Source organism: Rhineura floridana, chromosome 9 (genome assembly GCF_030035675.1).
Source record: "Rhineura floridana isolate rRhiFlo1 chromosome 9, rRhiFlo1.hap2, whole genome shotgun sequence".
NCBI classification, from domain to species: domain Eukaryota; kingdom Metazoa; phylum Chordata; class Lepidosauria; order Squamata; family Rhineuridae; genus Rhineura; species Rhineura floridana.
The window spans coordinates 97,239,750-97,363,830 of NC_084488.1; the positions used below are offsets into that span (position 1 = coordinate 97,239,750).

General features: G+C 42.0%; 3 protein-coding genes and 1 long non-coding RNA gene across 5 annotated transcripts; 3 read left to right on the forward strand and 1 right to left on the reverse strand.

Annotated features, from left to right (window-relative positions):
• The first annotated feature begins 4,977 nt into the window (after positions 1 to 4,977).
• LAMTOR3 (late endosomal/lysosomal adaptor, MAPK and MTOR activator 3) lies at positions 4,978 to 15,637 on the forward strand. 2 transcript variants are annotated; one of them, XM_061582877.1, is made up of 7 exons: positions 4,978 to 5,113; positions 8,113 to 8,155; positions 8,437 to 8,471; positions 10,319 to 10,377; positions 12,220 to 12,353; positions 13,855 to 13,918; positions 14,799 to 15,637. In XM_061582877.1, the coding sequence occupies exons 2-7, from the start codon at positions 8,147 to 8,149 to the stop codon at positions 14,870 to 14,872; spliced, it is 375 nt and encodes a 124-aa protein (XP_061438861.1). In that variant the 5' UTR covers positions 4,978 to 5,113; positions 8,113 to 8,146; the 3' UTR covers positions 14,873 to 15,637. The 2 variants fall into 2 exon arrangements, with proteins under 2 accessions (XP_061438861.1, XP_061438862.1); XM_061582878.1 differs by lacking the exon at positions 4,978 to 5,113 and adding an exon at positions 5,120 to 5,366.
• A 2,348-nt stretch (positions 15,638 to 17,985) lies between these two features.
• Positions 17,986 to 56,378, reverse strand: DAPP1 (dual adaptor of phosphotyrosine and 3-phosphoinositides 1). The gene is made up of 10 exons (XM_061582876.1): positions 56,005 to 56,378; positions 42,976 to 43,098; positions 41,842 to 41,975; positions 30,951 to 31,081; positions 27,840 to 27,887; positions 25,255 to 25,317; positions 22,283 to 22,368; positions 20,578 to 20,665; positions 18,465 to 18,498; positions 17,986 to 18,363 (listed from the first exon to the last, which is right to left on the reverse strand). The coding sequence occupies exons 1-10, from the start codon at positions 56,106 to 56,108 to the stop codon at positions 18,257 to 18,259; spliced, it is 918 nt and encodes a 305-aa protein (XP_061438860.1). The 5' UTR covers positions 56,109 to 56,378; the 3' UTR covers positions 17,986 to 18,256.
• Positions 56,108 to 71,391, forward strand: LOC133363618 (uncharacterized). The gene is made up of 4 exons (XR_009757717.1): positions 56,108 to 56,248; positions 66,531 to 66,660; positions 68,094 to 68,160; positions 69,629 to 71,391. It is a non-coding gene; the product is annotated as an uncharacterized LOC133363618 (long non-coding RNA).
• Positions 71,392 to 94,076: 22,685 nt separating this feature from the next.
• Positions 94,077 to 95,257, forward strand: LOC133364372 (uncharacterized). Its single transcript, XM_061584788.1, has 2 exons — positions 94,077 to 94,526; positions 94,857 to 95,257. The coding sequence occupies exons 1-2, from the start codon at positions 94,159 to 94,161 to the stop codon at positions 95,170 to 95,172; spliced, it is 684 nt and encodes a 227-aa protein (XP_061440772.1). The 5' UTR covers positions 94,077 to 94,158; the 3' UTR covers positions 95,173 to 95,257.
• Positions 95,258 to 124,081: the final 28,824 nt, after the last annotated feature.

The following is a 124,081-nucleotide window of genomic DNA, read 5'->3' on the forward strand; positions in this document are numbered from 1 at the left end:
CCCTGTTTGTTTCAGCCCCCCTTAATATGGCTTCTTTTTCTCTGCCAATTTGCTGTCTGGTCACTACATCGATCTTTCCTTGGGCGCCCATTACATCCCTTCCCAGTATTACTGGTTCTTGTTGCTGGGCATTAATGCCTACTTTATATCGGCCCTCTCGGCCTCTCCAAGTCATATCCACCAGGGCCACAGGCAAACTTTCTGGTTGACCCCTCACTCCTTGGATAGTCAGTTTCCTGAGGTAGTATTACCTCAGATTTTATTAAACCCAGCCTCAGTAATGTCTGAGCGGCACCAGTGTCAAGCAATGCCCAATAATTTGCCCCTTGTACACTCACTTCCTCTCTCAGACTTGAATCAAGGTCTGTTACTTCTGTCCAGTTTATCTGGCAGAACTGAACCTTTTTTGCTGTTTCTAAAGCCTTGGGCTCTGTTTTCACTGCCCTTGTCTGAGCAGGATTACTAATGGGGTTGGCAACCTCACATTGAAAACGTAGGTGCCCCGGTCTACCACATTTGTAGCATAATTTCTCCTCACTTTTAGGGTACACAGATCCACTCTGGGGTGTCCTGTGCCCTTCAGATTTTAATGGAGGACTCACTCGCTGTGGTACCACATCCCTTCTGCCAGCACTATATGGTCTGGGTTTAAACTCTCTTGATGTTTTCCCCACCCAGCCAGTTCTATTGGAGGCGAAGTGATCCGCCATCTCTGCGGCCTCCTGCACAGATGTAGGGCAACGGTCTTTGACCAGGAGCCTTATTTCTGGTGGTAACTGATGGTATAATTGATCCAGTATCATGAGGCTTTTCACCTCTTCCACTGACTGAGCTTTGGCACTACTCATCCACTTTCCAAATATATCCATCAACTTTGCTCCCAGTTCCACAAAAGACCTCCCTGTCTGTATCTGGCAGTTTCTGAAAAGCTTTCTAAAATAATCAGGCCCCAGTCTGAATCTTTTAAACACTGCTTCTTTGAATTCAGCATAGGTGACGGGCCTGTCCGAGGGGAAATATTGGTATACCTCAGCCAATTCCCCTTTAATCAGGTTTGATAAATACTGCATGTATTTATCTTCAGGTAGCCCCCACAACTGAGCTGCTTTTTCAAAGGTGCTGAGGTAAATTTGAGGATCTTGACCAGGCTCATAGACAGCAAAGTCCTTTGGAGTAATTTTTATTTTTGCTCCATCTCTGTCTTTCCTTGTCTCCTCAGAGTGAAATTTCTCTCTATCAAATTTTAACTTTTCTACTTGTAATTCAGCATCCAATGCTCGTTGCTTCTCCCTCTCCTCAAACCCCAATCTCATTCTCTCAATTTCCAACTCCCTCTGTTTTTCCTTCTCTGCACCTTCCATCCTCAATCTCTCAGCTTCCAACTCCCTCTGCTTGTCTTTTTCCTCAGCCTCCCATCTTAACTTCTCTCTCAAGTACTCTATATAAGCGGGATTGCTTAAATATCCTTCTGGGGTCTCTTCCCTGACAGGTTGTTTTTGCTGGGCAGTAGCAAATCCTATAAGTGCTACCCTCAATTCATCTACCCCTTTACCCTCGTGAGGTAAATTGAATGTTATGCACTTCTCCACCAGCTCCTCTCTTTTCATTTTTATGTATTCAGCCATGGTGTTTGAGTTCACTCACTCTTTGCCACACACTCTTTGCCAGTCACTCTCACAAGTAATCTTGTTTTGTTATTTCTGTTTGCCACACCACTGTTCTGGATTCTCTAGTATTCGTATCTGGATTCTCTGTTGTTTGTATCCCACCGCTACTGACACCACATGTGGTGCGTCCTTCCCTGGCTCTCCGTGTCAGGTTCCTACCTGCTTGTGGTTACTGCCTGTCTCTAGGCACCACCAGGGACTCCACCAGTCCGGACCGCACTCTCTTATGGTTTACCTATCCGCTCTAGCACAGATCTCAACAGATCCCCCTGCTAGGCAACCACCAGTCACGTCCCAATACTAGTATTCCCAGAGACTCTGAATACTGGTATTGTTATTCTCTTCACCACTGCCACCATTTGTTACAGTTCCCCTTCAGCCTTGGTCATTACCTTACCCTCCCTTCTGGTCTGTGAAACCCCAGCCAAGGATCAGGCCTTTGGTAAACCAAATTAAGTATTTATTACAGATAACAAAGCTAACAAGATTAACAAGATTTCTTCTTAAGGCACATAAGCATATGGTTTTACTCAATACTAATCCGAACTCCACCTCCCTCCTTCTTCACTCTCTCCTGGCAAACAACTCTCTCAAACCCCACCAAGCAATCCACTCTTTCTCCCCCCTATTCCACTCTCACTCTTCCTTTTATACATTCAGCCATTTTAAACACTCAGCCAATCATCTCGCATTCTACTGCCCAGTCACTCCCCCTCTTTCACTCCACTTACCATGTATCTTCTAAAACAACAACACTTACCATATATACATTAATATAGGAACATCACAGTGTAACCTGGGCCGAGAGTATCAAGGGCCAAACAGAGAGGTCTGGAGGGCTGCATTTGGCAATCTCTGTCTGAAATTCCCAATCCCTGAACTGTAAGAAATCTTACTTACATTCCCACTCAGACTCGTTTTTCATGTACACTTTGCACCCTTAAGTATTTTTTATTACTCACTTTTATGTATGTTGCAATACTGAGATCTTAATAACAGATTTAAACCATTACTAAGCAAACCGTGAGAGAAGGGAAGCAAGACAACAGGACCAGGAAGAAAAATGTCATTTGGAAACTTGTGACCATTCACTACAAGTTGGTCAGAATAATTGGGATTTTCATTGCAGATAGCCTAATGAGCTATCAGTGATGCCTTGTGGGAGACCAACTGGACTTTGAGAAAATTAATTTTAGCTATGACACTGTTATGCAACACCCCAATCTCTGAGTGGTGTGAGACTTAAGGGGTTCCTGTGCTTACCCATAGTTTGGTTACCTTGGAAAGAAAGTCAGTGGAGACTGATGTCTTATATATGGTTTTTATTTACACATATTCAGAACTTGAGCATAAGATGGAGGGGTTCTCTGCATTAACAGTCCATCAGATCTTGCTCCCCAAAGCCCATAGCTTTGGGGGTATTAACACAGAGGACAGGCCTCTGTTTCTTTCCAGCTTCATCCCCAAGACGAGACTAAAGACAAAAGCCTCTCCCAGGCTCTAGGGTGCTGAGAGGAGGGCCTCTCCCCTGAAGAGAGCTACAACAGCAGCAGAATCTCTCTTGGCCACATCTCTTTGGATATGTAGATTTGACCATTTAAAAAGTCCATTAACTCAGAGGTTGACTTGGCTAAACTATTAGCTTATGCAAATGAAACTGGTTTGCTTCGTCTAGCAAGTCTCTCAGGTTTTGTTTCTGATGGCCAAACAGTAAGTTGCACCCACTTGCACACTTCTGCCCAAGTATTTGAAATATGTTTTCTTGCACTTTCACTAAACTTTTCTTACTTCATGAAAGGGACAGCAGTGAAGTTTGTGGTATGCAGAAGTCTATGCACGCAGAAGGATCAAAGTTCAGCTCCCTGGCATCTCTGCCCAAAAAGCTGGTAGGCAACAGACAGGGCCGGAGCCAGAGGGTAGCCAGGTCAGGCCCTGACCAAGTGCTCCTGCAGCCCAGAGGGACCCCTGAAGTGCCCCTCCTTAGGGTGGGAGGGTAACGCTCCTATTCTGCGATCTACGGCAGCATTGACTCCCAACCCTATCGCAGAGAAGTAAGCTCCATTAGTTTCAATGGCAGTTACTCCCAGGTAAGTGTGTATTGGACTGCAGCCTAGATTGACAGTTCTGTTGTCTAAAGATGCATTTCACATTTTTCCTTCCTCACCTACTGGGTAAAAGTTGAAACATGCCCACATGCTATTGCAGTAGCGCTGCTTTCTTGCAAAAAAGATAAAAGCAAACACAGTACTTGAAACACTTTCTTAGTTTGTGTGGGAACACGTGAGGTTTATTTGGTGTTTGCAGTGTTTAAAGATTTTATTTTTTAAAAAATGCATTGCAAATATCCACAAGTTATGATCCATATATTCCAAGAGATGTGTGCATGCACACCTGGGAATGGTTTACAGTAATCCTACAATGTAATCCAATGCTATGCCCATAATCCAGCAAGAAGTGTTTAGAGACTGTAGATTATGATGGCTCTGTAACATAGTTTACTGCTATTATCCCCACACTGCAAGGCTGGAAGAGAGTCAATATTTTGTCACATGCCAATCCTGTCAAGTGGCTTACTGTTAGTATTGCAAACTGGATTGGAGACTGATGCAGAAGAGCTCTTAAAACTTGCCCTGCACTGTAGTACACTGCTTACCCTCACACTATAGGGCAAAAACTGAGGCTGCGTCCAAACACAACATCTAAAGCACCCCCCAAATAATCCTGAAAACTGTATAGTTTGTTAAGAGTGCTGGGCAATTCCCAGGATTCTTCGGGGTAGAGGAGAATGCGCTATGGTGCATACACAGCCTGGGAAAGAAATCTGCAACAATTTTGCCTCGTAGTCCAGCGGTACTGTGTATTTAGGAAAAGCCAACACTCCCCAGCGGCCTGATTTTGCACAATCAACCAGGTTACTAGTGCAACACTATAACATCTACTCGGAAGTAATCTCCACCGAGTTCAATAGGGCTTACTTCCCCAGGAAAGTGGACCCTGGGACTGCAAGTGCAACCGAACCTGTAGTGGAAGTTATGCTCTCCGCCTCTCCAAAGCTGGTGGCAGTGCCTCTTCCGGATTTCTAGCAACAACAACAATCATGCAAAGCACACATCGGCGCAGCAAAACAAACAAAATTGTCTTCCCTCAACACAAAGCTATCTCTCAACACAAAGCTTTCTCTCAAATGATATCAGACGCGCCTTAAGTTCTATCTACGTTCATGCAGAGATACTCTACCCCCCATAACCGGAAATGCATATGTGACGCCCTCTCGCTCTCTTGTGTACCGACGTATACTGACGCCAAAGCGGAAGTGAGGACCTGCAGAAAGGATCCCTATAAGTCGCTTTGCTGGTATTGGCAGTCACATGACGGAGACTTAAAGGGGACGCAGCTGTTAATTTAAGGGAGGTCTTTGAAGGCTTGGATCCCGGAAGAGAGTGAAGGTTCGTATGGAAAAAGGGGTGCGCAAAAATTCAGGGTTGTTATGGAGGCCTTCAAACGGAATGGGGAGGACATCGGGCGTTGCCCCTGAAGGATCGGACGCTGTTGCTGTGGAACCAACAAGGGGCTAATTTTTATTTCAGTTCATCGTCTCCTCATAATAGGGGTGAAAGTGGCAAGTAGGCTGCGGCCTCCTCTCCCCGCCCCTTTCTTCATCTCTTCTGCTTCGGAACGAAACGAGTGTCAACAGCGTTTGTGGGTTTTGCATAATCTCTGTTGGGCTTTTGTGTGTGTTTTGCCGTTGAATTTGTCTGTAGTTTCTGTTGCCTCATGCTCAACACTCTTAACAGCGATCTAGTGACAAGGTTACCTGATTGAAAGATGATAATTTGAGGAAATAATGATGTGGAGTTAAGTTGAAACATTACTGATCATAATCTAAAGAAATAATCGTGTGGTTTTAGGTTGAAGCATTACTAATAACAGCCCTTCCTTTTTCCTTTTAAGTGACCAAATGCTCCCAGCAAGAAAAGAATTTTGATTTGTGCTATATATTTCCCCTTTCTCTCGCATGCATGTGAGGAGTAACGTGGGAGAGTCTCAGCTTCACCCTGGCATACAGTAATAAGACTACTAAGGATGCTTGGTTCATATAAACATAGAATGGTAGAGTTGGAAGGGGCTTATAAGGCCATCAAGTCCAACCCCCTGCTCAATGCAGGGATCCAAATCAAAGCATTGGTGTGTGTGTGTGATGTTTTCTTATTGTTGGCGGTATGCATGCCTCCTCTGCACCACAGGAATGCCCACTTCACATTGTACTAGGGTTGCCCGGCTCAGAGCCTGAGAATGATTCAGTATCTTTAAGAGAAGAGAAGATTCAGCCAAGTGCAGGTTTTCTTGCAACACTAATGGGAAAAACCACAAGGTGAAATTCTCCCTTCCCCCTGCACAACTTTTAAAGATACAGAAGACCTCTTGGAGGTAATTTCCCATTACAGAGTTGCAAGAAAATCTGCACTTAGCTGAATTTTCTCTTCTCTTAAAGATACAGAATCATTCTCAGGCCCTGAGCCTGGCATCCCTAGTCCTGAGCCTTGATGAGCAAGTAACAGCCAGGCAGATTAAAAATAAATTAGAGAGCCAAAGGATGGGTGGCAAAGCAGACACAAGGCATTTTAAGGCTACAGACTCAGAGATTACATGATAAACACCTAGCAATATAATGTAAAGCAGTGAGTTCTCTTGGAAAGAAAAGTAGTTGTTGTTGCTCCTTTACCCCAGCATGCTTTGCTGCAACTTGATGTCCTGTATTTAGTTTTGGTACCAGATGAGGCCTTATCCAGTTACACCCATGTAACACCTTTTCCACCCCATCCATCCCAACAGCTTCTCCCATTCATCCTGTTCTTGATGGGGTTACACTCCCCTTGAAGGAACAGGTTCGTAGCTTGGGAGTTCTTTTCGATCCTTCCTTGTCTCTTGAGGCCCAGGTGGCCTCGGTGGCACGGAATGCTTTTTACCATCTTCGCTTGGTAGCCCAGCTACGTCCCTATCTGGACAGTGACGACCTCGCCTCAGTTGTTCATGCTCTGGTAACTTCTAGATTGGACTACTGCAATGCGCTCTACGTTGGGCTGCCCTTGAAGACTGTTTGGAAACTACAGCTAGTCCAGAATGCAGCGGCCAGATTGCTGACACGGACCAGAAGGTCTGCTCATATAACACCTGTTCTGGCCCGTCTGCACTGGCTTCCTATTTGTTTCCGGGCTAGATTCAAAGTGCTGGTTTTGACCTATAAAGCCCTACACGGCATGGGACTGCAATACCTGGTGGAACTACTACTATCTTTTCGGCGCATTTTAAAGTGTATTTTAACAGTATTTCACTATTATTTTGTATTTTGGACGTTGTTTGGTTCTTTTATTGTTTGTTTGTTTTTGTTTCTTGATTTATTGTATTTATTGTATTTATACACTGTGCTTGTTTTATCTTTTTGTACACCGCCCAGATATAAATTAAATTAAATAAATAAATAAATAAAATAAATTCACCTCTTTATTGAGGGAGGAGTTTAACATTTGCCTGAAGAAGGTTCCTAGTGAATTCAAAAGCTTGTTTACAGTTTTGTGACTATTTAGTTGCTCCTTAGAAAGGCATCGTACCATTCTTGTTGTATGGATTTTTTTCTAACGGTTCAACACAGTTAACCTGCTTTGGGGGGGGTGTTGATGTCCTGTAATCATGCACATTTTATATTCCTCTCTGGCTTTTAGTTACACTTCAGAGGGGCTTACTTTTATTCACAATATACATTTTTCTCCTCCTGTGGCTATAGGATCCCTATGGTACATTAACGTCAGTTAGATAAATTAGAATACCTCAGTATTCAGTATGGTTGTGGTTACAAGAAAATAATGTCACCATTGTGGTGAGAGCCAGTGTGTTGCCATGGTAAAAGTGCTGGACTATGACCTGGGAGACCAGGGTTTGAATCCCCACACAGCCATGAAGCTCACTGGGTGACCTTGGGCCAGGCACTGCCTCTCAGCCTCAGAGAAAAGCAATGGTAAATCCCCTCTGAATACTGCTTACCATGAAATCTCTATTCATAGGGTCGCCATAAGTTGGAATTGACTTGAAAGTAGTCCATTTCCATTTTTCAAAATCCACTGACTCTGCCTTTTCACACATAACACTTTTAGGGAGTGTTGTTGTCATGTGTAAAGCCTTAGTCCCATGCCTGGGTCCTGGGATTCACACAATTGGCTTGTCAGAGACTGGAGTTGTCATGGGTTGGCTTTTCCCAATAGCAACTCTGTGCTGAGTGACTTTGAGAACAAGCTTTGACATCCATGGCAAGGCACCATGAGTGTGATTCTCTTCAGACCCGCAAGAGAAATGTAGCCAGGGCGGGGTGGGGGAACAATTTCTCTGCTATGTGCAAGCTCAGAGGCAAATAGACTTCTCACAAAACATGTAACTTTTTTTCCCCCCCAAGGGTTTGATCTGTTTATTTGAACATTTCTGACAACATGGCAGATGTAAGTACAAATATCACTATAATGCATGGTTTGGAGTGGCTTGTTAGACATAACATGACAGGAAGCTGTTTTTGTACCAAGTTACTGGTACAAGGGTGGACACTTCCCACTTGTTTAGTGAATGCTTATGGAGTGATGGAAGGTTCTAATGGGTGATTATGAATATGAAATAAAGATGTAGTTTCTTCTCTATTAATAATTCCAGAAGAAATGTATATGCCTTCTTAATGTGCACTTAAGTGGCTAAGGAAAGCTGTTTCCTTTTGTCTTTCTTCTTCTAGGAGCTTAAAAGGTTCCTTTACAAAAAGTTACCAAGGTAAGGTGCCTATATAAATTTTATATTTGCATATCGGTAAACCTGTGTTGAGATTTCAACTCCAATGCTAAACCTGTCCCTTAAATAAGACTTGTGAATAAGTCTCATTTATTTCAGTGCAAATTGCTTCTAAGTCAGTAATGCTTCTGAAAATGAAATGAAATGGACTGCCTTCAAGTCGATCCCGACTTAATGGCTACCCTATGAATAGGGTTTTCATGGTAACCAGTATTCAGAGGGGGTTTACCATTGCCTCCCTCTGAGGCTAGTCCTCTGCTCAGCTTGCCACAGCTGCATAAGCCAGACCCTTCCTTGACCGCAACTGCCAGCTGGGGGGCAACTGGGCTTCTTGGGACTATACAGCTTGCCCATGGCGACACAGGTGGCAGGGCACGTAGCTCCTGAGCCACTTACTGCGGAGGTGATCTTTAGCTGGCTCTTGACACCCAGGAGACACGAGAGGGGATTTGAACTCACAGACTCTGGACTCCCAGCCAGGCATTGGATTTAATGGGTCCTATGAATACCTTGCAAAGTTGCTGCTGTCACCTTACAATATTAGAAAGCAGGGTATGGGAACTGTGCCCTCCCATCTGTTGATTAACTCCCATCAGACCCAGCAGCATGAACAATGGTCGGAGATGATGGCAGTTTTAGTGCAGCAACATCTGTAGGCCAACAGGTCCCCCACCCCTATCATGAAGGCAGCTAAACAATTGGCTAGGTCCCATCAGTAAGAAATGCAAGCATTGTCAAACCTTGCTCTTAAGGATCCTGCATTCTCTGCGTGCGCAAGTTCCTGATACCATGGACATCTAGTTTTACGTCACCACAGGCTTGTGGTGTTCTTACAGATGAGTCATCTGCCAGATCCTCTATGATGCCAGGTCACTTGATACAAGTCTTAGAGATTACAGCTCCTGTTCTGTTGTAAACCTAAGCCAAGGTTTTGTGGAAGTCTTTGATGATGGAGTCTGAGGGTTGGTTTGGGGGCTAAATTAAACAGCCTTGGAAATGTACTTATGTCATGGATAATTGAATGACACCTCGCAGCACAGATTGATAATTCTTAAAGACTTCTTGCTTGAAATGAAGAAAAAACACTGGCTACTTTTAAGATAGGATGTTCCCTTAATAGTGAAGAAACACAGACCACAGTCCAATGGATTCCATGTGCACCAGTGCTTTTCTATCCTCCCCCTTCCTACTTCAGCCCCCCCCAGCACTGAAAAGCTTCTGCTGCTAATGGGGGACCTTCTGTAGTGCTGTATGATTTGACACGGAGGCACACAGCTTGCGGGGGGAGGGGAACCTGCAACATACGACCCGTGTGAGTATGAAACTTTGCTCTCTGTTTCTCACACATAGAGAGACAAGTTTCTTTGGATCCCTGCCCCTGTTTAGTAACCTAATGTGCTAATATTAAATGGCTTTAGTGGCTTTTGGCACCAGAAGCCAAGACATGATACTTCATTAGACTTGTATTATGCTTTCATCAATTAGTAGAATACATGGGATGCCTGGGTGATCTTGGTAGATTAAGACTTGCTCTTGACTTCAGAGTTGTGCCTGTCTTAAAGCACCTTCGAATCTTTTTGGGGGGAGGGGAATTCTCTGAGCCTTTAAACCCTACAAAGGAATGTGAAAATGTTGTGGATCTTGATTAAGGTGTTAATGATGGCTGTCCAAAAATGCATTGCTGTGTTCAGTTGGGAAGTCTGTTAACTAACCTTAAAACATCATCATAGATTGTAATTGTTAAACTGATTAGCAGAGTTGGCAGCATCAATGGGAAATAGTCAACAGTCTTTCTAAGGTTGCTGAGAAATCTGCTTTCACTTTTCCAGTGTTGAAGGACTTCATGCTATTGTAGTGTCGGATAGAGATGGTGTGCCTGTTATCAAAGGTAAGGGATAATATTTTTCTAGATTGGATATTTGCATCAATTTATTGGAAGTTTAAAATCCTTGTTTGCTCAAAAGCAAGACCTTTCTTTCCTGTTTGAAATACACAAAAACATGAAATCCTTTTCACCCTTCAGATTCCTTTCTGCTGCATTCTGATTCCAAAAAGGACATTTTAAAATAGCCAAGCACCCATGTATACCCATGTGTGTGTTCCTCTATTCTTCTGTTGGCCTCCAGTGTAGACATGCATCAGTAGGAATTGCAATACCTACTCGTCAACCATGATGCACTTTCCGGACTCGAAAGAGTAGAAGAAAAGATTACGTTAGAGGAAGCTGTGTGTCAACCGCTTCCTTGGTGTTTGGTCTTTGGTAATGGAGTGAGCTGGTTTCCTCCTGAGTTTCATCAGCAACTTGTATTAAAGATCAAGCTGTATTCAGGGCTGTGTGTGCTCAGTCCTCAAATCTGAACTCTTTGCGTCAAGAGGTCATTAATGAACATAAATTTGCAAATGGTTGCTTAATGTTCATAATTTAGCTTCACTGTTTTTGTTGTGAGATTATTACTTTTAGTTTTATTACTATTTTTATTTCTTACATTTATATCCCACCTTTCCTCAAAGGAGCTCAAGGTGGTGTACATGGGTCTCCACCTCCTGAGTTTACCCTCACAACACCCCTGTGAGGTAGGTTAGGCTGAGAGACAGTGGCTTAAGCTTCATGGCTTAGTGGGGGGATTCAAGGTCCTAGTCCAACCACTATAGCACCCTGGCTCTCTTTATATCATTTGATACATTGCAGTCTTTTCCAACATAGTTGGGCTACAGTTCCCATCATCCCTGACCATTGGCCATGCTGACAGGGGATCATGAGAGTTATAGTCCAACATATTTTCCGGGGGGGGGCAAGCTTCAGAAATGCTATTGTATGATTTAATTGGTGTATTTTCTTCAATTCTATTTGAATTTTTTTTTAAAAAAAATGTGTTTTCAACAACTGGATTGGCAAAGAGCAAAGAGAGTGGTGGGAGGGAGGGATATAAGATTTGATCTAGGGTACTTAGAAGAGATGAAGATTGGGAAATTCTGCATGAGAAGGAGGAGGGATAATTGGCATTGTCAGGCATTTCAACTCTGCTTCCACAATATTGAGAACCCAATTCAATGCACCTTGGTTTTACCACCAAGTTCTGCTTGTGGCTTGTCCAGCCCTTCTTTCGCAACCATCCCTTATAATGGTGAAATTCTATGATGGAAAATGTGATTGTCATGTCGTGCTCTGTGCGCACTCATACATGCATGCAACTGCTGGCTTTGTGAATAAAAGAAATAGGGTGTTTCTGAACACGTCCTGGGCCTAGGGATTTGTTTTCAGTACCAGAACTGAATTGCACTCGCAGTCCTTTCATAAACTCCAAGCTTTCTTCATTTCAGCAGTCTGATTTAAATGGGAAAAGTCTTCTTGTTATTGTCAACCAGTGGGGTGACAGAAACACTTGCTGATCTCCTGTACTTCACCCAGCAACCTGCCAGTAGAACTTGATATGCCTTCTGCCTACCCCTGAAGTAGACTACTGATTCTGGTTAAAAGTGCTTCACACACAAGACTGAAGCGAGCAACAGAGTAGTATATAGTATAAGTGCCATCTTATTGCAAGATCTAGGCTTTTGGAATACTCGCGGCACTGCATTCAAATCTCACTACACTTGCATGGCTCTCCTAATCTTTAGGGCTAGTCCCATGAATTTATGCTACTAGTTTAATGAAAACAATGTCTGTGTGCAAAATGTGTCTATGGTAAAAACATTTAGAGGCCAGATACAGAGTGTGGTCTTGTTCTAGTTGCCAACGATAATGCTCCAGAGCATGCTCTTCGACCGGGTTTCTTGTCAACGTTTGCACTCGCAACCGACCAGGGCAGCAAACTCGGGCTTTCCAAAAACAAGAGTATCATCTGTTACTACAACACATATCAGGTAAGAGGTTAGCTATTGTCCTCCTTACCGGTTCAGGAATTGGTTGATGTGTGCATTTTGGAAGTGATATAATGAAGTAGAATATTGGGGCTGGGGTGTTTTGTTGCAATAGACAATCTGGGTGTGCTTTTTGTTTTATACCAGTAGCCATTTCGTCCAGGATTCAGAATCTGGCAAATTGTTTCTTTTACCTCTTACACAATGTAAAAATCTATTTATTTATTATTTGATTTATATCCAACAGGAGCCCAGGGCAGCAAACAAAAGCGCTAAAAACACATCAGAACATCATAAAACCAGACCTTAAAATACACCAAAACAAAACAACTTTAAAAACATTTTTTTAAAAAGCTTTAAAAACATCTTTAAAAAGGGTTTAAAAAAACATGGTTGTTTTTTAAAAAAACTTATTAAAAAGCAATTCCAACACAGACACAGACTGGGATAGGCCTTAACTTAAAAGGCTTGTTGAAAGAGGAAAGTCTTCAAAAGGCGCCAAAAAGATAACAGAGATGGCTCCTGCCTAATATTTAAGGGGAGGGAATTCCACAGGGTAGGTGCCGCCACACTAAAGGTCCATTTCCTATGTTGTGCATAACGGACCTCCTGATAAGATGGTATCTGCAGGAGGCCCTCGCCTGCAGAGTGCAGTGAGCGACTGGGTATATAAGGGATAAGACGGTCTTGCAAGTATCCTGGTCCCAAGCTGTATAGGGCTTTGTACACCAAAACTAGAACCTTTGGGGCGACATGTTGGCAATACCCTGCCCCAGTTAGCAGTCTCACCACCACATTTTGCACCAGTTGTCCGGACCAACCTCAAGGGCAGCCCCACATAGAGCACATTACAGTAATCCAGCCTGGAGGTTACCAGTGCGTGGACAACAGTGGTCAGGTTACAGCACTATTGGTTACAGCACTATATTGCTGATTCATTGTGCTACTTGTAGAGTTGACTGTAGTTCCATAGCTATCCCTTTTCTCACTGTAACTCTATCCTGTGGTCTTGTAAAAATATCTTCCCATTCCTGCCCCAGTATGTTGTGCTCAGCAAGCCTTACCCTCTAGGACAGGGATGAGGAAGCTGTGGCTCTTCAGATGTTGGAGTCCCAATTCCCATCAGCCCCAACAAGCATGAGCAGAGGTGATGGGAGTTACAGTCTAGCAGCATATGGAGGGTCACAGATTCCCCATCTCAGGAGGTCCCTGTTAATCTGCAGCAGAGTTTTGGTAATTTCTCTTTGTAATGGCTTGTATTAACAAAATTCAAAGTAATCCCTTTCTTTCTTTATTTATTTTTTTCTTTCTTTCTTTCTTTTTCTTTCTTTCTTTTTCTTTCTTTTCTTCTTTCTTTCCTTCTTTCCTTCTTTGATAGCTGGGAGTAGCTAATTGTATGGGCTACTGCTGAACCTGATTAGAAACAGACCAGGCTAGTGAGCTGCCTGTCACAAAACATGTGTTGCGTGCTGGATTTTGAAATAAAATGTCTTGTTTCTTGTAGGTGGTTCAGTTCAACAGGTTGCCCTTGGTAGTGAGTTTTATTGCTAGCAGCAATGCCAATACAGGTACGTTTTCAGGAACAGAAGGCTTTGCTGCCTTCAGTGTCCAGATTGTGAGAATTAAATTGTAATCTGTGGGTACCCTGGTTGTTGTTGCTGGTGGTTTGTTTTTTTAATGCTATGGTGTTTTTTTTTAAGTTATATGAAATTAGCAGGCAGATGCTTTTTTCCCTCTCATGTTGTAGATAATACAACATAATTACACCAGAACAGCCACTGTGGCACAATTAGCCAATTCCACTAGCCACCAAGCAGAAGGGGGGCATGATTACTGTGGCTCATGCCCTTTCCATCCTCTTCCTAGTTCCCTCCCAGCTTGAAAAAGCCACTTGGGTAGTACTCTGAGATTTTCCTAGGACAGAAATGGGAAACCCTTTTTTCTGTGAAGGACTGTATTCCCTGAGGGCCAACCATGAGCAGGGCCTCTCTCTTTCTCCTTGCACAGAGGGCTGTGGGGTGGGTGGGGAAGGGACAGATTGCTTTTGCCATAGGTCTGGGCTTCCCCCATCTGCCTGAAATTAGGCCAAGGGCTGCAGGATCCTCACCCCTGTCTTAAAGGTGATGGCTGAAACTGCTGCTTTGGTACAAGGAACAGAGAGTGGTCCTAGCACCAGAGCAAGGGGAAGGAAGGCTTCCTCATGCTGGTACTGGATTCTGTGTTGCCTCAATGAGAATCTAGCTTGTAGTCATTGGCTGTGGAAATGCCCTCTCCTTTGGCACTCACTCCTGTGCCAGAAAGTGGAAGTGAAATTCAGTTTTCCCAAATACTTTCAGTTCTTTCTGTGTAGAGGAAGGAGTGATCAGTTCATGTTTTCGAATGGATCAGCCTAGTATGATATTTGAACTTCGTTCTTCTTTTTCTCCTCCACCATTTTTTTCTTTGTAGGATTGATCGTCAGCTTGGAAAAAGAGCTTGCTCCCTTGTTTGAAGAGCTGTGGCAAGTTGTGGAAGTCTCTTAACCTGAGAGCTTATCTCCATAGGGAAGCATCTCTTCAGTACCAAACAGGAGGGAACGATTTGCCACCGTATTACAAATATCTTGGGAAAATGCTACTTTTTCTTTTTCTAAATTAAAAAGGAAAACTGCACATAGTGCAAAATTTAGAGTAAGACTGGAAGGAGGGTGGCTCTGGCTGCAGGCACATTTGTTAAAACTACAGGGTGCTGTGGAGACCAGCTAATGACTCCCATGGAGTTAAGGCTGGGCATGCAAATCGAATTTCGTAGCAGGAAAAATGCTGTTTGTTTCCATTTTGCCAGTCACAGCTCCCTCGTTGTACTGGCAGTGGGGTGACTCTGTCTTTGAACTGCCACTACATGAACAGTGCAAAAATACACTTTCCTTTCCAGTCTTGCAATGAATCCTTCCTTATATTTGCTTATATTTGAGAACATTGTGAGGGGAAGATTTTCTAGTATTGATGCACAATCACTGACTCATGTTTTGTTTGGATAGACAAATGGTAATAGCCTGAAAGTTAGCTGCCTTTTAAAAACAGGTACATGCTATCTCTTTTCAGTGCTGCTATAGCTCTTACACAGAGATGAAATCAATCAGTGTTTTCTTTGCATACTTATTTGTAAAATAGAAGCATAAACTCTCTTGCTTTGTCCCAGTTCTGTTTGATCTCTTGAGTTCATCCATGTAATTATGTTGCTTTACTAGCTCATTTTACCTTTTTGCATATCCCTAAACCAATCTAAATAAAAGAGAGTGAATAAGATGTGTAGCCTGATCATTACCAAAGAGAGATCTTGTAAACAGCATTCTGCCTAACTTGTGTTAATTCGGATAGTGTAGTTCCATTGGCGAGAGAAAATGAAACATGGAGACGTAATTAAGTGTTAAATGCTTTGTTGCACAATGAAATTGAAAAACATACAAATAAGTAAAAGCAAATAAGCTTTTGAATTTGCATGCTTTCTCAAGCTCAGAAGGAATGATGGTACAAAAGGGAAAGCTACACTGAAAGGAGAAATGAAAGAGGTTGTGCTTCCCTCTTGTGAGTTATTTTAAAAGTCACTGATGCACAAAAAGGCAGCCTAGTGCGTTTCAGCCCAAGGCCAATTGCATAGCCAGTCTTGTTATGTATATATGCACATCTCTCTGTGAGATAAGAAGCACTGTGCAAAGGGAATAACAATGCAACCCTAACCATGTCTCCTCAGAAGTCAATCCTGTTGAGTTCTTTGGAATTTACTCCCAGCCCAAGTCTGTACTTGTAATCCCATTTAGCTGGGAGCAAGTCCTGTTCAATTTATTGTGACGTATTTCTGAGTTTACATGGTTAGGATTGTACTGTTGTTCTCTTTGTACAGTGCTTCCTATCTGACAGAGGTATGAGCACCCCTTTCAGATTTCAAGAAAGGAAGGAAATACTGCAAGTATCTGACCGTTGCACAAACACGTCAGACGTCTGCCATGTCTCTCCAAAATATCCTTTTTTAAAAAAATCAGGCACCTACTTGTGAAGCTGGACCCTATTACCCTACCATACAGACAAGGATGTTCTTTCCCCCCCTTTTTGTTTTCAGTTTATTAGAAACTTTACAGTAAAGATACAAAATGTATGAAATAATTGTTCCTAATACATCCTTCTTGTAGTACCATTCTCTACAGCCACTCTGATTCCATGTACTCACAGTGCATTTTGTAACGTTCCTGCTACTGACACAGAAGAGAATATTAACAGTATACACACACAACATAAAAATGGTTGCTTTGCAAAGGTTAAAAAAAGTTACTAAAACAACAGACTGGTCCCCAGTTATCTCAGTTTGCTGCAGAGATGTAATTAAAAGAGCAGTCTGAGTGCTTTGGGTACTTACACCCATTAATCTGCACATACAAAAAGAACATTTCAACTAATATTAGCAATTGCATCTGCTGCTGGGTGCCTGCATGATACTTTTCTCCAAACCAAGAGCTGCAACTATGCCTTGAGCCTGGCCTTTAAAAGATGTGTTGAAACTGTGTGCTAAACACATGCCCTCATACGCTGCTTCTGTACTTTTATAAGGCATCTGTTTGGCTGTTGTGGAAAACAGGTTGCTGGACTAGATAGGCCTTTGTGCTGAGCGGGCAGGGCTTTTACATAGTTTTATGATCCAGTGAGTAAGAAATAACTTCATAATGCGGCTTCCTTACTAGATCAAATGCTATGCTTGTATGAACGTGTGCAGAATATATGCAGATTTCATTGCTAGGTGCACATTCTGACATGATAGTTCCAATGGAGTCCGTATTGGAACTGTACAGTGTTGATGGAGGTACAGCTTTACATCAGTGTTGCAATGTACATAGGAATGAACATCCCCAAGCACTACAACGGGCCACATACAAACAGAACAATTCTATCTGTATTGGACCAGAGGTCTGTCCACTCTTGGGATTTAAATACACATTCATACCCACCTCTCTTCCCATCCCCACCACCACCACTCCAGTTTGACTTGTTTTTATTGCAAGGAAATCATTCTATGTATAAAGGAAAGAAGTTCTGGGTTGGAAGGTAAGGTTCCTCTTAAGTGGCTGCAATATAAAAAAAGTATAAAACTAATTTGCCTTAATGTGCATCATTCTAAGAAAGTAAAATATGGTTTTGTTTAAAAAAAACAACCTCTTGTTCTGATGTGAGCCAGATAGGTGATGGGGAAAAGTATGGCTATTTCTCTGTGACAACCTAGGCCAGGATCTGAAATACTGTATGTGGTGGTCTCACGAAGAGAGAGAGTGTGAGATCAATAGTCTCTGATCTGCAAAAATGCTCTGAAGAGGACCTGTGGCAGCACCCGGTAACCCTGCCAGGGGAGCCCACAATCACAAAGAGGGTGTTCAAGAAGGGTCCTGTGCTCCCTTCAAGCCTGAAGCTGGCCCTGTCTCTACAGTAGTAGCACCCCATGAGGCACAAGGTGCTTCCATCAGAAAGAAATCGTAGCTCCTTCCTATTTTCACTCACAGTCCAACTGAGGAACCCTTGGAATGGTAGTTCTGGGAAAGGGCTCTGAATTTCTAGTGGAGAGTTCTTCGTGCCATTTAAAGTCACAGTTATGGCAGCCATAGGAGATCAGATTAGAACTATTTAAATGTTTTTAGTGTACATGCAACTTATGCTAGAAAACATGGTGTAAATGGCTGGGAACATGCAGAACATGCCAGATGTGAAAGGATTAACATCTTCAGAGTCAATTCAATGGCTCATGCTATGAAAAGATCCAAGTTCTTTAAGCTGACCACATACCTGAAGTTCATTCAGTGCAGCAGGCCTGTTGAAATTGCTAAAAATGGAATATCCATCATCAAAGGTTGTATTCTTGTAGTTATCAGATGCTGGGGATAACGATTAGTACCTCCACCACCATGTCCCTTGCATAGGTTTCCTTTGGGAATCTGGATCAAAGGCAGAGTGCTGGTCTTGATGGGTTTCTCCTCTTAACTGGCACAGCAGTTCTTGTATTCACAATGAAAGGTTTGATGGATCATTAATTTTAACCAACGTAGGTTTTTGTGCAGTTAGATTTGCTAAAGAAATTCTTAGGGTCGGAGCGTACCTGAGTTACGCTGGTGTGCTTTCCTAATCTGTGACTAGACAAAGAAAAATTGAGAGATTAAAAAAGGAACTATGCCACAAAACCTACATTAAAGTGCTAATAATAATAATTTCAGTTATGAATCATTTCCTATGAGGCATTTCAAAGCAATTTACAATACAACATATAAAACAATTATATATAAAAACTGTTAAAACAATTGCACATATAAAAACTATTTTAAAACCCACAAAAACCCAATTACATTTAAAATCATTTTAAAAAATTCGTATACAAAATCAGTTTTAATTCTAGTGCAGTTACCAACTGGGATAACAATTGCCACAGGCTTGCAGAAAGAGGAAAGTCTTCAATAAGTGTCTAAAAGACAGAGCTCACACTTGTCTGATATATAAAGGGAGGGAGCTCCAAAGAGTAGGTGCCACCACATTAAAGACCCAATTTCAACATTGTGCAGAATGGACCTCCTGATAAAATGGTATCTGCAGGATCCCCTTTTGCACAATGTAGTTATCAGTGGGATATACAGGGGATGAGATTATTGTTGCCTAAGCATTCAACTTGGGTAGGTGTACACTGGCAGGGGTCAGAATTTAACTAGCGGCAATATTATTATTATTATTTTATTATTATTTATTCGATTTCTTAGTCGCTCATCTGGCTGGCTACCCAGCCACTCTGAGCGATGTACAAAGCAAAAAACATATAAAACATCAAAAACACCAATATACACACTATTACATTTTTAAAAGGTTGATGCTCATCTCCAGAGCTGCAGTGCACATCTGCCACATTTGGGGAAACTGTGGTGAAAACAGTGGCCTGGTTTGCGCAACAAGCTAAGCCAAACCATGGCTTAATGCAAATGTGCAGGCTTCTAGAGAGGAGGTTGCAGCCACTTTCTCCCAGGTAATTCTGCTGCAGCACCAAGCTAAGCCATGGTTTGGCTTACCATTATGTGCAAAACAGGCTAGCATGCTTGCTAGGTGTCCTCCAAAACATATAAGTGGTGTGCATTTTACTTGATGATGATGATGATGGACTGCCTTCAAGTTGATTCCGACTTATGGCGACCCTATGAATAGGGTTTTCATGGTAAGCGGTATTCAGAAGGGGTTTACAATTGCCACCCTCTGAGGCTCAGAGACTGTGACTGGCCCAAGGTCACCCAGTGAGCTTCATGGCTGTGTGGGGATTCGAACCCTGGTCTCCCAGGTCATAGTCCAACACCTTAACCACTACACCAGGGCGGACATACTAATGAGGATAGCTTGAGAAGAAACAGACATGGGGACCAAGGGAGGAAGAGTCAGGAGGGAAAATGTTGTAACCAAATGTTGGTAAAAGTCCTACCATCATAAATACTATGATTGGCAATAAGGAATTCCCCCCCCAGGCATAAATGGTCAGATACTGTGGGTGTTTCTTGCCCTTCCCTTGAGGCTCAGCTTGTTTTCCTTGGCTCATCTCAAACCATTTCTTGAAATTTTGCTTCTGTGCCTTACTGCAGGGATCGGGAATGTGTGGCCTACCAGATGTTGTTGGAATCTAACTCCCATCAGCACCCGCTACCATAGCCAATGGTCAGGGCTGATGGGAGTTGGAGTCCAACAATCTCTGGTTGTTTTGCTGCTGCCTTGCATTGAGCTAAGCCACAGTTTGGCTTAGCATATCATCCAAACCTGGGCTCGTGATTTAGCTTTCTCCAGACTAACCATGGGCTGGAACCAAGGTTTGCCCTATAGTTTACAGCTTGTGGTTCATCTGGGACAGTTAAACTGTGAGCCTGGATTCAGACGACATAGTAAGCCAAACTGTGCCTTAGCTCAGCAAAGCAGTAAAACAACTATGAAGGAACAAAGCAGCAAGAGTCTCCTTTCCAGGAACCCAGGCATTCATGATAAGCAATGGTTTGGAGTGAATTAGACAGATACAGATATTAGAGATGTAATTTTCTTTTTTAAGAACATAGCAGGGTCAATGTGAAAATAGGTGAAGGAATTTAGCATACCCATTTTCAACAGAAAATGTTGCCTCTTATAAATGCACCAAATGAAAATGCAAAAGAGTTAAGAAAAGCAAATCTGATCTTGAGGGACAGACATTTCCTTACCAGTTTCCATTGCAATATCTTAATCCATTCATCTGCTTCTACTCCGGTCTTTGCACAGAGATAATAAGTCCTCAGTGGGAACACTAAACTGCAATATATATATATATAAAGACTTGGTATCACAAGCATAAGAAAAAGTGGTCGCTGTCAACACCTGTGCCAAATCTTACCAAAAAGGAGCTGAAGCTAAAGAGAGACTTTATCTTTTTTTGTTTCTTTTATTTATTTATTTTTTAAAAAACCAAACCCACTTTTATTGCAAATAAGAATTCAAAACAACTAACATTAAAAACTAAAAAATGGTCAAACCATTATAGTAATAATTGTTACTATAATAAGTTAGTGACACACACACAAGCTAGCAGAAAAAGGAAATCCCCCCCCCCATCAGCAGTACAGAATCATAATAGGGGTTTCAGCAGCACTCCTGGCTTAGAATGAGAACTGAAATACGTCCCTGTTTTTATTTCTGAAATGTGCAGAGGTATAGCTACTGAAAAAAGGTAGCATATTTTAAAGCCCCATCAATAGGATTTTGACAAGGGTATATGCTGCAGGGCATTCTTGAACAGCCAAGGCTCTCCATGTGGAAAACACAACAAATGGGTAACTCAGAGGCTGCCTTTGCACTTGGATAAGCCAGGATTTCTAGCTTCTTATGGCTTAGCATGAAAGGGCAGCATCCTGGTGTGCACTGCCTGATCACTCCTCTCCTGGTATGAATGGGAGAAACAAACCAAGAAGATACAATTAAGCTTGGCTTCCCATGGCATCCAAACCAGGGATTGTGGTTTATTGCTAGCCAGTCTTAAGCCATGGCTAGTTGTTGACCTGCCAATAGTGGCTTGTTAGAGAGTAGCAAATCATGATTCCTAGTTCAGAAGTAGCAAGAAGCCAGGCCGTCTTAGTTCATTTTTGCTGCTCATGACCAGGCAAGAGTGAGCACCAACTCATTCATAGAAACATAGGAAGCTGCTTTATCCTGGGGGCAGAGACACACTTGCCATTAAAATGTTTCCAATGCATCTTCAACCCTGTATTTTGAAAATGGGTGCATATTACTCTGCAATTTTGGGTACTGTATGGTATTGTTTTGAATTCTGTTTCCTCGATCCACCCATTCTGAAACCGTGGTGTGTCCAGCAGAAAAGCTTTGCTGTAGGCAATGTGTAATGTTCTGACATCAGCAGTTGGGCTGTGTCTGTTGCAGCTTCAACTACAGAGCTAAGGCTCTTCTCCCATGCTAAACCACAATAAGACAGAAAGTGAGACGAATAGAACAAAGTCAAGGGGGTAGCTGGCCATGTAGAGCTGCTGGGCTGAGGCACCAAAGGAAACAGGAAGATCTCTCTGTGGAGTTCAGAGGAAAGGTTTGTTGATGAAAACCAGTTGCCGGAAGCCTCAGGAGGGGAGAGCGTTCTTGCACTCAGGTCCTGCTTGCGGACTTCCCCCTGGCACCTGGTTGGCGACTGTGAGAACAGGATGCTGGACTAGATGGGCCACTGGCCTGATCCAGCAGGCTCTTCTTATGTTCTTATGATGGGGCTGGAGGGTGGCTAAAATGAAAGGCCAGGTATTCACTGGGGTGCTTTCTGAGACAAAAGACTTATAAATTTATTGTCTTTATATATAATGGTTCAAAAGTATTCAGACCCTTTTTGAATAATTTTTTTTTAAAAAACTAGTTACCGAGGTCTCAACTTACCAAAAACAATTGACTTTATCCTGTGAATAGTCAAACTGTACTGCTGAACATTCTGTTAAGTCTAGCGCTCTGATTGGCTCTGTGGACTTGAAAAGTAAGATTATTTTTAAAACAATTATTCTTCCCCCCCCCCGTAATAAGCAGACCCCCCAGTTCCCCATATAAGGATGCAAAGGAATAAGTAAGGCCCTATCTACACATATACAGTGTCACCAACCTATGTAACAAAGAAGCCATGTTTGTGTCATTCCTCCCCCCCCCCATTCCTCATGTCACCTTAGGCCCATCTGCACCATACATTTAAAGCAGTATCATACCACTTTAAATAGTCATGGCTTCTGTCATGAACTGCTGCCAGTTCTCAATTCCCAAACCCAGGGCAATTGATCCTGGCCAGACACAACCTGTACCAGGGCTCAGTAAACCAGCAACAACAACCCTGCAAGGTAGGTAGACTTCCACCACCCTTTTAAACCCGGTCACCCATTCTGGGCCAAGGGGAAACCCAAAGTGCCAGATATAGATCTGCCAAGGATTCCAAAGACAAGAGCCAAAGGTACACTCCTTGTCTTGGAGCCTTTAGGCAAAATAACCAAATATCTGGTAGTATGTTGCTAATTGGCCAAGGTGCTGGACTCAGAGCCAAATCTCCCCTGCAATGAACACATACTGCTAAATAAGAAGTAGCTTTATTGGAATAAAAATATAAGTACACACATATATGGCATTAAAATGATTCCTGAAAACTCACACCCCTAACAGCCAGGTAAAATACAGAGAGTTACAGTCACAAATAAAAATAACAAACTGTCTAGCCTAATCTATACTCACAATAGAGGCAAACAGCAAACCACCTCATGGTTCTACATCTCCCCAGAGATGCAAAGCTTGATAGCAGATAGAGGCTGCTTTCACACATGGGGCTGATTTAACTGATTAAAAAGGAAGCGCTTCTGTCCTGATTTCTAAATCCCCTTTCACACTGCAGTATCTGTTATACCGGCATTTCACGCAACGGTATTTCACACACAGAGAGAGCTACAATGAACAGAGCAGGGGTTTTTTTTCCCCACACCTTGTTTTAGAGGGTTTGGTGTATTCCCCCCCACAACTCAGTTTTTGAGGCTTGTGAAGGCGGCCCTGGGGGTTGGAGGGGTGGCAGCGCCGGCTATTGAGGCCGCCAGGAGCTCACAGAGGTGGGTCTCCTTATTCTTAATTTTTATTTTGGGGGCTTCAGGCGGTTGCACCAGCTTCAGCAGCTGTTGGGAGTTCGCAGAGGCGGCTCCTTTTACCCTTGCTCTCCCCGTCTCGGCTGGACTATACCAGAGCTCCCAGCTGCAGCTCCGGTTGACTGTGGGGTGGGGAAGCGCCTAATAACGCACCTCCCTTCACCCTTCTTTGGCCTCAGTCCTTTGGTGGCTGTTAACACAGCTTGCAGCTGCAACTCGGGCAGTTCCTGTTAATTTCCCCCCTCTGTTTTAAGGCAGCTCCTGCTCATTTTCCCCTTCTGTGCCACACTGCATGCTGGGATGTCTGTCATGTGAGCGGCTGTAACTAGCAGAAAACTGCCGCAATGTTCCGTATTCCCAGCCTTGCTAACGGATTATTTGTGGTATCATTTGTCACTGAAATTAGCGCTAAACTTCCACTACATTCCACCAGAATTCCGCAGCGAGTTTGTGCGTCGTGTGAAAGATCAAATATAATGTGGAAATTAACAGGTAAGAAACTGTCAGAATAACGGAATAAACTACACTGTGAAAGCATCCAGAATACGGAACCCCAACATAGGTAGCACCAGTAACATTGGAGGACAAAGACCCAAGATCTGGATCCTATTGTTATGAGGAAATGCCCAGCAACAGCCAGGAATTAATTAGCCAATCAGGGAGCTTTCTGATAATGAAACCTTCTGGAGCTTTCATGCCTAAGTCATGCACTCAACAATCTTCCCAGGCCAATTGGCCTGGAGGTACCAGTCTCAATTGATAAGCAGGTGTTCTTGCTTGTAGCCTAATTAACTAGCTTCAGCTGTGAGAACTGCAATCTCATGGCCTCTCAGAGGCCCCATTTCAGGCAAGATGTTTCCCACACAATTCCTTGCATCAGAACCATTTTAGTTTTTAACCTTTCAAACCAGGCATTCTTGACAGCTTCCCCCAAAGAATCCTGGGAATTGTAATTTGCTAAGGGTGCTGAGAGTTGTTAGGAGACTCTTATTCCCCGCACAGAGCCACAATTCCCAGAGTGAATTAAGAGTCAATCCCTCTTCCCAGGGAACTCTGGGAATAGTAGCTCTGTGAGGGGTCTCCTAAACACTCAGCACTCTTAACAAACTGAAGTTCCCAGGATTCTTTGGGGGAAGCCATGACTGTTAAAATGGTATGATACTGCTAGTGCACATGAAGCCTAAACTGATATGCCATATATATATATGGGTACAATTTCCGCAAGGGTAATGGTGGGGTGGGTGGGTGCATGAGAGGGAAAGCATTTACATAGTGGAATTGCTTTCCTTTGGTCCATTGGTCTCCCAGGCATTTTAGCATGTGTTTTTAAATTGCTTTTTTAAAAAATGTGTTTTTAAATTTGTACATTTGTTTTTAATGTTTTTAATTGTTGTAAACCACCCAGAGAGCTTCATTTATGGGGTGGTATACAAATGCAATAAATAAATAAATAAATATTGGATTTGGAAGGAGGTAGTATGGTGTAGTAGTTAGAGTGCCTGACTAGGAACTGTTTGACCAGGGTTCAAAAGACCACACTCAGCCACAAACCTCCCTGGGTTACCTTAGGCTAGTTAGTCTCTCAGTCTAATCTGAGAACTATATATACCACCTTGAGCTCCTTCAGGAAAGATGGGATATAAATGTAACAATAAATTAAATAAAGCACCTCACTGCTCAGATTTAAATAAACAAACTCATGTGATTCACGAATGTATATCCAAGAGCAATCTGCCAACTCACCATCTGGTCTTTATAATATTTCAGCTCATTCCTGTGCAGTGTAAACCACCTAGTTTTCCAGTTCTGAAAGAACAAAGAAGAAATTTGAGTTTAGTCATTAAAGAAAAAAATGAAAAGGGCAATGGGAATTCAACTGATTATCTTTAGTACTTCTAGTTAGAGGCATATGAACCTGAGGCCTGTTGAGACCTATTCATGTTGCACTAAATTGTGGTTTAACATTATGTCACCTCTTAATGACAGGCTGATAATCAGGCCCAAAGTGGGTGGGGGGAAAGGAAACAGAAGCTACATGGCTACTTAGTTTGCATTTAATTGTATCAAACTTCAACAAACATGATGTTTAGTTAAGGGCAAAGATCAGCCTTTTGCAACATTTGGTCCCCAGATATTTATTTCATTTCATTTATATCGTACGTTTCCTCCAAGGAGCTCAAAGTGGGGTACATGGCTCTCTTTCTCCCCCATTTTTATCCTCACAACAACCATGAAAGGTAGGTTAGGCTGGGAATCTATGGCTGGTCCAAGGTCACCCAGTGAGCTTCATGGCTGAGCAGGGATTTGAACCCTGGTTGCCCAGGTCCTAGCCTAACACTCTAACTACTACACCACATTGGTCCAACACTGTTGTTAGACTACAACCCCTATCATCTCCAGTCAGCATGGCCAATGGTCAGGGATAGCAGGAGTTGTAGTCCAACAACATCTGGGCAGTGGAGACCCAAAGTTGAGGAAGACTGGCATAAATGGTGCTGCAGAACAGCAAAAGAGATGCCATGATGACAGATCCATTCACGGAGGAACCATATAATGAAGAACCAGAAATTTTAGAATGTGTGGTAAAAGCTGCTCTTAAAATACTTGGAAGAAACAAATTACCAGGAACAGATGGCATACCAATAGAGTTGCTACAAGCTACTGAGACTGAATCTGTCCAAAGTTTGACAAAAATTTGTCAAGAAATATGGAAAACTAAACAATGGCCCACAGACTGGAACCGTTCAATATATATCCCAATTCCAAAGAAAGGGGATCCCAGGGAATGCAGTAATTATCGAACCATTGCCTTAATATCCCATGCAAGTAAAGTAATGCTCAAGATTCTACAACAAAGGCTCTTACCATATATGGAGCGAGAAATGCCAGATGTCCAAGCTGGATTTAGAAAGGGAAGAGGTACCAGAGATCATATTGCAAACATACATTGGATAATGGGACAGACCAAAGAATTTCAGAAGAAAATCACCCTGTGCTTTATAGATTACAGCAAAGCCTTTGACTGTGTAGATCATGAAAAACTATGGAATGCTTTAAAAGATATGGGGGTGCCACAGCATCTGATTTTCCTGATGCGCAACCTATACTCTGGACAAGAGGCTGTAAGGACAGAGTATGGAGAAACCAATTGGTTCCCAATTGGAAAGGTTGTGAGACAGGTGTATTTTGTCACTCTATTTGTTTAATCTGTACGCAGAACATATCATACGGAAAGCAGGATTGGACCAAGATGAAGGAGGTGTGAAAATTGGAGGGAGAAATATCAATAATTTAAGATATGCAGATGATACCATACTGTTAACAGAAACCAGTAATGATTTGAAAAGAATGCTGATGAAAGTTAAAGAGGAAAGGACAAAAGCAGGACTACAGCTGAATGTCAAAAAGACTAAAGTAATAACAGAAGTTTTATGTAACTTTAAAGTTGACAATGAGGACATTGAACTTGTCAAGGTTTATCAATACCTCGGCATAGTCATTAAGCAAAATGGAGACCACAGTCAAGAAATCAGAAGAAGGCTAGGACTGGGGAGGCCAGCTGCAAGAGAACTAGAAAAGGTCCTTAAATGCAAAGATGTATCACTGAACACTAAAGTCAGGATCATGCAGACCATGGTATTTCCGATCTCTTTGTATGGATGTGAAAGTTGGACAGTGAAAAAAGCAGGTAAGAGAAAAATAAACTCATTTGCAATGTGGTGTTGGAGGAGAGCTTTGCATATACCATGGACTGCGAAAAAGACAAATAATTGGGTGTTAGAACAAATTAAACCAGAACTGTCACTAGAAGTTAAAATGATGAAACTGAGATTATCATACTTTGGACACATAATGAGAAGACCTGATTCACTAGAAAGGACAATAATGCTGAGAAAAACAGAAGGGAGTAGAAAAAGAGGAAGGCCAAACAAGAGATGGATTGATTCCATAAAGGAAGCACAGACCTGAACTTACAAGATCTGAGCAGTGTGGTTCATAACAGATGCTCTTGGAGGTCACTAATTCATAGGGTTGCCATAAGTCATAATCGACTTGAAGGCACATAACAACAACAGAGGGGCAAAGACTGGCAGATGTCCCCCTGAAAAATTATCCATGCACTCCATAGTTGGAAATGCAGTTACTTTCTAGATTTCCTCCCTCAGCCACCAATCATGCATGCAAACTGGAATGCGCAACTTCAGATCCTACTTTCCTCCCACACACCTAACAGCATTTTCTAATGCTGACATTACAGGTGTGTTCAAACAGCGTGGGTTTATGCTTAGAATGAAAGGAGTGTCAGAAAAGCTGTTGACATTTCTTACCTTAACTATTCTGCCTTGTTTCGTCAGAAAACCTTCTTTTGTGCCTAACTGCAAGGAAAGAGGAGATGGTTAACCAAGGGGTTGGGTGGTGTGTGTGAAGACAGGAACAAGTAAACCTTCATCATGTCATGAGTCCTTATATAAGCTTAGTATTGCTGATAAAACAAAGCACAGTGGTAGGTTTTTTGCCTCATAACAGTCTGCTCATTTTGTCCTTAGAACTGGGTCACTGCATTCTCTGCCAAGAGCATGGGCCCCATCTACACCTGAGGTAAACGTGCAAAATAATTCTGTTGACTGTGGTGAAATGGCACCCACTTGCTTCACAGATTAAGCTAGGTGCTCATTATACCTTTCTGAGATATATGGTGTCAAAGGACAGAACGGGTCAAATTTTAAATAAACTCCAGGGCAACTGAGCATCAAATGTGACTTCAAACAATGGGTTCATGTACATTTGCAATAACACAGCACTAAATGCTAAAACGGACCTTGCTGGCCAACAAGCAAAAAAGGGAAGTTGTTTCAAAGGAGGTTCTCATATTGTTTTGGAGAGTGCAAATTCGATAGATTTGGCTCAAAATGCAAACTGAATTGTATTTCTTGTCCATCCCTAGCATACACACCATACATTTAAAACACATGGCTTCCTCCAAAGAATCCTGGGAACTGTCGTTTATCCCTCACAAAGATACAATTCCAAGCACTCTTAACAAACTATAGCTCCCAGGAATCTTTGGGGGAAGTCATGTACTTTAAATGTGTGTTGTGTACTCAGCCAAAGTCTCTTCACAGGCAATGACAACTTTTGTTCTGCAAAGACAATGGGTGGTATATAACACTAGTCCTACTCAGAGTAGATCCACTGAAGTTAATAGACATTACTAACTTAGGTTCATTAATTTCAGTGGGTTTGCTCTGAATAGGACTAATGTTCACCCAATGAACATAGTCAAACTTAAATAAATTCTGCAATGTTTTTGAGCTCACATAGTGCATCATATATATTATCTGAATGACCCTGGAAGGTAGGCTAGTGTTATCTTCTTATCAGCAACCTGAGACTGGGATGTAGCAGCTTACCCGGAGCTACCTATTGAGTTCATGGCTGAGACCCTCCCGACTCACAGTTCACACTCCCCAAGAGCCAAACCAGATGGGACGACAGAGACAGAGAGAAAAGGCAAGGAGGGAGGACCAGAAACAATCTGGCTCCAGATTGTTCAGAGTTGCCAACATACACACACATATGTTTGTCCAACCAGGGTATCTGGGGGAGGTGGAATTCTCATCAGGAAAACTGGGGGGAGTGGGGAGTGTTAATCTCCCATACCACTGTTCAAATCTGGACCAGGGGCCGGCCAGAACTGCTTTTGCAAAACATTTGAAAGAGACAGCGCTGCATTCATGCGTCTCCACTGCCACATCTAGTTGGGTTCCTTGCCTCTCTGCACTCATTCCTGGACCCCAAATCATATATAAATATGGCCCACCATGAGCTCTAACATTTTTGATCAGTCTAACATATGTATCTCTTAGGAATGAAACTAACAAACAAAAGAAAAACTCATAGAATGCATAAATCAATTTCAGCACTATAGTGAAATAAAAGGGTTTCATCCTAGTGTGCTTTGATTTGCAATCAAGAAGTCCTTAACCAGTTCCCACTCCTGCTCAGATTGGTTTATTCGTTGTTGTTCTTTGTTTTACCCATAGTGTGCATGTCTGTTAGAAGAGAGAAGAAATGAAAACATGAAGTACTTAATACCTGTTGTAAGTAAGTACAAGTCTTGGTTGGGTACTTTGACATCTGCAGTACCTGTAAAACTGAGACTTACTTCAAACTAAAAATTTAATCAGAAGGCTTTAGTTGTGGCTGTGCCAAAACTATGGAACTCACCACCTAGAGGCAACCTTTTTGCTCTCTTCCTGATGGTTTTTTTTTGCTGCCTTCTGAATGTATTTTTTTATTTTCACTGGCATTTGGCCTTGCTCATTGTTATGATTTTGGCTTCCTAAACCTATTAGTAATTATTTTAGGCTTCTTGAATTTGTTTTTATGATTTTTATTTGTGGCCCCCTTAGGGTTGCCAGGTTCAGGGCCTGAGACTGATCCTGTATCTTTAGGAGAAGAGAAAGTCAGCCAAGTGCAGATGTTCTTGCAACACTGTAATGGGGAAAACCACAAGGTGGAATTCTCCCTTCCCCCTGCACAGCTTTTAAAGATACAGAAGACCTCTTGGAGGCCGGGCCTGGCAACCAAAAGGTCTTCTGTATCTTTAAAAGCTGTGCAGGGGGAAGGGAGAATTCCACCTTGTGGTTTTCCCCATTACAATGTTGCAAGAACATCTGCACTTGGCTGACTTTCTCTTCTCCTAAAGATATAGGATCAGTCTCAGGCCCTGAGCCTGGCAACCCTACCCCTTAAACAGTTTGCTGTCTTTATATGTTTATGAGTGATAGTTTTAGTATTATATTGTAAGCTGCCTTGACTGTTGTTTAAACAGAAAAGTGGGGTGTAAATATTCTACATTCTTCAACCAGAAAGCCATGTTAATTATTGTTTTGTATTGCAGGCTGTATGCCACCCTGATATTTTGTGAGAGGGCTGTATATAAATACTTTTATTAAAAATTAAATTTCAAAATGTGACTCCTGGTGTGAGAGTTTTCAACCACAATTTTAAAATTTGACAGATGGTGTCTCTCTGAAAATTCACTTCAGCGCTAATACAAAGAATTATTAATATTATTATTACTGGTACTACTTTTACAATTCATTTCTATACTGCTTTACAGCCTAAAGGACCCCAAAGCAGTGAACAGCATATTAATACAGTAAAATATGAAATCAGAAAAAAATGCAATTAAAGTATAAATCAATCATCAAAACAACATACAACTGCAAAATCAAGCAGAGGAAAAGAAAGCCTTCCCAAGCCAGAAGATTAAAATATGTTCTTTCCAACTCTACATCCCACACCCTTAAGGACTAGGAGCCTGAACAGACAACAAGAAACACTTTATTTCATCCCATTCTTCATAATAAGATACAAAAAACATTTACTAGCTCCAGTTTTCCACCCAGCTCAGCAGCAGAGTAGTAACTCACCGATGGTGCATTGGGGACAAGGTCAGTTTCTGTTTTTCCTGTCTGCATTGCCGTGTGAACCCGCACAGATTCATAAATGGAAGGTTCTTCCACTTTCCTAGGATATGGATGCTTCAATACAATCAGGGTACCTAAACGAAAGAAATAGCTAAGTGACCCATAGAGAAGACATACAGGTAGCCAGTGGAGGCTGGTGGCTCTGATGTCAGTGTGGCAGTGAATCCACACCAAGGTTTAGTCCAAACCTTCAAGGAGCTGTCCAAGATGCTGACTTAAACCCGGAGCGGACTCACTGCCCCACTGACATCAAAGGCGTCAACGTCCACTGCAAGTAGCCACTCCCCAGCTATAATGGGAAGCACTCAAAAAAGTGTGAAAACCAAATGAGCTGGCAAAAGATCCAGCTACAGTTCATAAAAGCCGCCAGATCAAACCATTTGAGATTCCTAAATGATCATCTGGTTGATCCCCTTACCCTTGACACAGGTTATTTATTAAGAGTACCAGCCAACCAGATCAGGGCAAAGCCTGTGTATTGTTTGTTTGGGGACAGCTGCCATCAATTCAGGCCACAACGTGGGTCTTTTCCCCATCCTCAGCATTGCTGTCATTATCTTTCTTCTAGCTAATAAACAGGGCCGGTTCTAAAGGGCAGCCAGGTGGGGCACTGGCCCGACATCCCCTGGAGCTACAGGGGGCCCCTCAGCTGCCCCTCCACTCCCCTTCTGTGATCCACAGCCCCCCCACAGCCCCCCCACGCCCCCCTCCTACCTGTCTGCTGTCTTTTACCATTGCCCTTAACAAAGATGGCGGCAGCAGTTTCCCTAAGGTACTGGAGCCCCTGCCACCATCTTAATTGATGGCAGAGATGCACGCACGTAGCATGCACACATGCCATCAACAAAGATGGCGGCGGAGGCATCATCCCCTTAGGAAAACCGTGGCTGCCATCTTCGTTAAGGGCAATGGTAAAAGACAGCAGACAGGTAGGACTGAGGTCTTCTGTATCTTCAAAAGTTGTGCGGGGGAAAGGAGAATTCCACCTTGTGGTTTTTCCCATTACAGTGTTGCAAGAACACCTGCACTTGGCTGACTTTCTCTTCTCCTAAAGATACAGGATCAGGATCAGGCCCTGAACCTGGCAACCCTAGAGGTAAGCTAACCAGCAGAAAAGACAGACTACACCCTTGTATCAAAGTAGCTCAGTAGTAGAGCATCTGCTTTGCATGCAGAAGGTCCCAAATTCAATCCCCAGCATCTCCAGGTAAAGCTAGGAGAGACTCCTGACTGAAAACCTGAGAGCTGCTGCCAGTCAGTGTAGTCTGTCTATGTCCCCAAATCTTGCTTTCTGTATAATCTGTAAGGCTTTTTTTAAGATAGTGGCTATTTGAAGTTGTTTGTTTTTAATTAGTTGTTGATCTGTCTGCTGTTATGAGATTGAGAGTTGGTCAAAATGATATTCTGTGAGTCCTTTCCAACTCAGACTTAATTCTAAAGCCCATTCAGGAAGCAAGGTCCTTCTGTATTTGTGGAGGGCCACCGCATGATGTAGAATCCTAAAAATGTAGAGCTTTACATTGTGTGGGGAGCCTACAAAAGTAAGTTCCCCACTTCAGATAGTCATTGTTCAACCTGTGGAGGGCCACAGGGATGAGATGTGAAGTTAGGCTGCTTATTTTGCCCTCCTCTCCCGCCTCCCGGAATTTCCCAATTAGAGGAATCCCTGATTAGGGCATGAGACAGAGTAACAAGCAAGCATATAGAATTGTTTAGAAAACCAAAGTGATCAGCTGAGTGTTCAGGGCCCTCCCACTGTTAAAGAGATTAGGTAAAGAAAACAGCCAAAGACTTCTCCTTTAGTCTCTGGCTCCCCACCCCCACTTCCCTGGCTATGATGTCATCCAGCTGTGTAACAAGAGAACAAAACAAGTAGCTTGTAGTTTGTGGAGGACTAACACAAATGGGGGAAGAGGGTCAGAGAGCAAAGTTAGCGGTCAGGAAGATTTTGGGATGCCAATTGAGGTGTTTATGCTGTGAACCTCCACCTTTGCTCAACCTGTATACTTGTAAATAAATACAAATGCTATAAAAATGCCATAAGTTTTCAGTGAACACATCTGAAGGAAACCAAACCCAAGGTAGATGCTGCACCCCTGGAACCTCACCTCTTGGAGAACTGGGATGAATATAACAATATACAATAAATACTGGACTAACAAGAAAGAAGGAAGAATTTGATTCCATAAAACTGGATAGAAGCTTCTATGAAAGACAGGAAAGTAAATCTGAATAATGCTAATAGTTTTGGTGCCTGAATTATTCATTATTTTATGTATTTATTATGTTTATAATAATGACACTCAAGAATCTATAGGATTCCCAGAAGGTCTCCCATCCATACATTAACCAGACCCAGATCATCTTAGCTTAAATTAGGCTGCTGTGTCATGTACCTTAAGACCATGCCCTGGGACCAATGCTAACTGCTGGGTGACCAGGCTCACCCAAGGTATATTTCTGCCCCAAACTGGGCATTTTCTGTTACAATTTTCTGCACATTCAAAGAGGATCCAATATTCCCTTGCAGCATCACTGAGAGTTATTTCATTTATGTATAGAAAAAAAATTCTATGCATCCTATCAGGGCTGTTCACAAAAGTGCCATACAATTCCAATGAAATCAACACATTAAAATTCAACAAATCACAATCCAAAGCAGACAAGCCAGATACCACCCAGGCTCAGTATCAGTTGCTTTGGGGGGAGGTGGTTGCATAAGGTGACTCCACAATGGAAAAGAACCGGACTCATTCCAGGTTATCACAAGATGGACCTCAGCAAACTGCAGCACAACCAAAGATCTTAGCATATGAGCAGGTTCATGTGCCACAGCACCCTCTGAACCTTGGGGTGTCACACTGAGATTGTGTGCCACTTCTTTGGTACCTCTTGAAATAGTGCCACTATAAGCAGCAAATTGGATTGCTCTAGAAGTTAGGTGAGCCCAGGCCACAACCTATAAACATGGTGCAATCTTGTGCCAGCCATTTTGACCTCTTCTTGACTGGTGTGGCTGTTATTATTATGACTGAAGAGGAAGCAGCCACCTTGGCAGGAGTGCAACCTGCTTCTCCTCCCACAAGCCAATGTGACAGCTCTGCAGATTCTAATTGGACAAAGGAAGGATTAATTTGTTTTAACCCTTTAAGCCAGTTTTGATCTGCCAGGCTTTGTAGAGCTTGGATCACTTGTGTATGATACTGGCAATGATTTATCTCAAGTAACAACCTTCCTTCCTTTCCTGTGTATTGTTTCATACAGGGAAGCAAGGTGAAAGGGCACAAGTTCATTGACGCTGTGAAGTTCAACACCTATTTTCCAGCTGGTGGCACTGTCCATTTTAGGCACATGAAAGGAGTTTCACAGAGCTAGCAGAATCTGATTAGGGAGCTGGTAAGCCACAGGGAAAGTTTATCATTCAACAGTGGAGATCAGATTCACTGATCTCATATAGCATTAACTCCTTAACTGTTAACAGATGTAACAGTTGGCAGGGGAAGTGATGGACAGGGAAGGGATGGAACCGCAATAGTGTGCAAGGTACAATCAAAATATTAAAAATAAACTCCAGGCTCCAAAAAGAGATGGGATGTGCTTTTGTTCTATTGTATTTTTAGCACCTGTATAACTTACACTAGAAGGGCAATTGTGATTCACATGGGGAGGGGATGTCATTTTTCTGTTTCTTTTTGTATATATATTTGTTTGCTGAATATGTTAAAATGATGGTTTGTCTGCTGTATTTATATTGTGGTGCCCTATGGTTTTAAACAAAGTTTTTTCATGAATTCATTCAAAAATAAGCTAATAATAAACTGTAAGGCTTTAAAAAAAATAACCACAACATCAACCAGCCAAAAATATACAGTGAGGATACAAACAATTATGCTTGGGTTATATTCAGTGCGAGTCCTACTCAGTAGACCCACTGAAATGAATAAACGTAAATTAGTAACATCCATTAACTTCATTGGATCTACTCCGAGAAGGACTAATTTTGAATATCATCACATGTTTCCTTCTGGAACAATTGGGTGTTGGGTGCAAAATCCCAATGGTGTTTGACCAAGAATAGGTCTGTGGGAATCATGCCATTTCCTTGGGGGTGGGTCATAGAATCAAAGAATAGTAGAGTTGAAAGGGGCCTATAAGGCCATCGAGTCAATGCAGGAATCCATCTTAAAGCATACCCAACAGATGGCTGTCCAGCTGCCTCTTGAATGTTATTTACCTATTTAAACATTTGTTGACCACCCAGTCAACACAGTCCTCTGAGCAGTTCATGCAGAGTTGAAACAATATACAATTAAAACACTCAACTATTAAAACTTGAATTAAAACATTATATGTTATATTTTACTCTATATTATATTTTAGTCTATGTACGCCGCCTAGAGTGGCCGTTAATTCGGCCAGATAGGCGGCCTAGAAATAAAATTTTATTATTACTATTATTAAAAACCAATCAGTCCGATTCCTTGCCTAACCCAAAACAACTGAAGCTGTTTAAAAGCATTTAAAATCCAGCAGAAATAATTTCCTCCAAGGACAAGTAAGCCTGAAAGAATAAATGGTTCTTCACCTGGCCGTGAAATGATCTTAATATAGATGGCATTCCATAACTGGGGCACAATCACTGAAACAGCCTCTTCTTAGTAGCTATAATCTACCTCACCTCTTTAGGCAGGAACACCTGGAGAAGGGCCTCCTATGAAGATCTCAAGGTCCAGGAGCAGGTAATCTATCCAATAACTTGCACACAATGAGATGTATCTAACGAAGAAGTCCCATTCCTGCAAGGTCTCCCGCTTGTGCAATGGAAGTTCCAGTCCCTCTCCTGTCCCTGCGCACACACCCCTCCATTTGCTCCAGAGGGCTGGGGACTGTGTGGGGGGAGCAGTTCCAGCAAGCAAGCAGAAGACCTTGCACAAACAAGATGACTTTCTTAGATACAACCCAAGGCATTTGGGTTGAGAGTTGGGGTAGAGAGTCACACGCCAAGCTACACAGAGATTTTTTTTAAAGCATGGATTGTAATTTAATGTCACAATAAGATTTATTTCTAGCTTTCCTTTCACACGTATGGTATGCAAAGATTATGTAATAGGGCAGACAGGTATAAAGGTTTTACTGGCTTTCATTTGAGATGGCCTACATGCTTCACTTATGACTTCATTGCACGTGATTGCAGCTGAGAAGACCATTGAAGTGGGAAACACCTTGCAGTGAAGCAAAGAGCACCTGCAAAGCTGCAGTATGAGAACTCACAAAACCAGAATGTGCTAACCAGATGACAGTGGCAGCAGAAGCTCCGGGAGCAGCAGCTGAGCGAGCCCGAGGATGTGGAGATGGAAGTAAGCCTGTCTCGACACTGGGGGAAGACACTGCTACCAAGGAATCTGTTACAGCCTTCTTTGAAGGATATGGACTGTTATGCAATGATGGGACTTTACTGTATATTTTCTCTCTCTCTCTCCCTTTTGCAGACTAGACTGATTTGAGATTTCACCCTGTTTTGTGAAATTTTGTGGGGTTATTTATTGATACCATTTTTTAAAAAAATATTATGTCCTGAATTGCTTTTAATTATATTGTTTGTTCTTGCTATGGAAGCCACTTTGAGGTCACCTGGTGATGAAAAGCAGCATACAAATATACTAAATAATAATAATAATAATAATAATAATAATAATAATAATAATTTTAAAAATAATTTACTTGACTTGATCTATATTCACTAATAGGCAAAACACTTTGCCTGACCTGACCTCCTCCCTGAGATATTGTTTGTTGTTGTTGTTGTTATGTGCCTTCAAGTCAATCATGACTTATGGTGCTCAGAGGCAAGCTACACAGGAAGTAGATTGGACTGTGAAAGACCAACCCAAATTGTGTTTGCATTTTTATAAATTTGTAGAGCAGTACAACAGTATGTTCTTAAACCACAAGGGGTTTTGCCTATGAGTGAATTTCTCTGCTTTTTAATCCGGGAGGTAAGAATTGGGATCCTGTGCAAGTTTGCTGAGAATGGATTGATCATTTGCATGCTTATTGAGTTCAGTGGGATTTACTCCCCTGCAATCATGCTTAGGATAGGTGAAACTGACCACAGGGGATAGAGAGGGGAGAAGGGGGATGGGAGCAGGCAGGAGAGGGAGGGCAGGTTTGATCATTTGCATGTTTACTGAGTTCAGTGGGATTTCCTCCCCTGCAATCATGCTTAGGATAGGTGAAACTGACCACAGGGGATAGAGAGGGGAGAAGGGGGATGGGAGCAGGCAGGAGAGGGAGGGCAGGTTTGATCATTTGCATGTTTACTGAGTTCAGTGGGACTTCCTCCCATGCAATCATGCTTAGGATAGGTAAAACTTACCATGGGGAGAGATGCTTGGAGTGGGCAGGGGTGGAGGAAGAGGGAAGGAGAGGAAGGATGAGGAAGGGAGAGGAGAAGGGAAGGAGGGGAAAGGCAGGTCTGATCATTTGCATCTTTATTGAGTTCAGTGGGAGTTACTCCCATGTAATCATGACTAGGATAGGGAGGAGGGGGGAGTAGAGGGAAGGGGGGAGTGTGGATTGGAAGGGGAGGGGGGAAGGATGAAGAAAGGGGGAGAGAAGGGGCAAAAGGGAGCTGATGGGAGGGAGGAGGAGGGGAGGGCAGGTTTGATCATTTGCATGCTTATTGAGTTCAGTGGGATTTATTCCAGTGCAATCATGCTTAGGATAGGTGAAACTGACCTGGGGAAGGGGCAGGGAGGGGAGGAGGAGGGCAGTAATGGGAGGGAGAGGGAGCGAAGGAGAGGGGAGGAGATTGGATGGGTGGGAACTCGGCAGAGGGGAAGCCCCTTTCCTTTCCAAAAGGAAAATATTGTGAACAGTATCATTGCTTTTCAGGGTTTTCCCCACCTTTTTATTCTACAGCAGGCACATGTAGCATTCCACCCAAATTTAAACCAAAGCTGTCCCTGGCCACATCCACACTAGACCTTTATTTCACTTTAGAAAGTCATGGCTTCTCCCAAAGAATCCTGGGAAGTGTAGTGAAATGTGCTGAGAGTTGCTAGGAGATGCCCTGTTCCTCTCACAGAGCTTCAATCAGAGCAGCTGACTGTTAAACCACTCTGGCCACTGGAGCTCTGTCAGGGGAATAGGAGTCTCCTCTCAGAACCCTTCACAAACTACACTTCCCAGGGTTCTCTGGGGGAAGCCATGACTGTTTCAAGTGAAATAAGGTCTGGTGTGGGTGTGGCGCCCTGATTAGGAAAGCCCAGCAGCTGTGAGTATGACTTTTAGAACACTGATGGTTGGTTCTTACTGAGCATGCTCAGCCTTATCATTGAGTTCAATGCTACATTTCTTAAATTAATTAAAAATCAGCCAGGCATTTTTTAAACTTTTAAACTGCAGAAGATGAAGGTCAGGGTATGAGGCAAGGTCAGTAATAGGATTACAAGTACTCTGTGAACATGACAGATTTTTAATTAATTTCAGCAAATTAGGAGAACTCTGACAGAAAAACGTCCAAAAGGGGTCTAATTTTTTTCTCTCTCTTTTTACACTTTGAACTCTCGGGTTCTGTCTCTGTGTATCACCATGAAAATTTAGAGGGTTGTTAAGCAAGCGTTTCTGAGTTCAAGGCTGTAAGTATTGTAAGGTTTTGTTTTGAAATGAGTTTATGGGAAGCATCAGAATGGCATGGGGGTATTTTCAATTTAACACTGTGGAATGCCAAAAATCCATGCTGACTATAGTATACAGTCACTCTTCTGGCTCTATAATCCCATCTTTCATCCACAGAGTTCAAGGCAAGTTCCCCAGCTGGTTTCCTTCCCAGATACTGCTCAGACTCACACCTGCTTACTCTCAGAAAGGATAGTGTTTCATGTGCCTCTGACTATGTCCTGGGTCTCTTTGATTTTATTTGCAATAAACTTCAGAAACTGTGGGGAAAGGACTTATACTTGTATTGTTCAATTATTCCTTTTCCCCAGCGAAGAAAGGGTAACAAAGAATAAGTGACGGGAAGATGGAATCACAACGGAAGCTCCCTTATACTGAGTCAGGCTACTGGTCCATCTAGTTCAGTATTGTCTACACTATTGGGTTCCCAAACTGGTCCATGGACCACTAGTGGCACACAAGCAGCATTTAGGTGGTCTGCAGCATTGTCCACATTAAGTATTCATATTACTTTTTTAATGTATTTTAATTGCTTCTTTTATTTTTTATATTGCATTTTATTGTACTACAATTTGAATGCTATGGAATGCAAATTTTAGTATGATAAAATACAATATAAGAAATAAAAGAAGCAATTAAAATACATTTTAAAATCATAGAGCATCTAGCACAGTGTATTACAATTGCTACAACAGGGAGAAAAATAATGAAGTGGTCCACCAAGACTAACAGCTATTTTCAAGTTGTCCGTGGAGAAAAAACTGTGGGGGCCACTGGCCTACACTGACTGGCAGTGGCTCTCCAGGGTTTCAGGCAGGAGTCTCTCCCGGGTTTCAGGCAGGAGTCTCTCCCAGCCCTACCTGCCGATGCTGGGGGTTAAACCTAGGACCTTCTGCATGCAAAGCAGATGCTCTACCACTGAGCTGCAGCCCTTCATCGTCCTGTCACATGGGGCTTATGATGGCCCAGACCATGTGAATCAGGAAGAGGCAGGAGTGAGCATGTCCAGCGCCAGTGGCTGGCCAGTTTGGAGACTACCCAAGGGCCCCTGGAGCTGTGAGGTCTGTGATGTTTCTGTATTAATGTAAATATGGTAAGTGCTGTTTGTATAGAAGATATATGGTAAGTGGAGTGAAAGAGGAGGGGGGAGTAGATGAGCAGTAGAATGCTGGATGATTGGTTGAGCGTTTGAATGGCTGAGAGTATAAATGGAAGAATGACAGTTGAATCTGGGTGGATGGATGTTGGTCGGTGAATGTTAGGAGGTGGAAGTCAGTTGGTGAATGTGAGAGAAAGAAGGTGTTTGGTAGTGGATGTTAGGAGAGTGTGGAGAAAGAGGGAATCGGAGTTCTAGTTAATAATAAGACAAGTATCACAGGAATAGATGAAACCATATGCTTATGTACCAATATAAAAGTAATCTTGTTATTTCTGATATTTAATAAATACTATTTTGGTTTACCGAAGGCCTGATCCTTGGCTGGGGTTTTCACAGACCAGAAGGGAGGGCAAGGTAATTACCAAGGCTGAAGGGAAACAGTAACGAATGGTGGCAGCGGTGAAGAGAAGAATAATAACATTTCAAGTATCCAGAGCAACCCAGAGTTATATGTGTAATCTATATAGATACCAAGGGGTTGGGAACAGCATACGCACACAGCCACAAAAGTAACCAGATAGAGAGAGACTCAGGCAAAGTCTCTGGGAATATTGGTTACAGGACGTGACTGGTGGTGCTGCCTAGCAGGGGGATCTAGTGAGATCTGTGCTAGAGCGGAGAGAGAAACCATATAAAGGACAGTCCGGACTGGTGGAGTCCCTGGTGGTGCCTAGTGAAAGGCAGTAGCCCAAGCAGGTAGGAACCTGACAGGGAGAGCCAGGGAAGGACGTCACAAGGTCCCCTGCAGCTGGAACGGTGGAGCTCCCACTCTCTGATCAGCACCAGCATTGTGTCACAGGGCACAATCGCAAATCATACCCCGTGTGATCTGCTGCTGGCCCATCTCGCAACAGGGGAGCTCCACCCTCCTAGGCTACACCTCCTCTATGCAGCCAGTGCAGGCTTAAATAGGCCCAACCATGCGGCCTTCCATATCACCACACCCACCATCAGCCAAGATTGTGGCAGGGACACCAAGTCACTGCCACCACCATCATGGGTGATGGCAGGCATGTGCATGCACTCAGAGCACTAGTGCAATGGCACAGGAGGAGGCACAGGCTTAAATAGGCCTGGCCGTTCAACCTGCTGCATCTCCGCATCTTGGGTGATGGTGTGCATCTGCACAGAACGCACTTGTGCACTGATGCATGGCTGGGCCTATTTAAGCCTGCACCAGCTGCATGGGGGAGGCGAGCTGCTGAGGGCTCACTGCAGTCTGATGGTAGCCCTCAGAGTGAGTTAATACTGGGGTACAGGTAGAGCATGTTAAAACACACCATTGATTTATATAAACCACTATGTCTTTAACAATTTAGTTGGCATTAAAGCAGGGGGGATTTGAAGGGCCACCAGTTTCCCCATCCCAGGTGCACATTTAGGGAGCAATCCAAACCCAAAATCAGCCAGAATGAGGAGAGTGTGGAATAGTTGGGTCGCTGCCTTAATCTCAGCTCAGCCAAGACTAACCATCTGAAATCCCAGACTGCACCTTAGCCAGATATGTTGGTATAAGTCATCCATCCTGGCTCAGCTGGGGTAAGTCCCAAGAAAGAGACGTTCCAAGGGAGGGGAGAGAGTGGGACAGGGCAAGAGGAGACTTGTCCTGATTCCAAACCCCATTCAGGCCGGTCACATGACCTAGTAATTCAGCAGAAGTTATACTAGCACAGTGGCAGCTGGTGGCTCCACGTCAGTGGGGAAGTAGAATCCACTCTGGGTTTTAGTCTGAACTTTCAAGGAGCTGTCCAAGATGCTTGAACAGCTCCTTGAAAGTTTGGACTAAAACCCAGAATGGATTCCACTGCCCCACTGATGTGGAGCCATCAGCCACTTACATGGATTTACTCTAATTTAGCTGGATACAGGCCAGGATAATGAATATAATCTAAAATATTAGACAGACAGACAGAGACAGAGACAGACACACACACACACACACACACACACACACACACACAGAGAGAGAGAGAGAGAGAGGCAAATGTAAATTACCTGTTTCACTGCCAATTAAAGGTTGATTTGCAAAGTGCATGATCAGGTCTTTCAAACTTAAAAATTCATTAAAGCCAAACTTGTATGAAGACCCAGTGTACTCCACATGAAAATGTTTTACAGAATCTTTTGCTCTGAAATAAAAATAAAGCTGTTGAAATATTAAAAAATGCATTCTTCTTACCTTAGTTAGGAGAGTAAATTTTGTGTCAAGAGACAAGGTGAATCATCAGAGAAGACAATCCCTTTTATGTATGAGTGGCTTTCTCCCACCCAGCAACATATGGGCTCTCTCTGTCATCTGCCCATCACATCCCACCAATCACAAGAGTATGTTAGTTGCCCATTCTCTTCAGCCTCAGCAAGTCCAGTTTCATGTTCTATTGTCCCAAACATTCTGTTCACATGGCATACAACACAACCACAATGGATAGGCTGGTCTACACTGTGGTTCACATCTGAAATATATTGTTGCGAGACCAGACATTTAGACAGGAGATTGTTGATGGGACTATAAAATCTGCTGAAGACTGCCTAAATGGCACATTTTTTGTTAGGAAAACTACAGATGATGTGTCTCCATGGGAGCTAATTTTTAGACAATTATTTTTTAATACAGGCAAATGGTCCAAGAAGGCAGGGAGATGACTCATCCTTATTTTTCCGTCCTGAGACAGCCTGTTCAGCCAAGACAGTAAGAGCTACTTGATAATGGAAGTGTCTTCAAATGTTTAGCCAAAGTTTGCTTATGGGCAGTTTCCACTCATCTAGTCAATAGAGGTCAGGAAGGTGGCGGTTCATTGTCTCTGATAAACAGAGGTGATTGTAGTTTAAACAAGGGTCATCATTCATGCAAATTCCTTTCTGAAAATCCTGGGAACTGTAGGTTGTTAATGGTGCTGGGAATTGTAGCCCTGTGAGGTCAGCATCCTTAATAAACTACCGTTGCTAGGATTCTCCGTGACTGTTAACAAGGTATAACAGTGCTTTAAATGAGTGGTGTGGATGTGACCCTACTCAACCCTTTGTATGGGGCAACAGCCCTGTGAAAAGCAGCCAATGATGGTGTTAGTTGATCTCCAAACTCGGGCAGTTTTGTATTGGATAATGTAAGAAATAGTGAAGGTACTGTACCTTACTGAGAGAGAGAAAAGATCAGCCTTGCCATTGCTCTTCCTGAGGAGGTAGCTTCCATCAGTACCATTGGAAAGCAGAAGGGCCTCTGCTGCATGACGAGTAAGACTGTCATGGTACCACCTAACAAGACATCAAAACATCCTTTAAGAACCATATTGGCTATAGTAAGCTATAGAGAAAAATGGCTTTTCAGTTATGGAAATCTGATAGATGAAGAACAAGTAAAATTACAATAGAGGATGCTGGATCATATCTCCAGAGGGATAGCTGTGTTACTCTGCTACAGCAGAAACAACAGAGACTTAATAGCAGCTTTTATTATGGCAGAAGGTTTCATGAATTAGTGCCCACTAGATGCATGGAGTGTGATCCTCAATTGTAGGTATATATCAGGAGTGAGCAACAGGATCTGGCTGGTGGGCCAAATCTAGAGCTCTGCCACCCCCGCCCCATCTGGCCACCCACCTGTCAGTCACTTCTCATTACCAGGATTTCAGGTGACTCAACTTCCAAGGAAAGAATCAAGAGCACATTTTAAGTACAATCCCAATTCTTCCTTTCTTCCTTTGCAGGGGCAGTTTGCAAGCCTACAAAAGAAGCTTTTTGTAGCCCAAGCTTGAGTTCAAACCGGGGCTGCTAAAGAAGAATTGGGAGTACACTCTGAAGGTGTAATACTGATGCCAGGCCTTGGAAAGGTGGCCATGGTTTGCCCCAAATGGTAAGCCAACTTCCAACGCCTGGAATTAATTAGGCGCATGGGCTGGAGTTTTCCCACCACTGGTGTGTGTGTGTTTGTGTGTGTTCATAAAGGAAAAAAGTGTAAATTATGGAATACAAAAAGCATATAGTATGTGACAATTAGCAACATATGATGCTGCCTAATACAGAGTCAAACCACTGGTTCATCTAGCTCACTATTGCCTACACAGACTGGCAACAGCTCTCTAGGGTTTCAGGCTGGGTTCTCTCCCAGCCCTATCTGAAGATGCCAGGGATTAAGAGAGTATATATACATAAACTTGACCATATCTCCTTTCTAATATTATTCTGTTGTTTTTTTCTCAGTATGGCTTTCCATGTACAAAGTCCTGTATAATTCCTTATCTCATTTATCCTATCAAGTAAGCTAAGCTAAGGGATAGTAATTTGCCAAGGATCAAGATATTTTGCTGCCTGAGGCACATGCCCCTCCCAAATCAAGGTGCATGGGCAAGTTATTTTGGCACCTCAAACAGAAAATCTCACAAGCAGCTCCCCCCTTTCCTGGCAGTAAATACTATAATAAATACCTAGCAACTTGTTGGTCTTCCATGACACCTCAAATCAGCTGCCTAAGGCAGTCATCTTACTCTCCCTAATGGTTGGACCATCTCTGGTTTTATTTATTTTTAAGTATCATTACCCACCCCATAAGTCCAAGTGTGTGTTTGGAGGGATACAACAATGGAGCAGAAAATTATAAAAACAGATAAAACCATTATTATTATAAAATAAGTAAAACCATCCCAAATAGAACAGAACAGTATAAATTCAGCAAAAGAAGTGGGTCCCACAAAATAAAAACATCTTAGCTGTTAATACAGTTGCTGCCAATGTGTGAACCATTGGTTTCAAATTCTCAGACCAGCTTGGTGGATTTCTAAATCTGTATTTCCTGAAGTGTTCTCTTCAGAAAGCCATCTTATTGGTACATTTCCTCTTTTAGACAAACAAAGCATACTATATGAACTCAGTTACATAATTACATACCCTTATACACACACACACACACACACACCACACACACACAAAACACTACATGCAGCCAACATCAATATCAGTTTACATTTCGTAGACATCAAAGGGACCCAGCTCGGTAATTAGTGCAAGATGTTTTAGATATAAAACCAGTGTAACTGAACATAGAAACAGAAGCAGAGACCAAAGTTGTACTAGTATTCGTAGCCTAACATATCATGAATTATTTCTATGGTAACAACAGCAAAGAATCCAGTCATTTCAGTCTCACTATTTTGTTAAAGTCATATTTTAGCTATTCAGCATGCTTGGCCCAAAGCAGAATGTGATGGCAGCAGAATCAGGCCTGATGCCAAATCCCTATAAAGCAGGGAGTGCAGTGTTTTTTGTTAGGCCAAAACTATTTATTATTTTTCAGTAGTTTTAATCAGTGCTGGAATTATGGAGCAGGGGAGGGGAGGCAGGGCTTCCTGAATTAGCAAAGGGCAAATCTGTCCATTTTGGTTTCTCTACGCATTTCACCTCTTAACTTCAGTTCTCCGCATTTCTACATTAGTTTGCCAATTTTTTAAAAAACTAGTTCTCGTGAAAATTCAGCAGCATTTGAGTGCAGATGTCTCCCAATATACATATCTGTATGCACTTTTGCCTAATATAAACATTCTTGCAAAGCAGTTTCCCCATATGGAATGCATTTTTGTATGCTATTTTCAGTAATATATGCATTTTTTGTGCACATTACTTGGGTAGAAAACTGCATTTCAAAATCTGAAGAAGTGCAAATTTTCAAGCCTGGCTGCGTTTCACTTTGCATATTGTTTCAGAAAATGTGAATTGGGTCTATAAATGCAAACTGAACCAGTTTCTCTATCTGTACCCGGAGCAAAATCTATGAGTTCCCCACTCCTGCCTGCCCAGTTTGCGTTTTAAACCACCTATCTTACTTTACAGGGAATTGGGTTGGTTGCTGCAGTCACATAGAGTTACATACCCTTAATAATGTTGCTTTACATTTTAAACTTTAATAAAGCAGGGATGGGGAACCTGCTAGGTTCTACTATTATTGTTGAGATTTTTAATGTTTTAATGTAATTATATGTTTTTATTTTGTACATCACCCAGAGTGGCTGAACAACCAGCCAGATGGGCGACTAATAAATCTAATAAATCTAATGTAAATCTAACCCTCCAGATGTTGCTGGACGAAAACTCTCCTCATTCCTGATCATTGGCCATGATGGCTGGGGCTGTGGGAGTTGTAGTCCAGCAATATCAAGAGGGCCACAATATAAGGATCTTTTTTTAAAAAAATAGTGGGTTTTGTTTGTTTGGTACCCCTTAAGTCTGTCATATTGCAGTATATGAGAAATTAGCATAAAATGCTGAAGAATTTTCATGAGAATTATCTTTTTTAAATGGCAAATTGCTGCAGAAATGTGGATAACTGAATTTAAGATTGGGAAAATGAGAAACAGAGAGAATTAAAACTGATAAACCCTTCCATCTCTACTTGGAAGTAACTCCCACTATATTCAGTGGGACTTACTCTCAAGTACATAGGATTGCTGCCTTATCCAAGTTTACACATGCATTTAAAACTATCCAGCTCATTTGGAGATAGAATGCAACTGGCAAGCTGCTTAGGCAAAAATATCAACTGCTTTCACAGTAATTAGTTACGGATTAGACAAACAGGTATATGTTGTGGAAAATAAAAACTGGCAAAGGGAAAATGGGGCCGAAATTGACCAGTTTTCTCAGGATATCTGGGCTGATAAAAACAGAAGGGAATAGAAAAAAGGAAGGCCAAACAAGAGATGGATTGATTCCATAAAGGAAGTCACAGACCTGAATTTACAAAATCTGAACAGGATGGTTTATAACAGATGCTATTAGAGCTCACTGATCCATACGGTCGCCAAAAGTCGAAACTGACTTGAAGGCACATAATAACAACAAAAAAACAAATTCTTCCCAGTACAAATCAGCCATGAAATGCATAACAATATCGTGTTTAATTACATTTGGCAGCACCCCTAAACCTGCTTATTGTAGCCAAAGAAAGGAAGACCCAACCAAAAGGAAGGAAATCATTTTTTCAACTGTAATTAAAAAAACTGCATATTAGTTCCTAACTCATCTGTGTGTTCTTTCAACCATAAAATATATTTTGATGCTATAAAATTGTATATGTTGTTAAGGACAACAGCATAAAGTTTAATACTGTCACAGGTTCCTGAGGAGAAAAAAACCCTGCGAAAAATCATCTCAGACCTGCCCCTGCTCTGAGTAACAGGCAGGACCATTTTAGTACTGTCAGATGGAGCATACTTTATTGAGCATGCATCCTGATTTGTTTGCAGAGAGCTTAGAAGACTTCACTATTGAGCGTTCATTCCAAATTGTTTGTGGGGGCGTTAGACAATGTTGCATAAAGCAAATGTTATCCCACATTTTCCACTGCATTTACCCATCACTTTCCTTATTGCAAAAAATCTGAACTTTTGAGGAAGCGGGTATATCATGCAAGAGCTCCAAATCGAGTTTCATTGTGCAACCTGAGTTTGCTAGCATGTGATTGAATCCCTAAAAACTGCAACAGTCTGGAAGTACCCACAGATAAAAAGGCTCAACTTTTTTAATCAAATTGACAAGACGGTCTGTCACCCTTCAGTGGTAGTGAAAATGAAATCACCATTTAGCAAACTGCTAAATCCAAATGTTGGGAAACTGTGATTTTCTTTTCTGATCAAGCTCATTTATCATTTTTATTTTGCTGTAAGGATTATATATTCACTTATTCCTTTTTCATTTATTTATCATATTTTTTAGCTTACCCTTCATCACGTGATTTCAGGACAGGTTACAGTACAATTTAAAATACAACAATTTCATTTTTTTAAAAAATACAACCACTTAGAAATAAATTAAGGGCAGATCGAAACATAACACATCACTAAAAATCTCCATTGTCACACTCGCACATGGAGCCACCCACTCCTCTTCATTGCCGTGGACAAAAGTCCAGCTAGGCTTTCTCTGTTGGTGAAACACCAACAGCATCAGCAGCAGTCATACATCCAGGGGTAGAACATTCCATAATGTTTGCCTTCATGTCTCAAGAATCACTTTCGTATGCTTGTGACATTCCTATAAGCCTCACTTCTCACCTGTGCTATTTTAAACACCCTCCTTTTTTCTTCCTGGCCTTTCTCACCACAGGTGAGTGGTAGAGCATCTGGTTTTCATGCATCTCCAGGGATGGCTGGGAATGTTTATACAATAATAAAAGCAAGGAAAATACATTACCCAGCTATTTCCCACCCAGTAGCAGTCAGATATTTGGTCTGTTGGAATACTGTAGGAAAAAAATTGGGGGCATCTTCCCTTCAAACAGTGCGATCTTTCCCTTGCTAACCTGAAACTAAAGTGGCTTATTTTGGAATAAAATTGTTTTGATGAGGCTGAAAAGCTGAAATAATCCATTGCTCAGAAGAAATATGTTAAACCAAGACAGACTATTTTCAAAGTCTGATGTAAATCTATCTACAAAATACTTTTTTGAAATTCAAAATTATATACATACCAATTTAAGTTGTAAGATTCATATTAGAATAAGGAAATTGGCTGCAATCACATTCCAATCACATTCTGCTCAAGGATGTAATGGGGGCCTCAGGTCTCAGACAGACCTGTTAGTATTTTACATTTGGAACTGCTTTCAGCCACAAAGTGACAGCACGCCAGACAAATCTGATCCTTCCTACCATCCTTGCTTGCTTCTTGTTGCCTTCCAGATGTTGCTGGATGACAGCTCTCATAATCCCTAACCATTGGCCATGCTAGCTGGGGCTGATGGGAGCTGGAATCCAAAAACATCTCTGGATAGCACATTGGCTATCTCATCCTCAATGACTCTTTTCTGAACACAGGTCAGTGAGAACATTCTGTATGTTACTGCTGAAAGTGGAGCTTAAGCCTTCACATTTGTAATTACAGTAGCACCCCCTCTCTGCTCAAACCGATTAACAGTTGCAGCTACTAGCCTCCATCTCACTGTTGACTTGGCTTGCTATCTTCTCAGCCCAATCCTACTGGCTTTACCCCTAAGTGTACCAAATATTGGAAACTACATTCATCCCAGTTCATGATACCCTTGGCTAACCGCACTTTCAGTAGGGACTCAGAACAGAAATCATGCATGGTTCTATAATGCCAAGCAACACAGGACATGGAATAGGAAGACAGCAAGCTGCCTCATACCGAGTCAGATCACTGGACAATCCAGCGCTGTATTGTCTATACTGACTGGCAGAAGCTCTTTGACATTTCAGACTGGGGGCATTCCCAACCCTAACTGGAGCTGCCGGGCATTGAAGCTTGGACCTCCTGCATGCAAGGAGGCCATTATGACAAGGACACTGCTTTATATACCAGGTCAGATTTTTTTCCCATGTAGTCAAGTATTGTCTGTCACTGACTACTGACTGTGGCACTCCAGAGCCTCATGACAGTAGGTTCCATTATCTTGATCCTCTTAACTGGAAGTAAAGCCTGTGCTTTACCACTGAGCTCTAACCCCCTCCCCCAAGTTGGACAGTGATGTGGGATGGATTTGGGGGGGGTGATTTTCCAGCGCTCTGGTTTTCTGACTGAAAATTTCCCATTTTGTAACTGCATTAGTAACAATGAATGGATGCCAACTGCAAATATAATATTAGTCAAGCTTGGCAGCTTCAAAGTTTTTAGCTTTCTTTACTTTGTTTTCTGATGCAAATTAGCTTATTTTCCATACAACTCGCATCACTGAACTTGGGTGATCATTTTTGGCCTGGATAGATGGATGAACCCTGGAGAATCTTGGGGTCCTTACTCCAGGGACCACGGGGCTTATGGTTTGAGGCTAGTCCTTTTCCTAAAGAGCTACCAGAAAGGCACTTGTGTGTTGAGGCCCTAGATCTCCTTTCAGGTGTAGAAGGGGATAAGGTGTTCATCCCTGCAAATGGCAGACATTAGGAAGCTTCTAGACTGGCAAGGCCTTCTCCTCTTGCCTGCTCAATAAAAAAGTACTTTCTGCATGCTGCAGTTCTACACCTGACATCAAGGACCTTGAACTGAAAAACATACCTCCAGATCTCGATTTGGATACAGTCTTGTACTGATATCTTGTGAAATTTGGCTGGCTGAAGCAGACAACTGCATGTTAGACTCTATGACCATCAGAGTTTGAGCAGCCAGATTTCTGCGGTTCATTGAAAATGGTTAGCTGAGGCGATACATGGTGGTGAGTTGCTCTGTTTCTTATTATCTAGTTTCATTGTGCAGTGACTACAAAAGTAGCTGAATGAGGGGAGGTAGATTGCCAGAATCCATCAAATATATTTATCACTAGAGGCGGCCATCCCTGCTCACTTCACTCACCAATCTTGCCCACACCCCACCTTACAGCACCTCAAGCCCTCCCTCCACTCCATCTACCAGGTACCCCTTAACAGCCCTCATCCCCACCGCCTCTTCCAGGTGCCCCTAGCCCTCCCCTCTCCCCTCTCCTTTCACCAACCCCACCCCACATAGGTTGCCAGAGGCCCACACACACATGGGTCACAGAAACTCTCCCCCCTTCCCCCCACAGCTCACCAAACCTCCCCCTTTCCTCCATGTGTCGCCAAATTTCTCCCTGCCCTCTCCACAGGCCACCAAACCTCCCCCTACTCCCCCCTCTCCCCGCTGCTCCCTCTCTCACCACTGCTACCATCACTGCCACGGTTTGCCTCACCTTGCCCTCCTCACCTTTAAGCATCATGCTGTCTGTGAATGCGTCAGCACAGTCGCGCCTGCACAGAAGCATTGACAGGTAGCATGACACTTACAAAAATATAATATAGTAAGATATATGATACTAGAAACATCTTAGCTGTACATATAGAAAAAGGTATATGAGAGAGAGGCAAAGAATGAAGCCACAGCAAGACTTGGCATATAACTGTTGTAGACACAGTGAAAAGAGAAAGTAGTGGTGCCACTAATTATATGGAAGCAACATGGCACACTTTTTAAATTACTGGTTGTCTTTGAACATATTACTACGATAATCTGTGACTCATTCTCAGCGTTTACATGTGCTGTTGAAACTGACTTGTGAAATATGTGGTTGTGGTTGTTCCCTAGTACATGAGTTGTCTCTCCAGATTGGTCAATATAACTTCATATCTCTCAGGTTTCACAAAGTAGGTAGAATATGGCCTTTGCATTGAACCAAATCAGTTTCATACCTACCTTGGTTATTATCTGCCTTACAGAGCAAGGCTATGTACCTCTTGTTGTGGTCTGGAAATCTCACTATTGCAGCCATAAATAGTTCTATATTTTGCAGATCTGTTTTACTCATGGCCTTTCCAGTCAATCAATGTATATATAGGCTTAACCATATAATCAGTCAAAGAGTGCCCCTGTCTATTTTAGCCCCTGAATGCTAGGTGACCATGTGCCCTATTTTACAGGGGACAGTCCCTGTTTGAAGGTCTCCTCTCTTTGAAGGGCTGTCCAATCCAAGTGTGATTTAAAGATCAAGAACTATAAGAAGAGAGGGCAGCAGACCTTAAGTATACTTGGTGATGGAAATTGCAGTCAAAGAGTTATAGAAATAAATCAGTGAATGAATGATGAAGTGGCAATGCTAGAATGTGAGTTGTCTGTTACAGGCCTAGTTGTTGATTTAGCATACCACTGTTGGCAATCTTTTAAAAAGCCAAAATCTTTATCTGTGATGGGTGATCATTCTTCCATTTCTATTTTCAATCCAGCTGACAAAAGAAAAAAGGAAGTAATCACAAATCAAGTGGTGATCTGAAAGGTTAAAACAGCCATCATTTCTGCAGGCTCTCTGCTACTTCACAGAAAAGTTGCTGAGGTCAAGGAGATGGTTGTCACTGAGGTTTACAAGAAGATGTTTAATGTTTCCTCATTTGGTCAATTCTGTGATTTCTACCTACTGACCAAAAAGAAATGGAAAATTCAGTCCAAATGCAGCTGTCCTTGGTCATACTATTGCTGGTCATACTATCGCTTAGAGATACTTGCTACTCTACAGGAAAGTCACTGAGGCCAAGAAGATGATGTCACTGCAGTTTCTAAGAAGATTTTAAAGATTTCCTCATTTAGAAATGACAGAATATGGGAAATGATGTCCAAAAGTAATAGTGCTATGCATCCATGGATATAGATGTGGGGGTGGGGACAGACAGTGAGGCTCAAAGTTCATAAAATGCAAGTAGGTCAGCCTGTGAAATTTCTGTGGAAAGCTCAAATGTGGAAGATAAACACAGTGACCATTTGCAACAGCAATAACTGATAACTGATGATAACACAATCCTCTTAGCTCTTCTGTGGTAACATAACGCCTATAGTGAAAGAAAAAAACTTTGGTATTGATTAAGCCCTAATCCTTATCTTGCAATTCCTTATAACTAATGCATGAACGCCTCTAAAAGCTCATGAAAGAGATTGTGAGTTTGTTTCTATGTGCCAATTAGGATGATACCAGAAGAGAGTACACACATACTGAAGGAGACAAACACACACACACACAAAGTGTGTGATATCTTAGTGCCCCTGTCTTTTATTTATTTAATTTATTTATTAGATTTATATCCTACCCTTCCTCCCAGTAGGAGCCCATTAGTCATTAAGGTGCCCTGAGACTCTTTGTATCAAGGCAGGTTTCCACTCCTTTTTATGAGATACGGTTGGAAGCTTCTGTTTTGCTTTTCAAAAGCTACTTACAACTTACAAGCATGCAAAGATAATAACTATAGTTTACCCAAGCAAATGTAATGTTGCTCAATTACATTGCTATTATTTGCTGGTGTATATGACAGGCTGTCTCCTTAAAAGCTTTGTTCACAAAAACATATTCAGTCCTTACTTGATGGGAGGCTGGAAAAAGCATGTGATAAATAAATCATAAATAAAATGCTTTCTTAGCTCATGCAAAAGGCACAAGTGTCCAAACTCACAAATGCCTAATTATATAGTAACTCTCTCTTTATTCCTAGTATCACTTAAATACAGCGTTTTCCCTCTCTGGTTATTGTTGTTGTTGTTGTTATTACTATTAATATTAATTAGATTTATATCCCGCCCTTTCTCCCAGTAGTAGTTCAGGGCAGCAAACAAAAGCACTAAAACACTTTAACACATCATAAAAAATGACTTTAAAATATATTAACACAAAACCACCATTAAAAACATATTAAAACAAAACATCTTTAAAAACATTTTTAAAAGCTTTAAAAACTTATTTTTTTTAAAAAAGAAGGTTTAAAAACATATTAAAAAGCAGTTCCAACACAGACGCACACTGGGATAAGGGCTCTACTTAAAAGGCTTTTTGAAAGAGGAAGGTCTTCAGTAGGCGCCAGAAATATAAAAGAGATGGTACCTGTCTAATACTTAAGGGGAGGGAATTCCAAAGGGTAGGTCCCACTATACTAAAGGTCCATTTCCTATGTTGTGGAGAACGGACTTCCTGATAAGATGGTATCCGTAGGAGGCCCTCACCTGCAGAGCACAGTGATTGACTGGGCATATAAGGGATAAGATGGTCTTTCAGGTATCCTGGTCCCGAGCTGTATAGGGCTTTGTACACCAAAACTAGAACCTTGAACTTAGCCTGGTAGCTAATATGTAATAGGTAGCTAATAGGTAGCTAATCGCTGCCACATTTTGCACCAGCTGCAGCTTAGAATCATAGAATCATAGAATGGTAAAAAAAAGCTGGTAAAAAGCAGTCCTAGACACTGAGGTCACCCGAACCTCTAGCAAGCCTCTGGTTTTCACAACTCCACATTCCCATAGCATCTCCTTGCTGACTTTGATCCTCCAGAAAAATGAACAAGATTGGCATTTCTTCTCATTGCCATTAGTTGAAGCAGGGTTGCAGTGAGATTATATATTTCACTTGGTTTCTAAATTCTGAGTGCTTCCAAACTGCTGATATTTTCAGGTGGGGTTCAATCATATAGTGGCAAATTCAAGTTGCAGAATTATTGATGATTTGGAGGTCTTGTGCCACAAACCTGCTTCCGCAAAAGATCAGACTTTTTGCAATAAATGATAGGGAAACGCACTGGAAAGTGTGGGATTAACACTTGATGCAGTATCATCTAACTTCCTCACAAACAAATCAAAATGAATGCTCATTAAATAGTCAACATTTACAGACGTTTATCCCTTTTGTCTAGGCCTTTTCACAGGAAATCACATGGTAGCTTATGACATTTTAGGGAATTTTCTTGTGTAGAGGAGCATTCAGTCACATGACCTGCCCCACCTGTAGTCTGAAGTGGTGAAGTGAACCTTCAATGTGTGGGCCTAATTAGGTCTTCCTTGTCTCTCCATTTGGCCCATGAGACTGTGTTGGCCCAGCCATGCCCACCTGCCATATATATATATATATATATACATATATATATATATACATATATATACATCATATAAACACCACCTCAGTGGGAACTAGATTTTAGTCTTACAAGACGTAATGTGGCATATTTTCCAGCTGGCTATGTGGCAGATGTGATCTACCTAAGGCTCTGGGCACTAGCAGAAGAGATCACACACACAGACACACACATTTGTACCTTTAGGGATACTGCCTGCTGCAGCTCTAGCTGCTTAGTGCCAAATTTCCTTAGGAGCCTATGTATCTACTCCAGGCAATTGGTATTCAAAGGCATTCAGAGGCTATAGAAGCTGAGGGGAAAGAGTGGCTTATTGCCACACAAAAATGGTTTAATTCAATCATCGCTTTCCACATCTCCAAACCATAGTAACTAAGGTACCACCATTCGGTAGATCAGGAACATACCACACACTGACACATACCCTCCTCCCCCTTTCTCCTCTCTTCTGTTCAGATATCCTCTTCCTTTCCATAGCTAGCTAAAACCATAGTTTAGTGTTATGTCTCTGCCAAGCTAACCATGGTTAAAGCATATAGCCTCCAAACCATAAGTTAAACTATAATTTCAGGTGGGTTTGAAAACAAACTGATCTAGGCAGCCCCCAGTTACCTCATACCATCTAAAACAATGGTTATAGCCAACCATGGGGATGGACCATTGCTTGATGGTAGACAATGTGCTTTCATGCAGAAGGTCCTAGATTCAATCCCTAGCATCTCCGGGTAAAAGAAGAAGAAAATAAATCAGGTAGTCAGTGATATGAAAGATCCTGGAGACCTATTGCCAGTCAGAGTAAACAATACTTCCCTAATGGACCAATAGCCTGAAATGGTGTAAAGCAACTTCCTATGTTCATGGAAGGAAGGCAGGAATTCACATGAGACAGGGGAGGGCACAAAGCCAGAGGATGCTCCCAGGCTATGGACTGGAGATCAGAAACATGCAATAGTTTGGAGACTGGGAGATGTGACATCTGAATCGAGCCAATTACAAAGCAGGGCACTGTGTGGTTGTTACTCAGTGGTTGCAGGGCATCCAGGGGCTTTCCCACCAGCACAAGCTAACACATCTTTTGTGGAGAAATGGTATTCTTCCAGCAATAACCAAGAATGTTTTGTCACATTAGCTGAAGTATGTATGATTACTCTGAATGCTTTGTACAATTGGTCTGTAGGCTGAATACATTCAGTTAAATTGACTGATTGGATATCTTGTCCCTGGGAAAAAGCAGTCTGGGATCCCATAACTTTTGTGGCTGCACAAGTGACATGGACATCTACTGGATAATGCTGTAATATTGCTGATAACTGGAAACACACAATTATTTGATTGTTTAAAGAAAAACAATTGGAGGGACTTCTTTAGAGACTTACTATACCCTGTACCACTCCAGCAAACGAGGAGTCTTGAAAGTTTTTCAAATAAATATGTACCCCTAGCTGAACACCAGCAAAGCTGTTTCTCCACTGCAGCAATTCCTTGACCTTTGATAAAACATTTTTTCCTTTGCATTCTTAAGTTCAAGGCTTGGAGTCCCAGCTTCTAGCTCAGAAACACATCTGTCCTGTTTACTTACATAAGAAAATAAGTGGCAATCTCCATCTGCAATCCAACTGTTCCTGTCCCCCTAGTCTATTGCATGATATTACCTAGTGCTAGCACTAAAGAATTAAAACAGTAGAGGAATCATCAGGAAAAGAACTTCTAGCATTATGCTAACTTCAGCTGGATAATATCAGCCAGCTGTCTCAAACTTCTCAGAGATCCCCTGGGAATTAAGGGCCCCTCTGTCTACTGAAATTATGTATGGCTTCTGAGTTCTCACCCTAGGCTCTGAAGCTCCTCTTCTACATCACTATGCCCCAAGTGGTGGTCTTGATCTTGCCAGTAGCTCATCCGCCTTCCTTCTTCCATCTTGGCTCTGCCCATCAACAGCACCTGTTGCTACTCCTCTTCAGGATACCATTGGCCACAGAAAGAAAGAGGTGGGAGACAGGAAACAAGATGGCATTCTTTTCCTTCAGCTTCTGTCTCTCCTCTGTGGACAGCAAGAAAACTCTACTACACAAGTAAGCTGCTTCTGCTGTTGCTGCTGCTTCTGCTGTTGCTGCTGCTTCTGCTGCTATTCAGAGTGAATGAGGAAGTGAAAACGAGTCCCTCACTGCCTGCACCAAAGTGCCCTCCCTTGCCTCTCCTGTTCAGGCAGAGAGAAGGGGAGGCTGCCTGGGGAATGCAGCCTGGGCTGTTCCACTTCTCCTGCTGTCATGCATTACAATGCACGGAATGTATGTACGGAGCTAGCATTGCCTGAGCAAGTATTTGTCTATCAATGGGTGCACATGCATGTGTGAAAGAGACCGTTTATGGCTTTGTACTTACTTGTGAATAACCATGTGTGCTTCCCTGCATTTATGGTTTTGCTACAGAAAAGCCAATGAAAACCCCTGGAAGGTAAAATGTCAGCCTGGATTCAGTTTTTGTTTTTAAAAAAATCAGAATATGGGCACACAATGAAATGATTGCATGACGCTATCAATATGCCCCCAGTCTCACTCTGTGTTCTCACTACTACTACTACTACTACTACTACTACTACTACTACTACTACTACTAATAATAATAATAATAATACCACTGTTTCCAGGGTTGTGTGACTTTGACTTCAGACTGGGGACAAAGCAGCTTTTAGATCTAAACAGGGTGGTTCACGACAGATGCTATTGGAGGTTGCTGATTCACAGGGTCGCCGTAAGTTGTGATCGACTTGAAGGCACAAAACAACAACAACAACAACAAAGGTTTTCTTGAGTGCTGTTGTCTGGAGTCAGGGTTGCCAAAGAGGTGCCCCCCAGATGTTGTTGGACTACAGCTCCCATCCTCCCTGATTGGCCGTGCTTGCTGGGACTGATGGAAGTTATAGTCTAAGAACATCTGGAGGACACCACTATCCCTGATTGAGAGCATTATCCCTGGTTTAAAGTGTTATGCTTGGATACAGGGAAAAGCTAGGTTTAAATCCCTGCATAGCCATGAAGTTCATTGGCTTGCTTAAAGTAAATCATAATCTTCCTGTCTAATCTATCTTGCAGGGTCATTGGCAGGATAAAAAGAGATAAGCCTATGTATGCCTGTATGAAACCTTGGAAAAACAATGGGATGCAAATGTGTTAACTCAAGTGAAGTAGCGGCTTTTATGAGGTTTTATGAGGCTCCATGTTTTGTTTTGTTCTGCAAGACCAAAATAACCAGTCTGAATGCTTCTAGATCGAGATATATTGGAGTATGGCAGACCTGCTGATTCAGCATGTCTGGCACCTGCAGCACACCACATGAGGACAGTGCTGATCCCTGTCAATTTAAACAGCAAACTAAAGTGGCACAGTGAAAAGAATGACTCTTGCAAACGTGGCACAAGCCTCCCACTCAAGCTGCCATTAGAGTTCCTTGAAGTACCTTCATCTTCCATTTCTAGTTTAGCACTTTAGTTTTCTTTAAAGGAATGGGGAACTAGTTATAAGGTTTCTCTCTGTGAATATAGGTCTCAGAAGCAAAGTCTTCTATTAGAGAGGCTGACCTGGATTGCTGCTTTTTAAACCACTCAATGCCACAGTGTTATATAAGCACACACTCTCTTTTGCTCTGCTACTCCACACTTCATCTCCTGCCTTGGCTTTCTCTTCTGGTTTTGATCTCAGTTTTTATCCTCGGGTGACCTGTAGCTCTGGCTTACCTCCGATTTCCTGCCTAGGACCTTTGGCTCATGGGGGGAGGGGATACCACTCTTCTTATAGTCAATACACCACACAGCACTCCTCCAGAAAACTTCTTTATTAAGCACTGCTCCAGATGTGATTGTACACAAATCACTTCCAGTCAACATGTTTATTGAACATTCAACCTGACTTGCTTGCAGGGATGTTAGATGATACCAGCTATTTACTGATCATTCATTTCAGTTTGTTTGTGGGTTGATTAGACAATGTTGCATCAAACAAGTGTTATCTCACACTTTCCAGTAGGTTTTCTTGTCAGTTTCCAAATCACAAAAAGTCCAGTCTTTTGGCAAAGGGTGTGTGTACAAAAGAGCTCCAAGTCAACTGTAATTGCGCAACCTGCATTTGCCAGTATGTGACTGAATCCCACCCAAAAATATCAACATTCTGGAAGCGCCCGAAGCTTACGCAGAGGTTAGACTGTGTCCAGTTTTTATTCAGCATTCATTTAGATTTGAGTATGTATTCTTCAGCAATGAACATTCATCCTGATTTGCTTGTGTGGCGTTTATATGTCTTCCCATTAACAATTGATTCATCCCACAGTTTTCAGTGCATTTCTCCATCACTTTCCTAACTGCAAAAAGTCTTTTTTTAAAAAAAAGGATTTGTGGCACTAGGGCGACAGTGCACTTTAATCTTTGTTAAATGCACAGACCTAAATTTCAGGTATGTGCTTGAATCCCTCTCGCAAAATACTGACACTCTGAAGATAACCAGACCTCTCAAAATTGCCTTATACTGAGTCAGACATAACTCCCCCCCCCAATTAGCAAGGTGTCTGCAGTTTAAAATAAACCCATCCCTCCTTGGATTTCTAGAGTTTTTGAAGCAGATACCTTCTGAGTGTTTTACACAGTTTTTGTTTCTGCTTATTTTATATGATTTAATTCTGCCTGTGATGGCAGATTCCTCTCTGCGAACCTCTTAAAAGGGACAAACACAGAGGACCAAAATGAACACATCAAAGACAGTTTTAGTGAAGTCTGCCAGCTTTACCCCGTCTTTTTGATATGCAGTTTTATTTACACATAAAATACAGTCTGAGCATTAAGTGGAATTGCTCATAGCATTAACTGGCCCACATATATTGCTCCCCCCATTAGGTTTCTAGGGGACTCTCCAAAGCTATAGCTTTGGATTCAGCACAGAGAGCAAGTCAAACCTGGAGGTCTCTCCCCAGCCAGTTCAAGACTAGATTGTTCCCTAGCCTATTGTTCTCTAATACTCAGTGATGACATAATTTTTAGCCGGGGGAGGAGGAGAAAGCCTGCCCCCTTTAGCCTACCTTCTGGAAGCACCTCCAGTCACCAGTCACCTATACTCTTTAGTCATGCAATGAGATACTTAACAGAGACTTGGCTTAGAGGCAATAACAAAAAGGTTGATTTGACCAGTTTAGCTGTCTCTTTTTCATCAGAACCCCATCTTACAGGTATAAAGCCACAGTCTTGGAGACAACACATTCTGTCTATACATATAGTAACAATGTAATCATCATGCTGTGCATTTCACAGCAACCCAGAAAGGAGGTCCTGTGAATTGCAGCATCAACACTTCTGCAAGCAGGCAACACGGTGGTGGCAGCCTTGGCAAGTGGGCAGACGAGTAGCCTAGATGGGGTGAGACCTATGTGGTGGCAGCAGCAGCCTGGGTTGGAGGCCAGTGGGAGGCCTTGGTGTGCTGTGTGGCAATGGAGTTTGTCCAGGGGTGGCGGTGGAACAGGCAAGGCAAGTGGTTGAGGAGCATGAGCAGGCCCATGACAGCCTATGTACACTAATGCCTGGAGGCACTGGGGGGGTTTGTGGAGGAGTTGGTGATGGAAGTGTTTGGGGAGGTTGAGAGTGAAGGGAGTGGTTTGGGAGAGCCAGGTGGTGGTGGTGATAGTGGATTAGGAGCACCTGGGGTGGGGGTGGTATAGGTGGTTTGGGAGTGCATAGGGGTGGGGTTGGTGTACAAAGCACACAGGGGCAAATCCCCTATTAACACCATAATTTGTGAGCTTTTAATCTTGAATTCTAATTGTCATATCACCAAATAATATACAGCAACTCCATCAGATAAATATTTGCCCACTAGAAAGGTGAAGTTGCACAGCACAGAGAAACCAGAACTGATCGCATTCTGATAAGCCACAAAAAGTTCATAAACAATAAATGTGTAGTGTTTAATGTGATACAAGATTCTGTTGTTTTTGCTGCGATAGACTTATATAGCTAAACCTCTGAAAATTTGATAAACTGTCATCTTTGATAAGTAGCATTGCTCAAGGATGAAAGCCCACAGGCCTAACTTAAGGCTTGATCATTTAAGTATATTCATACTTCAAATACCAAACAAAATTCAGTCTGTACTCACACACAGCTTTATAGCAGCAGGAGATTTGTTGGCTTCCATCCCAAAGGCACAGTTTATCTGGAAGGTTATTCCTTGGTAGGGTTGCCATATTGCCCGGATAGCCGGGTTTTACCTGGATTCTATGCATGCCACCCGGCGCCCGGCTAGCCCCTTACGTGGCCCGGATTCTCAGCTTTAATTTAAAAAAAAATTAAGTTTCTAGGTGGTCCGGTTCTCGAGATATACATAAAAACGTCAGCCACCCCCCTCGACTGTTAAATCTTTCTTTAAACAGTACTATAGCACTTTGTAGCTTTAACCCCGCCCGTTCAGCATTGCAGCCAATCAGGGATTGTGTTTCAGTTTCATTGACCTCAGGCAGCGTCTAGAAAACAAAATGGTGGTTTCACACACACACCCCGTTTATCTGAAAATCTCATAAATTTGGTAAGTATATACATTTCAGGTTTTTTTCCTCTTGTGTGCAGGAGTCAGAGCTTGGGCAGTGTTTTGAAAACCTTCCCAATACTTGCTTTTTGTAAAAGCAATGCTAATCCCATATGCCCAAAGTAAATCCCATTTAATTTAATAGAACTTACTTTGAGTAGACATGTTATGAATGTGCTGAAAATCAATGGGACTTTGGAGTGAATGTAAAAAAGAATTATCTTTGTGTTCTAACTCTTTCTGTCTCCAGTCCAATTTTAAAGCAAGTAGGCAGGGCTTACTTAGGTATTACAGTTTTTATTCTGTAGGAAAGTAATACTGATTTTTTAAAAACTAATACTGATTTTTCTGCAATGACCAACTGGTTTGACAATAAACTATTATATGGGCTGTATGTATTTATACATCTGTAGTGTGTGTGCGTGTGTGGAGTCTTTCCAACACCCCTGTGAGGTAGGGTTGGAAACCAAAGCAGCTCACAACAAGAAATAAAGCCATTTAAAATCCAATGACCATAAAACAAGTATAAACAGTTGCAAAACAGCGTAAAGTGGCATGATTCGGAATTTTGGGTTGTGTGAATGAAGTTGCTTATCACTTGAGGTTGCAGTTCTGTCCCTATTTGAGTAAGCCCCACTGAATACGCTGGGACTTGCTTCTGAATAAATAAACTTAGGATTGCACTATAAATATCTTTACAGTTTGTGTAAATAATAAATATATTTGATAGTCATGCTTATATACATATTTCTTCATTTATCATATTTTTGGTTTTTGGTTAGGAATCCTGACTGGTTGTGAGATGCTTAGTTTTTTGCCTTACTCATAGGAATCTTGTTGTGGTTGGTATGGTATTACATTTAGGAAAGTGTTACTGCCTTCTGTGTTTTTTTTTCCTATTTGCATTTCACTTATCTTTAACCTCACTCCGTTACAGCCATAGAAGCAACAGCAGCATATGCAAGATAATTAACTCCCATTAGTGATAAGAGCAAGAATTTATAATTATTATTTCAATTAAAACAAGAGGCTTATCAATACTTTGAAGAGGACCAGATATTTATTTTCTTTCTAAGCCCAGGACTGGGTCTTTCATGATGCCCGGGGAGCAGGAGAGTAGTCGATAAGACAGACATCCTGGCATTGGTAATCTAATTAGCAAGGTATGTGTGGGGTTGTTGCACACTTCCAGGCCCAGTTTCATTTTGAGTATGGAGGTGGAACCTGTGTAGATGTGGTTGACAAATTTTGAGTTAAGCAAAGCTCTGCTTTTATAAAACCTAAGAAACATACAGATACTTTGAATGTCTGAGTGCCTGCACCAGTGGAATACTGGAAGAACTTGTAAAACTTGCTGCAACAGTATTTAGAACTGAGCATGTGGTGTGAAAGACTCCTTTTCCTAACATTTTGGCTTGTTTTTCTCCACCCACCACATCTCTGAAATATATTGTATATGTTATGGTTAACCGTGCTGCTGCCCTGACTTACTTTATGTTTGTTGCTATTTTGTGTTTTTATTATGTTTTTATATTGATTGTGTATTTTTATTGTTTTTATTATATTTGTAAGCTGTGCTGAGCTCTGTTTTTAACAGCAAAAGGGCAGGATATAAATTCTCTTAATCAATCAATAAATACTCCATAGTGTTGGAAACTAGAGTCTAGGCATTTAAGGCTGAAAACGTTGCTTAAAAAAAAAAGATTTCTCACATCTTTCCCCAGTTTTTGGTGGTAATTTCTAGGCACAAAAACAAAACAACTGGACAATCCAAATATTAATATGCAAATATTTGCATAATATGCAAATAATATGCAAATAATATGCAAATTAACCTGCCCGGATTTGTGGAACTGGAATATGGCAACCCTATTCCTTGGAAAGAGAAAAGTGAGGCTGCCAGCTGCTTCCATCATAACAACCAGTGCCACTAGAAAGCAGTGATATCCACATTATACAATCATAGAGCTGGCAAGGATCTTGGAGGTCATCCAGTCCAACCCGTGCTGAATGCATGATCTCCAATGCAGGATGCAACTAAAGCATCCCTGACAGACAACCCTCCATCATGACTCTAAAGTCATATCCACACCATATATTTAAAGCACATGGCTTCCCTCAAAGAATCCTGGGAACTGTTGCTCTCTTAGCAGTAAACTACAGTTAATCAGGGCCCATGCACACCATGCCAAATTCTGCTGTATGCATCAGCCCTCATCAGATCCTCAATCCTGATTCATTTTGCTCAATAGCAATCCAATGGAAAAGGGAGGAAAATAAATTTTGTGACTCAAAACCACAAACCCAAACTTATAACTGAAACTAATACACTGGTTTATTATACAAAGCTTAATGGTATTATGAGATAATGAACTGACAGACAATAAAATAAAGTTAGTATGAGAATTACAATATTTGTATTCAAGGATTGCAATTGTTTCCTCAAGTGTTCTGAACAGAGATTTTATTTCATTTTAAGGGTTATAAAATATGTAATTTTGAAAAACAGTTATAATAATAATAAAAATAATCCCATGTTCATAAGTCACTTTAAAAAGTTTTAGTTTTTAAAAATGACAAATGAATTCATATTTGATCTGATTGCATATCCTCTCTTTTTCTGCAATAACTTCATGTATATATATATCATCACATACTGGGTTCACTAGCAAAGATAATCTGTACATCTGCCATAGATTCTTGCAATATTGTTTATATGCTGTATTCTGCCCCAATTCCAGATCAGGGCTAGCTAACATGGTACCCTCTAGTTATAGTGGACTACAATTCCCATAATCCCTATTTGCCATACTGGCTGGGGCTAATGGGAGTTGTAGTCTAAAACATCTGGAGGGCACCATGTTATCTATCCCTGATGTGGTGGGGAATGTAGGAAGCTGCCATACTGGTCCATCTAGAGACATCTCCAGACTGTCAGCATTTTGCAGGAATGATTCAATCACATACCGGAATGTTTGTGCATTTAAAGTGGATGAAAGTGCTCTGTCACCCTAGTGCAGGGGTGGGGAACCTGTGGCCCTCCAGACGTTGTTGGACTCTGGCTACCATCATTCCTGAGCATTGATCATGCTGGTTGGAGCTGATGGGAGCTGAAGTCCAACAATATCTGGAGACCTCAACGGGTTATTCATTTCTGTCCGAGTGCAACAAATCCACTTTTTAAAAGATCCAGACTTTTTGTGGTTTGGAAAGTGATGGGCTATGCGTTGAAAAATGTGGGGTGAATGAATATTGAATGAATGGGAAGACTTGTAAACACCCCACAAGCAAATCAGAACAAATGTTCACTAAAGACCAGATACAATCTAACCATTTCAAATGAGCTTTGTGCAAGCAAATCAGGACAGATGCTCAATCATCTGGATGGGCCCAGGGTGATTGGCAGCAGCAGCTCTCCAAGGTTTCAAACAGGGTTTTTTCCCGGCCTACCTGAAGATGACAGGGATTGAACCTGGGACTTTCTGCATGCAAAACATGCACTCTGCCACTGAGCATAGAGAAGAGCTGCAAAAATATATGAACTTTTTATCAGAGTAAATTATTGTTTCAGAAGCATAGACTACAGGGAAAGTCAAAGGATTTTATTTTCGAATTACATGTTCTTTCACCTCTCATCCAGTCAATGCAGAGCCTTTTCTAGGAAAGGCAAAGGCAAATGCCTCTTGCAGCTGATTTTTGCATCCATGGAATGCAGAGCTCCTGGACCATTGCCATTTCAGACTGCAGGTGGGGGAGCCACATGTCTGAATACCTCCATATTTCTTTTTTTAACAAAAGCCCAGTGTTTAGAAAACTACTTCAGGAAGATGATTAGAATAGAATCCTCTCCCTTGACAAGCTAATTGTCCACAGAGAGTGCTGGGAGTTGCTGGACCTAGAAGTAGAACAAGGAACTGTTAGGGGCATAATTGCCACCTTGTTGCAGAGGGGAGGGCACACCTCACGAAGTGCCTTGGCCCTAGATGGTCTCTCAGGCCCTAGAGGAGGGATGGGGAACCTGTAGCCCTCCAGATGCTATTGGACTCCAACTCCCATCAGCCTGACCCAGCATGGCCAGTGGTTAGGGATGATGGGAATTGTGGTCCAACAACATCTGGAGGGCCACAGGTCAAATACCCTATTGGTTCCATGTCTGGGGAAGGCTATAAAAGAACAACTCTACTGGATCAGCCCAAAGGCCCGTCTAGTCCAGTATCCTGTTTGCACAGTGGCCAACCAGACGCTTATAGGAAGCCCTTAAGCAGAACCCAAGTGCAACAGCAGTCACCCCACTTCCAATTCCCAGCGACTGGTATTCAAAGACATACTATCTTTGACAGCGGAGGTTGAACATGTGGGTTTCCAGTGGAGAACAGTCGGCCTTGACTGGGTTTTATTGGTTGGCAGGCCTAGCTGTCATAGAGGCCTGCCTCCTGCCAGCTTTTTCCTCTGGCTCTGGTCCCAGGAACTTGTAGCTTCTGATTTCCACCCAGCAACGCTCTTAGGACCAAATAAGATGTGACAGCAAACGCTTCTTTAGCAATCAAGTTGGTTTTTTAAAAATAACAGCAACAGGTGTGAGGTTGGGTGTGTGTGGTTTCCATGGAGACCACAGTGTATGGGGGTGGGGAAGTGAATCCCTTCTTCCCCCGCCATGGTCCTGATGGAAATCCACTCCCCAGCATAGCTTCAGTTACTCTGGAAGGAAAGCTCTTACTGGCAACAAGAGTGGCTAATTACAGTCAGGTCAGTGGCTGGGGTGGGGGGTTTCATCAGAACCGCAGCAGATTTTCATCAGAACATGCTGCAATCCCCATGAAAATCACCTCACACCTATTTTTATATTTTAAAAAATCCCCCCCAACAACTGACACAACTGCTTAAGATGCATTTAATATAACATCTCATTTGGCCCTTAGAATCTGCCTAAGGTTCACCATTGCAGCAGTGATTTTGCATAGGGCAAAAAATCAAATATGCATCTCCCTCTCCCCACCAGCCTGAAGTGGATTGATCACAGGAACTGCCCCCTGGTTTATTATCCGGATATGTAAATTATCCCTAAAATTCAGGGTTGTTGTTGGTGGTGGTTCTTTTGAGAGGGTGGGAAGGTTGTAGAAGATTTTAGAAAAGCAATAAAGTGCAGCACCTAAAGGAATGCTGAAATCTACGTCGTACAATTCTTAGCAGAATGGGATTGCCACCCACCCTGCTTTTACATTCTAGACTGTATTGTTGTCTGCTCTCCCTTTCTGCCTTGCCTGATTAGCAGAGGCAGCCTGGCTGTAGGGAAATCGTGCTCTTTGCTTAGGGCTGTGGTTATGGCTCTACCCTAATGGGGAAATGGAAGTTGCATGAGAAGTTGAGTAAATAGGACGCAGTCAAGAGGGAAGGAATTGAGAAACGGTTCCTCTCCATCCCAGGACATTAATATAACAGCTGCCATGCAACAAGCAGGCCTACTGGCTGAGAAGAGCCCTGCTGGATCAGACCAAAAGGCCATCTGGGTCTGCATCCTGTTATCACAGTGGGAACAAAATTCTGGACTAGTTGGGCCTAGCGGGGCTCTCTCTCCTGTTCTTAACTTCTGTGTTCAGAACAATCCTTAAAGGATTGTTTTAATAAGGATGACAGTTAGATAATGAATGTGAAGCACTGCTGATGGACTAGATGGATACTGGTTGGACCCTAGAGGGCAGTCTTAATTTTAGTTTTTTAACAAGTTTTATATACCTGTTAATCAACAAAAAAAGTCTAAGTAGTTTACTCCTACTTTTATGTCTGCATCCAACAGGTGAAGATGGAAACCGGTAGAAGTAATAAAATGGAGGCTGCATACATCTTGTCACATTTTATGTGACACTCATTAAAAATAAAATAGAAATATAAAGAAAAGGCTTACAAAATGCCACAGCAGTGTGGAGGTGAGACAGCTTTGCTGACATTTGCTACTTTAAAAAAAAAAAAAAAGACTGAGTAATTTTTTGTACACTGAAGTTGTACTGTCCAGGAGGACGTAGCTTCCAGAGAATTAAAATTCTTTGAAAGGGTTGCAACAAGAGAACAGGTCTTTTTGGTGGTGGCCCCCTATTGTGAAATGTCCTCCCTAGAGGGGATCACCTAGCACTAACTTTGCCATCTTTCTGGCACTAGGTGAAGGCTATTTAATGTTCCTGGGCAATTGGACAGTGCTAATGGTCTAGCTTTTGGTTGTTTATTTTTGGTGTTCATCCTTATGGGTGTGGAGTGGTTATTTTTATGTTGTTGGGTGATTTTTGAGAATAAGGTACATTTGAGGTTTTTGTATGGATTTTTATTGTGTATATATTGTATGTTGTAAATCACGTCTATGTGAATCCATTTATAAATGGAATAGAATAGAATAAATATTTTTTAAAAGGGTAATAACGTTTTTTGAGCACTGAAGGGTGAGAGTTCTGTTACTTGTTAACTCACCACATAATTCGTAAACAGTATCTAAGAGGTCGTTTTACACTTGCAGTATCGCAGTCTATACAGCAATCACAATACAGTATAAGTGAATGTGCCATTTCAGCAATCTGCAGGAAGAATAGCATTTTCCTGGGGACAAAACCAAATTCTGCAATTTGAAACCTGGGAATATGTGATAATCTTGACATGCAACTTTAAGGAAAGATATGCAGACTTTGCAGAATATGTAGGCAGCAAATACATTTATTACAGAATTATGAGAATATACATTTAGTTTCTGTGCAAAGTAAAGCTTTCAGCATAGAGGCACCAGTACTTTGGAACACTGTTCCTATTGAAATCAGACAGGCACCTACAATTCTGATATTTTGTCACCTGCTGAAAACAGTTCTTTCACCAGGTGTTTTTAGAAAATTAATTTGATTCAATGTTGGGTCATTTGTTCTGTATTTTATGGTGTTTATTATGTTTTAATCATTGTATTTTACACTGTCATGATTTTTTTTAATGGGTGCACTAAATGTATGGTATGTATGCTTCCAGGTGCTGGTAGTTTTTCAGTGCCACATGTTTTCTACCTGCTTGCTTTCTGGTGACATGGATGCTGGTTTACCCATATGCTCTTAATGTCTATGTAACCAGAAACCGCAAAGATTAAAAAATGGGAATTTGAGATGCCAGTGGCATTTCCAAGCTGATTACAGCTTGGCTGGTTATTTAAAGTCCCAAATGCCACCCCTGCTCACTGCATGAAAGACTTCTAAGAAGAAAAGGGCCCTCATTCCATACAGGCATTCAAAAGAGTTAAGAGGCTTTTAAGTCCTGTTGAGCAGTGTCCAATGCACTGCATGCTGTATGTTCTGACTCACCCATCTCTCTCTGTTCTCTTTCTCCCCCTCACCAGTGGTTGATATGAATGATGAATCTCAGCTCTCCTGTCTTCCATTTTGGGCTGAAGCATCTGGGTCATGGTAAAAACCAATACTTTGTCACATTAACGCCTGGTCCCAACAGCCTATCAGCAGGCCGGTTATAAATAGAGATCCTCTGGAGAGGCATAGTCTTACCTGGAACATCCATATGGCAGTATTAAAAGCCACTATTCGTGCTTGTCTATTACTTGGCACTTCTTATCCATTTTCTTTTCCCCTCTGGAAGAGGAGAAGGAGGCAGAAGTATTTCTTTCTGTACCACATAATGGGCTTTGTAGGAGAGTTTAAAAAAGCATTCATAAGATAATGCACAATTTGGATCCAGATGAATTTATTCAGGACAAATGCCACCTTCTGAATCTCTAGTTGTGATCACTAGAAGTTCCACGCTACAATTAAGGAAACATTCTCAATATCATAATATGGACTAATTTACTGTTTATAATGACCCAATGCCAACAGGTTGCTCTTTACTAGAGGTGTGGGGAGGCTGTGTAGGCTTGTGCAAACTTCTCTCTGCTCTTTAAAATTATCCCTGCTTTTCTTCCCAACACTAACCATGGCTTTGTATTATATGTACAAGAGCACCAACAATGGTTAACCAAATTGCCCCGAATCTATGGCTTGTAAACTAATCTCAAGGTGTGGTTTCAGTCCCTGGTTGAAACCATGGATTGCATTAACCATAGTTTGTACCAGTGAATATGTAACGCAAAATCACTGTCAAGAGGAAAGGGAAGGAGAAATCACTTTGAAAGGGAAGAAGGGGTACATGCTTTACAGGGAGCCAGTGCATTGCATTTGCAACAGACTAGGACACCCCACTCCTCATCCATATCCTATACATGGGAGTATCCCCATGATAACATATTTTTTTGTCCTAGATTAAAGAAACTGGAGCATTCTCACAATCAGTACTATGTTTCTTAAAAACATTTTGAAATATGAAAAGTCTTGACATACAGACTGAAAGATCTCAGCACACTAAAAGTAAATCTCTCTGATCCAGAGAATTAGTCACACAACCAAATTGTGTTGCCCAGTTTGGAGTGCAATGACCTTTCTTCGTTAAAGTGTTCACTGCTGACAATAGGCACATCTCACCAGTGCTCAGGATATCTTGTGATCACAAGTAAATCAGAGAATTTACTTACCTCTTTGTTTGTAATTCTTTAGCATTATTTTAAAAGACAGCCGGGTGACCACATAGTCTAGAAGCAAAAATTACTTTAAGAGTAGAAACAAATGGCTAGTTAATGTGTGATTCAACAGGGCTACATCCCATTGTCCTCTAGTCCCATTTGTGCTTGTGATAACTCTTTGTCCTTGACCAGGGGTGGGAAACCTTTTTCAGCCCAAGGGCTGCATTCCCTTCTGAACAACCTCCTGGGGGGTGCATGCCGGTGGTAGGCTGGGCCAGAGACAAAAGTGGGTAGATCAATGAATGTGATTTTTTCTTTTGTTCAGTTTCTATCCATTCACCCACCCTTCTCTGTCCCCAATCCAGGCAAGCAAGAGGCATCATCAGAGTTCAAAGACGCATTCCAGCCAGGCAAAGCCACTCAAGGATCAAAAGGGGTCGTGGCTGGGAAGGGGCCCTGGCCTGGAGAGAGTCCAGGCGGCTAAATAAGCTGCTCTGACCTTTGTGCTTTCCCCCTCAAAGTGGACAGTGACTGTTGTGATTGGACCTCCCATTTTTCTGCACATCTAGCAGTCACTATCTTTCTGTCTGTCTGCCGCCAGCTCCTCACTCTGCAGATAGGAACAGGCTTGATTCGATGGCTTGGGTCGCCACCAGGGATGGATAACAGTTAGTTTCAGTCCCAGAGATGTTTCCAAGTACACCCTTTTACTCTCTCCTCTCAGTGTAACACCCACTGTTCAAAATAAAAGTAAAGCAGGGGTTCAGGGACAATGGCAAAAGTCCCTTTCTGCCACTGCAACTGGGTGTCCCTGCCCTTCTTCACCATGCCCCTGCTGCAGGGTTGTGCAATGCACTTCTGTGTGCAGATGAGCATAGTGTCAGGCCCTTAGGCTGATGGAGGGCAGGTACCTCAGAAGTAGGGGAGCTGAAGTCAGGCTGTTGCAGGGTGGAAACTGATGGGCTGAAAATGTGAAGGACCGAGTAGTCTCCACCACAAACAATGGTTTACTCAGACCTACAGAGTAATCCTTTCTTTCTTTCTTTCTTTCTTTCTTTCTTTCTTTCTTTCTTTCTTTCTTTCTTTCTTTCTTTCTTTCTTTCTTTCTCATTGCATTTATATCCCACCTTTCTTCCAAGGATCTGACAAAGGCTTCAGTGGTTCTCCTCCCTCTCCCTTTTGTCCTCACAACAACCCTGTGAGGTAGGTTAGGCTGAGAGACTGTCATGGGCCCAAGGTCACCCAGCAAGCTTCATGGCTGAGAGTTACCTAACTTCCCAGTCCAGGAGGATCATGGGCTACTGTGAAAAGCTCCCGTCTGAAAAGGCCTGTATGTAGTTCCTTCCCCTTACCTGCATCCAAGGTGTCTAGGGCCTGTTCCCACCAGGCTCCTAGTTCAAACGTAAAGATGAGCGAATCTGTCTGTTTTGATTTCTCTCCGTTTTTCATTTTTCCAGTCTCGTTCAGTTCTCCACATTCCCACATCAGTCTGGAATTTTAAAAAAGCCCTCACAAAAATTCATCAGCATTTTCTCCTAGTGTACATATGTTTAGATGCAATTTTGCCTAGTATGATCATTTTTGCAAAGCAATTTTCCCTCCTGTAATGCATTTTTGTATGTTATTTCAACAATATTTCCGTTTGTATCCCAGTACATGCATTTATGTGGACATTCCTCGGCTGGAAAACTGCACTGCAAAATTCAGAGAAGTGCACATTTCAAAGGATGGCTGTATTTCAGTTTGCATATTGTTTTGGGAAGTGTGAATTACATAGATTCCCCTTTAAAGGAGACCTGATTGAATTTCTCCCCATCCTTGCTCAAGCCCCACAGAGTCTGACACACACAGGTCCTTGTAGTACAAAAACCCTACAAACACAGGCCATGTTGACAGATATCTTGCTAGTACCTTTATGAGGTGACTTTACCAGCAGATTATTTAATGCGTGTATCACCCTGTGATAAATTTACAAAGCGACCCATGTCCACATGTTTGATATTGTTCTGCTAGTGCTTGTGAATCTTAGGAGAGCTCCAGGTAACGGTTCCATTAACGGATCGTATTTTCTTTGTGTCCCCTTTCGCATTCCATCACAGTTCACAAATTAAAAGGCTATACAATGAAACTTATGGACACTCGCTTATTTTGTGAAATAATGTTTGTGCACAGTTCTATGCAGACTTTTTCAGACTGAATCAGTGACTGAGGGCAGGTGGGGTGTAAATGGCTTTAGGCAGAGGACCCACTTCAAAGGACAAAATGGGAAAATAGTGGATGGCAGGCAGGAGCTGCAAAGGGAAATATCTGAAACACTGGATGGGAGGAAAGAGCCGAGAGTAAAGATGGTGGAGACTGCAAATAGCTTTGTTTTTGCTGCAATGTGCAGTGATGGCCACCAACTTGGGTGGACCACTGTGAGAACAGGAAGCTGGACTAGATGGGCCACTGGCCTGATCCTTATGAATCATCATATATCAGAAGTTCTATAGCACTGGCAAGTATGAAGGGGTCCAGTCCTCAAGGATCTCAGTCATATAACAAGAGAAATATACAGTGGGTGTGGTTTTGAAGCCTCACCCTTTCCTTTCACAGTTTCCCCCTTCTTTAAAAAAACTATTATAGCCTACCTAGAATTTGTACTTTGTCCAACAAATAGCTGTTGAGTCCTCCCAAGCATTTGAAACTTTTCAACAAACAACTTCTGCTTCATTTGTCAATGAATGGTGACTGCAAAAGTCAGTGCACGTTGGAAGGCCAAGGATGGACAGACTTTGGCAAGGGAAGTAACCACATAGTCTGCTTTGTGCCTTAGTATTCCCACAAGGTTACTAGATATAGACATCCTTGATGCAGCCTGAGACAGGGCCAAGCAGAAGCTACTTCCCCATTGTAATGGCAATGTAAGAACTGACTGTCATCCTAGATGTTTCTTGGATTTTGTCTTGAATCAGTCACATTTACTTTGTGCGTCATATAATCTGTGGCAGGGCTAGGGAGCAAGAATGCAAATCCAGGTCATATTAGTGGCCATAGCTCAGTGGTAGATCATATGTTTTCCCTATAAAAGAACTCACGTTCAATTGCTGGAAACTCCAACTCAAATAAAACATCAGAAATCAGTATGGTTAGTGCCGAGGTAGCCAACATGGTGCCCTTCACCTGTTGTTTGATTGCAACTCCTCCCAGATCCATCCACCATGTCTAATGGTGAGGGATGATGGAAACTGAAGTCCAACACATGCTGGAGAGCTATTCCTAGTTTAGGTTATTGGGCTAGGACAGCCTTTCCCAACTAGTAGGCCACCAGATGTTGTTGGACCACAACTCCCATCAGCCTCAACCAGCATTGCCAATGGTCAGGAAACATGGGAATTGTGGTCCAACAACATCTGGTGACCCACTAGTTGGGAAAGGCTGGGCTAGGAACTGGAAAACCTTACTTAAAATCCCTAATTGGCCATGAAGCTCACTGGGTGATATTGCCCTGGTTTGCACATAATGCAAAGCCATGGTTTGTTTAACAAACCATGAGTTAACAATGAGTTGTCCCACAGATTATCAAACCAACTATGGTTTGTGTCCCCAGTGTTTGGCTTGTTTTCTAGCTGCTCTTTTGCCTCATGCTTTTGTAGTTTGGTGAATGTCTGGGATGGGATGGTCAAACAAACCATAGTTAAGAAACAGTGCTGGGTTCACATGTAACATGTAAAACAAACTAAAGTTCATAAGCCAACTACAAACCATGGCTTCAGATTGTGGTTTGCTGGCAGTAAACAACCCATAGTTAAGCTGCTGGGCAGGGTTCACACATAATGCTAAACCATAGGTTAATAAAACATGGTTTAGCATTACGTGCAAACCAGGTCAATGAATCAGGCTGTAATCTATATTACATCTATATTACATTATTAAATGTAAATGTGCCCTTGCCCTCGCTCCCCCAATCCAGTGTGAGCCAGTCTTTTCCCCTTGGTTATTTATTATCACATAGGTGATAACAGCTGCTTAAGGGCCCCATGTGGCCGACAGGTTTGCTTTCTGCCAACAGATCAACCCATCCATCAAGCTTCTTTTTTATTTTTACAGCATCTATTCATAGCAGATCTCTTGACCCACTTCAGAAGAGTTATAATTAGACTGTATTAAACCCCATTCAGATAAACAAAACACAGATGGCACACAAGCAATTGAGCCGCAAACTAATTCTTATGGGCAAATAAGGTAGGATGGCTTGGCTCCAGAGGCACCCTTCCAAGCCCCCAGTTTGGCTGGTTTGGGGTAGGGAAGCCAAAGCCTTTACTCTCCTCCCAGGTACAACGTAGCCCAATTTGGTCAGTTCATCGAAGGGAAGTGTTTGTTTTCATTATATTTGCAGCGCAAAATGTGGCTATGGCAACATAAAACAGATCAGGTTTCAGTTCCTTGTCAGACGGACTATTTAAAGCCTGCCCAGCCCATTCGTTGTCACTGCTGTAGATTCTTTTGTTCAGGCCACCACTGTGCAGCCATTCATATCGCTTTCCGCACGTGCTCACCTAAGGACAGGAAGAGCAAATAGCAATAATATTAATACTAATATATATGTATATATATGTATATATATATATATATATATATATAATTACTATTTTTTGTTTCCTGCCTTCATTTTATTTCAAAAGAAATATGGGAAAACAACAACAAAACATATCTCATGAATTTCAAAAGAAAACCAAGGCAGCTTTTAAAAAAAATCAAACTGCAGCCATTCACAAAAGCAAAAATCAATAAAATTATCTGAAAGCACACAAGCAAACTGTTCTACAATAGCCCAGCACTCCAAAGGGGCCATGTAGTTTTAAAATGTGGAGTCAAGGGCAATTAATCAGTGGGGATTTTAATTAGGGCTGATGGCTTAATCGATGAATTAATAACCCAACAGTTTTTTAAAAAACAGAAGAACAGACTAGCAGCCAGGCCTACAAATGAGGTGGCCATGTGTCCTACTTTACAGAGGACAGTCCTCTTTTTGAAGTAGTCCTCTGTCACATCCGCACCATTTATTTAAAGGACCTGGCTTCCCCAAAGAATTGTGGGAAGTGTATTTTAGTAAGGATGTTGGGAATTGTAGCTCTGTGGAGGGTAAACTACTGTTCCCAGGATTCTTTGGGAGAAGGCATGTGTTTTGAATGTACTTTAAATGTATGGTGTGGATGTGACCTTACTCTGGTGTAAAGATAAAGAACTGTAAGAAGGGAGAGGAGCCTTGAAATTCCCCATCATCAGTTAACACCTCGACAGCAAATTGAGCAGGCACATAGGTCACTTGATCATAATTTTCCCCACTCTGGGGTGGTGCATTGTATTTCCATTTCAGTTATAACAAATATATTTAGATTATAAATGAGCACATGCAAAATTTTGGTGATGCAAAATTCTGTTTTTGGTGATCTGTTTCCTCTTTTTTGGAGATGTAAGTGGCCACCATGCTCACACGTCAATGTGCCAGATTCCCAAAGGCCTTCCGAAAACACCTGCTTTGCTCCATACAGCAAAAAACAGTAAAATGAAGAAGCCAGACAGGCCTCACTACAGATGGTATTTCATAGCTCAGTTTGTTGCTGGTAAAGAAAAAGGCTCTGTATCTATCTGCTGAACTTGAGATGGTTGGAGAACAGGGAGAAGGAGCTCTTATAATATAATTGTGTGGGAAGGTACCATACAAGAGAAGGTATTCCTTAAGACATCTTGGTCCTAGAGCATTCGGAGAAGAACCAGCACTATCAACCAAACCAAGTAACAAATAGGCCACCGATACAGTTGACATTCCATGGGAATAATATGCACCATCCAGCTAATAATAATAATAATCGGGAAGTGATATTTTGAACTAACTGACATTTCTGAACACTTTCCCAAAGAGTGTAGAGTAGTCTACCTGGATGTTATTAAGACAGAAATGACTGTGACCAGGTCTGCCTTCTCCAAGAAAGGGCTCAACTCATATACCAACAAAACTAAAAAAAAACAACTACAACCGACTCCTAACATGAGAAGAGCTGCTGGATTAGTCAAAAGGCCCATCTAGTCCAGCATTCTGTTCTCATAGTGGTCAGCCAGGTGCTCCAATGGGAAGCCCACAAGCAGGACACAAGCATAATAGCCCTAGAAGCACTCTGGATCCAGGAGTTTTCTCCAGCTGTGAACATGATTTATGAGAGTGAGCGCAACCCAACCCAAAGCAAGCTACCCTTTTCCCAAGTGGGCTATCAGCAAGTCCTGTTGCCATAGCATGTACACATCCCATGCCCCTGAGTTGGAAGTTGGCAAGCAAGAGCCCAGTTTGGTCCAGAGTCCTTCAGTTACTAAACTTAATATCAAGGATCTTCCAGAACACTGTTCTCACAATGGGGATGTGACTGTAAGGCTGTGCTGTGTCCATCTTGAGAACATTGTGAATTGTTTGTCTTTCTCCCACTTACAGTGTTTCTAGTGTGCTCCCCCTCCCCTCTTGGGAACTGTGCATTCAACCTTCTTCTCTACTGGAGCACAGTCTTTTATTATTGTAAAGAAAATGTGCCCCAGTCCCAACCTTGCAATGCTATCACTGGGCCACAAGGTGATCCTCCTGTATCTACCTACTAAACTTGAGATGGTGGGGAACATGGACGAGGAGCTCTAATAATAGCGTTTCCATCCAACAAACTCTTGGGATTTTGTAAGATCCCATCAGCCTGAGCCAGCATGGCAAATGGTCCTATATTATGGGAGTTGACGGTCAATAACATCTGGAGGCCACAGATTTCCCCATCCCTTCCATAAGCATTGCAGGACTTTACAAGTGTCTGGTGCACACTGCTTGCATGTTGATATTGAAAAGGCAGAGATGAGAAGCCACTTGAGAGGGCTAAAGCCCAGACTGGAGGAGGAGGAGAAAGTCAGAATGGGTGAACTAGGGTTGCCAGGTTCAAGGCCTGAGACTGATCCTGTATCTTTAGGAGAAGAGAAAGTCAGCCAAGCACAGGTGTTCTTGCAACCCTGTAATGGGAAAAACCACATGGTGGAATTCTTCCTTCCCCCTGCACAGCTTTTAAAGATACAGAAGACCTCTTGGAACCTAAAGATCCTAAAGATACAGGATCAGTCTCAGGCCTTGAACCTGGCAACCCTACAGAATCCCCAAACTTCTATGCCAGGACTCACAAAGGGGGAAAACAAATTAGAACATGAAGTAGAGAACAGTAAGAGTATCACAGGGTACTTCAGATGACCGGTATTGAGCATTCATCCTGATTTGTTTGCAAGGAGATTAAATTACTTTGGCTGTATAATGAACATTCATTCTGATTTGTTTGTGGGGAGGTGGGATGACATTGCATCAAAGCAGGTGTTGGATGTTGGATCTGGCGCAAGCAGATGCCCAGGATGCAGAACAGTATAGTGACAGGCTAGATGCCAGTTGAAGGAATGAGCCGGACAAGCAATAAGTTTTAAGAGTCACTTTACTGACAATATATCACAAGCTCTCTCTGTACAAACTCCTCGACCCCCACACCCTGTCAGTTTTAGTTTCCAGCTATATACTGATAAGACAGCTGGTTGTCCTGGCAACGTGTCCTTGAGTGCACGTCCACTCCAGCCTTGTGAGCTACTTGGCCTTGTAACTCTGCCATGGAAAAATACTCTTAGGAACTTTTCACTTGCCAACACCCCCCACCTATTTTTCCATAGCATAAACCTTTATCATTTACATTACATCTTTCATGTTTCTTCTAACTTTTGTTATCACAATTACAGTTACATTTCTTGCAGTCACTTAAATTACATTTCTCCACATGATACATTTCTTTTCTTCAGTTTACATCAGCATCATTTGTAATACAGTTACTCCATTGCAATCTCAGCATCATTTTTATTACATTTATTTCAGCAATTATTTTTCATGATTCCCATCATCCCACTTTTTCCAGTTACTGAAGTCTATATGCTTAATGGAATTTATTTTAAATCTAACAGGTGGAATACCTTTGGTTGTTCTCTCTGATCTGCGTGGTTGTATTTCTGCCTTAGTGTCTGTGTCTGTGTCAGGCGATTCCTCTGTTTCTCTCTCAGAGCTAGAACTTGATTCACTACTGCTGCCTGTTTCTTCTTGTTTTATTGGTACTGTATCTGCCTGTTCTTGTTCATTACTAACTTCAGTGTTTCCCAACTCCACATATGTTTTCTCTTCCCAATCCTGTTCTATTGCTTGCACGCTTCTGCTTAACACCACAGACCTTTGTTTTGGCATCCAAATTCTGTAATACGTGTTTTCAAAACCCAGCATGTACCCTTTGTCTGCTCTCCTTTGCAGCTTCCCTGTCCTTTTATTTTTGGGAACATGTACCCAGCATTCTGCTCCAAACCTAATCAAATGTTTTAATCTGGGTTTTCTGTCATACAATTTCTGATAAGGAGACATTCCAGTGGCCTTATGGAATATTCTGTTTTGAATGTAAGCTGAATACAGAACACACTCTCCCCAGAAACCTTGTGTTAAAGAGGAGTCACACGGCATTGATCTTATTGAGTCCTGAAGCAACCTGTTCCAGCGTTCAGCTAACCCGTTCTGATGAGGACTATAAGGGGCTGTTAACTCCTGTTTTATCCCTCTTTTATCCAAGTATTCAGTAAAAGAGTGTCCTGAAAACTCTCCTCCTTGGTCTGATCTTATTCTCTGTATTTTGACACCAAACTGCACTTCAATTTTTGTAATAAATCTTTTCAGTTTCTCTGCAGCTTCACTTTTAGCTTTTAGTAAATAAACAGTGCAGAATTTTGAAAAATCATCAACTATTGTCAGGAAATATCTTGCACCCCCCTGAGTAGGTTGAAATGGCCCCACTAAGTCCACGTGTATTAATTGATAAGGTGCATTTGTACTGGGCATGGCTTCTTTGTTCTTTGCAGCCACAACTGCCTTAGTTTGTTTACACACGTGGCAGTCTACATATTTTTCACAGTTTCTCAATGTCACATCATTACTGTTCTCTGTTGTTTTCACCACATTTTCATATCCTATATGGCCTAGTTTTCTGTGCCATAAATGAACACAATTATTATGGGGTTTCTCATTAGCACACATGAGTACATGATTTGTTTGTTTCACGTGTAAGAAGAACAATGAGTTCCTTACTATTCCTTTCATGAATATTTTTTCACCTCTCATAATATGCACTGAACCCCTTCTGAACATTACATTGAACCCCATTTCATTGAGTTTCGACACAGCCATAATGTTGCATTCAATGTCAGGAACAAACAGCACATCTGTCATAATTGTATTGAAACCTGCTAATTTCACTGTACCCCTACTTTTGATAAGTTTCTTAGATCCATCAGCCATTATCACATGATCCTCTACGTCACAATATGTATGAAACATTGATTTATCTTTGATTATGCTATTTGTAGCCCCACTGTCAATTGCCCATAAATCTTTGCAGTTGTTTCCCTGCTCATTGTTAATACATTGCTTATTCTTACTAGCATAGATCACCTGTACACATGGTTTTCTTCCTCTTTCTCTTCTTCTTGCTTCACAATTCCTTTGTAGATGTTGCCTGGAACCACAAAAATAACATGCCTTTTGTCCATACAGTCTCTCTTGTGCAGCTTTGTTGTTCTGTTTTTCCACGTTGTGTTTAGACTCAGTCTTTTCCTGCTTTGCCATTTCCTGCCTCCTTTGGAATTCTTGTAAAAGTTTGCCTTCTATATAATCCATATTGAGATTTGCATCGTCCATTGCTTCCAAAGAGCTCACCAGACTATCATAACTTGAATCTAGTGAAGCTAATGTGATATACACTTTTTGCGTTTGAGAATGTTCAATTTCACGTTCTGACAACTCAGTAAACAGTCTGTTTATTTCCAACAAATGCTCTGACATGGTTGTATCTCCAGATAAGCGCATCTGATACAATCTTCTGGCAAGATATATTTTAGAACTGGCAGTCTTTTTCACATGAATATTTCTTAAAGTTTCCCAGGTTTCCTTTGCCGTTGTTGCATCACGCACGTGCAGTAATTGAGAATCATCAATAGCAAGAACAATTAACGCCTTTGCCCTCTCATCCAGCCTTCTCCAATCTGCTGGAATTGGCACCACGGCGGGTGGGTCTTCTGCGATAGCTTTCCACAGGTCTTCTTTCACTAGAAAAGCCTGCATTCTCTGTTTCCAAGTGCCATAATTTTTCCCTGTCAGCCTTTCCAAGGGAATCCCGGCCGATAACGTAACAGACATACTTTCACTTTTCACAGTTCACCGCCTTTGTAATTAGAGCTTCTCACCTCTGTCCTTCAGTCAGGTTTTTTTTTTTTCCCACGGCTCTCTCACAGCTTTCAGCTCAGCTTTCGGTTTCTCCGTCTCTCTGCTGTTTTTCCCGCTGGTCTGCAGTTCTGGCTTTTCTCTGCCGCTTTTCTGCAATCCTCCGCTCCAGGTAATCCTCAGCACCAGGTAACCATCCTCTGCTACCACTTGTTGGATGTTGGATCTGGCGCAAGCAGATGCCCAGGATGCAGAACAGTATAGTGACAGGCTAGATGCCAGTTGAAGGAATGAGCCGGACAAGCAATAAGTTTTAAGAGTCACTTTACTGACAATATATCACAAGCTCTCTCTGTACAAACTCCTCGACCCCCACACCCTGTCAGTTTTAGTTTCCAGCTATATACTGATAAGACAGCTGGTTGTCCTGGCAACGTGTCCTTGAGGAGTGCACGTCCACTCCAGCCTTGTGAGCTACTTGGCCTTGTAACTCTGCCATGGAAAAATACTCTTAGGAACTTTTCACTTGCCAACAGCAGGTGTGATCCCACATTTTCCAGTGCATGTTCCTATTACTTTCCTTACTGCAAAAAGTCCAATCTTTTGGGAAAGTGTTGCATAAGAGCAGCAACTCAATTATAATTGGACAAACTGAATTTGCTGGTATGTGAGTGAATCCCACCTGAAAATAATAGTAGTCTGGAAGTTCACAAAATGGATTAATTAAATTTGAGATTTCACATTTCCAGATATAAACACAAATTTGGACAATTCTAACTCCATAAGAAGAGTAAAAAAATGGAGTTTTTTTCTGGTTAGATGAGAGTAAGGGAAACCTTGTGAACCAACTGCCAATTGTGTAAGAGCTTCTGGCAAGACTACATGCAAATACTTCACAGTAATCCAGTCTGGATATATGAGAGAGTATGATCTCCTCAGAAGACTTCATGCTAGCATTTAATCCATCTCATATTCTGAAGGAAATAAAATTTGTTTTTATTAGTCAATATATATTTTTTCTTATCACTTTAGTCCAGAGTAACAAGTTACACATTCAAAATAGCCTGAAGATGATGGCTCAGAGGTGCAAAAATAAAGATAGCAGTCAACAAGATAGCAGTCAACAGCAAATGTGTGAAGAAAACCTAGTGGGTGGATTTGGATTCATGATTTATTCGGTATGAACATATGAATGAACATATTACAGTAGCTCAGTCTCCTGGAAAAAAGCAGGAACAAACAAGCATTGTCAGGTCTCTGGATTTTATCCAGATTTTCTGGGTTTTGAAAGTCCTCCCTGGGTCTCCAGGGGATTCATGCCAATCTCTGGATAGGTAAGGGATCATGGAGTTGTGATGCGAGGTTGTGGGCCTGTGAGAGAGGCAGCAGTGGCACCAGCAAGTGAGCCCAGGACTCCCCAAAGGTTGAGCAGGAGGGAGGCCTATAAGTTCCCAATGTGGGGCGCTGATGAAAGAAGGTGGTGAGTGGGGGTGGGGTAGAAAAGTGCCTGGGGGAGTGATATCACTAGGGTTCCCCCCTGTGACATCATTAGGCCCACGCCTGTAATCTCAGAGTATGGGATGCTTCTCACCTGACAACCCTAGAACAAACAGGTGCAGTGTCAGATGTTGGAACAGAACTCAACAAATTTCATTTCAGTGGCTGGGAGTGGGAAGGATATTGTTTTGCTCAGTATGTGAGTGAAAGCCAGCTTTGGGCCCAGGAACAGGCTCCACCAGTTTATTGAACATTTGGCCTGATTTGCTTGCACAGAGCAAATGTTAGACTAAGATGAGACTAGGTCAAGTCTTTACTGAGCATTTGTTTTGATTTGTTTGCGGAGTGGTTATACAATGAAGAGCATTCATCCTGGCTTGCTTGCATGGCGCTTACATGTTTTCCTGTTAATCATTCGTTCATCCAATACCTTTCACTGAATTTCCCCATCAGTTTCCTACCTGCAAAAAGTCTTCTTCTTTTTAAGTGGACTTGTTACACTAAGGCAACAGAATGTTTTAATCCACTTTAAATCTGCAAACCTACATTTTTAGTGTATGCTTGAATCCCTCCCACAAAATAGTGACAGTCTGAGGCCCCCAATCCCTTTTCTTCACCTCTACTCTGAACTGGGATGGGCAAGAAATTTGATTCAGTTCACATTTAAAGCCGGATTTATCAAATTCTCACTTTCCGAAAAAATATGAGAACCAAAACATGGCCATCCTTCGAAATTCACACTATCCAAATTTTGTGATGCTGTTCTCCAGCCAAGCAATGTTTTACAAAAATCCATATATTAGGGGAAAGTGTACACAAAATTCATATATTTGTGAAAATAACATTAAAATGCATTAAAATAAATTGCTTGAAAAATGTGTACATTATTGTAGTCTGGGCTCCTGCTGGGAGGAAGGGCAGGATCTAAATCAAATAATCAATAAATTAATCAATAATAATCTGCAAACAAAACATTATTTCTTAGGGGAAACTTGCACTAAAATGCTGAAGAATTTTTCCACCCAAAGAAAAACATCACAAGCAGAGCCCTGCTGGATCAGGCCAATGACCCATCTAGTCCAGCATCCTGTTCTCACAGTGGCCAACGAGATGCCTATGGGAAGCCTGCAAGCAGGACCGGAGTACAACAGCACTCTTCCCGTTTGTGATTCCTTGCAACTGGTACTCAGAGGCATATTGCCTCTGATCAAGGCATTGGTAACCTTTATCCTCCATGAATTTGCTGTAAGCCCAGACAGCAAGTGGTGGTCCATTTTGGCAAGATGTTTGATGTTGGTAACGGACCATACTATTGGCATACTAAAAAAAATGAAAGGTACAGATTCTCTTTCACCATACTCAGTGACACTCTGCTGCAATGTAGAGCAAAGGCTCCCTTTGCCTTCTTCTCTTATTCCCACACTCATTCTGTAGGATTCCAGGGGTTTAAAGGAGGAATGAAGAACCTGCAGGATTTTGTATTCTGATTTAAGCTCCTCGAAGGAGAACAAAAGTGATTGTTACAGTAGGCAATACAGATATAATGACTTTCTTGTAGGATTCCTCCAGGCAACCTGCTTATTGATCCTTTATCCTGATTTGCTTGCACAAAGCTTACAGGCCCCTGCAGACTAGTTTTTCTTTTTGTAGGCATATTCTGCAAAATGTCATTGATGCAGTAATAGTGCATTAGTGGTGGATTTATACTAGACCGTCCAAGCATCATTCTGCTTTATTAGTTGTTCTGTGATGCTTCCCCAATTATTGCCATCTGGAGCACAACAAAAGTGGGACAAATCAACAGCACAGAACATTTGTAGTATGAAAAATTACAGGATTTCAGTAGGAAGCTAGAGGACATGCAGCAAGTGGAAATAAAGCTGTATGTTTGCCCTTTTTGCAGGAGCAAACAGTGTTGAAATTAGAATTCATCCTGATTTGCATGTGGGGTGTTCATATGTCTTCTCATGAATAATTCATCCATCACATGCCTTTCAGATTTCTCTCTCACCTTCCAAACTGCAAAAAGTCCATTAAAAAAGTGACTGTGTGTGTGTGTGTGACAGAGAGCTTTAATCTACTTTAATTGCCCAAAGCTAAATTTCCGGTATGCGCTTGAATCCCTCCCACAATAAATACTGACAGTCTGGAGGTGACCATAGTTAACAAATTTACTCCTTGCAGTGTATTTTTTTTTATTGTACTACATCTTTATCCTGTTCTCCCGTCAATGAGTTTTTCCCCAACCTCCTTTTACCCTCATAGCAATCCTGTGAGGCAGGTTAGGCTTAGAAATGGTGACTCGTCTAAGGTAACCCAGCAAGCTCCAAAGTTAAGTAGGGATTTGAACCCAGTTCTTTGTGAACTAGCCTCAAGACTAGCACTACCCTACCCTAGCTCTCAATACAGTTCAGAACATACCAGTATAGGTTTCCCACCATGCCTAAGCTGTTTCCCAGATGGCTTTAGTGCCGATGTTGCAAGACTGATAATACATCAAATGAATTTTAAATGGCACCGAAAACAAGCGCAAACTTGCATTAAGTTTAAATACCCCAAATTGTTATTTCTTGTCATGAAAACCAAGCCATCCAAATGTCTTCCATTCCCTTCTGCACAGATCATTCGCAAACCACAAGATTGATTCTGAATGAGCAAGAAGTGGTTCCACATCACCACTGACAAAAGTTTTCCTCATGTTCAAATGTCACTAAGCAATATATATGTATAGGGCGATTGCTGAGAAATGGACTGTCACGCTAAATCAAACAGACATCAGCTCTTCTACAGTAACGAAAGGTTACAGATCTCTTTATATTTGTATGTGTCTAGACAAGTATATGGTTCCAAACAACGAACTAGTTTGTTTCTGCAAGAGGGGTAGGAAGGAAGATTTGAACATGGCATTTCTGTTCAATTCAAAACAAATTCCCCCCAAAAGTACAAATGTTGCTTACTGAAATGGCCATAGTATAGCATTCCCTCCCCGGACAATCCATGAAATGACCACTCTTTGGGTCTCAATCCAAGCACAGGAGAGTAGAGGGCTACAATTCCCATAGTTCCCTGTGAAGAGGGATTGATTGTTAAGCCATAACTTGTCAGAAACAGGATAGAATCAAAGTCTTATAAATACAATTAAAACAGAGTAGCCACAAACACACAAACAAGCAAAGTAGCCCATTCCCAATAGCAGCCACTGGTAATAAAGGAGGGCACCATGAAATCTTTCAGCCAAAGGGTATTTGATTACATTTATGTCCTGCCTTTCCTCCATGGAGCTGCAAGTGGCATACAAACATGGTTCTCCCCCTTCTGATTTGATCCTCACAACAACCCTGTGAAGTAGGTTAGGCTGAGAAACAGTGACTGCCCCAAGGTCACCAAGTGAGGTTCATAGCTGAACAGGGATTTGAACCATGGTCTCCCAGATTCCAGTCCAACACTATAACCACTACACCACCACACTGGCTGAAACAAGTAACCTTTTAAAAGAGAAGATGCTTAATAGCCAGTGGACTTTTGAATGTGACTTTAAGTTCAAAACATAACATTGATCCATAATTTCAGCTCTGCTACAGAGGTCCTTGATACAGACCTGTACCTGGGGGGCGGGGAATGGGGCCACTGTCCCTCCTAGAGCTGTGCTTTCCCCCCTCCTCAGGATTTTTGGGGGAACTTGTCTTCTAATTTGTGCATGACAGACAATGACAACCACCATTTAACGAATGATAACTTGTTATAAGAACAAGAGCAACATAAGAATAGGACCCCCTGAAAAATTCAGTGAATCAGTCAGGGCAAGTGCACAACAAAAGCCTCATCTGGAAGAGCCCCCAAAAGTCTGCTCGCTCAAGACTTTCCCTGACTGAGAGTGGATTTTTCGTGATCACAATCACCCTATAATTACTTAAGTGATCCTGGAAAAAAACACTTGTATAGTAATATGATCCTTGAAGAATTAAATATTAGAACTTTGTATTATGGACTAGAGTTAGACTCCACCCCTTCGAATTTCCTTTGCTCTGCTTTTCATTTTCAGTAGTGCTGTCTCCCTGCCAGCAAAAAAGAATCATGTTTGTTTGCCTGCAGTAAGAAGTAAGAGTTTGTTTATTTTGCAGTTATTATAATGAGTAGAGCAGGATTGGGTGCTTATTGCTAAAGGGTGAAATAAAGAGATAACTTAAAGTGATCTGAAAAAAATGGCTACCCTTTACTCTTTTAAAGCACTCAATAAATCACAGTGGCTATTTTTCTTCTTTTTCCTGATTACTTGATGACAAAGGATGAAAACAGCTGTGTACACTACAGTTAGCTGGCTGGCTGGCTGGCTGGCTGGGCACCTAAGATGTAACTCAGGCCTAATTTCTAATTTTCCCAATATGTACAGCTCAGCATGAGGCCTTTTGGGGGTTTCTGGACAGAAATATCAACCAGGAACCAGTAAAGAAAATTCCAGTTGCTTTCCACAATTAGTTTCCAATTGCTTAGTACATCCTTTATATGAAAATGAAAATGGACTGCATTCAAGTCGATCCCGACTTATGGTGACCCTATGAATAGGGTGTTCATGCAGCTAGTTAAAAAGTTTCCCCTTGATTCTCCAACAGGAAGGAAAATCTAAAGGCCAGGAACAAAACTGGAAGGAAGGACTCCCAAGGAATAGTTAACAAACACACCCTATAGTTTAATTTTCTCTCTTCCCTTCCCTAAATTTGTAGTTTATTTATTATTATTTATTATTTCAATTTATATACCGCCCTTAGCAGAATAGCTCTCAGGGCGGTGAACAAACAAGATAAAATACAATATATCATAGTAAAAAATCACAAAAACATGTACAAACAAACAACAGAAAGCACAACAAAAACGAAATACAACACAAATTAAGAAGGATACATGTTAAAAGTAGAAAGATTAAGAAAATTAAAAGATTAAAATGCCTGGGAGCATAAAAAGGTCTTTACCTGGCGCCGGAAAGATAGAAGTGTAGGCGCCAGGCGTACCTCTTCGGGGAGGCTGTTCCACAACTCAGGGGCCACCACAGAAAAGGCCCTAGATCTAGTAACCACCCTCCGGGCTTCCCGATGAGCTGGTACCCGGAGGAGGGCCTTAGATTCTGAACGAAGTGAACGGGTAGGTTCATAGCGAGAGAGGTGTTCCACAAGGTATTGAGGTCCCACGCCTTGTAAGGCTTTATAGGTCAAAACCAGCACCTTGAATCTCGCCCGGAAGCAAATAGGGAGCCAGTGCAGACGCGCCAGAATAGGTGTTATATGCGAAGACCGACTGGTCCTCGTCAATAGTCTGGCAGCCGCGTTCTGCACCAGCTGAAGCTTCCGAACTGTCTTCAAGGGCAGCCCTACGTAGAGCGCATTACAGTAATCCAATCTTGAAGTTACCAGAGCATGAACAACGGAGGCGAGGTCGTCCCTGTCCAGATAGGGGCGTAGTTGGGCTACCAGACGAAGATGGTAAAATGCATTCCGTGCCACCGAGGCCACTTGGGCCTCGAGAGACAAGGAAGAATCGAAAAGAAGCCCCAAACTACGTACCTGTTCTTTCAGGGGGAGTGTAACCCCATCCAGAACAGGGTGAACATCCACCATCTGAGCAGGGAAGGCGTTCACCAGCAGTGTCTCAGTCTTGTCTGGATTGGGTCTCAGTTTATTAGCTCTCATCCAGTCCATTATCGCGGTCAGGCAACGGTTCAGCACATCAACAGACTCACCTGAAGAAGATGAAAAGGAGAAATAGAGCTGCGTGTCATCAGCATATTGATGGCAACGCACTCCAAAACTCCTGATGACCGCACCCAGCGGCTGCATGTAGATGTTGAAAAGCAAGGGGGACAAAACCAACCCCTGAGGGACTCCACAATGGAGAGTCCATGGTGTCGAGTGATGTTCCCCAAGCACTACCTTCTGGTGACGGTCCGCGAAGTAGGAGCGGAACCACTGCCAAGCAGTGCCCCCGACACCCAACTCCGCGAGTCTCCCCAGAAGGATACCATGGTCGATGGTATCAAACGCCGCTGAGAGATCAAGGAGAATCAACAGAGTCACACTCCCCCTGTCCCTCTCCCGACAAAGGTCATCATACAGGGCGACCAAGGCTGTTTCGGTGCCAAAACCGGGCCTAAAACCGGATTGAAACGGATCTAGATAATCGGTTTCATCCAAGAGCGCCTGGAGCTGGCCGGCAACCACCCGTTCCAAAACCTTGCCCAAAAAGGGACATTCGCCACCGGTCTATAGTTGTTCAAGTTATCTGGGTCCAAGGAGGGTTTCTTTAAAAGAGGTCTCACTACTGCCTCCTTGAGGCTACCAGGGACTACTCCCTCCCTCAAGGAGGCATTAACCACTTCCTTGGCCCAACCGGTGGTCCCAGCCCTGCTAGCTTTCACTAGCCAAGATGGGCAAGGATCCAGAACAGACGTGGTTGCCCGAACCATTCCAAGCACCTTGTCCACTTCCTCGAGGACAAGTTTGTTTTTCAGGTGGAATCTAAAACTCAGAATCTAATGCAGCATCAAAGCCAATCTTTACCAAAGTACTTCAGTTCATCAAGTATCAGAACACAGGGACAGACTACAGGTGAAAAGGAACTGTAGCTATAGGCAAAGCCAAGCTTTTGAGTTTTGCATTCCTGGGGATTCCAGGGTGAGACAGATTAAACTTCATTCATGTAAGTTAACACACTCCCCTGGCCTGGCCCTCACATCCTCTCCACCAGTTGGTGGAGGGGATTGCCTGGCAGTATGCGCCTCCCCCCCCCCCAATGTCCCACCTAGAAATGTGGTTCCCCACCTAACAAAGAAGAATGGCTATAGGGCTGCCTTGATACTGGTCATTTATTCTGTACTCTGTGATTTTATGTTGTAGGTAATTACTGACATGGTTTTTTCAAATAAGTTGGTGATTTATAAATGTTCACATAAATAAATCAATAAAATTAACCAAGCCACTCTGTTGCACTCAGGAGCACTAATATTTCAGGTTTGGCAGTTTCTGCAAGCACAAGAGTGCCCACTCCAGTGGAGGGAGAACAATTCTGGGCATGCATTTTTTGAATGGAGAAGTCCCCATCTTGATGACAGGAAAGAGCGCATCACCTCTGGTACAAGGCACATTTGTTCTCATACCTTCACTTCATCAGAAAGCACAACCAACACCAACAAAAGCATAAGGAGTTTCAGCATAGCAACTGAGACCCCCCCCCCAAAATATCTATTTGTAGCAAGTGAAAACCCATGGGACTTTTATGTGGTTTGGGTTTTTCTCTTGAACATTTTTTGTGGATCTTGGCTCCTCCTACACAGGCATGCTAGGAGCAATCAGCTAACCAAGACATATATGACTTTGGGGGATGGAGGTTGGGGGGGGAGAAAAAAATCCTTGCAGGGCCAGATCAGGTTCCTGGGCTGGGGACTAGCCATCTTTGCCCTAAATAGTTTCAGACAAGGTTGTTTATATAACCATCTGCACTTGCATGAACCTGTCTGGGCCCAGTTTGCATGTCTGCCATAAAGGTCATTAGACCGGTGAACACAAGAAATGGGGTATTTTCAGAGGGACAGAGGAAGCTGCCATATATTGAGAATAAGATTATGATAAGACTATATAAAGTGGAACATTCTCTTCTAGCTCGGTGCTATCTGCACTGATTGGCAGTGGCTCTCCAGGATTTTTTCAGCAGTGGACATTCCCAGCTCTATGGGGAATTGAACTTGGGACCTCCTGCATGGAAGGCAGATGCTTGTTTGCTGAGCTACAACCCTTCCCCATACATAGGAGAAGATTCATGTTTTGTCCCAAGGTCCTGGAAGCCTTCAAATTAGTCTCTTGATCCTTAGAAAACCAGGGTGTGTATAATTTGACACCTGAGGTCCTTACTGTCCTGGCATATAGCAGAACACTTCTGAATTCTCCCATGCAGAGTGCTCAGCCAGTTCAGCATATACTAGGGATGTGTTTGAATTTCACAGAATTCAAATTTGACACCAGATTTCCTATTTATTCACCTTTTTTTGTCCTCACAGATCAGATTTTTTTTCTAGTGGTTTTCTGTGGCCGAAGCAGACTTAAAAAAAAATTGCCTAAAAATCAATATTAATATTGATATTTTCCTCAAAATATCAATATTAATATAGATATTTAATTTAAAATATCAATTTTTAAATCTATTGATATTTTTGTGGGGCAAAATTGCTATATTTAGCAAATAGCAAACATTGATCCCTGACAAAGCAGTACCAAAAGGAAGTTCGACAGAGCAAAAATCGAACTGGCACCGAAATGTGGATCCCATCCCTAGCATGTATCATCAGATGGCCTAGCCTGAAATACTGGCTAGGATCAAGGTCTATTGCACACACTACAAGCCCCATGAGCAACCAGATCATCTTTGGTTAATTACAAGTTAAAATTCAGTATTACAGTGTTTGCATCACCATTTATTTATTTATGCATGCATGCATGCTTACACGATCCAGTCCCTTTTCTTCTTTTCTTTCTTTCTGTTTGGAGCCTTCAAGTTAGATAACTGTGCTTACTGTTTCCTTGGGAATTAATCCTTTATGAAAGAACAGCTCATCTCTTGGGCTGTGAAGAAGGTTTGAAAGCAACCAAACGAACGCAGGAGACTGATTTAGAAACAGCAGAGCAAAAGATCATTAGTAAGCCAATTAAGTTCACTGTGCTTTCACTTGGGACCTCCTGACTAGAATTGCTGGTATTTCACTCTCATTTTTTCCCAGTCACCTCTCAGCAGCCCTAAACACACATGCCTTCTACAGAAAAATATTATATTGACTGACAGCCTTATACTGGGATAGCTTTTCATCTCTTGGGTGAGAGATGAGGGAAGTTGATGGTATTCATATTCATTTTCACAGTAGTTTTTTTTCTTTCTGCTTTTCTTTGGGGGGGCAATACATTAAGTGTTATTGCCCGGTCTGTAGGAAAGCTGGAAAAAATGGTTTCTATACCCCTCAGGATGAGAGCCTTATTTATATTAGGGATAGATCTCACAACAACAACCACTACCGCCACTGAGTGAGATGAGGGGGAGTGCTTACGAATGTTTTCTTTAGGAAGGGTATTGGTTATTGTTGCTTTTTTGTGTATGTTAGTATTTGTCTGGGTTTCATGGTATAGCTATGGGAATGGGCTGTTGATTGAAGCTGTGAGATCGAATTATGGGAGTGGTTACCGAATATGGAGAGTGTGATTTGAGGGTGTGCTAACATAGAAAGTTTAAGTACAGTGGTTTATAGAGTTTATGTGTTGAACTGATGTGAGTGTGTGTTGGAGAAGTTTGTATTTCTCCTGCGGGTTCTTTGCTGGAGGTCCTTTAAGACACAGGCTTGAAGCAAAAAGGTAGGCCTTTAATAAAATAAAAGAAGCATATGCAAGGTCAGTCTCTCCCTTAGTGAGTGGAGAGCTGCAACTTGGCACTGTTTGCTTGGGGTTTTTATACATTTCAGGCAGAGCTTGGAAGTAACTTGTTATTTTTAACGAGTTACTTGTAATTCGTTACAATTTTAAATAATGAGTGGGTAATTCCATTACATTTGGCAAGTAACGGAATGACTAGTAATTTCCCTACTTTTCAGCTGCAACTTTGTTTCCACGTTAGGTTGCACGTTACTTGGGGGCGGGAACAAGGGGAAGTCAGCTCCTGGCTGTGATTGGTTAACACAAGACATGTGCCTCACACTGATTGGACCTCTGCGCAGACTCTTTCTTCCCTCGTGATCTGTGTTAGGAGGCACGAGGGAAGAGGTGAATAGGCAGGGCCTGCTAGCATCTGAGAGGACAAAATGGACGCCGGAGGAAAAAGCCAGGGCAAGGACAACGGAGGAGAAAGCAGCAGCAGAATGGCGAAGAGCTGTGGAGGTGAGTGACGATGATTTGTGTATGTATGTGTGTGTGTGTTTGCCCCCCACGGCACCGTTCTGCCCCCCCACCCCCCCTGCGGCACCGTTTTGCCCCCCCACTGCCTCTCCTTGCCTCTGCTGCCCCCTCCATCAATCACAAGGCACTTCCGAAACTTTGGGCTAATCAGAGCTTGGAAAAGTTACTTTTTTGAACTACAACTCCCATCAGCCCTAGGCAACATGGCCACTGGATTAGGCTGATGGGAGCTGTAGTTCAAAAAAGTAACTTTTCCAAGCTCTGGCCTACTTCTCTTCCTTCCCCCCCTTTTTGAACTCTCCCCCTTGTTCCCATGCATACCTGTGTGCTGTATTTATCCAGACAGAGCACTCCTGCCTTTTAAAATGCCAGCTAGCTTTTTATTGTATATTTATTTGAACTCCATCTTTCTTTTTATTTGTATTTTTGTCCTGTTTAATCACAAGACTGAATTGTATGTGGGACAAAAACTGTCTCAGTAATAATAATAATAATAATAATAAAAATAAAAAATCATTAGGCGTATAATAAATGGCTTAAGGCTGATTTTTTTGTTCTTGGCAGAGATGAGGTGAGAAGTAGGGTCCTTGCAGCTCCTCCTCTCAGTCCCCCAGCTCTCAAACTCATGTTCTGTGAGAAAGAGAGAGATTCCCAGTCCCAGAGAGAGATAGACTGTTGACAATCTCTGCTTATATCTATACAAATGTACATAACATGCATCACCTGAACTCACATGATCTAGAGTTACCTTAGATCTTGCAAGATTTGCAAATGAGAAGCAATAGGGTTTTATATTAGTTCTGATTGTCTATTGGGCTATCATAGGTTATATGTTTTTTTCATTTTCTATGGCAAAAACTCCAACTTCAGTGGAATTTATGTGATGTGTTCTAATCATTTGAATTTGGCTAATGAATGCTTTATTCTTTCATCAGAACTTTAGCAGTAGTACTAAAATATTAATAAAAAAGAAAAGGGAAAGAAAAAATACTTCAGTGGAATTTATGTGATGTGTTCTAATCATTTGAATTTGGCTAATGAATGCTTTATTCTTTCATCAGAACTTTAGCAGTAGTACTAAAATATTAATAAAAAAGAAAAGGGAAAGAAAAAATACTTTACATACATCATTCAGCTGTATTGCTAATTATAGATATAGATATAAAAGATAAACGGCATTTTGTCAAAAGTATTTTTGTCTACATTTTATACCTCATCCTTGGTTTTCCAAACTTGGCATGGAATGCTTCTCATACAGAATTAATTTGAAATGCTGCATATTTATTATCATAATCATCATATTCAAAATAAAAAATATATGTACCGCCTTCAAGTTGATTCCAACTTATGGTGACCCTATGAATAGGGTTTTCATGAGGCTGAGAGGCAGTGACTGGCCCAAGGTCACCCAGTGAGCTTCATGGCTATGTGGGGATTTGAACCCTAGTCTCATTTGGTTCTCACAACAACCCTGTGAGATAGTAGGTTAGACTGACCCAGGCAGGGTTATTCAGTGAGCAAAAATGATGCAAATAGGATCTCTTTTAATTGTGCTATCGACCTGCTTACTTCCACTCTGACTGGGGGATCTTGCAGCGTGGGGAAGAGATGGGGGCACATCACAGCTGAAGTTCACCCATATAGGAGCATTATCTCTTGTTTATTACAGAGACGCCTGTTGCAGGTTTTGCTGCTGAGAGCAGCAGTCAGTTAGTGCGGCCACTTGAGTCACAGCTTGTTGATCCTGAGGAGGCAAAACTAGAAAGTGAGGTTCAGAAAGGAGGCCCTGTGCATGAGGAGGAGGAGGGCATGAAGCAGTGCCAGTTGCCCACAGCCACATCTGCAGAACAGCAAGTACCATGGTTTGGCTTTGAGAAAGCTTGTACATTTGTAAGCCAGAGTGGGAAAAATGTTGTTGTACGATGCAATTACTGCCTTCCAAGGATCAAAAATCTGAGATCAGCTGTTTCCTCCTCATCCAATGTGAAGAAACATTTTGAGGTAAGCCTTTGTCATGCTGGTCCTCAAAGAGTGTCCATTGTCTATTTATGTTTAAATTGTGAAGTTCCTCTTCCATTTTTTCTTGGATTCATGCTTTGTTCTTCTTCCTCAGAGGGCACACCCTGAGAAGCTGAGAGCAATTGAAGAAGCAATAAAGGCAAGGAGACGTGGCCTTCCTGAACCAATGCATGACACCCCTCCTCCCAAAATGCTGAAGCAGCAGCAGACAACCCTTGAGAGGTGGGGATCTGGCAGGGAGCCTGTCACCCAGAGCAATCTCGACAGGAGAATCATTGATTTCATTGTAGAGGAGACATTACCACTTCAGACTGTGAACAAACCATCATTCATTAATCTGGTTCGCATTGGACTCCCCAAAGATCTCACCATCATATGTGCCAAGACTCTGAGAGACAGAATTGAGAAGAGAGCATGCCACATGAGAGAAACTCTTGCAAACCGAATGGGTGCTGTGGCATATATAGCAACCACTGCAGATTGTTGGACCAATGGCAAGAAGAGTTACTTTGGGGTAACAGCCCACTGGATCAACCCAACTACCCTGAAACGTGAGGTCGGGGCCTTGGCTTGTAAGCGTCTGAAGGGGCGCCATACATACAATGTCCTTTCAAAAGCACTGCATGATGTACATGTGCAGTACAGGATCCACAACAAAGTTATGTGCACTACTACAGACAATGGCTCCAACTTTGTGAAAGCGTTCAGAGTTTTCATGGCCAAAGAACCAGTGGAAGCTGCAGGCACCAGTGACGATGATGGTGATAACCAGGAGGAGGAGGAGGCTGAAGTGGAGTTTGTGCCTATCTGTGAGATCCTGGACACAGGACCTGAGGCAGAGGAAGAAGCTGCAGACTCAGGAGAGGATTTTGTTTTACCACCACACCAGAGATGTGCTAGCCACACCCTCAACCTTGTGGCAACACAAGACATAGAGGCCATGCTTTCTGACTCCTCCAAAAGTAGTCGTCTTGGTCCTTTCAAGAAACAGTTTCATTCCTTGATGGGAAAGTGCAGCAAGTTGTGGTCCAAGCAGAACCAGTCAGCACAGATTGCTGAGTATATCCATGTGCAATATGGTGTGTATCTGAAGGTACTGAATAAGACCAGGTGGAATTCCACCTTTGATGCGTTGAAGCAACTACATGAGCTCCTGTCAACTGTGCCACTAAAAATGCATGCCATAATGGACCGCTGCTCCTTGTCCAGGATCACAGCTGCTGAGATTGAAGTGGTACAGGAATACACAGAGATTATGGAGCCACTAGCCCAGTCCCTAGATATCCTGCAACGGGAGAAAGGCATGTTCATGGGGTATTTGCTACCAACGCTCTGCAATCTGGACCGCAAGTTAGAAGGACTGGAAAACAAACCTGAGAGGTACACATACTGTTTTCAGCTGCTGAGAGGTGTGCGCGAAGCCCTAAGAAAGTGGTTTGCAGCTATCTGGGAGGACAAGAGGCTTCTTCTGGCAGCCTGCCTACACCCTCGCTTCAAACTAGATTGGCTGGAATCGTGTCAGGCCACCACCCATACCAACAAGTAAGAACATTAGGGAAGCCCTTTGGGTGGATTACTCCAAGGGAAATGTTGTCTCAAGGGAGGCATTAGAGGGCTTAAGGTGGTAGGCAGGGGCTGGGCCTTTTCTTCCTGGGGCTCCTCATCACAACCCTGGGTTGCTGCAGGTAATCCTTAAGGGTCTGCTGTGCTGCCCCATGAGTGTGGTGACTTGGTCACCTTCCTACCTTCCATATCATCATCCACAGGCTCAGGCTGGACCCTGAACCAGGGGACATGACAAGCATCAGGAAATGAAGAGCAGATGATGGTTTCCTAACATATATGTGTTAACATATCCTCTCTCTTTCTTAGATACACAATGGAAGCCTTGCTGAAAGCTGAAATAAAGATGGGTGTACTTAATGAGGACAGTGATCAGTCTTCAGATAAAGACCAGGAAGGAGATGACTTAGAAGATGACTTCTTTAACTTTCTGTCCCAGGGCAAGAAGTCAGCAGTGGACACTGCTGAGGAGGAACTGGTGAGGTACCTGAGGTCTCCCAGCAGGGAAGTGTCATCACTCCATGGCTTTCCACGTGTGCTGCGGTGTTTTTTGCAGCACAACACAGGCATGCCTTCAAGCGCCGCAGTAGAACGCCTGTTCAGTAAAAAGACATTCCTTGTCTGACATGCTCTTTGAGCATCTTGTTCTTTTGAGACATAACAGAAACATATTATAAAAGCATTTCAAGTGTAAAATTTGATTTCAAGAGTTGGGTATCTTCATTGCTTGGGGGGATGTGAGATTCTGTTATGCCATTATGTTAATCTTATGGATAATTTTTTTATTCTACTACCCCCTGTGTGTGTGTGTTTATTTTTAATATTGTTTTAGGCTTCTTAGATGTGCAGCAGCCAAGGCCAGCACCTTGTAGGTGTTTTTTTAAAAAAGTAACTGAAATGTAATTGTAGTGATTACTTTTGAGAAAAAGTAAAGTAATCAGTTACTTTCAGAGCAATTGTAATTGTAACGGTAATTGCTACTTTTTGGGCCAAGTAATTGTAACTGTAATTTATTACTTTTTAAAAGTAATCTTCCAAGCTCTGATAGTGGCACCTACCCTCTGGAATTCCCTTCCTTTAAATATTAGACAGGAGCCATCTCTGTTATCTTTTTATTGCCTATTGTATTGAGTGGGGAAATCTGAAGGAAGCTTCTAGGAGTGCTGAATTGAACATGCTTACATGCCTCCCTATAATCAGGTACATGCATCAACAGGGTTCCCAGTAATGGGAAGACTAGCAAACCAAACACACCTAGAAATTCCCTTCTGACCTTCTTGCACATAATCCAAAGATCAGGGTGCAGCAAGTGGCAATTGATGTCCTGACTCCCACCAACAGATTCAGACTCAGGAGTCTCGGCTCAGTTACTGCCAATGTTTTGATCCACAGGTTAGCAGACAATTGGAACATGGATCAGATTACAGATCACACAGCATTCAGATCGCTACTCAGTATAGCTACTGAAACAAAGACATTGTTGCAACATTTGACATGCCCCTGAACCCCTCTTATAAAGGGCAGGGCAGGCATAACTACTCTGAGGGATTTGTCTCTCAGGCTCAGGACTGGGCAAGCAAGTGGTCACTCCTACAAGTAAGCTGGTTTATTTTTAATATTGTTTTAGGCTTCTTAGATGTGCAGCAGCCAAGGCCAGCACCTTGTAGGAGTTTTTTTTTAAAAGTAACTGAAATGTAATTGTAGTGATTACTTTTGAGAAAAAGTAATCAGTTACTTTCAGAGCAATTGCAATTGTAACGGTAATTACTACTTTTTTGGGCCAAGTAATTGTAACTGTAATTTATTACTTTTTAAAAGTAATCTTCCAAGCTCTGATTTCAGGACAAAGACTTTAGCATCTACCAATCAGGATTTAATACATCAGAATGACATAGACATGATAGTATTACACAGGCATTGTGCATAGGCATTGCATAGGTACTGTACTTTTCTGCATCATGTTCTAGTGAATTTGGTGTTCTAATGAATTTGGCAGTGTTCAGTACTTCACGTGAAAGTACATTTTCACAGTGAGCTAAGCATCTTAGCTATTCTGCAATTCTTTCTACGTCTTAGAGGTACCGAGATATTCAGCACAGTGTTATCAATTGTTTTGAGTACAAATAGTTCCAAACAAACCAGCATGGTAATGGAAGTCAGTTCCAAAGAGAAAAAGATCTGGCTTCCTACTAAACTATTAAAATGTTATGAACCTTTATAGCTTTATAAAAGAATATATTTTGCTTATTATTTATGTATATTGAATTCTCCATTAGCTGTACATGTATGTATATATAAATTTCCCCATCATCTGTTGGCCATGCAAAAGTGTACTTGAGTGGAACTGAATGGCATGCATTTTTACCTGTCGTTAGCTTGTTGTGTTTATTGTTGTATAGTGGACTGGGATTTAACTGGATTGGCTTGTTTAATTGTGTGAATTATTTGACATAAGGTGGTTGGGAAGTGTGTGTGTTTTTCTTTCAATTATGCTGTTTAAAAATGTGAAATTAACACTTTTTAGTTGATTTTCACTTGCAATGTTTCATTGTCTGATGCTGCAGTCTTTCCCAATCTTTGGGTCCCAGATGTTGCTGGACTACAATTCCCATCATCCCTGATTGTTGGCCATGTTGGCTGGGGCTGATGGGAGCTGTAGTTCAGCAGCATCTGGGAACCCAAAGGATATTATGCCTAGCTGTTTATTATGTTTTACAATGTGGAATTTTCCTTGTATTTTTGTAGCTGATTTTTATGTGTAATGTTTATTTTGATGCTGATGCATTATTTAGTGGTTAATTGTGTTTTATAGAACATGGAAATTAAGTTCATTAATGCTTAATGACCCATTCTCACCATTATCAAAAGCCCCCATGCATTTGCAGAGGTGATGTCCTTGCTCCTAAATGGGAGACAGAAAGAGGGTGAGTTCTGGGAGTTTAATGGCAATGAGATACAAAAATTACAGCAATCATTAGAATATGTTAAATAGAGATGACAGGGTTAGCAGCAGCAGGGATCAATGAGATGATTGGTGAATGAGGGATAGCGTAGTTCAGTGGTAGAATACATGTTTCACATGTGCAAGGTTCCAGGTTCAAATCCACCAATCCATTTAAAAGGTTCTCAGAAAGCAGGTGTAGCCTAGGTTTTCAAAGAGCTTCTGCATATCAGAAAACACAATACTTGATTAGATTGACGAATAATTTTGCATTATAAGGCAGGCTCACATGTTCACTTGATATGATTCAGGGATTTGGTATGACTATGGGTCATTCACATGCCAAATGTCAACCTAAAGTGTGGCAAGGGTAGAAAGGTACAGGCTACACATGAAAGGCTTTTCTATCAGCCTATGGTTTTCTGCCAAAACCATCCCTGGTGTTTGGGCTGAGGCCTACAAAATCCTGCTGAGGAAAGACAGCTTTAGTTGTTTAGTTGGTGGTTGGTGCTACAATTCCAATGTTTGCATCTGAACAGGCCAAGCAAATGAGTAAATTCTCTTTCACTGTTAGCTAGAGGGCACCACAGTGATCTCTGGCACAGCAGCAGTAGCTATAGTGTGCAATTCCTTGGTCTCCACCGCCAAGCAAATGAAGGCCTACCTTCCTTCCTAGGGGATTGAGGGGATTGAGCCTGTAAGCAAGAGCACGCTGTGACACTGAAAGGGTTGAAAGAGGGTTAGTTGTCAGATCTGTAGTAGCGGTCAGTTCTGACAGCTGCTACTGTCATTTAGAAGCTTCTGAATATGTGATGGCTAGTTGTACCAGACGTGTGTATCAGACCAGGGACTTTACATGTGTAATAAGAGAAGCCTCAGAAAATTAAATATCCCTGAAACAGAAACTTAAAAGAGATACCTGTGAAATCTTAAAACATGTGGCAATGTACTTGCAGATAACTATATATATTTGTACAATACGATTCATCCACCCTGCCAGATAGCTTTGCCCTTGTGATTCTTCTAAGCCCTTCTGTGGCCTTCATTTATTTCACACTGTTCAATATTGCTTTCTCTTACAGAAAATTCTGTCTTCTGCTGATATAATAGCTTAGCTTACTGGATGTACATAAGCATGGCACATGGATTTATCATCAAAATTACAGAACACTGGAAGGAAGCTTTTTTCACTTAACACAGTTCAACTAGATGTTCTGGTGCGTAAGTGGTGGGGACAGGTCTTCATAACAAAGCAGACACTTCCCACCCTCTTCTCCCCCTTCCCCTTTAACATTTCAAAGTAACCCAAGGCCAGGTCACATGGGACCCTGTTAGTTCCAAGATGTGGGTGGAGAGTTTGTGATGAGGTATGTATTTTTACCCTCAGCTCATCACAAGTTGATGGGCCACCTGGCCATGTGGTGAAGCAATTAGTCAACCGCTTCACTGAGTGCCCACTGCAATGCGGCGCAGATCAGCTCCCATGTCAAGAAGTGCAAAGGGTTATGTGAACCGGATCTCAGATAAAGCCGATGAAAAGTAGAGAATGTGCACCAGCACGTTTAATTCAAGTCAACATCTATCGTCTTCATCAAGCATCAGCAAAGAACCAAGGATCATCTTGCATGGTTCAGCATCAGTTCTTTAGTCCTGGTCAATTTTACATGATGGCACAAATATCTAAATAAGAACATAAGATTAATCCTGCTGAATCAGACCAAAGTCCCATCTAGCCAAGTATTATGCTGCCACAGTAGCCAAGCACATATCAATGGGAAGTCCACAAGCAGGACCTGAGTGGAAGAGCGCTGTCCCACTTGCAATTCCCAGCAACTAGTATTCAGCCTCCAGCAACATAGGTAGAGCACAACCATCATGGCTAGAAGCTGTTGATAGCCTTATCTTCCATGAATTTGTCTAACCGTCATAAGAGTTTTCCAATACCATAATCTACAGCAATAAATAAAGTAAATAAATTCTAGAGCCGGGACTCCCAGTTCCTGCGTTTCTAGTCCTAGAACCTCCTGCTACAGAATGGAGAGCCATCCTTCACTCATTCATGGTAACTCAGAGGCAGATGCAAGTACACAGAGCTGCAGGGTCCAAGGAGGTTACTCAATGTCCACTCTCCATGCTTCACTTTACAAATGATTGCAACAGTTGCAGCAATTTGCCATCAACTATAACAACAACTATAACAACAGGACACAGAATAACGGGCTCAAGTTGCAGGAAGCCAGATTTCGACTGAACATCAGGAAAAACTTCCTGTTAGAGCCATACGACAATGGAACCAATTACCTAGAGAGGTAGTGGGCTCTCCGAGGCTGGAGGCATTTAAGAGGCAGCTGGACAGCCATCTGTTGGGAATGCTTTGATTTGGATTCCTGCATTGAGCACGGGGTTGTACTTGATGGCCTTATAGGCCCCTTCCAACTCTACTATTCTATGATTCTATTCTATGAATTCTTTTCATTTGCAGGAGAGCTGCTTATAGTCATTTAACAAATAACTTGGTAATCCTATTCTTTCTTAACCTTTTCTGATGAGTCAGCATAGCTGGACAGGAAATGGCTCTCCCTAAAGCATCAATTGCTTTTTAAAATTCGTGTGAAAGATCAGCACTTTTCACAGGAATAGTTTAGAGCCCTTCTGGATCTGACCAAAGCCCTCTAGTCCAGCAGCCTGTTCTCACAGTGCCTAACTAGATGTCTATGGGAAGCCTGCAAGCAGGACCTAAGTGCAGCAACAGCCACTGAACAGCTGTCCATAAATGAATGCATCTTCTGGTTGCCTTGCCTTTTAGGCCAGACTAATCCATCTGCTCTAGATTAGAAAGCCTGGCTAATAGACAAAAGCAGCTGCCATATGAGTTTTTGTGAGCTGCTTCTTCAGTTACCCCCTTTGCTGTAACCTTGGATGGCCACTTTTCAAAGTTAAGGAAGAGAATTCAAGTACAGTAATACCTCAGTTAATAAATCCTCCAGGAAAGAAGCTCCTTTTAACAAAGTCTTTTTTGGATGTGGGGGACATGGGGAGACATGCCTACTGGAATACAGTTGCTGCAGGCAGCTCCTTCACACATGGCTGGAATGTGCTCCTTGCCAGATGGAGCAGGCGCCTCCACAATAAACAGTGCTTTGGGTGTCCTGGAAGTACTGTTTACTACAGAAATGTTTGCTCAGCTGTAGGGGAGGATGGCAGACAGAGAGACAGAGACCAAGCACAGGGGGTCGTGGCTGCCCCTTGCCTGCCTGCTCAAGTGTACGGAGAGGAGAACTGTGCTTAAAGTTTTAGATTGCTATAGCAAGATGCTACATGATAAAAGAAAAAAGGCAAGGCAGGCATCCCTTGCATTTTGGAAGAAGGCTTCAAGTGGTCTGTATGCAGGTCTTACCTGATTTGGTTGTTTCATTTCAGACATGCGTATTGTTAGCTTTGAATAAAAAGTTTGCTGAAATATGTTGAACTACTCTTTTTTTGTGGTGTAGGAACCTATCCCTATTCTTTCCATGTTATTCCTACCTCTGGTGCCAAAGTTTCTGTTAAAGAAGCAATATCCAGGAACGCATCTACTTTGTTAACTGAGGTATTACTGTACAAGCACTTTCCTTCTATTATTGAGGGTCCTGATGTCTTTTGAGCAGAAGCTGCTGGTTATATTAAATTTGCAGTATGATGGAACTCAATTAACTTGATTAGTTTGTCATTTTATTAAAGTCCTCAGTTACTTGGGACGGTGTTGCTGCTTTTGTTGCTGTTTCTCCTGCTGCTGCTGCTACTACTACTACTACTACTAATAATAATTTCATGTGCATTTCAATCCTCCTTCATCCAGAAAGGGTCATGATAGGGCATAGAGTCACATACACAGCCAATTTTAAACATTTTTAAAATAAGCGCTAGAGAGTTTAGTAGGACATATCTCCAAATAAATGTGAAGGAAAACTTTAGTAAAAACTTTAAAGTATCTTTATTCTGGAATAAGTTTCCCCAATGTTAATGGGAATTTTATTAACAAAGATTTGTGCTCATGATGGTATCGGGGGGTTATATGCAATCCTGCTTTCGATACTGTTTGTGCCAGGGCAGAGATACTGCTTCTTTCAATCAGTGCATGCCCTGTAATTTCCTGCTGAAATCCTGTAACTGCCCCCAAAAACCCCACCAGCCTGGAGGGCCCCCAAATTACAAGAAAGAGCACGGAGGAAGAACTTGCTGATGGTACAAGCTTTTCAACAGTGAGAAGACTGCATCAAAAAGTGATGGACTCAGTGATGCAGTTAGGCAGTTTTTAGAGTCTGGACTTAATGGTCTTATTATAGGGCTCACCTCTTTATATGGTAACATGTTATCACTTCACTTCCAAATGTGGTAAGCCAGCCCTGCTGCATTTGCAGGCCTTCCTCATTCTGTTGAGTGGGGTCCTGGTCTCCTGCTGCAAAGACCTGCCCTCAGGGCACCACTGGGTGAGCTCTCTTTCATTATAAGTTTTTAAGCACAGGTTGGTGGCCGCTTATCAGCGATGCTGTAGTAGTTGATTTCCTGCACTGGCAGGGGTTGGGCTAGACATCTTTTGCAGTCTCTTTCAACTCTATGATTCCTTGGAGCAGCATTCTCTACTTCAGGGGGTAGACAACATGCTGCCCTCCAGATGTTGCGGACTGCAACTTCCATCCTTCCTAACTATCGGCCATGTTGGTGCAGGCTGATGGGATGCATCTGGAGAACACCGCATTGGCTACCCTTGTTCTACTGGGCTTCAGCATCTTGTTGGCCACTGTGATAACAGGATGCTGGACTCCATGGTCTGATCCAGCAGCAATGCTGCTGCTGCTCCTCCTCCTCCTCCTTCTGAACTCTCCCTCTGGGCAGTTTTGTAGATTGAACCCAGAGAGAGAACTGGCAGTGGTGCTAGCAGTGGGCCAACTAAAGGAGGAGCATCTTGCACAAGATCTCCCCCCCAAAAAATCTGGAACCTGCTCTACTTATGTCCAAGTAAGCGTGCATAGGATTGTAGCCTTAAACAGATAAAATGTTGGTGCTAAGGCCTCATCCTCAGAGGATTTATCACGGATGCCAAAGAAGTCATATCATTTGAGTGACCCATGTGGTATGAACATTATTGGCGCATCATGAGATCCAGACATAGGGAAGTGCTCCTCTAGTAACATATAAATCAGTTTTGAGTGGGGTGAAGGGAAGGATCCATGGAGTATGGGAGCTGTAAGACAATTATCCACACTGCAGATTTAAAATGGTTTAACAGCCATTCTCTTTTCCCTGGGAACCGCAGTTCCATCAGGGAAAACTAGGGAACTGACCACTTTAGCTAAGTATAGTTCCCAGGGTTTTGGGGGGGAAACTGTGATGACAGTTAACTTGTATAAAACAGACAGAAGTTTGCAGAGTAGATAAAGGAAGAGAGCAGTGTGGTAGGGTGGCTGAAAGAAGAGCTGGATTATGGAGATGGTGAAGAGCAGTTTTCATTCATTCATATGAAAAATAGGTGGGAGAGGGGGGAAAATCAGAACTCTGACACTCTCTTTCTGCCCAGACTGCAGGCTTTATAAATTGCCAGGTTCATTAGCAATCATCTTTCTTGGAGGAGGATGGAAGAGTTGGTGTCCTGTATGCCACTGTCGAAATGCAGAAGAGATTAAAAGAGGGCACACCTGTTGTGTTTGGAAAATACCATGGTGTCTGTAACACAAATGCATAAGGGCCAGGCAGCTGGCAAACGCATCAGAAGCCTGAGCTCCCTCTTGATTATCAGGCTGCCAACTGCAAAGCTAAAACAGCTTAAAGAAAGGAGAGTAGCTGTAGGAGAAAATGAACCACAAAGATCTCCATCTGTAAGAAGGGGAAAATAATTCTGCCGATTTTTGCAAAGGCATGAGTCACTCCTTTGTGTGCGAATGTGGGGGAAATGTGGTAGGCTGCAGTGACAGTCTTGTGAAATTCAGAATGAGTTCTGGATTTGGTGGACCAGGCTTTGTGTTAACTGGTTTGCATGTTACATTTCCACATGTATGTGTTACAGTTTCCCCATGTATGTGTACACACCATAATTGCCATGTTTGTTTTTGGGGAGCACAAGTGATGTGACAGCATGAAAGCAGAGCTCTGAAGGCAGAGCTGCATGTGTTAGTCTGTGTGATGTTCACCACAAGACAGTTTATTTTTGAAGTCTCATGGTGGTACACCATTAGTAATCAAAATCCATCTGCAGGCTTCCTCAACTATTGAGACTGAGAATTTCTCTTTTAGGGCTCCTTCAGATGACCTGTTTATTGATCGCTCATCCTGATTTGCTTGCACAAAGCTTACATGGAGGTTAGACTGTCTTTATGGAGCATTTGTTCTGATTTGTGTGAAGGTTATATGACAATGAGCATTCATCCTGAATTCCTCCAGATTTGCTTGTGTGGTGATTGTTATACATCTTCCTCTCAACTATTCATTCATCACACTCTTTTTAGTGTATTTCCATGTCACTTTCTTATCACAAAAGTGCCCTTTTTTAACTGGACTTCTTCTGCCAGGGTGACAGAATGCTTTAATCCATCTTAAGTCTGCAAACCTAAATTTCTGGTATGCATTTGAATTCCCTTCCACAAAATACTGATAGTCTGGAGGCAAACCTAGGCACAAAGGAGTAAATACCAGCTCTGTTTCTAGGTGGCTGACAGGAACCAGACACATTCAGGCTGCTCCTGACTGTTGCTATTTTGTGAGTGGGATTCAATCACACACTGGCAAATTCAAGTTATACAATTAAAGTGGATTTGGCACTTCTGCACAACAAACCTGCTTCCAAACAAAAACCCCAGACTTTTGTGGTAAGGCAAGCGACAGGAAAATACACTGGTAAGTGTAGGATAACAATTGCTTGAAGCAATGGTGTATAATCTCCACCAAAACACACGAGAACGAATGCTCAATAAACAGGGGACATTGTATTATCTCCCCTCAAACCTTCTGCAAACAAATCAAGATGCATGCTCAGTCAACACATCATCTGGAAGTGACCTCAAACAATACATCCAAAGCATGGCAAGGATGGCCATATTTTAACTGCAGAGACTGGTCTAAATGAAGCAGCAGCATTTGCACTCACTCACTAACACATGCATACAGATGTGTGTATGCATGAATGCACACACGCATACTCCAGAACCTCGGTGGTTATTCATAAATTGCCCACAAAAAGACCTGAGCATTATTTAAATAGATCCTTGGCAAGTGATAAAGTAAAACAGACTGGTTGAAAATCGACTACGTGGCCACCTGTACAGTGCTAACAACTAACTTTTATCTTCTGCATAAGTATCTTTGGGATTGTCCTGTGAAAGACCCATTCAGAATAATGTATGGCAGCAAGAGACATGACCTATCCAATATCAGTTTGCCGTGGTCATAGTTCAGCTAAATCCTGCAAAACAAGCTTTCATTTGACAGAGCTCTGCGTTTTCTAGGAGGTGCTCACACCTTGTGATCTAGTTGACAAGACATTGATCTTATAATCCAGTGGACATTAATTAGTTTCCTAAACTTGTTTATCTGGAAGACTTAATGGTTTGGTTCAATGGGATTTCCTAGTAAATGTGATTAGGCAATTGCAGCCTTAAGTACACTTAGTTCAGTGACAAATGCAGTAAATGTTTCAAAATAAGAACCAGACTGTAATCATAAGGGTGAAGCAGCTGGCAAATGCATCAGACGCCTGATGTGTTAGAGTTTAATGGATATATTATACAATAATAATTTTTAAAATGAAAGTTATGCATAGCCCATGCTCTGATTCTATTTACTTAAATTCTGCCACAGTATCACTTTCCACCCTCATAAAAATGTCAGATCATTCGAGATTTGGCATGATCTGCTCTTGAACCTGACCTTTACAGTGTGTTTTATAACTAGACAGAAGCTGAATTATGCATTTTTAAGGAAACTGTGGTCTCTTTTAAGGTAAATGTTCCTTTGCTGCTGTTTTATTTTTTAAAAAACCCTATTTTTAGCTGTTGTTATTATTTTACATTTTTATTGTTTATTATTTTATTTATTTTTGTATTGTGGATTATTATTAGTAGTAGTAGTAGTTGTGCTGTTAGAAAACAGACAAATAAGACTGTATCTTTTGACTTGGAAACATTTTTTCCTGTCATTGATTCTTTACAGCAGCTGCAGTATAAAACCCAGACACTATATCTTTCTATCCAAATCATATCTACTCATTTACTAACAGTGCAATCCTAGTCATGTCTACTCAGAAGTACGCCCAATTGATTCGATAGTGTTTACTCCCAGGTAAATTGGGTTAGGATTGCAGCCTAAGATAGTAAATATAGCAGTGTGTATGGCAGAGATCTAATTATATCTCAATCTATGTACATATATACATGTACACACACACACACACATCTCAAACAGCAGATTGCAAACAGTTCACAATGGTGTTTATTGCACTTGTCTATCTATAGCAAATCCAGTTTCATGGAGGCTTTGCTTTGAGAGCTGTTTGATCTGCCTTTTCATCACCCTGTGATAGAAAGTTCTTCTTTGCCCCGCAAGACAAGACAAGGAGGAAATATCCTCTAGATTTGCAGCGCATGAACTTTGATTACTATGACCAAAAATAGGTGGCAGGGTTTGTCGCTAATATGCAACATTAACGCAATGCAAATCCTGGCAGCTGTTTAATGTGAAACAATCCAGTGTTTTGGGCAGGCAAATCAGCAGAATAAATATGGATGCATTGAATCATATACAAAAAATGTTGGGGTGTAGGCAAGAATTGGTGCAGAATGACAAATACTGTAATGCTATTTTGGAAGCACTGGGCAAGGAATGTACTTTTTCATATTATATGCAAATGAAAGATGTGGATGTCTGTGTGCATAGCCAAGAGGGGAAAACCAGGCATACCCACATCCATTTGAGAATTCCAGAGTCAAATATTCATGCATTGTGAAAATAGCTGCTTCTTGACCTAACAACATTAGTGGCTGGATTTGTTCAATACCTATCTGCATTGAAGCGTGACAGAATGTGCAACCAGATTCGCAGCATGCAGCTGAACAGGACCTGCATTTGGATGCCTCACATTTCAGTGCCATAGTTCAACTATGCACTGTGCAAAGAAGTACTTTCTTTTGTCTGCCCTAAATCTTCCAGCGTTCACCTCACCTGTTGTTCAGGGTGGGTCAAGCAGCAAATGATGGCACTGCAAACCAAACTGCCCACACCAGCAGCTCCTTATGAATCTGAACTATTTGGCCTCTCATGTGCCATTACAATGTACTCCATGTATATTTATTTCACAAACGCCCAGCTCGTACAGCCAGCATACTGGATACAATAGCAATACTGAAGGGGCAAAGCCAGAAAAGCAGCAACTCAAGGAACGGGCATTCTGTTCAGCTGGAAACAGCAAGAGTGGCAGCAGTTGGACCATCTGCCTCTGGGGAGGCATTACCACCCAGCCCATCAAGGTACTTGGCTACTGTGAGGATGAATTGGGAACAATGGCAGACAGACCAGCATGACCCAGGAGGTAGGCCTGCCCCCTGGGGGCGTTTGTATAAGTTTGACTATGCGGCAATCATTCTGGGTTGGCCAGGGCTGCTTGTACATGACCACCACTGCTGGTGGTGATTGTTGGGAAGGGTCATAACTCAGTGGCAGAATCTCTGCCTTGCATGCAGAAGACTCCAGGTTCAATTCCCGGCATCTCCAGGTAGGGCAAGGAGAGGCCTCTGCCTGAAACCCTGCAGGGCTACTGCCAGTCAGAGAAGAGTGGGCCAATAGTCTAATTCAGGATATGGCAGCTTCCTCTGTTCCTACGGTGGTACACTGTTGAAGGGGTTTCCCCTGTTTTGGTCAACCCGTCGAGTAGGCATAAGCACAAGGGCCACATCCTTTTTAGTCTATGGGGATTGCACTTGCCTAGGAAACTTTGGGCGAGGTGCTGGATTCTCTCCTATTGCGGTATCCATTAATGTTGGATGTGCTTCCAATTTTTTTTTAAAAAAAATTGTTTTCTGAGTACTTGGTTACACTGATTGCTTGTTCACCCTGAACCCTTGAATAGTTAAAGTGGTGGTGAGGATGAGTGCACCAAACAATTCCTCCAAGTGGGGTAAACTTATTTAGCATCACTCATTCTCTGTTAGCGACTCTTAAATATGTGGGATTTAGGGTTGGTTCATCATTTAGCTTGGAAAGGCTTTCTTTAATTCTTGTCCTTCTGTGTCAGCAATAGCCAACATGGTACCATCCAGATGTTGTGGACTTCAAATCCCATCAGTTCCAGCTAGCGTGGTTAATGGTCAGGAAGGATGGAATTGTAGTCCAATAATATCTGGAGGGTACCAAGTTGGCTACCTCTGCCCAAAGTTGAGATTTTGCTGTTTTACATTGCTGTTTTGATGACTGAGGGCTCTGAGGGTGAAAAGTGGTATAAATGTAAACAGTGAACAAAAACAATATCATTTTGCATAGCTTTAGGTTGCTTATAGGTATGATGATGTAATATAGAAATATATTTTCAGAAGGATAGGATAGTAAGCTTTGGAGCTGCTCAGTAAACCTTTTTGAACAGGAATACAAAGTTGAACTGTTTCTAAATATGATAAAATGAGGGTACAGCAGGGATAGCCAAAGTTGTGCCCCCCAGATTTTGTGGACTACAATTCCCATCAGCCCAAGCCATCATGGCTAATAGTCAGGGATGATGGGAGTTGTAGACCAAAACAGGTGGAGGCTACCCCTGGTTTAAAGCAATATCCTAAGTATGTGATAAGAAAACTGTTTCTATAAATACCTCTGATTACACACGCTTGGGACAAATTATGGGTGAAGGTTTTCTCCAGTTTATGAACTTTGTGGAGGCATCTGTCTGAGCACAGTTGCCCAATTCAAGTTTATAGTTCTGTGATACTAGAGTTCTAGTTTCCCATCATTAGGGACAGTATATGGACTGGCTGGACCTCTTGCCTGATCCAACATGGCAATTCTTGTGTCCCATATAGAATTTTAATCTCCATTGAAGTTAGACATTCTTCAATATTGATTAGGTTGGCTGTACCCACTAGTTAGAAAACTGAAATAAACTCACTAATTGATTTTGATTGCTGGGCTTTTTCCATATCAAGGTAATCAAATGATCCCAAAAATGTCAGCATTACTATTAACTGGATGGGAACGAGGGAGAGTCCACTGACATTGCCTTAATCGGGAGAATAGAATGAAATGCAAATAAAATAAACATACAAATAAAGTTATTTGTGTACAGGTTCTGTGAAATAAATGGGAATCCCAAGGGAACATGATATGCTCTTGCACTCTTGCTCTTGCCCCCCTCCCCAGTTCATTGCATGAGGCTTCATCGCTATCTCATCCAAGCTTCTGATCTCTGGACCCGACAAGTACTCTCTGTTCTTGTAGTGTAGCTTCCATAGGAAAGCAAGGGAGAACCACCTCTGCCATGAATGATAGCCACCACACTGGGTTCTGGGGACTCTTTCCACCTTTCCAATCTTTCCACCTTGTAGACTTTGCTTGTGTACTTTAAAATTACATGTTATTAAGGAACATTATTAAAATTGCCACATATAGTCACAGAAATGTATGCATCATAAGTTTCGGCCAAAGAATGCTCCCAAATATCAAACATCTATGAACTGCAATACAGAAAAGCATTCCATACTAACCAGTGAATGTCCCTCTTAAGATTCTCTTCAGTTAGGAAAATCAATCTCTCCCAAAAGGCCAGAACTTATATTTCCTGGGTCTTCTGCCCTTTTAATCAGCCCTTTCAAGGACAGACAGTTTTACTGTTAGGCAGGGACATTATGCAGTAAGAGCACATGCTTTGCAAATAGAAAGTTTCACGATCATTTCCTCAGCAGGACTGGGAAAGTCCTCTGTCTGAAACCCTGGAATGATCTACCAGTCAGCATAGTCCAGTGGAAGGTAATGTGGTGCCCTTCAGACTAGGATTCTGCATCATCCCTGACCACTTGCCATGCTGGTGGGGGCCAATGGGGGTTGTAGTCCACAACATCAGGAGGTCACCACATTGCCTACCACTGGTGTAGAGAATACTGAGCTAGATCATGGACCAATGGGTTGACTTAATAGAAGGCAGCTGCATATATTCATACTCCCAGCAATATTTATCCCAGGACCAGGCTGCAGATGTTGGCGGTGAGGAGCAGTGGCAGAGCAGTGGAGGACAGGGCTCTGTGAACCAGCCTGCCTGCTGCTTCAGGTGCAGTGGAAGACGCTGTTTCCCTGTCAGTGTTGAAGTAAAACACAAGAAGTCTTGTTTTAACTTTTTTATGTTTGCTGCCCTGGTCTCCTTTGAAAGGAAGGGTGGGATAGAAATTGAATAAACAAATTAATTAATTAAAGAAGAGTCCTGATAGCTCAGGCGAAAGGCCCATCTAGTACAGCACTCTGTTCTCACAGTGGCTCCGTGGGAAGCCCACAAGTAGAGCCTGAGTGCAACAGCACTCTTCTCACCTGCAGTTCCCAGCAACTTGTATTCAAAGGCATACCACCTCCAGCAGTGGAGGTAAAACAATGCCATTGTGGCTAGTAATAGTAGCCATTGATAGCCTTATCCTCCATGAATTTGTTGAATCATCTTTTAAAGCCATCCAAGTTGGCAGCCATCACTATCACTTGTGGGAGCAAATTCCGTAGTTTAACTATGTGAAGAAATACTTTTTTTTGGTCTGATTTAAGTAAGCAAGAGTTATCTGCAAGTCCAATCTTCTGTACATGGAAATAGGAGAGAATCCTGTCCTTCACCTGAGGAACAAAATGTCTTGGCCAGCCCTGTCTAATCCCAAATACTGTATTTGGAGCACTGCTAGATTTTCGCCTCACTGAAATAATTTTCGTTGTTGCTGCAATATTTTTGGCCTCTGTTCAAGGACAAAAATTAAGTACATGTATGTGTTCAAGCAGAGAATTACTTGTATTCATACCCTCTCCTTGCAGCATACGCTGTGTGTGCTTGAAATGTTGTCTCTTTCAGTAAAGCCAGCTATTCCTATAAATATTCTTTCACGCCAATAGCACTGTAAATTCTAGATGGATGCAGTCAAGAATATCTGACTATCAGAATGGCAGATGTTTGCTTCTTAATTTGTTTGGGGGAAAGGTGTTCATGTGACAGAAATTGAACAGCGGTTCTGCTTTCTTTAAAAGGTGTTCCTTTCTAAACTAAGTGCAGTACGATTGGAAGGGAGGGTAGAGAATGCAAAAGGTTAACAATTCAATAACTTCATCATGCCTTGGTCAGCGTGTTTGCAAAGAGCATCTGGCATGATGGTGTGACTTGATTAAGGGGAAAGGCAGTACTTTTTTGTATGTGTTATTTCACAAGTACTTCTACCCGACACTAACAGGAGTTCAATTACATGGCAGCACATTGCACAGTGTAATACAGCATGCCAGAACTTGATCCGTTCTCATCCTAGAGAGGAAATGCAGTCTCCCATTCTAAGGGGCAATGTAAGGCCTCTAAATCCTTTTAATCTCACTCAGGTTAAGATCTTGAAATCTGTCCAGCTTTATGGTTCCATTCCTTGGAAGAGGGTTGCACTTGCAGGGAAAGACAAATTTGAAAAGGTTGCCAGGAGTGTTTTACATGCGATAACAGCTTATTATGGTCCTATTCTCTCAAATGGACCATGAAACTAAAGGGGAGCTTTTAATTTTTTTTAGTGTTTAAGGCTGTGATCAGAAGCCCTGATTCTGAGATGTACAAAACACTTTAACTGAAAAAGCAATCCAGCAAATGTTGTTCACGACTAAGGTCAGAACTACACATGCAGCAAGAGATTATAGACTCCTAAGATAGTAAAATGATTGTGCCACTTCAAAATGGAATTGCCATGTTATTTATTTATTTACTTATTACATTTATATTCCATCCTTCCTCCCAGGAGGAGCCCAGGGTGGCAAACAAAAACACTAAAAGCACTTTAAAACACTGTAAAAACAAAAGATTTTAAAACATTCTAAAACAAAACATCTTAAAAAAATCTTTAAAAACAAATTTAAAAACATCTTAAAAAGCAATTCCAGCACAGATGCAGACTGGGATAAAGTGTCCCATATGTATGTTTGTGCTTCTAAAATAATGTAATTCAATGTTATAAAATGTGTATAAAATCATAATATACTGATAGTGATTACTCAAGTACACCACAAAAAGTAAGTCATCTCAATAACAAATGCTTCGCATTACCAGTCTCATTTCTTAGATGTATTAGGCTGCAATCCAATACACACTTATCTGGGAGTAAGCCCTATTGAACCCAATGGAGCTTATTTCTTAGGAGACATGTATTGGATTGCAGCTGGACTGCAGGGAATTGGATGCCGCAGATCCCCAGGGAGATCTGGCAGATCCCCAGGCAGATGCCGCAGATCCCCAGGCAGATGCCGCATGTAATATTTGCAAGAGTTGAAATGAACCACAAATGCTGGTTAGAAGGAACAAACTTTACTTCACAGTGTGTTGCTGCATAACCAAAAACTCTACTTTCATTTTCCTACTGGTCCCACACCCAACTGATTCCCCCATACAATTACTTCTAATTCACTTGAGTTCCTACTCACATTACATCTCCCTTTTTTTTAAAAAAAGAAAAAGATAGAAACTACTGTCTATATCGAATTGGTTTTCTGATCACTGTGCCTCTTGATGTAGTAACAGGTAACTCAGAGTCCAAAATCTTCTCTGGTATATCACTGGCACTTTGTGCTACAACTGTTCCACTTTTGTTGTCTTGAGACTCTGATAGGTCTACCTCTGATGGAGGTGCAGTTGCAGTCTCAGTAGTCTCATCCATTTTTGGTTCACAGCTTGGAGTGCTTTGAAGATCTCCTGTTCCTTCAGTAGACAGCTAAATCATCAGTCTGAACCAAATATGATCTTGGAGTCATGTTTTGTCCAGTCACTCTCGCTGGTTTCCACACTGCATTTTGCCGAACATTAACAGAATCACCAACCTGCAAAGATGTTAAAGGCTTTGAACCTTTGTCAAAGTAAAGCTTCTGTTTTTCTTGTCTTCTCTTCAGATGTGTCTGCATGTCACCTTTTACCTGCTGAGGTAGTAACAACGGTGCTGAGGTAGGCAACCTGGTTCTTAACCGTCTCCCCATTAAAAGTTGTGCAGGTGAGGCTGTATCTACTGTAGGCGTATTTCTGTAATCCAATAAACTAAGATAAGGATCTGTGTTATTCAGACTAGATTTCTTAAGAATCCTTTTTACTGTTTGGATCGCTCTTTCTGCCATTCCATTTGATTGAGGAAATAGTGGACTGGATGTTGTGTGAACAAAGTCCCAATCTTTGGCAAACATTTTAAAGTCTCTAGAGCAAAACTGAGGGCCATTATTACTGACAACCTCTTCAGGTATACCATGTCTTGCAAATATAGATTTGCAGTGTAAAATTACTGATCTACTTGTAGTGTCTTCAAGCAAACATATTTCCACATATTTTAAATAATAATCAATCAAAAGTAGATAGTCCTTTCTTTCAAATTCAAACAAGTCCATTCCTAGCTTCTGCCAAGGTCTTCTTGGAATTTCATGAGGTAACATTGGTTCTTTTTGGTTTTTATTTCTGAAGGTGTGACATGTGGTACACGTCAGTACCAATTCTTCAATTTGGGCACACATACCTGGCCAATATACAGCTTCTCGTGCCCGCTTTTTACATGATTCAACACCCAGATGACTCTCATGTATAATATTCAATATCTCTTCCCTCAAATCTTGTGGTACTACGATTCTGTCACTTTTCAAAATGAGTCCATCATGAACATTTAATCCCTCTCTGTAATTCCAATAAACATGTATACACTCTGGAACTTCTACTCTTCTATCTGGCCACCCCTGCAAAATGGCATTTTTCAGGATTTGCAAAATGCTACCATTTTCAGTAGCCACCTGAAATTCTTTCAGTTTTGATTTGGAGATTGGTAAATAAGATAACATGAGGTTAACAGCAACCTCAGGTTCTTCAGAACTTATTCCTTCACCCTGTTCAAGATATGCCCTGGACAGGGTATCAGCAATTATTAATTCTTTGCCTGGTCTATAGTGCACTTGTAATTGATATTTCTGCAGTGTTAACTGCCATCTTTGGATTCTTGGAGGTGCATTATGCAAAGGTTTTCTGAAAAATTATTTATTATTTATTTATTTTATTACATTTTTAGACCGCCCTATAGCAATAAGCTCCCAGGGCGGTGTACAGCATAATAAAACAGGTTAAAATACAAGTGGATGTAAATACAATACACAATAAAACATAATTAAAAAATTTCAATTTTAAATTCTAATTTTTAAATTTTTAAAATGCCTGGGCGAAGAGGTAGGTCTTTACCTGGCGCCGAAAAGATAACAAAGAAGGCGCCAGGCGTATCTCATCAGGGAGGGCGTTCCATAGTTCGGGGGCCACCACTGAGAAGGCCCTAGCTCTAGTTATTGTTCTCCGTGCCTCCCTATGTGTTGGGACACGGAGAAGGGCCTTCGACGTCGAGCGCAGCGACCGGGTAGGTACATAGCGGGAGAGGCGTTCCGCCAGGTATTGCGGTCCGATGCCGTTAAGGGCTTTATAGGTAAGAACCAACACTTTGAATCTGGCCCGGAAACATATTGGTAGCCAGTGCAGCTGGGCCAGGACAGGTGTTATATGATCAAATTTTTTTGTCCCAGTAAGAACTCTGGCCGCAGCATTCTGCACCAGCTGAAGTTTCCGAACCGTCTTCAGAGGTAACCCTACGTAGAGTGCATTACAGTAGTCCAATCTAGAGGTTACCAGAGCATGGATAACTGTGGCAAGGTTCTCCCTATCCAGATAGGGTCGTAGTTGGGCTACCAGCCGAAGCTGGTAGAACGCATTCCGTGCCACCGAGGCTACTTGAGCCTCCAGTGACAGGAGCGGATCTAATAAGACCCCCAAACTACGGACCTGCTCCTTTAGGGGGAGTGTAACCCCATCTAGGGCAGGTCGGACATCAGCCATCTGGGCAGAGAGCCCCCCCACCAACAGCATCTCAGTCTTGTCAGGATTGAGTCTCAGTTTATTAGCTCTCATCCAGTCCATTATCGCGGCCAGGCAGTGGTTTAGTACATTAACAGCCTCACCTGAAGAAGATGAAAAGGAGAAGTAGAGCTGCGTATCATCAGCATATTGCTGGAAACGCACTCCAAATCTCCTAATGACCTCGCCCAGCGGCTTCATATAGATATTAAAGAGCATGGGGGACAGAACTGAACCCTGTGGGACCCCATATTGGAGTATCCAGGGACTCGAGTAATGCTCCCCAAGCACCAGCTTCTGGAGACGATTCTTGAGGTAGGAGCACAGCCACCGCCAAGCAGTGCCTCCAACTCCTAAGTCCGCAAGACGTCCCAGAAGGATACCATGGTCGATGGTATCAAAAGCCGCTGAGAGATCAAGGAGAACCAACAGAGTTACACTCCCTCTGTCTTTCTCCCGACAGAGGTCATCATACAGGGCGACCAAGGCTGTTTCTGTACCAAACCCCGGCCGAAAGCCCAATTGACATGGATCCAGATTGCCTCCAATGGTTTGTGGTCTGATTCCACAGTCACTTTTTTGCCATAGAGAAATTGATGGAATCTTGTGCATCCAAACACTATTGCCAACATTTCCTTTTCTATTTGAGCATAGTTCTGTTGGGCTGCAGTCATTGCTTTAGAAGCATATGCAACAGGTGCACCTCTTTGCAACAGTACAGCACCTACGCCTGTAGAATTAGCATCCACTGAGAGAGTTACAGGTTCTTTCACATTATAATATTTCAAAACAAGTTTTTGTTAATAGTTCTTTCAACTGTGTGAATGCTGTTTCATGAACTGACATCCAGCAAAATTCAACATCTTGGGCCAACAGCTGTCTTAAAGGGGTTGTTACTATTGACAAATTTGGCATAAACTTTGCTAGGTAAGTCACCATTCCTAGAAATCTTTGAAGATCAGCTTTGTTACTTGGACTGGGCATATCAGTGATTGCCTCTATTTTAGATTAATCAGGTTTTAGTCCTTCTTTGGTTAAGATGTGTCCTAGATCTTTTATTTCAGTCATGGCAAATTTGCATTTCACTTTGTTCAGTTTCAGATTCCTCTGTCGGCACCTGTCCAGAACTCTCTTCAGTCTCTCATCATGTTCCTGTTTGGTCTTCCCCCACACCAGGATATCATCTATGTAGCATGTGACCCCATCAATACCCTCAAATGTCTGTTGGATCATCCTCTGATAGACCTCAGGAGCTGAAGAGATACCAAATGGCATTCTTGTAAATCGGTACCTGCCAAAAGGTGTATTAAATGTGCATAGCCTGGAACTGTTGTCATTTAGCTGAATTTGCCAGAATCCACTACTGGCATCAAGAACTGTAAACAATTCTGCTTCTGCTAGCTTACTGGTAATTTCTTCTACAGTAGGCAATTGAAAATGTTCTCTTAAAATTGCTGTGTTCATATCTCTTGGATCTAAACATATTCTTATCTGGTCCCGGCCAGGCTTGTCTACAACCACAATTGAATTCACCCACTCTGTAGGTTCTTCTACCTTAAATATGACTTTTAATTGCTCCATACGAGTCAGTTCCGTTTGGACTTTATCCCTTAGTGCCACTGGAATCTTCCGAGGTGCATGAATTACAGGTGGAACCTGTGGGTTGATTTTAATGGCGTATTTCTCTGGTAAGCAACCTAAGCCTTCAAATACATCTTTGTATTCAACTGCAACATCTCATTGATCTACTGGAGCTCTTTTCATTAAATTAACTCTTTGCACCAAATTTAAATTAGTCACAGCCCGGAGACCGAGTACAGCTTGTGCATCAAAGTCTACTATATGAAATTCAAACTCAGCTCTTTGATCTTTATATTTGCAATCCAGGTTACATTTACCAGACACATGTAGTCTTTCTCCAGAGTAGGTTATTAATCTGGTATTTGAATGCTGAAGTGGTTCAGCTTGCAAGGCTTTGTATGTTTTCAAAGACATTGCATTAGCCTGTGCTCCTGTGTCAATCTTAAAGGTCACATACTTGTGATCATTTATGAGAAGATCCACACACCATTCATCTTCCAGAGCTGTAGAATTCAATGTGCCAATGAAGAAATCATGAGCATTTTTATCTGTATCTGCTACTGAGAACATTTGTCTGCCTTGAAGTTTTCTATCTCTAGTTTTACACATTTTAGCAAAATGATTAAGTTTGCCACATCTTCTGCATTCCTTCCCATTTCCAGGACAAGCATTTATGTCATGATGACTGATACCACACTTGTAGCAGGCCTTTGTTGCTTCTACAGGTCTCTGTGGCATTTCCTTTTCTTGGGGGCTGGTAGTAGTGCCAAAATTCCATTTGCTCTGAGGCTGGCTTACTTTTGGCTTTTCAAAGGTACTTTTGCCCTGTAAGGCATCCATTTGTTTTTCTGTTGCCCCAAAATCTTTCATCTGTTTTGCAGCCACTTCTTCTGCCCTGCATATATTCACTGCACACTCAAGGGTTAAATCACTCTCTCTCAGTAACTTGGCTCTCAATCTGTCTGTCTGAATGCAACACACTATGCGATCCTTAATAAGAGAATCACACAGCTCCCCAAATTCACAGGGCTGAGCCAAAAGCTTCAACTCAGTCACATATTGGTCTATCCTTTCTCCTTCACTCTGTATTCTAGTGAACAACCTGTGCCTTTCATAAGTAACATTTCTTCTGGGCACACAATAAGCTTCAAATTTATTCATCAAAACTTGAATTTTATATTTATCTGCATCATCATCAAACTGGAAAGTATTAAATACCTCTCTTGCTTCTTCACCTGCCATATGCAGAAATAATGCTGACTGGAGTCTCTCATCTTTCTTATCTGCTCCACTTCCAATGCAGTACAATTCAAACCCTTGCTTCCATCTTCTCCAGTTCTCTGCTGCATTTCCTTCAAACACCAACTTTCCTGGAGGCTTTAGCTGGTCCATTTTTCACTGCCTTATGTTTTTAGGTAGTCTTCTGACACCATGCAATATTTGCAAGAGTTTAAATGAACCACAAATACTGGTTAGAAGGAACAAACTTTACTTTACAGTGTGTTGCTGCATAACCAAAAACTCTACTTTCGTTTTCCTACTGATTCCCCCATACAATTACTTCTAATTCACTTGAGTTCCTACTCACATTACACCGCAGATCTGGCAGGCTTCTGGCACTGCTGGCCTCTGCCAGCAGCAGCCCCCCGCCACAGCTCAGCTGCGGCACTGCCAGGAGATTGTTGGCGCCACCAGGGGTCCACTGGGGATGCCAGTTCAGTGGACGGAGGACCAGTGAAAGCCCTGAGAATGGGGTGTTTCGAGGGTGTGGGGGGGCAGAGTCACCAGGGAGGGGACTTGCACAAGATCCTCCTTGCATTCAGAGCCCTCCCCCAGGTCCCAATGTTCCCGGAAACTCTGCTGGCCAAAAGGCTGGCACAGTTAAAACATTTCCATGGTGGCCTAAGGGGAGCGCTTACTCCCTGGGAGGCCTGTTTGTGGGAGCTGGAATTTTATGACCAGCTCATGCACGTGGCTCCTGATGGAACCAGTGATCAGCCAGGCCGGTGGATCCCAGAGCTTGGAAGATTACTTTTATTACTTTTTTAAAAAGTATTAAATTACAGTTAAAATTACATGGCCTCAAAAGGTAGTAATTTCCGTTACAATTACAATTGCTCTGAAAGTAACTGATTACTTTTTCTCAAAAGTAATCACTACAATTACATTTCAGTTGCTTTTTTTAAAAAACCGCCTAGAAGGTGCTGGCCTTGGCTGCTGCACATCTAAGTAGCCTAAAACAACATTAAAAATAAACACACACATACGGAGGTAGTAGAATATTTTTTATACATAAGATAGCAATGGTGGTATCTCTGCTGGTAAGGGAAGTGGGGAGGGAGGCAGAGGCCACTACTCAGATCTTTGCATGTCAAAACAAGTGCAACCCCCACCCCCACTCAGCCAGCAAGCATAATCTCTCTCACTTAACCACCTCCTGGACCCTGCCATGCCAACTAAGGGACACTCACCCAAGCAAACATTTTCCCCTGAGATGCAAAAAAGTTAAAATACTGCAAATGCAGCACAGTAGCCAGAGAGGGTGGTGGAGCCACTTTGTGTGACAAGTGCAAACACAGTATTCACACACGCACGCACGCATGCACACACGTTGTCATCTTTCACCTCCAGTTCTTTATCTCCATTCTGCTGCTGCCTCCTTCTCCTTTATCCATGTTCTTGCCCTCCGGCTCCTTTTCCCTTCCACTCCATTCTTCACCACCACCATCCTTTTTTTAAAAAACAATTGTTTTTTCCACTCCGCCCCATCTCACTCTCCATCTCCTCCCTTGTCACCTCCTACCCACCCACAGAGCAGGAAGGAAGAGCGACCTGCACAGAAGCCCAGTTTGGGGCACAAGATTTTCATCCACAAATCAGAGGAGCAGAAGACTTCTCCTGCTCCTCTCCCCCCCCAAGTAATGCTCAAAAGTAATGCTGGAAACATTACAATTACTCCACAAAAGTAATAAAATTACTCCTAGTTCTATTATAATCAAAATGTAAAGACATTACCCACTCGTTCCTCAAAAAAGTAATGAATTACACGTAATTCGTAACTTGTAACGAATTACTTCCAAGCTCTGGTGAATCCCCAGCAAGAGGAAGATCCCGGGGGCCTTTTCACTGGCTCCTCCTCTGCTGCCCCCCCTTCTGTTGGGTCTCCATCATTTGGATTGCTCTGTTAGTCTTGTTAACTTATCCACCCCAATGCCAAATATTGCTTCAGACAAACTGCAGTACACGAAGCATAACTAGACCAGAACCCTGTGTAATCAACTTGCAGATTCCAAACTTTCTTCTTACAATTCTTCAAATACCAGAGGATCCCATTTTAATGGGGTCTAGGTATATGTAAAAACCTCTGACATTTGTCTAGCTGAAATAGAGCCTACTGTACAAAGAGTCACACCCATAGGCCTTTGGCCATGCTCACTACCAGCATGTGGCTCCTGGAAGGCTGCCCACAAGGGAATACATCCATCACGCTGAAAAAGGTTCACCACCCCTATGTATAGGATTGCTGCATGAATATACATCAACTGCACTTTCCCATGCAACTCGATCTGCTCTAATTTAAATGTTCAGAGCCCTCAATAATACTCTCCTGAATGGGAAGTATACAGTTGCCAGATAATCTTTCTTGTCCAGTGCTGGCCTTCTTTTTGGACCTTTCTGTTGACATTGCTTGGGATTTGGGGACTTCAGGTCAGAGCTTGGAAGCCTGGGTTGTCATCCTGACATTATTATATCCTGGGAAGCATTCCTTAGCAGCTTCAGGAGCAGGTTCTTGATCACCTACATTTATTATTATTATTATTATTATTATTATTATTATTATTATTATTATATTTATATCCTGCCCTTCCTCTCAGCAGGAGCTCAGGGCGGCAAACAAAAGCACTAAAAACATTAAAACATCATAAAAACAAACCTTAAAACACACCAAAACAAAACATCTTCAAAAACATTAATTAAAAAAAGCATCTTCTAAGATTAAAAACATTTTTAAAAGGTTTAAAAACATATTAAAAAGCAATTCCAACACAGATGCAGACTGGGATAGGTCTCAACTTAAAAGGCTTGTTGAAAGAGAAAAGTCTTCAATAGGCGCCGAAGAGATAACAGAGGTGGTGCCTATCCAATATTTAATTAATATTTAAATATATTTAATATTTAATATCTAATTTGTATACCTACAGTGGTACTGAATTGTTCCTTTGGCAGAGGATATCTTAGCCACATTCACACTACATACATTTATAGCACACGGCTTTCCCCCAAGGAATCCTCACAGAGCTACAATTCCCAGGATTCTTTGGAGGAAGTCATGTGCCCTATATGTATGGTGTGGATATTATGTCATGACGGAGTGTGAAGTATGTCGAATTCTGCATCAACACGGTTGTTTATTTCACCATTTTTTAGAAGTAACCTTGTTTCCTCGTCTATATGTACAATTTAAAGGCCAGCCACCATACAATAAGCTGAAAATGTCCAATTTTCCTTTTGCCCATTTATCTTCCCAACAACCTTGTGAGGAAGGTTAGGCTGTGACACTGTAACTGGTTCAAGGTCACCCAGTGAGCTTCATGGATGGGTGGAGATTTGAACTCTGATTTCCCAGGTTCTAATCCAACACTCTAACCACTGTACCATACGAATGGGAAATGTCCTATTATGAATCATTGATTGAAGAGCAGGAAGCAAAGAGTAGCAATAAATGGAGGGATGCAAGAAGTGCAGTCCCCCAAGGACTGGTACTGGGACCGGTGCCTTTTAACTTCTTTTTAGGAGTAAGAGGTGAGCAGTGAGGTGGCCAAGTTTGCTAATGACATCAAATTATTCAGGATGGTAAAAAAAAGGGATTACAAATTTGAAAAAGATCTCTCCAACTGGGTGCATGAACATTAAAATGGCAAATGCAATTCAGTGCAAGCAAATGTAAAGATGAACATAGGGGCAAAAAATCCTAACTTCCCATATACATTGCTGGGGTCTGAACTGGTGGGCTGGTGATGGACCAGGCAAGCTTGAGCTCATGGTGGATTAGCTCAATGAAAATGCTGAACCAGTGTGCAGCAGCTACAAAAAGGCAAATCCCAAGTTAGGGATCATTTCCTCTTTCAACAAGCCTTTTAAGTTGAGACCTATCCCAGTCTGCGTGTGTTAGAATTGCTTGTTAATATGTGTTTTTTTTAATAATATGTTTTTAACCCCTTTTTAAAAGATGTTTTTAAAGCTTCTTTTAAAAATGTTTTTAACGTTGTTTTGTTTTAATGTATTTTAAGGTCTGTTTTTATGATGTTTTAAAGTGTTTTTAGCATTTCTGTTTGCCGCCCTGGGCTCCTGCTGGGAGGAAGGGCGGGATATAAATCAAATAATAAATAAATAATTTAGGAAAGGGATTGAAATTAAACTGCCAATATTGTAACATTTTTATATAATTATGTGGTGCAACTGCACTTGGACTGTGTACAGTTCTGGTTGTTGCACCTGAAAAAGGCGATTGTAGAGCAAGAAAAGGGCAACCCATATGATCAAGGGGATGGACTTACTCCCTTTTGAGGTAATGTTACATTTAGGGCTTTATAGTATAGGAAAAAGTGAGTAAAGGAAGACAGGATAGAGGTTTTTCTTCCTCTCTTGTACTAGAAACTGGAGTCATCCAATGCAACTTAATATTGGAAGTTTCAGGACAAAAAGAAGTACTTATTTCCCCCACACTTAATCTGTGGAATTTACTGTCACAGGATGTAGTAATGGCTACCAGCTTTAAGAGGAATAGACAAATTCATGGTGCGTATGGCTGTCAGTGGCTGATAGTACCTTCAGTACTGGAGGTGGTATGCCTCTGAATATCAGCTTCTGGTAATTGTCAGTGGGGAGAGTGCTACTGCACTCAGGTCCTGCTTGTGGGTTTTTCATAGCCATCTGGTTGGCCACTGTGAGAATAGGATGCTGGACTAGATGGGCCATTGGTCTCATCCAGCAGGGCCCTTCCTAGGTATCCATTCTTTTTTATTTTGGCATCACTGCCCAGTATTTGTTTTGAAAAATGCTCTATAACATTAAATGTTTCTGGCAGTGATAGTATTAGTGAATGTATTCCGGCAATATAGACAAGAGGCTACATTTTGTGTGAAGACTTACAATAATCTACCAAAATGCCAATGCACTAGTACGATATAATGTTTCAACACTAGAGGGCTGTTTTGTACAAGCGAATGGAATTGTTGGTGCTATCCACAGCCAAGCTGAGTGACCGGTAAACTTTAAAAAGCAAGCTACACTCTGAACCTTTGCATGTTGTGCAAACTTCATGAAATGTGTGGTTTTTTTTAATATGGGGTACAGTGATGCCAAGTAATAATTGGCGAGATGTCTTGCTGGCAACTCTTTTGAAACAGACTTGCCCTTTCAAATCAGTTTTTGCCCTTCATAATAAATTTCCTCCCTGGAAAGTGACTTTCTCCCACTGGACTTCCTGGACACTTGAAATAGCTCTCCATAACCAGATGCTGAAGTGTGAAATTGTGATGCTTTTCCTTTCTCCTCTCCAGAGACTTAAATCCCCCCACCTGATCTTAGACACAGATGGTCTGAGAAGTGATTCATGATCCCAGTTGATTCCCAAATTTGGGTATCCTGTATGGTAGGTTGTTACATTATGAAAGCTGTATTACTCCCTCAGTGCCTTATTCTCATTGAATGTCTACCCTGTAATATAACATGAGCATTCCATTTTCCTTGACATGCTGTCTTCATTCTAACCAGAATTGTCTTATTTTGCCATCATAGAACTCTTCTGAACAGTGATTACTTTTAAATTACCAGGTACCAATAGACAAGAATGTATAAATTTAGTAGGAAACAAGTTGTTGTATAGGTCTTGACATATTCTGGATACTCTGCCACTGGTGAATCTCATCCGAGTTCTTTCCCTAGATCACATCTGAAGAAGGAATGATTAGAAAGTGGCATGCTTCACTCCATTTGCTTTCTTTCCTTTGCACTCATTTTAATTCTATTTCAATATTAATAATCTTTAATGATATTCATATTTTCACCTATTAAGGATACATAAAGATCTAATATTGAGTTAGGACAGTTTCATCTTAATCAGTACTGTATTGCCAACACTGACTGGATCTCAGAACCAGGGCTTAAACAGAAGACTACCTCACCGTCCTACGTGTTATTACACGGAAATGTTACTGATCAAATCCAAGACCTCAAAGGTAAAATGAAACATTCATACTGCTCCTTCCGTTTATCAAGTTTGTTACTCCTGTTTCTTTTCCCATTCATAAAAAGGAAACATGTTCAAAGAATCCTTTTCAGGATAAAACAATCCCTGTTGCACAACAGTAAAGAGAATTAGGTTATCTCAAGGACTGCTTTTGCCCTTTTAAACTTACTTTAGCTTTACATTTGGCTTTAGACAGTCTTGGGCCTATTGCCGATGAAAATAAGCTATTGTAGGTTTAACTCCCCTTTCCACCCATTTAAAGATGTATCTTTATGCCTTTAAGGCAGATATCCTTGCTTTTGATTTTCAGATGTCTCTTGTCAATAGGCCAATGCAGTTGTTTAAAATGTTCTTGAGCACCCAGTCAATTATTGTTCTATACTGCTTTTAATGGTTTTTGATGTTGCTGTATGTCGCCTTATGTTTGTGAGAGGGTGGTATAGAAATGTATGTATAAAATCAGTATCTAAAGTAATTGGGCACCAGGAAGAGGAGCATCTTTGTGATGGTGCCATGGTCATGGAACTTTCCCCCCTGAATAGATCTGACAGTCTTCCTGCTTTCAGGGGTCCCTTTATCCAGGCAGGCATTTGATGTCATCACCCATTCCCCTGCTGTTTTTAAGTTATATGCTGTTTTAGTGCTGCTTGAATGTTTATTCATTTGTAGTTTTATAGCACTTT

Bases quoted from the DNA above. Each gene is read 5' to 3' on its own strand.
- LAMTOR3 (XM_061582877.1), top strand. The intron at 8,472-10,318 runs GTAAGGTGCCTA...TCACTTTTCCAG, and splicing joins CTTTACAAAAAGTTACCAAG to TGTTGAAGGACTTCATGCTA. The intron at 13,919-14,798 runs GTACGTTTTCAG...TTTTCTTTGTAG, and splicing joins TAGCAGCAATGCCAATACAG to GATTGATCGTCAGCTTGGAA.
- DAPP1 (XM_061582876.1), bottom strand. From the start codon at position 56,108: ATGGGCAGAGCCAAGATGGAAGAAGGAAGGCGGATGAGCTACTGGCAA. The intron at 41,976-42,975 runs GTACAGTACCTT...TTTTTATTTCAG, and splicing joins CTTTTCTCTCTCTCAGTAAG to AGCAAAAGATTCTGTAAAAC. The intron at 22,369-25,254 runs GTGAGTTGGCAG...TTACTTTTCAAG, and splicing joins AATATTATAAAGACCAGATG to TCCACAGAGCCAATCAGAGC.
- LOC133364372 (XM_061584788.1), top strand. From the start codon at position 94,159: ATGCATGCCATAATGGACCGCTGCTCCTTGTCCAGGATCACAGCTGCT. The intron at 94,527-94,856 runs GTAAGAACATTA...TCTCTTTCTTAG, and splicing joins GCCACCACCCATACCAACAA to ATACACAATGGAAGCCTTGC.